The sequence below is a fragment of the Cricetulus griseus genome, chromosome 2 (genome assembly GCF_003668045.3).
Source record: "Cricetulus griseus strain 17A/GY chromosome 2, alternate assembly CriGri-PICRH-1.0, whole genome shotgun sequence".
Lineage (NCBI taxonomy): Eukaryota > Metazoa > Chordata > Mammalia > Rodentia > Cricetidae > Cricetulus > Cricetulus griseus.
The window spans coordinates 457,931,521-458,075,699 of NC_048595.1; the positions used below are offsets into that span (position 1 = coordinate 457,931,521).

The 144,179-nt window shown below is 43.1% G+C and overlaps 2 protein-coding genes across 7 annotated transcripts in view; both read left to right on the plus strand.

The window, feature by feature from the left end:
• Window positions 1–4,340: 4,340 nt before the first annotated feature.
• Epb41l3 (erythrocyte membrane protein band 4.1 like 3) lies at window positions 4,341–85,711 on the plus strand. Of its 5 annotated transcripts, none has more exons than XM_035439297.1 (21): window positions 4,341–4,532; window positions 8,775–8,972; window positions 39,935–40,039; window positions 40,543–40,585; window positions 44,314–44,389; window positions 46,195–46,413; window positions 47,127–47,214; window positions 51,515–51,667; window positions 55,859–55,956; window positions 57,428–57,603; window positions 60,732–60,952; window positions 64,434–64,982; window positions 69,672–69,725; window positions 72,331–72,366; window positions 73,112–73,303; window positions 81,629–81,751; window positions 82,403–82,777; window positions 83,700–83,831; window positions 84,564–84,662; window positions 85,248–85,328; window positions 85,601–85,711. In XM_035439297.1, exons 1-21 carry the CDS (start codon window positions 4,341–4,343, stop codon window positions 85,709–85,711), a joined length of 3,321 nt encoding a protein of 1,106 aa, XP_035295188.1. The 5 variants fall into 5 exon arrangements, with proteins under 5 accessions (XP_035295188.1, XP_035295189.1, XP_035295190.1 ...); XM_035439298.1 differs by having other exon boundaries at window positions 60,786–60,952; XM_035439299.1 differs by lacking the exon at window positions 64,434–64,982.
• Window positions 85,712–143,155: 57,444 nt separating this feature from the next.
• Zbtb14 (zinc finger and BTB domain containing 14) overlaps window positions 143,156–144,179 on the plus strand; it is a 7,961-nt gene continuing 6,937 nt past the window's right edge. The window contains exon 1 of one of the 2 annotated variants that reach the window (XM_027397808.2): window positions 143,156–143,586. The gene's annotated coding sequence lies outside the window, so the exon portion shown is untranslated. Of the gene's footprint in view, window positions 143,587–143,680; window positions 143,738–144,179 lie in introns of those variants that run through there. The other variant, XM_027397810.2, reaches the window with a different exon arrangement.

Here is a 144,179-nt window from a genome sequence, read left to right on the forward strand (position 1 = left end):
GATATAAAGATAGAATTTCAAGGGAGCACAGAATGACTACAGTATTGGGTAATTGTAAGAGGAAAGACACAGATAAAGCAACTGTATGACCAAGCAGGGCTTCTCTGCCAACACTCGAAGAATGGGAAATTGACTATTTAAGAGCAAGGAAAAATATGTTTTCCATGTCTCCAAAACCTTGAGGCAGAAGACTGATATGACTTAGAGACTTAGAGAGAGCCCATTTTGTGTTGGAGGGAATAGATGGTGGCCGTCAGGCAGGGTGTTGGGTCCTAGCCATAGCTTTTAAGGCCGTGTTAGGTAGGAATTTGGATTTTACTTATTCACTGGGAAGCTGTAGGCAGGTTCCCACCAGTGAGTCGTAGATTGGATTTATGGTTTATAAAGATTGGGCAGAGGTGAGCAGCAAAGGGATTGGGAAGAAAATTAACTTGGGGAGAGATCCATATGCACCCGAGGCCACGCCCAAACAGGCCTGGTCAGCGCCACGGTGCTTACAGATCTCCCCCTACAAATTGGGGGTAAAAAGTAACTTAGTAGACAAAGGGTGGGGTTCAGATAGTGGCTGGGAGCCAGTTCCAAGTGGATTTGGGAAATAGAATCATAATTTCTTTATTGGACAAATAAGGTAAGGGAAATGCCAGGTTTCAGGAATGGAGACTTGAAGAAAACAACATTGCCATTTCTGAGGCAAGGGAGGGTAGGGTATGGAGAAACAGCTTTGGGAGAGAGCAAGAAAGGATTCAGGGGGCATTGGCTCTGAGCACAGAACAGAGACCTGAGCTGGAGATGGGGACATGGGACACGGGAAATATTTACAGCCCTGGGAAGCATGCTGTTGGCTATGGAGAAAACTGGAGAGAGAAGAAGGTGCAGAATAGAATCCCCTGGTTGGAATAATGCAGAATGGGGCTGGAGAAGCAGCTTGCAGCCCAGGAGAGGAGAGGAGAGCCAGAGTGAATGTGTGTCCTGAACCCTAGGACCAACGGGCAAAGTGGACAAGGACACCTGCACAAAGGAGAGGCGATGAGAGAGAGAGAGAGAGAGAGAGAGAGAGAGAGAGAGAGAGAGAGAAGCGTGCTAGTAGCTGAAGGGGTGTGCAGGTCTGCCTTCTGTGCAGTACACTGGCTACAGCTGGTACGCTAGGGAAGACACAGATCACTGTCTCCTAATCAGAAACAGGTGACAGCTCTGATTTCCTTATGCATCTAAGAAAACCACGTAATCAGTTGTCATCTTCCAGCCGAAGTGGAAGCCTAGGACAAGTGGTTTGCCTGTTTGAAAGATGACCCACACGCCAAGTGACATTTTTAAAATATTTTTACTAGTTCTTCGAAAACCCATCACAGTGTATTCAATCATTTTCACCCCAGCCTCTCCCAGATTTACTTGCCCCTCCCCTCCCTACCTAACGTTGATCCTCCTAAAAAAAATTATTAAATTACCGAATCCAGTTTGTGCTACCCATATGCTTAGGTGTGGGGCCGTCCCTGGAGCACGGTCAACCCACCAGGGACCACACCCTCAAAGAACACCCGATATTCCTCTTACAGTGGCTGTCAGTTGCCAGTAGCTCCTGATTCATGGGTGGGACTTGGTGCCCACCTCCTCCATTGGGGTTTTGTCTGCTTGGCTCGAGTTTGCACAGGTTCTGTGTGTGTTGTCTTAATTGCTGCTGTAAGGTCATAGGTGCAGCTGCCCCAGTGTCTGGAGAACACTCTGCTGTTGTATTTGTTCACCGATTCTGACTCGTGGGATCTTTCCACCTTCTCTTCCTCAATGATTGCCAGGCCTTGGGAGGAGGAAGTGTGATAGAGATGTCAGCATTCTGAATGCTCTCACTTGTTGCCCCTTGACCAGTCATGGGTCTCTGTGATAGTCACCACCTACTGCAGCAAGAAGCTCCAGGGATGAAGCTTTGTAGATGCACTTCATAAAGACAAGTGATATTAGGTTCCCCATTACAGCCTGTGACCTATGCAGCCATGGTGCCTGATGTGTATGTATGGTTGTCTTATTATCCAGACTTGATCCTATTGTGACGCCTGTTCACATCTTCGAGCTGGGAGGAACGATAGTTGAACTAAAAGAAGACAGAAAGAAATGGGTTTTTCCTTAGATTGGTGGTTCTCAGCCTGTGGGTCACAACCCCCACAGGGGTCATGTTTCAGATATCTCATTACAATTCATAACCGTAGCAAAATTACAGCTATGAAATGTCAATGGAATAATTTTATGGTTGGGGGTCACCACAAATGAGGAGCTTTATTAAAGGATAACAGCATTAGGAATGTTGAGAACCACTGCCTTAGATGTTGCAGCCCCTGAAGCTAGAAGGAAGGGGGGGCGGGGGTGGGTGGTGAGGCAGGTGTACTATGTTATAGTTGCTGTTAAACCACATTAGCTGGCTAGTATTTGGTCCTCAGATGAATCGACTACTGGAACTACCTTTCACCTTCCTTTAATTCATCTTCAAATCTGAATTGCACAGTGCTAACCCTACCCCACTCCCAACGCGCGCGCACACACACACACACACACACACACACACACAATTCCTTTGCACTCGTACCAGATTCCAGAGTAAGCAGACCAAGGAAAGGCAATATTTGCTTTCGGGCTGTGTTTGAAAAGCTAAAGTGTAATGGTGGACAGCTCACAGTCTTGTTCTGGGTTTGATATTTACCTTGCTTAGGGTGGCTCAGCACATGCCAAGTTGATATGTCTTTTATTCAGCAGAAGAAATAGCCGGTGACTAAAGGTGGGACCGTACATGAAGAGTGTGGATAAAGCACTGATGGCGTTTGTGACGTGCCTTTACTTGAAATGGCTTAATTACTGAATGATGGGTGTTCTGTGGAGTCATAGTTGTACAATCGCATATGGTATCCGTGCATATGCCATTTACTTAAGGTCTTACACTAGCCCTTGGCTCTGAATATTTTTTAATCAGGTAATTAGAACTGTGAAAGGGAATGGTAAAAGATGTATTATCTGTGGGATATTTACCATCCCTATGCAAAGCACTTAAAAGTCAAGTCTGCTTGGCATAGCATCTCTCCTACTACACACAGAAAGAATGGGTTTTATTAAAGACACGGAGCATTTCTGCGAGCGAGAGGCAAAAGTGACTGAGGAATTATTATTTGGGTTTGAACATGTTCAGCCTTCTCATATGGCCCCCGTGGAAACTGAGGCACAAAATGCTGGTCTGCTTTAGCACTCTGTTAGAAGGTGGTAGTTTTGGGTGGTATTTTTAGGGTGGGGCAGCCTATTACTCAGGAAGGTCTTTGCTTGAATTTCTTGTGAGATGTGAGACTGAGGTATCCTTCAGTGTTCACAGGCAGGAGGGAGCCAGGAAAGATGTGGGAGGGAGGGGAGATACAAGCTGCCCTTCAATCACAGGACAGATGCTGACGGTGTGACGCTTGCTGCATTTGTATATTTCAGTTCAAAAGGAAATAGCAGAACTGGGTGAAAACCAGTAAGAAAGACATTTGCTATTGCTAGAAAAATCCGTAGATTTGGGGGTGGGAGAGTCCTTGGTGCAGAGTTGAGAAGCCTGTGGGATATCTAATCTTGAAAGTCATCCTTCACAGGTCTTAGAATATACATACTCAGCAAACACATACTCCTCATCCGCTACCCTAATTAGCAATGATTTTAAAATTTCACTTGTGGCCACCATCTATTATGAAGAAACCCTGTTGATTATGACAGATTAATCTCTAGTGTGTGTTTGTCCCACTTAGGGTTTTAATTGCTATGAAACACCATGACCAAAAGCAGGTTGGGGGTGAAAGGGTTTCTTTGGCTTACATTTCCACATCACTGTTCATCACTGAAGGAAGTCAGGACAGGAACTCAAACAAGGCAGGAACCTGGAGGCAGGAGCTGGTGCACAGGGCATGGAGGGGAGCCACTTATTGGCTTGCTCCTCATGGCTTGCTCAGCCTGCTTTCTTACAGAACCCAGGACCAGCAGCCCAGGGATGGCCCCACCCACAATGGGCCATACCCTCCTCCATCAGTCACTAATTCAGAATATACCAATTCAGAATATACCCTTCAGACTTGCCTGTAGCCTAGTGTTATGAAGACATTGTCTTAAGTGAGGTTCCTACTCTCAGATGACCTCACTGTGTTACACGTCTGCTTTGAGCCACTGTGAGCACTGTGAGCACCATTCTCTACACAGCGCCTCTCTGGTGTGCAGTGTAGGACTGTGCTTGGCCGGGGCGCCCCTCTCCCTCCTCCTCCCTTTCATACTAGATCTCCTGGAAGATAATCACAGCTACTGACAGGTCCTTGCCTCTCTTTCTGCTTGCAGAACAATCAACCATGACGACCGAATCAGGATCAGACTCAGAATCCAAGCCAGACCAGGAGGCTGAGCCCCAGGAGGCAGCAGGGCCTCAGGGACAGCCAGGGGCACAGCCTGGACCAGAGCCTGCCAGCGGAAGCAGTGAGGACCCGCCAGCGCTAGAGCAGTTCCCTGCAGCTGCTGCACATAGCACCCCGGTGAAGAGGGAGGTGAGCCTGGAACATCGCTGGGGAGGGTCAGTCAGGGGACCTGGCTGAGCTGTGCTGCTTCCTCCCAGCCCTAAGTGCAACTCTGAAGGTCACCTGCTTTTGCCCTCTCACCCAAAGGGTCAGTGGTGTCACTGTTGAAGGCTTTCAGTCAGGGGCACCCCACAGCCTTGACTGGTACCTCCTGCCTTTGATTAAAGCTGTTAACACTCAGCTGAACTACTGACAGACGATTCTGCCTAGATCTGAGTTTACCATAAGGGCAGACAACAGCTGGCAGCCCCACTATGCCTCTCGCTGTTTTTCCCAGCCATTATTCTGACCCAAGCATGGTCATATACTTTCAGCGACTCTTTATTTGTGGCGGAACTCCTCCCCTGGTATACATTTGTAGGGTCATTGCTGTTCCTTATGCATGTTCGGGGATGTGGGAAGCGATTACTTCTGCCCTTTGTGAGTTGGAACACAGCAGTGGAGCTACCTATTTAGCCTATGGAGGTTTGGTTCCATCCCCACTACTATCAAGAAAATAAAGATCAATAAGTATAAATATGTAGATAAAATCAAAAGAATAAAGTACGATGATGACCAGATGAGCCAGTATAGTCTGGAAACTTCAAACCCTGGTGCTTTAGACGGCTTTCTTGTGCATGATAAAGGGATCTGGAGCCAGAGGAGCGACTGACCTCGTGTTCCAAAGGGTTTGCATAGTCAGAAATTTTAGCACATGTTGAGTGAATGGTTATAAAGTTAGCCTTGGGCAGAAAACTCCATTACAGCACGTTACGACCCTGAACACTTGTTTATGAGGCGGGGTATGTTACTGTGGTCACATGACATTTGCAAGTTCCGGTTTTTAGGTAGCATGAATGGGGCTGGACAGATTCAGAGCACTGGCTGCTCTTGCAGAACACCTGGGTTCGGTTCCCAGAATGCAAGCCGTTGCTCACACCCTCTGGAACAGTTCCAGGGGATGGTAATCCTTTTCCTGACTTCTGCAGGCACCAGGCACCCATGTACTGCATATACATCCATGAAGGCAAAGCACTCATGCACATAAATAAGTGTGTATAATAAATAAATTTAAAGAATGAAGGAAACCATGCAGTCAAGAGACTTGGCAAACCTGCGGTGTGTACTGCAGCTGTCATAACAGCTTACTGTGTTCCGTAGTAAACATTTTTATAAGCGGGAACACCACACTGTAATATGGTTTAAAAAGTGTATTATAGTAAACCCACAAGCCAATAATATAACAATTTATTATGATCAGCTATGATGTGCTATATACATAAGTGTCTCGGCTGTACTTTTGTGTGTCTGATAATACAGACCATCACAGACACCTGAGCTGTGTAGTGTTTTGAATTTCACAATGGCAACTGTATCACGAAGCAGTTGAATTATGTGTTTACACAGATTTTTCTTTATTCTTGAGAATTTCATACATATGTGCAATGAATCATTCACTTCTGGCCCCTAACTTCCCTGCCCAACTTTCCCCGAAGCCCTTCTAACCAATCCAGCCTCATGTCTTAAGAGGCCACCGTCATATATGTGGTCTGTGTGGTGTTACATGGGCCATGACTGTACTTTGTCTTCCATAGTCAAATGTTTGACACCAACAATGGATATGATACTGAATCTGCAGAGGGAAATGTGCCTGGTTGCACAGGACAGACAACTGAGTAAATCCTGTCTCACGGCAACATTGGTCTGCTTTGGAAGACTCTTTCTGGCCTTTGGTCCTCACGTTCACCTTTACAAAATGTTAACAACAACGATTCTCTCTGAAGGTCTTCTATTTGGTCATAGGATGATGATTAAAATGTGGCTGGATTTTAATTTTATGACCTTTTGGGAAGTTTCCTAGCCCCCTGGTCCTGTGGCTCTTCATTTATAACTGAGGTTTGTAGTACCTACACGTCAGAGCAATGAGGAGGATTGCGTGGAGTGGAAGATTTGTGTAAATGGAGCTCTCAATTGGTCTATATAATAAAAAGCCGGAGTCAGAGATAGAGGGAAATGCTGAGAGATCAGAGAGAAGGAGCAAGTCACAGCACACCTCACCTCCTAAGTGTCTCAGCAGAGAAGAGAGCGAGTTCCTGTTTCTCCCTGTTATATCCTGTTTCTGCCCAGCTGCATCACTTCCTGTCTGTCTGTACAGACCTCCAGGCCTCCATGGTTAGCTAGTGGCAAGCTCCATTCTCTGACCCCCAGACAGGCTTTATTTGTGCAAGAAAGAGATCACCACATATTTGCTAAAATGATTGACAGCCATGCATCACATGACTCTAATTGGCAGTTCACCTGAGACACTTGGTCTGCTTTTCCACACGTGGCTTCTAAAAGCCACGGTGGTAGATACCGGTTTCATGTGTTCCAGAAAGATCTGTCCTTGAACGATGGTTGCCTAACGACATCATTTGCAGTTGATGTTTAACTAAGCCAGAAAGTTTGTTTTCATACAGATACTTTTAGTGGTGGGCAAACAGTCTCATCTCTTGCAGTATATAGAAAAACGGTGATTCACAGCAAAATTTAAGTTAAAAGTAGCTTCAGTTGACTTTTCCAGTAACGAGACAATTTAAATATGTTGGGATCATATATAAATTATAATGTATTAATTAAGATATATCATGGCTCATAATTTCAGGATTACTGTACTTCTCCCTAAACTATGTCAAGGCCAGATTAATGATGTTTTATAGATTTCTTGCATTGACCATTTTGATGCTTTAATACAGTCAAAATAGTAGGACTGAGTTGTCAAAATGAGTTTTCTTTAGTTTATTGACTTGTTGAAGTTTACTTTCTCAATTACCTTGGCTTTTCAAATTGGCCATTCCATCATTTTTTTTATTTAGTTATTTTAACCTAAGCAGCTAACTTGGATTCCTCCTGAATCAGTATTTAGAATACATACATTGAAGTACAACCATTCACCACTTTAGGTTTGGGGTTTGTTGGGAATATATATATATATATATATATATATATATATATATATATATATTTGGCAAAATTATCTTATGTTATAAACTGCCTATAATTCATGGACACTTTTGGTGGAAGAAAGGACTACATTCTCAATCTTATATACTAAAACCAAGGTAGAAAATGCAGGGAAAACGGAGATCTGTATCAAAGGCCTAAAACGGATACACTAAAAATGACTCTGCTTCTAAAGTGATAGGAACTAGTAAAAGTTGAAATAACAAGCCATCTATGCTGGCTTTACTCTAGATCCCAAGCCCTTTTAGTACCTGGCTGATGGTCCGTCTGTGTGAGAAATTCTGTGCTAATTCCAGGGTCATCCTTGAATCTGTGAGACATCCTGTGTTAATTCTGAGGGTCAGCCCTGAATCTGTGAGAGACATCCTGTGTTAATTCTGAGGGTCAGCCTCGAACCTGTGAGAGACGTCCTGTGTTAAATCCGAGGGTCAGCCCTGAACATTGGTGCCTTTCTCTGTGCACTGTTGGTGTTGCGGTTTGCATGCCACCGTTGTGGTGAACAGATAGAAGAGGGGTACGGAAACGGCTGGTGTTCAGCGATGCCGGGAGCTGACTGGGGGAGAATCTCGTGTTCCGTAGGACGCTTCTCCCCAGTTGTGAGACTGGCTCAGAACGGACAGACTATAGAGATGCCGCAGACTAAAGCCCCATGCACATTTGATATGTTCTCACACCAGCTCATTACCAGGCGGAGAACAGACCCAGGGGATTATGTTGTGATGAACTTCAGCGCTGCTGACTTTAGTGAGCTGATACAGAGCAGGATCAAGTGTTTTAGGACTTGCAAGATTACTGTCAAGATTACCACTCCCGGCTCTCTAAGCCGTAACATTTGTATCTCGTAAGTGTCTGAATCCAGCGGGTCAGGGAGTGCAGATCTAGTGAACTGAGAAAACAGGGGTGGTTTTGAGACCTTCACTATCTGATGCCTCTGAAAAGTCGGGAGTGGGTTTTCTGGGTTTTCTTATTTGCCTAGTGAGGTCTTAATAGAATTGGCTAATTTTCATCTCTATGAAGTCCTGGGTCCGCTGAGAAAAGCCCCGCGTGGTACATTTACGAGTGTGGGGTTATTTAGGTGTAACCGGGCTTCATCTCCTCTCATCACAGTGGAGACGGCGCAATCCTCTAGGAAACAGGACCTCGGCCTGTCTCTGGAGCCGTGCAGTGTCTGAGCAACTCAATATCCATTTCCCGTCTGTTATGAAAGGTGCTCATTGTTGCCGTCCACAGGTCAGCGACAAGGACCGGGACTTCGCCGCTGCAGCTGCGAAACAGCTTGAGTATCAGCAATTTGAAGACGATAAACTCTCTCAGAAATCATCCAGCAGCAAACTCTCACGGTCCCCACTGAAGATCGTGAAGAGGCCTAAAAGCATGCAGTGCAAAGTGACACTTCTGGACGGGTCGGACTACGGCTGCGACGTGGACGTAAGTGCGCACTTAAAAGCAGGGAGCAGCCGCAGAGTGTGCAAGTTGACATTTCCCAGAACTCGGGAAACTCACTCAAAGTGCAGTTGTTCAACTCTCTAGCAGGAGATTAAATGACTACAATAGTATATATAAAAGCAAAAACAGATGGGCTCTCTTAGCATTTTCCATGTCAGAGACAAAGGCTTTGCAGGCTTAAAAAATGCATTTTGCTTTAATACTCAGGCTATGAGCAATACTTCAATTTTATATTTTCTATTGGCATAATTTATGGCCCAGACACCCTGTGTAAATTCTTTACATAGTAATAATTGGATAACTCAGAAACTCAAAATGATCATGTCCTTTCCTTTCTGAGTAATTAAAAAAAAAAAGACAAAAATTACTTGTGCTAGACTTTGAGTCTCCATGTAAAATATTATGCTTCTCCTTGTTGTGTCTGTGTCTTGAATTCCAGATTCATCTGCCCCACCCTCTCTTCCTCTCTCTTTTAGAAAGATTTTTATTTTTAAAATCATGTATACGTGTTTATCTGTGTGCATGGGTGCAGTTCCTAAAGAGACCAGAAGAAGGTGTCAGAATCCATGAAGCTTGGGTTTGTGAGCGCTTGTGAGCTGTAGGAATGAGTGCTGGAAATGGAACTCAGATCCTCTGGAAGATCTGTTAGCCACTGAGCCATCTCCCCAGCTCCCGTCCCTTTTCCTTCTATTTAAAACCCATTTGTCATTCTAGTTGTATTTTGTGTGATACTGTAGTTGGAATTTTCTTTGAGCCACCAACCAGCTCCTAAATAAAGACACAGAGACTTATATTAATTATGGATACTCAGCCTTAGCTTAGGCTCGTCCCACCTGCTCTTTTAACTTAATTTAACCTGTTTCTGTTCATCTACACTTTGCCTCATGGCTTTTTACCTTTCTTTCATTCTGTATGTCCTACTTTCTCATTTCATCCTGTGTTTGTCTGGCTGGCCCCAGGGTCTCTGTTTCTTTCTTTTTGAACCTTTGGCAGCACGTATCAGGTGCAGATAATTGTTTGACTAAGGGTGGGAGCCTGTGCCTGCTTTGCCTTCCGAGTGCTGGCACCACATCTAGCCTGAAGCTGTGTGTGCTACAACAGACTCTGTGAGTCCATATGTGCATCCATTCTGGTGTGTCTGGAAGACGCTGTTCTATTGGAATTAGTCATCACCTCTGGCTCTTAGAATTTCTCACCTCCTCTCCCCATAGATTCCTGAGCTCTGAGGAGACAGGTTTGATGAAGACATGCCATTTGAGATCCAGTGCTCCAAAGTCTCTCACACTCTGCACATGTCCAATTGTAGGTCTCAGTATCAGGTCCCATCTACTGCAAGAAGCTACTCTTAGGACAGCTTAGCAAGACACCAGTCCACTGGTGTAGCAGTTTATCATAATGAGTCTTTTTTTTCTATGTCCTTTTAACAGAATAATAGTTTTAGGTTTTCCCCTAGGCCTATGGCCTCTCTAGTTTCAGGTCTTAGCCACTTTAGCAGTGTCAGGTATGGGTTTGATCTCATAGAATTGGCCTTAAATCCAAGTTGAAAGTGGTTGGTTACCCCTCTAACATTTGTGCCACTATTTCATCAGTATGTGGTTCTGTGTAAGATCTGTAGGTGGGTTGATGGTCACCTTTCCTCTTCAGTAGCATTCGGAGCAGAGTGGGAAGGGGTGCAGAAGGCTCTGGTCTCCTCAGAACTGAATTTCATTAGAGAATTGGATCATGTCACTAAAGTACAGCTTTTTTTTAAATTATTTTATTTTATTTTATTAGTTCTAGTTAGGGAACAAGCTTATTTCAAGTCCCTTCTCCCTCTCCCTCCCCTCACCCCCAACCCTCCTCCCCCCCCAGTCTACCCCCCACCCCATCCACCCACCACTCCCCAGGCAGGGTAGGGCCCTCAACTGGGGCTCTGCAAAGTCCACCAAGTCTTCCTATGCTGGTCCTGGGCCCTTCCCCATGTGTCCAGGGCCAGAGTGTAACCCTTCATATGGGATGGGCTCTCAAAGTCCCTTCTTGCACCAGGGAAAAATACTAATCCACCACCAGAGGCTCCCTGGAGTGCAGAGGCCTCCTTATTGACATCCATGTTCAGGGGTCTGGATCAGTCTTGTACTGGCCTCCCTGACAGCATCTGGGGTCGATGTGCTCTCCCTTGTTCAGGTCAACTGTTCCTGTGGGTTTCTCCAACCTGGTACAGACCCCTTCGTTCTTCATTCCTCCCTCTCTTCAACTAAATTCCCGATTTCAGCTCAGTGTATATCTGTGGATGTCTGTCTCTGCTTCCTTCAGCCACTGGATGAGGGCTCTAGGATGGCATAAAGAGAAGTCATCAATCTCATTTTAGGGGAAGGGCTTTTAGGTTATCCTCTCCACCATTGCCTGGATTGTCAGATCGTGTCATCCTTGTAGGTCTCTGGAGATCTCCCTGGTTCCAGATCTCTTCTCGGACCTATAGTGGCTCCCTCTGATATGGTATCTCTCATCCTGCTTTCTTTCCTCTATTCTTCCCCCAACTCAATGTTTCTGCCCCTCCATTTCCTCTCCTCTTCTCTTGCTCTTATTGTAGCAGCTCCCTCTCCCCTACCCTCATGCCCCCAATTAGTTCAGGAGTTCATGCCACTTCCATTCCTGGGGACCATTTATCCCTTAGAGTCCTTCATGTTTCCTAGTTTCTTTGGTGAAGAGCATTATAGACTGGTAATCCTTTGCTCTATGTCTAAAATTCATATATCAGTGAGTACATACCATGTTTGTCTTTTTGTGACTGGGTTACCTCACTCAGGATGGTTTCCTCTAGTTCCATCCATTTGCCTGCGAATTTCAAGATTCCATTGCTTTTTTCTGCTGAGTAGTACTCCATTGTATAAATGTACCACATTTTCTCAATCCATTCTTCAGTTGAGGGGCATCTAGGTTGCTTCCAGGTTCTGGCTATTACAAACAATGCTGCTATGAACATGGTTGAACATATGTCCTTGTTGTATGGACATGCAGTATTTGGGTATATACCCAAGAGAGGAATGGCTGGATCTTGAGGTAGACTGATTCCCATTTTTCTGAGCAACCGCCATACTGATTTCCAGAGTGGTCTTACAAGTTCGCACTCCCACCAGCAATGGAGGAGTGTTCCTTTTTCTCCACATCCTCTCCAGCATAGATTGTCATTGGTGTTTTTTATTTTAGCCATTCTGACAGGCGTGAGGTGGTATCTCAGAGTTGTTTTGAGTTGCATTTCTCTGATGGCCAATGATTTTGAGCACTTTCTTAAGTGTCTTTCAGCCATTTCAGATTCCTCTGTTGAGAATTCCCTATTTAGTTCTGCACCCCACTTTTTAATTTCATTGTTTGGTGTTTTGGTGGCTAGCTTCTTGAGCTCCTTATATATTTTGGAAATCAGTCCTCTGTCAGTCCTCTCCCATTCTGTGGGTGGTCGTTTTGTCCTACTGACTGTTTCCTTTGCCTTGCAGAAGCTTCTCAGTTTCAGGAGGTCCCATTTATTAATTGCAGACCTCAGTGTCTGTGCTACTGGCGTAATGTTCAGGAAGTGGTCTCCTGTGCCAATTTGTTCAAGGGTAATTCCCACTTTCTCTTCTAGAAGATTCAGTGTGGCTGGATTTATGGTGAGATCTTTGATCCATTTGCACTTAAGTTTTGTGCATGGTGACAGGTATGGATCTATCTGCAATTTTCTGCATGTCCGAATCCAATTGTACCAGCACCATTTGTTGAAGATGCTATCTTTTTTCCATTGTATAGATTTAGCACCTTTGTCAAAAATAAGGTATCCATAGGTGCGTGGGTCAATATCAGGGTTTTCAATTCGATTCCATTGGTCTATCAGTCTATTTTTGTGCCAATACCAAGCTGTTTTCAGAACTATGGCTCTATAGTAGAGCTTGAAGTCGGGGATGGTGATGCCTCCAGAAGATCCTTTATTGTAAAGAGTTGTTTTGGCTATCCTGGGCTTTTTATTTTTCCATATAAAGTTGAGTATTGTTCTTTCAATGTCTGTGAAAAACTGTGTTGGGATTTTGATGGGGATTGCATTGAATCTGTAGATTGCTTTTGGCAGGATTGCCATTTTTACTATGTTAATTCTACCTATCCAAGAGCATGGGAGATCTTTCCATTTTCTGGTATCTTCTTTAATTTCTTTCTTTAAAGTCTCAAAGTTCTTATTGTACAGATCTTTTACTTTTTTGGTTAGTGTTACCCCAAGATATTTTATGTTGCTTGTGGATATTGTGAAAGGTGATGTTTCCCTGATTTCTTTCTCATTGAGTTTATCATCTGTATATAGTAGGGCTACTGAGTTTTTTGAGTTAATTTTGTATCCTGCTACCTTGCTGAAGGTGTTTATCAGCCATAGGAGTTCCCTGGTAGAGTTTTTCGGGTCACTAATGTAGACTATCATGTGGTCTGCAAATAGTGAAAGTTTTACTTCATCCTTTCCAATTTGTATCCCTTTGATCCCCTTTTCTTGTCTTATTGCTCTAGCCAGAACTTCAAGTACAATATTGAAGAGATATGGAGAGAGTGGACAGCCTTGTCTTGTTCCTTTTAGAGGAAACGCTTTGAGTTTCTCTCCATTTACTTTGACGTTGGCTATTGGTTTGGTGTATATTGCATTTATCATGTTTAGATATGTTCCTGTTTTTCCTGTTTCTCCAAGATCTTTATCATGAAGGGATGTTGGATTTTGTCAAAGGCTTTTTCAGCATCTAGTGAGATGATCATGTGGTTTTTCTTTTTCAGTTTGTTTATATGGTGGATTACATTGATGGATTTTCGTATGTTGAACCATCCTTGCATCCCTGGGATGAAGCCTACTTCATGATGGATGATTTTTCTGATATGTTCTTGGATTCGGTTGGCCAATATTTTATTGAGTATTTTAGCATCGATGTTCATGAGGGATATTGGTCTGTAGTTCTCTTTCTTAGTCATATCTTTGTGTGGGTTGGGTATCAAAGTGATTGTAGCCTCGTAGAAAGAGTTTGGCAATATCCCATCTGCTTCTATTGTGCGGAACAGTTTGAGGAGTACTGGAATTAGCTCTTGTTTGAATTTCTGGTAGAATTCTGCAGTGAAGCCATCTGGCCCTGGGCTTTTTTTGGTTGGGAGGCTTTTGATTACTGCTTCTATCTCATTAGGGGTTATAGGTCGATTTAAACTGTTTATCTGATCTTGATTTAATTTTGGTAAGTGATATTTATCCAGAAAGCTGTCCATTTCCTTTAGATTTTCCAATTTTGTGGAATACAGGTTTTCAAAGTATGACCTAAAGATTCTCTGGATTTCCTCAGTGTCCGTTGTTATATCCCCCTTTTCATTTCTGATTTTGTTAATTAGCATGTTCTCTCTCTGCCTTTTGGTTAGTTTGGCTAGAGGTTTGTCTATCTTATTGATCTTCTCAAAGAACCAACTCTTTGTTTCATTGATTCTTTGTACTGTTTTCCTAGTTTCTACTTTGTTATTTCGGCTCTCAGGTTGATTATTTCCTGGCATCTACTCCTCCTTGGTGTGTTTGCTTCTTTTTGCTCTAAAGCTTTCAGTTGTTCTGTCAATTCTCTAATGTGACTTTCCTCCAGTTTCTTTATGTGGGCACTTAGTGCTATGAACTTCCCTCTTAGCACTGCTTTCAGAGTGTCCCATAAGTTTGGGTATGTTGTGTCTACATTCTCATTAAATTCTAGGAAGTCTTTAATTTCTTTTTTTATTTCTTCCTCAACCCAGGAATGGTGCAATTGGGTGTTATTCATTTTCCATTCAAATGTAGGTTTTCTGCAATTCGTATTGATGTTGAATTCTAGCTTTAATGCATGGTGGTCTGATAAGATACAGGGGGTTATTTCTATTCTTTTGTAACTGTGGAGGTTTGCTTTGCTGCCAACTATGTGGTCAATTTTTGAGAAGGTTCCATGTGGCGCTGAGAAGAAGGTATATTCTTTTGTGTTTGGATGGAATGTTCTATAGATATCTGTTAAACCCAGTTGTGTCATAACTTCTGTCAGATCCTTTGTTTCTTTGTTAAGTTTCTGTCTAGTGGTTCTGTCCAATGGTGTAAGGGGGGTGTTGAAGTCTCCTACTATAAGTGTGTGTGGTTTTATGTGTGGTTTGAGCTTTAGTAATGTTTCTTTTACAAATGTGGGTGCTTTCGTATTAGGGGCATAGATGTTCAGGATTGAGACTTCATCTTGACGGACTTTTCCTGTGATGAGTATGAAATGCCCTTCTTCATTTCTTTTGATTGCTTTCAGTTTGAAGTCTAATTTGTTAGATATTAGCTACCCCAGCTTGTTTCTTGAGCCCATTTTATTGGAAAATTTTTTCCCATCCTTTTACTCTGAGGTAATGCCTGTCTTTGAAGTTGAGGTGTGTTTCTTGTAAACAGCAGAAGGATGGATTCTGTCTTTGTATCCATTCTGTTAGCCTGTATCTTTTTATGGGTAAGTTAAGACCATTGACATTTAGGGATATTAATGTCCATTGTTCATTGGTTCTTCTTTGTTTTGGATTTATTGTTGGTGGTATCATTTCGTGTGGATTTTGCCCTCCTGTTTCTTTTTGTGTTTGGTAAAGTTAGATTATCTATTGCCAGTGTTTTTGTAAGTGTAGTTTTGTTCATTGGGTTGGAGTTTTCCTTCCAGAGCCTTCTGTAGTGCTGGATTTGTGGATATGTATTGTTTAAATCTGTTTTTTGTTGTGGAATATCTTGTTTTCTCCATCTATAATGATTGAAAGTTTTGCTGGGTACAGTAGTCTGGGTTGACATCCATGCTCCCTTAGTGCTTGTAGGGTATCTATCCAAGACCTTCTGGCTTTCAGAGTTTCCATTGAGAAGTCGGGTGTGATTCTGATTGGTTTGCCTTTATATGTTACTTGGCCTTTTTCCTTTGCTGCTCTTAATATTTTCTCTTTATTCTGTAGATTTGGTGTTTTGATTATTATGTGTCGGGGGACTTCTTTTTGTGGTCCAGTCTGTTTGGTGTCCTGTAAGCTTCTTGTACTTTCATAGGCATATCCTTCTGTAGGTTGGGGAAGTTTTCTTCTATGATTTTGTTGAATATGTTTTCTGTACCTTTGAGCAGTGTTTCTTCACCTTCTTCTACACCTATTATTCTTAGGTTTGGCCTTTTTACGGTGTCCCATATTTCCTGGATATTTTGTGTTAGGGATTTGTTGGGCTTGAGGTTTTCTTTGGTTGATGAATGTATATCCTCTAGCGAGTCTTCAGTAGCTGAGATTTTCTCTTCCATCTCTTGAATTCTATTGGATATACTTACATTTTTAGTTCCTGATCATTTATCCAGCCTTTCCATTTCTAGCATGGTCTCATTCTGTGTTTTCTTTATTGTGTCTATTTCAGTTTTCATGCTTTGAACTGTTTCAAGAGCTTCCTTCACTTGTTTGGATGTTTTTTCTTGGCTTTCTTTAGATTCTTTAAGAGATTTATTTCTTGGATTTTTTGGTTTGTCTTTTCCTCCAATTCGTTTAATTTTTTGTTTGCTTTTTCTTCTATTTCTTTAAGGGATTTTCTTGTTTCCTCTTTAAAGGTCTCTATCATCTTGCTGAGATAATTTTTGAGGTCCATCTCATCTTCATGCTCTGTGTTGGGCTTTTCAGATCTTGCTGGAGTGGAGTCCCTAGATTCTGGTGGTGTCATATTGGTCTTTCTGTTGTTGAGTGAAACCTTATTCTGTCTTCTCCCCATATCTTCTTTTAGTGGGTGCAGGTGGGGTCTCTCTATCTCTCTATGTGACCCAGTGGTGTGTGGGGGCCAGGAATTCAATGTCCACAACTCTAGATGGTCTTGACGCTCCTGGTAGTCTCCTCACTAGTTCCTAGTTCCTTGGTCGGTTGGTGGAATGGAAGAGCGGGGTGCTAGCAGATTTGGGGCGCAGGGAGCTCCTCCCTGCCTGGGCGTGTCTAACCCAAGCCCGCAGGCGCAGATGGGGGTGGGGGAGTGGGGTGTTGGGGGGGTTCGGGGTGTATGGTGTTTTGGGCTGGAGTTGGGAGCGGGCAGAGTCTCACTCACCTAGTTCCTCGGTCGGTCGGTGGAATGGAAGAGTGGGGTGCTAGCAGATTTGGGGCGCAGGGAGCTCCTCTAAAGTACAGCTTCTTAAGTCACGGAGAGTTTTACAGACTATGGTTCCATGTGTCAGAATCTTGTGTTCTTCCGAGGCAAAGCTTGTGCATTAACAGCACAAAAGGAGATGAACCTTGCTTGACTCTGTAAAACAAGAATGTTGTTTGGTGGGGCAACAGTCTTGGTAATCATTTGGATACAACTGTGTTTGGGTTTAAGTGATTACAAACTCAGATGAACTGAAAGGGACATGTCGCTGTCCAGCCTGCATGTGGAATCACAGGTGACTTCTGTGGAAGATCATTCAGATGACATTGAACTGTTGAGTAGACCTGGACATATGGTGTCTCCAGGACCATCTTGCTCGTGTGTGAGTCTATTATCTGGCAGGAATGTGATTCGAAGAAACTTCCTCAAACTCTCTAAATGTTGATTTTTCTGTGGTTTGAATGTGTTTTTCTAAAGTTTGTCTGTTGGAAACTTAGGGCTGAAACTTGTGTGTTAACAGCATTTGGAGCCAGGACTTTGAGGGGATAATTAGGATTAGATGAGGTCATAGGAGACAAGGTCCACATGGCATTAATATTTCTGTGTAAGGGAGGAGTGAACAAGACCTTCAGTGGCACACACGTTCTGTCTCACCGTGCAGTATCCTCCACCGTGTTACAATGCTGTGGGAAGAGTCTCACCATGCACCTAGAACAGTGAACCAATAAACTTCTGCTCTTGGCAAATTACCTAGTCTCGGGTATTTCGTCATAGAAACAGAAGAGACTAAGGAAGTTTACTCAGCATTTGAATTTGAGTGAAAATATTTGCCTTAAATGTGTATTATTGGGGGCTGGTGAGATAGGTCAGCCTAAAGATCTGAGTTCAGGCCCCTGAACCCATGTGGTAAGAACTGACTCCCAGTTGTCCTCTGGCCTTCACACTCATCCCGTGGCATGTGTGCTCCTGTTTCCTACACATAATGCACACAAAGAAAGGAAAGAAAAATATATTAAAAAATGAAATGATTTAAAATACTTTTGAGGTGTATCCTATCCTTAGGAAATGGGAATTATGGGAGCTGTTTTATAATGATACTAGGAGAAATTAATTCTGATATGAGCTTATTTATCAGGGAACTTTAGAGTGTGATCTGAAACCCTTCTCATGAGAATGACTGGGGAATTTGCATACATTTGCATACATTGAGTATGCGTATTCAGAGGGACCAGGAGTTATTCTCAGGGACCAGGAGTTATTCTCAGAGACTTAGAGAAGTTGATATTGAAAGGTTCCCAGAAACTTATGTGCAGAAAGCTAAGGTCAGAGGTGCAGCAAGTCCATCTTCAATGAACACAGAGAATATTTTAAAGATTAACCTTAGGGTAGGTAGTTCATTCCCTGCCCTAAAACTAAAAGCACTTGGGAGAAACGAGATGAATTAAGAGAGGCTGTTTTTTCCTCAGATAGCTCCCATCCCCTTCCTTCTGGTGGAATGAAAGACACACAGTCCTCAGTGGAAGAAGCTGCGTGGCTTCCCTGCCTGTTGCCCCAAGATGTGTGGTTGCAGGAGACTTTAGAACAATACAGAAGACAGAAGCAAGCAGAAGTCCTTTACCACTTAATGAAGTATTGTTTTATTTTTAGTAAAATTACGTTTCTTCTCATAGCTAACTTGATGCCGTCATCATTTCAGTGAAGTGCACAAGGCCCAGCTGTCTCACAACTTAGTCATGAGGCTTTTCAGACACCTAGCACAGGTGACTTTTCTGTCTCATACTCATGACTGGAGAACACGAATGGCTACCGTTTGTTGTAATTTGTTGAAAAGGTCAGCACAGGTGCATGTGTGTGTACGTGCACGCATGCATGTGCACGTACACACACACACACACACACACACACACACACACACACACACACACTTTTGAGTAGCTTAGACCCATGCTTCAATGCTCATGCTGCAACACCATGCCTGCACACTCATGTTCAGAGCATGCCCCATGCTTTAATGCTCACATTGCAACAGCATGACTGCACACTCATGTTCAGAGCATGCCCCATGCTTTAATGTTCACATTGCAACACCATGACTACACACTCGTGTTCAGAGCATGCCCCATGCTTTAATGCTCACGCTGCATATTCTTTCAAACTTCCATTTGATGGTGGACTCACATCATTGTAGCATGCAATGGTTTTCCCTTTGAGAGGCCTATGCTTCTGCCATCCCTTCAAACTTCTTTCTTGACTGCTAGCAATATATTTAAAAAGGTCATATAGGCAACTAAGCTTGATATATGCTTACGGAATGTTTATATGCCTCCAAATTTCCATATATGCCAACAAAATCGTTAACATGATTCATCCCATTCTCATGATGACCGACCGGAGAACACAAATGACTTCTTATTACCACTTTGTTGTCATTTGTTGAGAGAGAGAAACAGAATCCTCCCTCAGGATACACACAGGGCACAATGCTCATCTCATTAGTTTCCATCCTAACGCTTGTACATGGGGCAGACAGCTTTGTCTCTCAATGATCAATATGCAATATTTGAAGCATTGTATAGTGTAGTTTGGTTTACATTCCACTAAGGTCCCAGCAAGTTTACTGACACAGTGTGTTCAGGCTTCCGACATTTTGACAGGATGTTGTAGTGTACCAGTGGGTTGTGGTGCGTTTACAGCTCTCTTGGGATATATCCAGCTCTTGGGCAGCAGATGAGACGTGCTTAGAGGCATTGTGAGAAAGGTGGTATTGGCGGGTTTCTGTTGCAAGGGTCATTTACAAAGGGTCCTGCTAGCCGGGCGTTGGTGGCACACGCCTTTAATCCCAGCACTCGGGAGGCAGAGGCAGGTGGATCTCTGTGAGCTTGAGGCCAGCCTGGTCTACAGAGCAAGTGCCCGGACAGCCTCCAAAGCTACACAGAGAAACCCTGTCTCGAAAAACCTAAATAAATAAATAAATAAATAAATAAATAAATAATAAATAGGGTCTTGCTAATCTTGAAATTTGCAGGAAAATGGATGGAACTTGAAGAAACCATCCTGAGCGAGGTAACCCAGTCACAAAAAGACAAACATGATATGTACTCACTCATAAGTGGATTTTAGATATAGAGTAAGGGATTACCAGCCTACAATCCCCACTGCCAGAGAAACTAGTAAACAAGGAGGATCCTAAAAGAGACAAACATTGTCCCCTGGAGAAGGGGAAAGGGTCACCATACCTGAGCAAATTGAGAACATGGGAAGAGGGGGAGGGAGCTACGGGAGTGAGAAGAGAAGAAAAGGAAGGATGCAGAGGTCATGAGGGAGCAGAAAGGTTGAGTCAGGTGTAGATTAGAAGAAAGGATATGTGATAGGTAGGATTTTAGTTGGGGGTGGTAGAGGAGGAAGGGAGGGAGAGGGAACTTGGATTGTCATGTAATTCAATCTTGCTTGTAATTCAAATATATATGTATGTATGTATGTATGTATGTATGTATGTATGTATGTATGTCTAGGAGGAGACAGAGAGTGGTAAGGAGAGGGGGAAACTGAAGTGATTACATTGTAGTTAAAATGCATTTTTTAGGAACTCCTCTTTGTGAATGTAGGGTATGATTGAAATATAAACTTATACAGCCACAAAAAAAAGGGGAGTCCTGCTGGCTTCCTTGCTCTTTGTGAATTCCCAGTTTACTTAGCCCCTAAATATCCTGTCAGTCATAGTGAGCCAGGCACTGAGAATGGAACCCAGGTATATCCACGGTAGATTCATAGCCCAGATAAACAATATCTTTGGGCCAGTCACACTGGAGAAAGAATTGAATCTGGACTGAGATGAATCAAATACAGCTTTTGCAAGATTCGGTAACATCATAAAAGCCTCAGCCCCTGTTTAGTTAGGCCTGGCCCAGACTCAGGTCTCTGCGGGTTCCTCCATGATGGGTCCACATTTAAGTGGCAATAACAATGTCCCTTGCAGCCATCACCTAGAGATGCTCATCTGGAGCCAAGAAAGAGCCACTAAGATTGTCAAGCTGTGTCCCAAGTTAGCTTCACTCCTCTTCGAATTATGGTCAGGAAGGGACTTTCCCAATGGTCTGTCTTTGTGGTTATTTGATTGTCTGTCTGAATCTCACTCCTAGTCCATGTTCTTTACCTCCAAGATATGGTTGGAAGAATGATTCCATATCTGAGCCTTTTCTTCTTACTTCCATGAGTTCTGGGGAAAAAATACTTTCTGGACCATTTCAAAGCTCTAGGCAGAATGACAGACTTGCCCAAATGAAGGAACTTGATCCAGCACTTATTACCTTTCTTGAATTACCAGAAACAGGTAAATATAAAATATGAAATATGACATTTTCACAGCCTACACAAATATTGTTCACTCAAGAAAACATATAAATCAGAGATTTTCATTCTGTGGGACTGCAGATTTTGACTTCTCCCGTGACATGCCCCTCTTGTCAATATAATGGCTTGTCACATCAAACATCTGTCTCATGTTCTAACCTAATGTCCCCATCCAGCAGCAGAATTGTCCTGATTGAAGAATGGCACCTTCCAGACCCCAGAGAATGGGGTGACATTAGTTGACCTTTCTTTCTTCTCGGGATGGCCCTTAGTACAACTATAGGAACGCTGTGTGATAGGAACGCTGTGCGTGGGGATAGTTAACATGCAACGTCTCTTTTACCTGATGAAGATGCTATGAGATCTTCCCAAGGCATTGAGATTTGTCCTCATTAAAGTGTGGTGATGACAGACTTTCCTACTAAAATAGTTAAGGCTATTCTCCTGGTATTCATTTTCAAAAAGTAATAAACTTTAATAGTCCATCATGAGTGTCGTCATGGCCTATTAAGTCCTCTAAAGAAAATTAATGTTGAAAAGGTGAGCATAGATATGGAGGAGTAGGAACTGTAAAACCATCTGGGAGTGTCGTCTATTCTTTGGAAAGCCAAGTAGATTTTGAGAGCTTGAGTGCTTAAGTCATTAGGTGATGGGTAATGCATTAAATACTGCTAAGGAAAGTTCACTGAGGAATTCTTTCTGTATTTACCCCAGCTATAAAATTATATTAATATGTGTGTGTGCATGTTTGTGAATGTGGGTTTGCTTGCATAGGTATGTGTACATGTATGTGTAGGTGTACATGTATGTATATGTACATGAGTATGTGTACGTGTGAGTATGTGTACATGTGTGTATATGTACATGAGTATGTGTACATGTGAGTATGTGTATGTGTACATGTGTGTATATGTATATGAGTATGTGTACATGTGAGTATGTGTATGTGTACATGTGTGTATATGTATATGAGTATGTGTACACAAGTGCATGGTTTATGTACATGTCTGTATGTGTACATGTCTGCATATGTTCATGTGAGTATGTGTATGTGTGGGTATGTGTATGTGTACATGTCTGTATATGTACATGAGTATGTGTATTTGAGTGCAAGAGTATGTGTTCATATATGTGTACATGTGAGTATGTGTTTGTGTACATGTGTGTATGTGTGTAGATCAGAAGTTGGTGTCAGGTTCTTCTTTAGTTATTCTGTACCTTAGTTTTTGAGACAGGATCTCTGGTGGAACCTGGAGAGTTGACACTTTGGCTAACCTGTCTGCTCTGCAAGCCCCAGGGATCTTCCTGTCTCTATATCCACGGTGATGTAGGTGCACAGAACTGCACCCAGAACTTTTGCATAAGTTCTGGGGGGGTCTAACTCCAGTCCTTGGGCTTTTACAACAGCTTTTCTCTGACTGACCCATGTCATCCATCGGCCTTCGTTTTCCAATGTTCATTCTCTAACCTTGTATTGCTCAGTCACTAGGTTTGTTTTTCCTGGTCCCACCCCCAAAACCTTGATCCCTCTGTGCTCCCCCCAGCACTGTGTCTGGTTTGTTGCCTCTTGTGCTGCCCCCAGGAGTCATATGCATGACTTCACTCTGTACTGAAGATCCAAACGCTCAGGTGTTCCTTTGTATTGTGTATCTAGCTTGCTTGGTTAGGATTCGCTTCTCTCAGTATCTTTCCCACCTTTGTGGCTTAGAGCTGCTGCATGTGCCCTGAAAGAAACTATCAGTGGTAACGTAACCACTACAGTCTCCGTGAGATGATGACTAGACCACACATGGTAACCGTGAACCCATGTGTGCAGAAGAGGGCTGCTCACTCTTGGCTCCAGCTTCAGATATAAGCCAGCTCTACGCGATTCCCCATAGCACATCTCAAGAAAGACTGTAGCAGAGAATATCTCTGCTTCCCCTTGCCACTTCCAGGAGTCAGAGCCTCGTCATGTCTTCCTGTTCACAATTTGCCATGCTCCCACATGGAAGCTGCTTGCTACTGTCTCCATTCTACAGCTCCACGATAAGTCCCAGACCCTACCCTGGGGAGGGCTTTAATCCACACCGTCACACATGCTTTGTTTAGGAAGGTCTTCCCAACATGGTGGGCTGCAGCTAGGCCCTGTATGATGACCAGAGCCTCTCATCCATGGAGGTTTATGTGCTCCATGACCCCAAGACAAGTACAGCTGCTGCCCTCAGCTGTTCTAGTCTCCTTCCTAGCATGGGATCTGCACTTACAGATTCACAGTCTTCTTCAGTGACTTCCAGGCACCTCCTTAAAATTGTTGTCTTTTCTAGGACAGAGTGATGCATTTGTGCCAAGTGAGCGCTAGCATCTTCTAAACACTCAAATATTGCAGTTTTCCTATTTGTCTGACTATATATTTTTCTAATAGTATTAATGCATCCGGTCAATATGTCATCCCATTGTGTGCATGAATTGCAGAAGGCTAATTTTATAAGTGCTTTATTGTAAAGCATTTCTTAGGAGCCATTACGTTCCAGTCACTGCAAAACAGCTGAGTCAATGTTGCAAGCTTAAAATTGAGTTTCTCTTCACCATAGAGGCAAACCATCTGATCTACAAGAAACAGTGGGCATAACCTTTGCCTTGCCTTGTCTCTCTGCTGGGAAAGTTGGCTCAGAAAAGTTAATATTGTGCCTGAGAAAACATGGTCTGGGAAGTAGAGAGGAGAACAGGACCCCACATGCCACTCCTCTGATCCAAAGATTCTACACTCCTCACCAAAAAAAAAAAAAAAAATTCAAAGCCTGCACCAGGAAAAGGAATCAACCAAAAGATAGGATTTGCCTTTGGCTTGGACTTGTGAAGTAGTACTTGAAAGAAGAAAGAGTTTTCTACATGTTTTATCACTGGTCTCTCAAGAAGAAACAGATTTGGGGGCTGAGGTGATGGTTGCCACATAAGCGTGAGGACATGAGTACAATCTCCCAGAACACATGTAAAAGTCTGTACATGACAGCACACACCTGGATCTCAGTGTGGGGGAAGGTGGTGAAGACAGAAGGATCCCAAGGGCTCACTGGCCAGGTAGTCTCAGCAAAATTAGGTGGTGAGCAATTGAGGGAGGCACTTGACATCGACTTCTGACTTCTACACGCAAGCACGCCTCTGTGTACACTTGCACCTATAGGAACACACAAATAACACATAAAAGAAGAAATCATGTTTTGGTCACTTACTCTGTTTTTAATTCTTCGAGCATGTGACTTCAAAATGATCATTTTTTTCTAAATATTTTTCTTAGTATCATAATATAGCTTGAGAGAAGGAAGAGAGGCTGCTAAAATCCCTCCTGCATTTTATTGTCTCCTCTTTGTCCCCTTCGTGTGGCTGGAAGATGTAATGGGCTGTGTGACACGTCCCTCCTCTTAGTAAACCAGAAGCTAACTGGATTCCTTTGGACCCCAGATTTCTGAGAAGAAACCATTCAAGGGTGTAACACCACAGAATAGTGACCGACCCCATATTTTTTCAAGTTCATTTCTGAAAATGATTGCCTGGTTCCAATGTGGACCACTCTGTGAGCTCTGAGGATGTGACAGGCATAGCTTGGAAACAGTGCCTTTTGTTTTGATTGAGAAGAAGAAGATGGTTGAGAGATAAGACGGGTAAATTCCTCCAGCTGGTGCATGGGCTCCAGTCAGCCTTTGTCTTTGTGTGGACTTTCCCATCAAACCTGGCATCCCCAGCCACCCCTTCCTGAGAGAGACGGTTCAGCACCAGGTGATTTCCTTTTCAGTTTTCCCGATCAATTGCCGGTTCATTTCATAATTATGGCATTTCCCTGAGAAAGGCAGGTTACAGATTTTGAAAATTATAACTCATCTCCTCTGAGCATCTATATCAATGCCTTGCTTTTCGTGGGTGTACACTTGGCCCTTCAGGAGATATAGGAATGGGCCTGGTGGCATTAGCTACAAGATGAGGATAAATCTTTGCACTGATGGAAGCCACCTAGGAGTAAGTGACAGTGGCATCTTCAGCTTCACACTGCTCCATTATTCCAGTCTGCCACAGAGAAGTATTTTAACCTTGTCCCCAAATCTCGGATCTTGTATATAGCATCTCTGATCTCTGTGATCATACTTTGGTTCTGGTAGAATCACGGGTTCTTAGAAACCCAGGAAAACATGGTCCATAGCTCACTTTAAATTTTTATTTGGTCCACAGTGTGTGTGTGTGTGTGTGTGTGTGTGTGTGTTCATATCTACCAAAATAGAGATATCGATCCAAGAAACACCCAGGTAGGAATACCACTGAAGGGCCTGTTGTAGGGCTAGTAAAATATTTACAAAGAATGATTCACCCGGCTCCTGGTACATTCGGCTCTGGATTGTGCCTCAGTGAGGAGAGCACATTGGCAGTAAGTAGTTCCTGAATCTGGCTCACTGGCCTGTGTTCGAGTCCAGCGTCTGACAGGCAGATGGAGAGAGGTGACACTTTCTCTTAGCTTTAATCACCAAAGGAATAAGGGGCTGTTGGTCTGGAAACATTTTCCAAGTTGAGGGAGACATTGAAGTGTGTTTATGAATACCTGTGGCTGTGCTATTCCCATGATCTTGTTAATGTTTTCGGAAAGACAAAGGAAAAATCTGCCATGGTAACATCTCGGTCCAGTGTTGTTTGCTCTCAATTAAATAATTCAGTGGAAAAATAAAATAAAAATGAAGTAGAGGACAGGCCCTGTGTAGTGTTAATACAGTGAAATTTAATAGATTTCCCCCCCTCTTCATTTGTTAATGTCAGTAATGTATATCGTCTTCTAGTATTTACTGGATTCGTAAACTACAGCAGCCGCCTGATCTGGGCTCTTGTTTCAGGCTTAGAGTGTATTTGCTCTAAAGACAACCTTGCTTTGGATTTGAGGCAATGGCTGCATAAGAAAAAGATTGCTAGTTGTTCCTGATGAGGATTTTTGTTGTTTTATGGGTTGATTTGGAAGGTTTGAGTAGGTTTGTGTTGTGTAAGGGTGTTTGCAACGCAGCTTAAACAAAAGTCAGAGGGCACTTCAGGTGCCAGTCCTGCTGCTGGGGACAGAGTCTCTTGGTAGCCTGGACGTTCTCCACATACACCAGGCCACCTGACCCATGAGCTTCCAGGAATCCACCTATGTCTTGTTTCCTGGGTTCAACACCAGGCCGGGTTTCCTAAGTAGACCCCACATACTCCTCACGCTTGGAAAAGGAACATTTGGCTGACTTGGCTGCCTCCCCTGTCCCTTGCAAGGGGTTTTCTTTGTCACCTGTCTTGGTCTTATCATTCTTTGGGGTTTCTGTGTCAGAGCTGCTGGCAACAGCTGGTCTTTCCAACAAACAGAACCATCTGAAACTGTGAAACTGACTCAACAAACTCGTGTTTTCTTAAAGGCTAATTCAGAGGAACTTACTTGTTGTCTGTTTTGGTGCACAGTCCTCAAGGCATCTAGAGTTCACTCAGACAGGATGTGAAACTCTAATTTTTTCCTCTCATTTTATTCACTAGTAGTAAATGGGATATAAACTAGCCTTAACTAATGTACACTTTAAAGCTCATAATAGATAAACACCCTAACAATTGGAGAACTGAATTTTTGCAGAGAATGACGAATAAAATCAGAGTGGCGTCTTGATATTCAGTCTAGGCTGAGTTTTCCCAGGCCGCTCTACAGACGAATACAGTGCTGAGCTCAAGACCTTAGGAAGGCTGTCTGTCATGAGTCTCCTTGGTAGCATGTTGGCTTTGCTGCTTGTATGTTTCTTACCCCTCGAAGTCCTCAGTTCTTGAGTCTATAAAATGTAGAGTCAGGGTCATGGTAAGAAACAGAGAATGACTGACCTCCAGATGCTGAGAACCTTCAGGTCTGAAGTGCTTTGCACATCCAAAAGCCTCCCGGGCTTTGTAACATTGACATCACACACAGCATAAAGCATGTCCTTCTGGAGATTGGTTAAGATTAAATATGAATATAAAACATTCTTCACATGTGGTGGGATTTTTAAAAATAGAACTGTAGTCCTTGCCCTCATACTGTCTAAAATAAATCACTTCTATCACTATAATGTATCAGTGTGTTTTACCTTTGAGAAAGGAAATTCTGTGTGACTCTCCATTTCCAGGATTTCTGTAACTGGGTGTTAATAATATCAGTATTTTTCAGTCAGCCATTCATTTGGCACTTTTGGAATGCTTAACAATTTCATGCAAGCACAGGAAGTCGTTGTGCCCCCTCACTGGCCGCTGGCACGATGGAGCAGTCAACGGGAAAGCACAGGTCACCCTGCTTTTGCTTACAATGCCCTGGTGAATCTGCTGTGACCAGATGACAAAGTTTGGCTCCAAGGGACCCAGCGTAGGAAACCAGGAGGTGTTGAACAAGCCTGGATGTGTTGGGCAAGTCATTACCATACCCATCCCAGCTGGCAGTGCCCGGCTCTCTCTGTGCTGATTAATTTTATGGAAAGCGAGGGACCATAGTTCTTCAGCTTCACTAACGAACTCCTCAGATGACACTGGGCGGTCAATTAAAGAAGGGACGTGAAGGGGTCGCCACACTTCTCCTTCATCCTCAGTACCCTCTGACGTCTTCCCCACAAAGCCTCTCATCGCTGTATTGTGTGCTGTCTTGCCTAGCAACCCTGCATGAAGGGAGGCATCCTCACTGTTCAGTGGGATTTCAAGTGTCTTTGAAATTGTAGGACATCCTGTCCCTGCCCATCAATGCCAAGTATAGACTAAGACTCTCTTTCTGTCCTTCGTCACATAAGGAGTTCTGGACTAAGCTGGGTTTTCATAAAATATCTGGAAAACACAATAAAAGCCCCTGGGAATAAGAAAGGTGGAGGCGGCCTGGCTCTTTCTGCTTCATGTTGGGACAGATCCTTTGCTGTCCGAGAACTTAGAGGGTGTGGCTTTGAGGACATGCCTAGATTCTTCAATGTCATTTAGGTTAGGTGTTGATAAATGGCTGACAGGCTTTAGATGGCTATAAATACTTCCATGGGAGTAAAGGCTTCTCAGAAGTGGTTTAAATTGCTGAACATGACAAATAGGTCTCCAGTCACTCTTGACGTAGGAAATTAATTACCAAAAAGTGCTGGCCAGTCCCTACAGTGAGTGGTATTGGAGGCCTCATCGGGGCAGGTAGCGTTTGAGTATTTTATATTGGGTTTTATTTTTGAGATTATGATATAATTACAGCACTTTCCCTTCCCTTTCTTCCCTCAGATTTGTGGAATTCATAGGGGACACATAATATTTACCTAGCACTGCTTAGAGCTTTCTTTCGTCCCTTGGGCAGTTAAGGTGGTGTGCGTTTGGATCATTAGGGATGAGAAGAGCGTAGAGGAAGACAAGCGGGCCATAGGAAAGGGGCAATAGGACGCTAGAAGGCTTCCATGTTGTGCCACTAGTATATTGTTTTCCAAAGCACAAAGCATAAGCCCGGTGGCTGAGATTGCACTTAATCACACTGGGGTTCGTTTCACTGACAGTCTCAAGGATTGTGAGGGCATGTACACCAGAGAGGGTGGGAAGCTGAGTGGGCATGCAGAATTCTGCCAATCACAGTAGGGAACATGCTTTTGGGGGGGTTACATGATGCAGTCTGTGGATCCATCTATGTTTTTGGAGGGTTACTTTCATGAAATAGTCATCGGAAGCAAAGAGACTAGACGCACAGATACTGGTTACTGCTGGTGCAGTGAACTCGGCAGGAGATGCTATGGAGAGGCAAGAGCATAGAGGGAAAATAGATTTCAAAAAGCCGTCTTGAAAGTCAGCGAACTGAACCCGTTGAATCTGTGCAGCTGAGGTAGGAGTAAGGCTGCAGGATGAAAGACCCCCCGAAGAGGTACTTTCGTAGAGGGAGACCCACACCCAGGAATCAGCGAGGCCACGAACTGGATGCAAAAAACAAGAGGCTTTATTGGAGACGCGGGTACCCGGGGCGACTTAGCTTCAGTGTGGCTAAGCGCGCCGAGCCAAGGGAAAGGGGTCCTTATATAGGGAAAAAGGCGCAAGCTAGGAGCAGGGATTCTATTGGATAATTCTAATGAGGCATTATACAGAGCTATTCCCATTGGTCAATGTATATGAGGCGCTATACAGGGTTATTCAAATGAGGCAAAGTACAGAGTTATTCAAATGAGGTGAAACATAGAGTCTTTCAAATGAGGCGAAATACAGAATCATTTCCATTGGATGGTTCAAATGAGACACAGAGCCATTCCAGATCAGCATATTCTCAAGGTCTGGTGTCTGGTACAACAGACTCAATTCCCCTCCCCTCCGCGTCCAGATGGCTGACCTTGGGGGCGGAGACCTTGGGACGGAGTGTTTCTCATCGGGCGGGGCTCAGGGGCAGGGCTCCAGGCTGGCTCTCTTGGTGTTCGTTCTCGTGCCGGCCCACCTGGTGCTCGCCCTCGTGCCGGCCCACCTGGTGCTCGTTGCTCGGGCCTGCCTACCTGGTGCTCGTTCTCGGGCCTGCCCACCTGGTGCTCGTTGCTCGGCCCCAGCCCCGAGGCGCGGTGCCAGATGGGGCGGGCCGGGGGCGCGAGCCCTGCCGGGGTGAAGGCTTGGAAGGCCCCGGCAGCTTCGGGGCAGGGGGCTCAGGGGCATTTCGAGCGGGTCTTTCACAGGACACAGTAAGTTCTGTTTCCGTCTGTTTTCTGGTACTGTAATCATGCGGCTAAGTTAAAAGATGGAAGCTTGTTTAACTTAGGGTTCTGGCGGCTGAGCAAAGCCACCATCTGCCACAGGCCTTCTCACCGCATTCACCATGGCCGAGGCCATCAGATGGCTCCCACCACTCTGCCTCCTCTCAGAAAGGCCTCACACTCGATCTCATCTGACCGCAGCTCTCTGCCAAGGGGCCCACATCTGCACACTGTTAATACATGAGTTTATGAAGCAAGCGTCCATCATGTGAACTTTTCGGGGGATGCGTGTAAACCACTCCAATTCCCAAATCTGAACTTGCAGGCATGGGATAACTCACATCAAACCTACTGAATGTAAGTCGTCTTAACTAAGAAGTAGCGACTTAACTCTACCTGGGAGTTTTCTTTGGTATCTGGAGGGAGGCCATTTGGTGCCCATTATATTTCTATATTAATTCAAATGTAAATGGGTGAAGAGGTGTTACGATAAATCTTTCCACCAAAAGCTGCCTAGCCCCGATGCCACATGTGCGTTTTACACCAGCCGCCCGCCCGAGTTAGGGCTCAAATGAATACACAGAAACTTGTATTAGGTTCAAAGCGGCTTGGCCAATAACTAGGATTCTTCACCTGCTAGTTCAGTCTTAATTATCATAAGTCTATATATTTTATAAGACTTATCTTATTAGATGCCGATCCTTGCTGGTGGATCACATCCTGCCGCTGGAGGAGGAAGGGTAAAAAGGAACCCTTCCTGTTTCTCCTTTGCTTAAATATGAGTCTCCTTGCTATGTCACTTCCTGCCTGGATCACCACTTCTCTACTACATTTCCCAGAATCCTCTGTGACTCCTAGTTCCGCCTAACTTGCTGTCTCATTGGCCAAACAGTATTTTATTTAACAATCAATAAGATAAACATACACAATACATTCCCCATCAAAGAGGGGAGAAGGGCATGACTAGCTAGACCTGGAGAAATGTTGGCCTTAAAATTAAGGAAGTGGAAACACCCTTTCCCACACCCATACCTCCCCACTCATCTGATTAGTTAAATCAACTCTTCTTCAGGCTGCCTCTCTACACTGAACCCATTTCTCCTTTTAGCCATGGTCTGGCACACCACTGGGTGTGCTGTTCCTTAGGAAGGTTACTGTGGTGACCCTAGTTTTATTAGGTTCCTTCAAACAGTGTCCATGAAGTCTGTATAGGAAAGCATTTCTGCTTCATCTTCAAAGATCCCACTGAAGACTTACTCTATGAGGTACAGGAAGTGAGATGCTTTGCCATCTGCAGAAGAACAGTGGAGTGTTATCATACTTTGGGGTTGCCCCTGACCTCCCTGGAATCCATTGCCAAGTCTCTTTTATTTCTTCCATTGGGATTTGTGTTGTCTTTTGCTTGTTACCATCTTAGTTATGCCAACCAACTGATGAGAACTATGGCATTCCGTGGGTTAGAGACATGGATGGTCCAGATATTTCACTGAACAACATAAATGAGCATGAGCAGCTCTACTTGTATTCTGTAGTATTATGTTTTTGTTTTTAAGGTATCATTATTGTACTGTAAAGGAAGTGGTATGATTTAGATACTTTTTCTAGAGTTTTTTTTTTTCAAATTAGAAATAATGAATCTCCATATGTTTATGTATCCCCTGTCCCTCGCCTTGCCTCTCCTTTGAGATCCTTTCTCCTCTGGTCCCCATGCAGGCATCTAGTCTCACCCTGGACACACACACACACACACACACACACACACACACACACACACACAGACACACTCACACACACACACTCACACACACGCACACACACATACACACACAGAGACACACACACAGAGACACACACACACTCACACACACACTCACACACACACACTCACACACACACTCACACACACACACACACACACACACACAGCAGAGAGGCAGAGGATTGTCTTCCATCTCCATTCAGCTGGTTGGGTTGGTTAGCCTTCGCATCACATGCTTGTTAGATGTTTTTCTACAAGAAGTTATAGACTTCCTGTTGTGGGAACCTTTTTTTGAAACACAAAGCATTTCAGCCAATAAAGTTAGCCTCCTGTAACTTGATGATTTGCCTTGTGAGACAAATATTAATAGATAGATATTGTGCTTCAAGGTAAATTGAATTTATGGTCCTGTGTTTCTTCTAAGACTGACCTATAAGAGGTTTTGTTGGTGTTGCCTGTGATCTTTAGTAACCCAGGGAAGAGAGAACTCTTTAGACGACAAATTTAAGCCTTCATGGCCATGACACGTATTAATTCGTGACCTGCTCTATTTGGTGGGGTGGAGAATTCTTCCCAATAAGTGTGGTGCCTTCATTGTATGAGGGCATGTCTTTTCAGTGTGACAGACAGCTGCCTCTCACTGGTATGTGTATTTGAAATTCTTTGGTAAGGGCAGAAGGAAATCCATTTACTCGTAAGAAAGCCCGCTACTGTCCCTACTGTTCCTCAGGAAGAGTCATAGTAGGCAGATGTACAGCAACACGAGAGACTGTCCTTGTCATGACGTTTGGAAAACTGAAAGGCGTCTGAGACTTGTTGTTTCCTATGGAATGCCATGGTGACGGCAAATAAAGTCACCAAAGAGGCACCACATTCTTCAGGGAAATGTCATTAGCCTGAGCTTGGAAAGCACATGAGTAGTTTAAGATAATTACTCCAAGAAAAAAATGCTAAAGCCTCTCCGGTTATCTCTTTAGATAAAAATCTTGCCCAGAACATCATGGTTTAGGGAGCTCTCCTCTATAGTGCAGCAGTAAGAATTTGTCATGATGAGGAAATTGAGCCAAACAAACCCACCCTCACACAGCCGGGGTGTGATAGGGTTCAAAGGCAGTTTAAGTGGGGCCTGGTCTGTTCCCTTCCTTATCTTCGGGGTTTTCAATGCTTCATTTCATGTAAGTGCACAAAATATAATGAGAACATTATAAATAAGTAGAAAACAAAATCAAGAAAAAATGAGCATAAAAGCCGGACATGAGGTCAGCTCACAGAATTCCCCTCTCTCTGACAGGCTCAGGTGAGAAAGCTGTCACTCCATGTCCAAACCACAAAACATCTCGGATATTAAGAGGAAGCACGTGTATGAATGACTAGTTATTGGGAACTGACTAGTCCCTCCAGGCCTTACCCTAGCAGTGGATTGCAATAGCCAGTGGCACTGATTGGTATTTCCCCCAGGCAAACCTGAAAAGAAATTGGTACCAACCTGTCAGTTTGAGATGACAGCCACCCGTTCCCTTTCCAAAGAGAGTTGTGTCAGTCGGCCTTCTGGTCATAAGCTTCATGTGTGCTTTTCTAGAAGAGAAATAAATATGCAAGAAATATCCAAGATGCGGCTTCTTGGGGTATTTGAGGTTCTCTCTCTCATTTCTTGTCTCTCTCTATATCTCTGTCACACACACATTTACAAACACGTAATTTATTAATTATAGGAATTTTATTATGGATGAAACGAGTTACAGTGGCATGATGGGAAACCAATGTGAATCCTGCCTCCTGCCACTCCCACAAGGTCTATTTGATAGGACCATCAGAAAACACGTTCTGGCCTCACAGAGTGATACTTTCCCAGCTGTCTTCCTGAAGGACTGTGACGCAAATGAGGGGCAATGTTTGTAAATCTGTCATGACCTTATAGTAGACATATAAGTAGACTTTAGGGTACGTTCCTGATACTTGAAGCTAGTGAGAAGGGTTCAGATAGTTACGGTGTCTGGGTGTTGTGTCAGAAGGGTGGTTTAACTCCCAGATGATTTTGACATCATCTCCTGAAAGGTGGGGACTTGACAAGAACACATTGACAGAGCTCATCATCCCTCCCTATGCAAGGACATGGGGCATACAAGAAGCTGAGCCCCAATTTAAGTTCACCTCGGGAGTTTGAATTGAAGCTATTATAGAGAGACCCAAGGAGGCCCAAGAAATCCAAACTGCAATGTATAGGGTATGATTTCAATAATTCCATCCCACTGAATCCCTAAAGCACGCACAGGGCACTGAAGCTGAAATACTATTTTTTTTTCTTTACTGCTCAAGACAACCTCAAAGCAAACAGTATACGGAGAGATGCAAATAAGATCATTTTCCATATAGAATTATTCAGCTTAAGCCCATTCAATATGCGACTGCTGCAAAAACATTGACCTTAGTGCGAGACCTCCATGGTAGACCAGATGTGTCCACGCTAGTAGTGCCCAGGGACGCCCGCGTGTTCCCAGTCTACTGTCTCTGCAGTTGGGTGTAGAAGAAGAGACCTGCTAATTACATAGCAATTTTATGTGAAATTTTCAAAACTTGCAATCAGCATTCCTGAGCAAGCAGGTAGAATCCTGCAGGTCTCTGGTACGTTGGGGTGAACGGAGTCTAATAATAACAGTACTCATAATGAGAACTGATAATAAAGATGTCTCTCAGTTTAAACTCGTGTTGGATGAGATGCAGAGAGCGCTGAGTCACAGCTCTTCAATTTGTGCCCATCTGTCCAATTTATCACATTCATTCGTATTTATTATGCATTTTACACGTCACCTTTTACACTCACCTGGTAAATGCTATAATGATCCTTGTGTGGGGGTAGTTCCTGTAATGACCAGACATTCTTCTCTTCCTGTTTACCCACAGCCTTTGCCCAGTTACTAGGTCAAAAGATTCTGTGGGAATACGTGAAACAAGTTGACTTAATATTTAATTCTAAGGCAAGTGCCAATGTCATTACCATATTGTTTTGATCCCTTGTAGAGTTAAAAGGCAGCAGTGTGGCAAATCTAGACTCTTTAAACTCTTAGAAGTCATGTTTCATTCTCTGTATCTCCATTCCCTATGACTCTTTATTTGGCCAAGTAAATCAATGAATTAGGAATTATCATCTGGGTGTAAGTGTGGGTCTTGTCTGTTTGTTGGTTGGTTTGGGTCATCAGGAAACTATTTCTTATAGCAAAAAACCCCTCCAAGTTCATTATGCAGAATGAGCTATTAGAGGGAGGCCTCAGACGTGATTCAGGTCTAAGTTGTGTCTCTCTCACACAAGTTCCTCGTTCTCAGGCTGCCTTTTCAGCATTCATCCTGCACACATTGGCATAGTGACCTGAATCCACAGCAGATTAACAACAGGAAATACTGTCTGGCAGTCTGCTGCCTGCGTCTCATATGTGTGCTGCGAAAGTCTTTGTGAAAAGCCAAGCCAAGTGTTCTCGCTGGCCAAGAAGAAGCATGCCCCACTCAAAACCATTATCTACCACGGTGCCCAACTCTAAACACAAAAGTCTGATTTCAAACACAGGCTCCAATTGCTACAACAAATGAGGGCAAAAACCAATTACGGATGAAAGAGAAAGGCAACCCTCCGAAAAAGAGATCGGGTCCACGGAGCCTTGATGACAAGAGGGGCTTGGATGATGCATGTGCTGGAAGTAGCTCTGCCTTGAATCTTGTCAAAAACACGGGGCGGGGGAGGGGGATGGTAATGCATTCTCATCACTCGTTACTGTTTTGACATTGCTATAGGCTGTAACCATGACGATATGTGCCCTTCTTATGTTTTGGCCTAAGAGATAACAGAATGTGCCAGTCTACCCCCAATACATATTCAAAACCATTCTGTGCATGTTGGTAAAAGACTCAGTATGTACTTGTGTCGCCCAATGGTAATGCTGTTTTTTTTTTTTTTCAAAGAATTTAATCGTTTTACCTCTCTGGCAGGTATGAGTGTGTGAGTCATAAAAGTAGAATAATGTTGGGGTTGTTTTTGTGTGTGTGTGTGAATTTGTTATATAAGAAATAGACATTTAATAGTACTTTAGTTTTATGACTTTCAGGATTAGAAACTGTGTTGATTTCCTTAATTTGAAATTAGGAATTATCATCTGGGTGTAAGTGTGGGTTTTGTCTGTTTGTTGGTTGGTTTGTGTCATCAGGAAACTATTTCTTATAGCAAAAAACCCCTCCAAGTTCATTATGCAGAATGAGCTATTAGAGGGAGGCCTCAGACGTGATTCAGGTCTAAGTTGTGTCTGACTAGTAATTACTAGATAATTACTAGTAATGGTTACCAATACTTGCTGCCTTCTGCTTGCCATGACTTATGCAGTATACTTTTCTGTGTGTCTCCTTATTTCATACGTGTTGAGTACCAATCACATTCCATTTTATAACGGAGAGAGCAAAACCCAGAGAGATCGGGTAGCTTCTTTCATAGCACATAGTTAGGTAACTGCACCAGAGTCTAGACTGGGACTGTCTAATAATATGTTACAGTAAAATGTAAAAATAAGCTTTAGATACCTATCTTAAAGGGATTTAGATAATGTTGGGTGAATTCTAACTTGTAGTTGGTTTAGACATGTAATTAAGGCAAATATTAACTATTTTCCCAAAAACTTATCAGGGCGTGGAAATAATTCCATATTTCTATTTTAACAGGACACTCCAGGTAGCCATAGCTAACTTCACTAAGCAAGAAAATGATGAGATAGTTATTGGTTAATTGATTGCTTCATGTTTGAAAGAACTGTTGTGAGTTTTTTGGGGTGAGAGCTGATTGCCCATAAAATTAAAGCAAGGGGCTGGAGGTGGACCCATGTGCCCTCTCCAGATTTAATTTCTGCCTCTCATGTCAGCCCTCTGTGAATATGCAGCCTGTACCCCACTAGAATACACCATTATGCCCCGGTCCTGTGGGAATGGCAGTGGAGGGCAGGAGTGCTGGGGTAATGGACTTTCTACCATGCTTATTGAATGTGGCCTGGAGTGTGCACTTGAGACCGAAAGCATGAAGTGATGTAGATGCATTCAGGGCAGCTGGTGTCACATCTTGCTTCCCAGGGTTTCTGACTCCAGCTGGTTTTAGAGATCTTGTGGATTCCTTTGTCCAGGTACCACCGTGGTTTGTTCCTGCTCTGATGCAGCCTCTTGTTTTTTCCTGTGTATGAAAAGCAAACCCACTCTCAGAGCAGACACTGTTAGGATGCCTTTCGGTCAAGAGCCTGTATAGAGAAGGAGCATCGGGGACGATGATGAACAGGGGTGCTGGTCTGACCGAGCTTATTGCGTTCTTCATGAGCCCCTGGGCCCAAGGGAAGTAGTAATGCAATCCCTTAGAAATGACGTTTCAGATGACCCTTGGAAACTAGGAAGATACAGAAGAAGCACCCAATGAGGAAAATGTAATTAGGAAAGGAAAGCACTGAGGGAGACCTTTTTTTTTTTAAAGGTGGCATTTTGCCATAAGATTAATCGAAGGTAATGCGAGCGGGAATTCTCCCTTCGAATTCAGCCAGCAGCAGTCTCCTCTGGGGCAGTAGGAAAAGGGAGCTATTTCTCATCCTTGGGCAGTAGAAGTGCAAATGCAGAGTGAGTGCTGCAGTCACCAGTGAGGGGACCGTCCAGATGAAAACTGGTGGTCTGCTGAAGGAAGAGTGGGTGGGGCCTGTGCAGTGGAGGCGTCTTCTGGTTTCATGGTAGATGAAAGGGAACAAGAGCACCCATTTTCCTGGACATCATCAGTGTTGCAGCTCTACAAACTTTATATGAACACGGGGCTTGCGGCTAAGCTACCATAGGTTTGGTTTGTTTGGTTTTTATGTGTGTGTGTTTGGGGGGGTGGTGGCAGAGATGGTGGTGGCAGGAGTGGTGGTGGTTTTTAACTTTCAGTGGGGTTGTGTGCAGAAATGTAAACACACTCTCTGAGGGCATGCACACCTAGTGTGACTCCCGGTCCTGTTGCTCTCAGACACAAACTGCTCTCCTCATTTCTGCCTGGGTTGAGCCACTTCCATGCATAACTGCCACCCAGCCCCTGAAGCAAAAGATGATGTTTGATCTGACAGACTTCGATAATTTCACCAAAGAAAATGCCCAGGTTCACAGAGCTGCAAGGGGCACATAGAAGATCCAGCCCAGGTGTTTTTTTCTGATCCTGAAGAGCTGCCAGGGGTCATTAGCATAATGCTGGTCTTCTCTGTCTTGTTTCTCTGCACCTCTGTTCTGTACTCCAAGCAGGACATAGGCGTTGGAAGAACCAGTTAAGTCAATGTGCAAACTTCCCAGTGTTTCCATCGTGATTCAGAAACACTATAATTTATAAGCAAGAGGTTTAAACCAGCTAGCAGCATTTCCTTTCTCTCGTTTTCTGAGCCGCTTCTTGCAGTTTGTTGCTGTTTGTTAACAAGTCACTTATTTTTATAACATCACAGAGCACACGATTGCTTACGTAGGTTGCCGTGAATTCCACTTTACTTCCCCATCATAGTTCATCCTTTTCCTCAAACATTCATGCTGTGGAAGGACCAAGCAATTACCTTTCAGGGTAATTACAAAACGCATAGTAACATGCCCCACTCACAGGTCTTTGCATGGTTATTATTTTGTCACGGACATAGTTTTCCATTTTCTTTTATCTCATTGTTAATACACTGAATCTCAAATATAAGTATGCTTAACATATTGCGTGTGAAATACCAATGCCACAGAACAGGAAAGTAATTTAGCTTAATTGTTGGCAGTTAATACACTGCAGACTCCAAGGCTATGTTTAAAGGTGTTGGAAGTGTTACATGAGAATTGACAGAAAATTATCACAATGGATTCAGCTGGTGCATATTTTCCCCAGTTGGTTAACTTTATCCCCTTTCTCCAGATGTATGGCTTGAGGATTCAAACGTAGCATGTATGTCTGCACCGTATATCTGTATGACCTAACTGTCCTCTTATAACTTAATGAGTGTCTCCTTATCTTTGTCTTGTTATGTTCATTTCCTCTCTAAGAAGTCAAGAGGATGTTGAACACTGTTGTACAAGGCCAAAAGTCATGACAAAAATTACAAAACTAAACAAATGACTATAGTGTAGAGGAGAATAACCTGTGGGACTCGAGTACGGATTGTGATAGAGTTTGAAGTGGTTAGACCCAGGCTGGTGGCTACCGAGTCTTCCCCAGGCTAGGAGTCTTAGGGTTTGATTCAAGAGCTGAATCTGGACATTTTGAGCATGGCATTGTGAGTTCTGTGTGCTCACTTACATCCTCAGGTGTTTTATATTTCACAGAGTATTTGAAAGTAGGGTCACAGTCTTTCTCCAGTTACTTCTTAAGAGTCCTCCCCCAGTCACCATCCTTCTAGGGTGACACTATTGACATTTGGGTTGGTTTGTTGTTGTTCTTGTTGTTGTTGTTGTTGTTTTGGAGGGTTTCTTTTGTATATTCAATTTTAGAGGTAACTTTTATAGGATGAGAATATCTCTCCCCCCCCCCTGTGCGTGTGCGTGTGCGTGTGCGTGTGCGTGTGTGTGTGTGTGTGTGTGTACAATAAAAGCATGGTTCTGGGTTTCAAGGCCAGAAATCCACCTTTCTGATACAGGGAATGTTAGTTATTTGTCTCATTGTATGACAAAGGCAACTTAAAAGGAAGAAGAGATTCATAGTTTGAGGGCACAGGTTATTGGTGGAGAAATCATGACATCTCATAATATAGTTAAACAAATTTCTTGAGCCCATAAGAACCAAAAACTTAGATTCCTATGTGGTAAACTTATTCATACCCCCAAATTCTGTGAAGAAATTACAGCTGTGACAAAAAAACTTAGGCTGTGAGGATAACATTTGTTGTCCTGTATGTGAGTGGATATCAATGTTTAAGTCAATATCACTAGATGTTTGCAAACTGAACTGGGGTGACAGACATGCCCTACTGTGTCCATCACTCCCTGACCAGTATCAGCAATCTGCATTCTGCACTTTGCCCTGTTTGTTTCATTTTAATCTCCTGGGAGAGGTTTTCTAGTGTCTTGACTTGCTTTCCTGTCCTGTTTTGCACAGAAACGCTCCCGAGGACAAGTGCTGTTTGACAAAGTGTGCGAGCATCTGAACCTGCTAGAAAAGGATTATTTTGGTCTCACGTATCGAGATGCTGAAAATCAGAAGGTGAGAGGTCCAAGAAATATGAACCACTATGGCTGGATTGTCTATTACCGTATAGAAGTGACCCGAAACCAACCAGACAGATGGCATTCTCTATGAATACCTCTGTCCCATGCCCCAGCACACCTTTGGGTCCCTAGGTGTCATTAACCTTTTTCTTGATGAAGAAAATCCTTGATGAAGAAACTTCCTTGTATCCTTGGATATGTTTGAGAGAGTAGACTAGTTTCAGTTTTCATCCTTGATATTTAGAGCTAAGAAAACATTTGATATGGGGCTCTTTCTCGTAATATAGTTAAACCTATTTCTTGATCCCATGAGAACGAAATATTTAAATTCTTATGTGGAAAACTTATTCATACGCCCAAATTCCGTGAAGAAATTGCAGCTGTGACAAAAACAATTAGGCTCTGAGGGTAACGTTTGCTGTCCAGCATGTTAGTGGATGTCATCAGACTAGATTTTACTCTGCTATGATTCAAACTCATACGTTGTTTCTCTTTCAGAATTGGTTGGACCCCGCTAAGGAAATTAAAAAACAGATTCGAAGTAAGTTCCTTTGGATTCTTTGATGTGGCCCTGGTGACAGTGTGAAGGCAGGGTGTTGGTAATCCACCCTCGAGTGGCTCACATGAAGAAGAAATTGTTCAAAGACAGATTGTAAGCTGAAATTGGACCTGACACATGGCTCTTGCTCCAATAGGACTTGTGTTTGCCATCACAACCCAGAAATTAAAATGACTTTGACAGGTGACCTGGTCCTTGCCTGTACACAGATGTGAAATGCAGTTTAATCAAGTTTTGCTACACTTAATCATTTAAAGTTCCAGACTTAATTATTAATGTTAAAATTGCTGCCAGTGTTCAGAAGCCACAGTAAAATTAACCATCTGATGGCTTTGAAAGTGGATAACAAATCAGTGGCCTGTTGTTGTGGGAAACCTTTCCTCACCCCCTAAAGACAAGAGATACACATTTCCACTAGGCTTGGTGGCACGTGTTTGTAAATCCCAACCTGGAGGAGGCTGAGGCAGGGGGATCACAAAGGCAAAGAGATAGAACTTGATCAACAACAAAGAAGTAAGTGTCTGCCTCCTAAATGACAAGATCATTCCATGAGCAGATCACAAACCCGGAGTATAAAGAGCTAATGATATTAAGCGTGTTGCTAAATCTCATGATTAGATGCAATTAAAATGAGACATCGTTTTTCACTTATTCGGGTCAGTGAAGATTTCCTAAGTTTAATACATTTTTTTTAAATAGTCTGTACTGGCTAGTGCACGCCACATTGGTAGAATGAGACCTCTCAGAGAATGGAGATCAAGCTAATGAACACAAGTCACAAACTTATGTAAATTCCGACACTGGAGATTTTGTTCTTAGGAATGCGTTCCTGTTCATGTGTGTTTTATAAAGCCACGACAGGTCATAAAACCTCACAGTCTGCCACATATGTGAGTAGCATATTTATAATAAGGTAATTTATGGCACATAGGAAGAATATGGCATATAGTCATTTATGATATCAAAACGCTGTAGAATTCTAAGATCTGTCAAGCATTGAAGATTAACATGGGAAGCTTTTCATGGGACAGTTTTCCATTTATCCCAATTTTATAATGTGAAATGCAGCAGGGTGTACTGGGATATTTACCTCAGTGTGCTGGAGCCATGCCACCTCCTGTTTCCCACCAGGCCATCCTCTGAGCTGAGGCGGGGCTTTCTGCTCTTATGAACACGCCCCTCTCCCCAGACTATCTGTTTGTTGCTTCCTCCCCTGTGCCACCCCCCACCCTCTCTCCCCCTTCTCTAAATTTCTCTTTTTCATTAAAATGTCACATTTCACTGGCTTTTTGTTTGGAGCCTTAATTGTTTAGATTGTATTATTGTCTCCTTGAAATTCCCGCCCCTTTGGAAATGCCCTGCAAGACTTGGTAGCTATTCCAGGAAAGAATTTGACCCCTTTGTAATGGCGGTCACGGAAGTAATGCTGCGAACACACACACACACCCCTCCCGTACTGGGACCACAGGGGTGCTTACTAAAAACCAGAGGGTCAGCACGGTACTCTAGGTCTCAGGAATGAAAACCTCTGGGATAAAGCTCAGAAACTTTCATTTCTCGAAACTCTTCCAGTACATTTAAGCTCACTGTCATTTGCAAACTGATTTGTAGGATGAGGTTTTTTGTGTTGAAATTCATTGCTTCTACTTTCTACTGGTTAGCTTCCAGCTTTGAGTTGTCAGTCTCGTTTATTATAAAATGGTTTAATTGTACCACAGAACTTGCCATTGGAATCAAGGCTTCCTTGAAGTAGATGAAAGTTATGAAAGAACAGTGAACCCCCCACCGCCCGTTGGTTTGAGTACCACTTGCTTGCTGTAAAGCCAGCTCCTGTTAACCAGCTCGCTATTGGCAGACACCAAAAGGGGTCTGTTTTTAATAAGAACTGAGCCAGAATCAATAGGAACAAAAAAAAGGAAGACTTTGTAATGTAACAAAAAAAAAAGGCATTTTTTGGAGCAGTAGAAAAAATGATCCCTAAAAATACATTTGAATGGCAGATATTTATGGCTTATAATTCTTAAAGACCATGTTGCCTTCGTGTTTTGAATGGCTTGAAAATGATATGAAGTACCAGTAATAGCTGGTGAGATGCTCACTCTTTGGCACATAGAATCTTACGTGTGAGGTAGATGGTAGTTCGGAGAATAAGCTAGAAGGTGAAAGTGGTGCTGTGGTGTTGGTAACAGAGATGTAGAAACCAACAAAGCCAAGCATTGCCACATGTGTAAATGTGGGTAGCGGTGCTCCTTTGTCCAGAGTGTTTGGGGTGGCTGTGGAAAGCACAGAGTCCCCAAAAGTCATCTCACAGGCAGAGGAAGCATAGCAGGAGGATGTGGAGAGGACTGGGCAAGTAGAGCCCTTCCGGGGGTCACAGACACACAGACGAGAGCAAGCCTGTGGCGAGGATGGAAGCAAACTTCCATTCCCAGATGCCAAGGAACCATTAGTGTGCTATTGAAGTGATGCAGTTTCACAGAGAAGGAATGCCCAGGAGTCGATCAGTCGCTGTATTCTAAAGCCAAGAGAAATGAACAAGGCGAGTAAGAGAAACGAAGATTATTTCTTAAAACAGAAGAAAAAAGTACAGAAAAGAAGAAAATGAATGTGCTTCTGCTTCACATTTATATTGAAAAATACCGTCACTCCGTTCCTGAGATGTGGGGCTCGGTGTGCCGGACAGCGTCTAACATTAGTAAGACTCACGAGAGACACCGTAAAAGAGAAATGGTTTGCTTTAGCCCAGGGTTCTGAGGTCACTTGGCTCATTTGCTCCTGGGCCTGTGACTTGGCTTGTGTTGCAGCAGAGAGAGGGTGACACTGGAAGCTGCCTGGACTGAGGGTGTATGCATCTTTATCACAACGCCCCTCCTCTAACACCCATGAAACTATGAATCTATAACTGGATTAATCCACTCATGGTCACAACAGAGGTCCCGCTTGAGCACAGCTTCCCTGAGGACCAAGCCTTCAACGTAAGCCTCTAGGGACCATTTTAAATCTGAACCACAACACTGGGAAATGCATTCAGGTTAGACAAGTAGAGACAGTGTGGAGAATGGAGTGGCTAGTGTCTGCCTGACTCTAGTACTGCTGCCGAGAACTTAAAAGATGCCATAGGCAAAGCATGGTATAGCATAAAGAAGACCCATGTGAGTTGTGGGTGGGGGTTGGGTGTTCCTTGGATGCATTCAGATAACCACTGCATCGAAACTGCAAGAAAGGAATCCTCGGCAGCACACAGATCGGCCCATCTATTGAAAGCAATATTCAACATGACAAACCTTTCCAGTAAAATTAATAGATATGCATTAGTCCCTTGACATTTATCGTAACGGGATTTGACCTGCAATAACAGAGCAGAAAGGACCTAGAAGATGGGAGTTCTGTCTGTGCTGTTGGCATGCGACCTATCAAGAAATTCATAGCAGTAAATCTAGCCAATTCCAGTTATCTGCTACAGGTTTACACCTGTCTCTTAATCTTCAGAAAAGGAAAAAAATTTGGTAAATTCCCTTGCTTTTTGAAAGGTGCCAGTAAATGACTTGACTGGGGACCTGAAATTATAGAGTTCAGTTAATAGTGATCAAAGGGTGTCTGGTGTTAACACCTGGAGTTGAGGCACTTGGAAATTGAATTAAGAACTAATTAATAATTTTGTTGCTTGTAGTTTCCTAAGGATTTGTTCTGATGTGTGTCCTACCCTACAGGTGGTGCTTGGCATTTTTCATTTAATGTGAAATTTTACCCACCAGACCCTGCCCAGCTATCAGAAGACATCACCAGGTATTTGAGTGGGAAATGTGGGCACGCTGGGAGACCGACACATCTCTTGAGTGCTCTGGGAAGAGCACGCATATGTCTGGTCCTTACAGTCACTGCCCCTCCAATGGCAAACAAAAGGCAACTGAATAAACATAAACATGAGACATCAGGAGTTGCCAGATCCTATCTCTGTGAGAGTCCCCATAAGGGTCTGTTTCAGGGTGACAGGCCACCTGCTTATTACTGTGTCATCCCTGAAGAGCCGCCACCCTGTAGCCTTTCTAAAACCACTGATTGCATTTCTGCAGGCTCTACAATCTGGATCAGATCATCTCTCAATGATCCCGCCTCCCGACCCATCATCATACTGGGCCGGGCTAGCATTTCTGAATTTGGATTCAGGGGTAGAAGCGGGGACACAAACGTCCAGGACCGTCCTTCTCCACTCACATCCCTTGTGGATGCTCCCACCTTGCACTTTGGAAGCCCCAACCCTCACTGTGTTTGGTAGTGAGATTATGAGCAAAGTGACTTAGTCTTGTATGTGGGTGATTTTTCTGTGTGTCTTGTGAGTGCGTGATTTTCTTTGTAAGCCTCATGCCCTATTGGGAGGATTTTCAAAGAAATTACTTGAAACAGTGCCTTCCACTTGCTGCATTGAAAAACAGTTTTACCAAAAACTTTGAGAAGGAGTTAACAATTAGTTCCAGAGGGGTTATTTTTATATTTTCAGGAAATCGGAGAAAATTTGTATTTTGCCTATTTAAAGACACTTCTGCCCAGAATTAAATTATTAGTAATGATTAATTTTGTGGTTATACACCTTAGACTTATAAATGCGCGCACAGTTCCTGTCTATTGTGTAGTGTCTGCAGAACCTGTGTGATGTGTAAGTTTAATATTTGAATTACACAGACTTCTCTTCTATTGGTGGCTGAACTGGCTTCCAGAAGACCTGCAGACCTCTCTCACAAGTAGAGTGTAGATGACTACGAGCATAAAAGGTCATGGGTATTGGCACTTACCCTCCGTGTTTATCTGATAATCTTTATTTTATATTTTCTTAGTTATCAATCTCAGACAGAAGATAGATCAGCTACTGATGTAGCTACTTTATGACATCATGGCAGAACTATTTGGAAAATGCTTTATATTCCTCCTATTTAAAACTATTCACCTATAATGACAAGAGTCTCAGATTTCAAGGTGGGAGATTTTTATGGAATTCGTATCAGCTAAATTCCAGGAAGTTATCCCACTAAAAAGAGATAAAAAGAGTAGAAATTATTTGTTCTTAGAAATGCAGCCACCGAACATAGAGTTCCTAAAACACAGCCACTGGGTTATCTGAGGTCAGCTTGGTCAAATGAAAAGACCTGTCACCTAGATTTTGGAATGAGCCCTCCCTGAAGGCTGCATGGGGTCTGGTGGTTTTGTACAAGAACGTCCTTTATATTACAGTTCACCCCGACTGATTTCCAAGAATGTGTAATGCTAGGAAAGTACATCTTTAAATGTCTTTCACTCTGCTCTTGATGGATCCTTCTTCTAGGTTCCTTAAATACTGTCTGTAGCCTGGTAGTGCTCCTTATCTAGACTGATTATTGTTGAAATCATTTTAAGAGTATGAAGTTGTGTCTTTAAAGATTTTACCTGTCTGGGAGAAATTGTTTATGAATACTAAATGCTCTCCTTTTTTAAAATTCCTCGGAAATCTCACACATGAATACATGTTTTTAGAACATGTTCACCCTGTACCGCCCCTTCCAACTCCTTTTAGTGTGTCCTAATGCCAGCTTTCTCTTTGTCCCTTCGGCTCCTGGAAGGTACTACCTCTGCTTGCAGCTACGCGACGACATAGTGTCTGGAAGGCTGCCCTGCTCCTTTGTGACTCTCGCCCTGCTGGGCTCCTACACTGTGCAGTCAGAGCTCGGAGACTATGATCCCGATGAATGTGGAAGTGACTACATCAGTGAGTTCCGCTTTGCACCAAACCACACGAAGGAACTGGAGGAAAAAGTGGTTGAGCTGCACAAGAGCCACAGGTTGGTTCAGAAAGCCGTATGCATTCATGGTGCAGTTTGCAGCGAGAGCATCAGGCCTCCAGCCCAGTTCTGATTACAGGGGGCTGAGGGGGGGGCGGAGGCCACACATGGTTAAATTGATGGTGTAGGTAAACTCCCTCTCAGAAGAACATCCAGACATCTGGATGTGAATTTTCCTACAAAGCTGTCTGTCTTGTGGTTATTTTTCCATGTACATGCTAAGAATGTCTTTCCCACCATGCTTGGGAGCAGACAGGTTTTGGATTTCATATGTTTTCAGAATACTGGATAGTTGTATAATGTAACAGCATATCTTTGGGATGAAGCAAGAGTCTAAATAGGAAACTTTATTTACGTTCTGTAGACACCGAATGTGCATGACCTCCGAATTGTACATGACACATGAATGTGCATGTACAAAGGTGACTTTGTACAGTATCTTTAGAATGCCTTGCGCAGGGTATCAGAAGATACAGATTTTTGGAAAGTTCCAGCTTTGGAATTTTTGAATGGGGGATGCTTAAACCCGTATCTGCTGCTTTCCCAATGAAGGCTTTCTTACAGGACGGGAAGGAGTGACAAGGGAGACTTTGCAGCTCTACCAGATAAAGTGAAAGCCGCCGACTGGCATAGGGGAGCAAACGTGGCTAATTGCTTTTGATTTTCAATTCTAAGTGATTGGAAAAGATTAACACTTTTTTTTTTCTAATCAGAGGAATGACGCCAGCAGAAGCAGAGATGCATTTCTTGGAAAATGCCAAAAAGCTCTCCATGTACGGGGTAGATTTACATCATGCCAAGGTATGCATTTTCACACCCTAGTCCACTTGATTTCGTTATGGCTACAAGCTGGAGTTTGTACTTCATTTGGTGGAAATGAATACTTCTGTGTTTCAAACTGTCATGTCTGAAGCCCCCCTTCCACATTAAAATAAATAGTGCTCATCTCTGTAGGGAGGTAGGTACCCTTTGTGGCTCAGACTTACCTCACTGCCCTTGGCTATGCCCCATGGAAGACAGCCAGACATGAAGTGTCTGCTGTATGTTGGTTCCAGTGTAAACTTAACCCTGACCTAGGTACCCTAGCTCACCCTGCCTTCCCTGACACAATTGTATCTCCTACTCTGTGCTGGCATGTGCCATCTGTGCCCCCAATACCCTGCTTCTGCTCTTTCCCTGACCATAACTTCCCCTCTTTATCTGGACAATCCCACTCTTCTCTGTCTGTTTGTCTGAAGTTGGCCAATTGTCCAATGCCAAGTGTTACATCTGCTATGTGTCAAGTGCTGTTTGTGCCCCTGTTTTAAAGCCCCACTAAGCATTCAGTGAGTTTGTGTTAAATTTAAAGACCTCTGTCTCTAAGGTTCAGTCTCTCTGACATATATAATCAGTTCTTTGAGATAAGATTTCTTTAAAAGTACAGCAGCTAAGGGTAGCCATTCAGGGCAGGGATTGCCTCACAGACTAGTAATGGATGCAGTAGTACAGTGTTTGAAATGCATCTTGGGAAGAAAGAAATTGAGATTAAACCACAGGAGGGTTTTGATTGTGGTAGGGGATAGGCTTGTTTTGACTCTCTATGTCATGCTTTTTCTAGAATTTCCTGCTCAACATTGAGAGGATGAGTCCATGACTACAAGTCAACTATTTAGACAGCTGTGAGCAAACATGCTGTTAAAATACAGGGAAGCACTTAAAACATTTATCAACAAAATAGGTGAAATCTGTTGGGACTCTAGAGATGAAATCTTGTATTTTAGCCTTGCTCAAAAGGTCAGTCCTTAAAGATCATGAGTAGTTTACTTCTGGCTGACACTGACAAGATAATATCAGTCCTGTATAGGAATAAGGAGATCTGACCTCTAATAAATGTCTCCAATTTCACAGTCTGGAACTCAAAAGAATGTGAAATTGCAGGCTTCCAAGGAAGCAAGTATCTTTTAAAGTCCATTGTGAACCCTAGAGATAAAAAAAAAAATTCCAGCTGGCCAAGTTCAAGCAAACATCTCAACAACCATGGTAAACAAGAAGGAAGTCTGTGTTCTCTAAATCCTGTTGATAAGTGGGGAGCTCTTGTGTTGAATTTTGGGGAGCAAGGCAAATCTACAGTGTGGTTGGACAGGAAAATATAGACATCTAGATTTCATGGATGATGTCTATGTGGTTTGATTGGTGGTGTCTTTGGCTCACCACGAACATCACAAGGAGAAGCACTTGTAAGTCCAGTGTACTATTAAGATGTCTGTGGGTGTGGCTGGGGCTCCTGCCAGTGGTATGCCAGTAGAGTAAATGCCAAGTTCCTTGAGGTGTGTGTGTGTGTGTGTGTGTGTGTGTGTGTGAGTGTGGTGTGTGTGTGTGTGTGTGTGTGTGTGAGTGTGTGTGTGAGTGTGTGTGAGTGTGTGTGATCACAGCAGTAGGTTCCTTTTTCACTCATTTTTTTCTACTTTATTCGAGATACACATTTGGATAATGACCTCAAAATGAAACTAAGGATATACAGTGAGATTTTATTTTAAATTCTCTTCATGTTTTCTCCATTTGTCTAAAAGGTGAAGAAATGACCATGAAAAGATAATCTGAGTGAATGTGGCATGACTTTTGTGTTACGTCATGCACTGTGATTCATTTACTACCTAGACATAAAGATTAGCGCATCCTTTGGGGAAGTGCCACTCAGGATGTATCATTGCTACCAGGAAAAAAATCAAGCCACTTAACATCGAGGTACCCACTGAACTTAAATAGATGGCTGCTTTTTATTTAATAATATGATCTGAAATTTTTCCAATTAAGAATAATGAATTACGGAAGTAGAATGCATCCTGTTATAGGTTTTTATCTGAATATTAAGTATAACAAATGATTCATTTGTAGACTTCATTTTCTCATGAAGCCGAGCTCCATCGTTTCAAGAAGGAAATTGACTGAATTAAATTAGTGCTAATTTCTGGTCATCAGTGAGACGCTTTTCTCGTGTGGACAGCACAAGTGTCTTTGAGCTCAAGATCCCCTTAAACATTCTGGATTTTGATCTTGGATTCAAGAGTAAATAACCAAACATGATGATAATCTTGTATTTGGGAAACCTATCCTGAATAACATGTTTTCTTTTAGGAAATCTATATGTACTTGTTTATCAATATCCATCTTAACTAGGTTTTGTCAAAGCTATTTGTTTGATGTAAGATTATGAAGTGTGTGTGTGTGTGTGTGTGTGTGTGTGTGTGTGTGTGTGTGTGTGTGTGTGTGTGTTCCTATGGATGAAATATTGAAGGACGGTAGTAGTTTAATAGTGACTTTGAATAAAGAGACAGGCTAGGTGTGGTGATATATACCTGTTACCTGAGCACTCCAGTGGCAAAGGCCGGAAGATTGAGAGTTTGAGGCCACCAGAGCTACATTAAGATCTCAGACATCTGTAGTTTGGTGGTAGAGTGAAGCCCCAGCTTAAATCCTCAATGCTGAAAGAAAGCATGAATAAATGAATAAATGAATGAATGAATGAATGAATGAGTAAGTGATTTCAAGGGATAGCAGAACTCTTGGCCCTCATCAGGACAAACTGACCACCCCGGGTCTGTCTACAGTGCCAGCACAGCAGATGTATGAATGCCACGGTAGAAAAATGCCCCATGAAAGGTAACCGAAATTTCAATGTCAAGGATCCTTGAGATTATCTCAGTCTGTGACTATGGCAGAAATTTTGATACAGAAATATCTTTTGTTGTTGTAGTTAATGAGCTACAGACTTCATATTTTTTATTCTCCTTTGCTCTCAACAAACTTGTTGACTTGGATACCCACTGGGCAGGCCCTGTGCTGCCCAGTTACAGGGGCAAAGCAGAGTGCAGTTCTAGCCAGCTAAGTGTCCAGAGAGACTTAGTCTCAGCAACACTGGCTACCAGAAGTGGAGATGATAAAGGAGCCACACACAGTAAATGCACAGGAGGAAGGGTGGGCCGTCCCTTCCTTCTCTGTGTGATGGGCACTGTTCTCTTTATGGGGACTGCCATAATAAGTGGTGAGAATATAGATAATAATGAAAATGGTTTAAATATCCTTTTCCTCTTTGGACAAAGGCATAAAATTGTTGATCTCCAAAGAAAATGACTCAAAGAACAGCTGTTGACGTGGTGCCTCCTCCTGCTGGCCTGTCTGTTTATGCCGAGGCAGAGTCCCCTTTGAGTGGCCATCGGGACAGACTGGCTGGTTTTCGGGGATCAATACCAGTGGCTTGGGGGGGGGGACATCAGGTTGTAAGTTCTGAAGTTGCACCTTTGAATTAAAGCCCTACCAGTAAGGGTTTTTTTCCCCTTGTTTTATTATAATATAAAATACTGACTTCAAATCATTTCACTTTATGGAATAAGTTGATATCAAATAGAGTATGTTTCCAAGTTAAAAAATATTTGACTTTAAACTATTGTACTTTTTCAAGATTTAATGTTTTTGAGTGAAAAAGTTTTCATTCTGGGAACATCCAGCTCTCTTGCTCATGGTGAGGGTCATAGAAACCCCCCACCATGTAGAACAAGATTCCCCTGTATGGTTTTTTCCATCACTCCCTCTCCACTTCTCTGGTGCCACACAGTGACTCCAAGCTGGCAGGCCCATGACAACTGCCAAACAGAGTCCTGTGTCTTATTTTCTGGACAGGACCTGCTTGTGAAGCCTCTGGTGGGCCTCACATACATTCTGATGCCATCTGGTCTTTTATCCTTCAAAGTCACCACAGAAGTCCATCTTACAGATTTTGGTGGATAAAACATTCAAAGGGGACAGACTCTTAAATCAGGGTACCAGGTGACCCCACGCCTCAGGATTGTGTGTGTGTGTGTGTGTGTGTGTGTGTGCGCGCGCGCGCGCGCAGTGTTAGTGCTGTAAGCCTCATGTACTCAAGTGAATTGATTTAACTTCATCAGCCCTCCATAGTGAATAATACCATCATTAAAATGCTATTATGTAGTAGTGGTGTTTTAAAAATTGCAGCAGTATTTTTCATATTTAAATTAGTCAATTATAACTTCTGTCATGGAGACCTTAAATCTTGAACGTGCAGAAAATGGAAATAAGTGAAGTACTGATGCATTGTTTCTTTCAGGATTCGGAGGGAGTAGAAATTATGTTAGGAGTCTGTGCAAGTGGTCTGTTGATATACCGTGACCGGCTTCGAATAAACAGATTTGCTTGGCCCAAGGTCCTAAAAATTTCATATAAACGGAACAACTTTTACATTAAAATCCGGCCAGGAGAGGTAAGTACACCCATATTTTCATAGGCTTTGAGAAGAAAGGCTGCAAATGCAAGCAGAAGGATAAGCTATGTGTTTGTGAGTTCCCAGCTTTGTGGTACAGGGAAAATTATGTCTGAATGCCTGAGAATTTGTCATAGGTTTCTCCAGTAAATAGTAACAAGATCTTCCCTTCTTTTTAGGTTACCCAGACTTCTTTTTAACCAACTGCATACATTAACTGAAGGAAATTTTAAAATCATATCTTTTAATGTAGAATCAAGATTCCTGCCTAATTTTTGTATACTTCAAGCTGTGGTGAAGGGCTCTGTTTCTCTTTGTCCTGTTGCAGTCTCACTCCCCCGCCCCATGTATCTTCCTATAAATCTGGCTGCTCCCCCAAGTCAGTAGCTTCAGGATACCATATTTTAAGGTACAAGAAACATTTAAGCGGAATTCTCAATGTGAATTATGTAGCTTTTTTTTAATTAGACAAACTAAAAATAAGAATTGATACTTTTTAAGCAACAACATACACAATGAATTTATGTCTTCCTTGATGATTTGTACATAGTAAGCTATAAATGCGTGCTCCTCAACACACACTTAGGAGAAAACTAATAAATACCTAAAATTTCCAATAGGTATGGTTAGAATATTGAAGGCTGTCAAACCTCAAAGATCCCTGCTCATTTATGTCTCCGAACACTTTCTGGTATAATGAAAGGATCGTCTCTCTTAAGATTTTTACCTCTCCACTGGAGTTTCTGAGTAGAAAATCATTTGTAAAAATTAAAACATAAGGCTGGAGAAATGGCTCTGTGGTTAAGTGTGCCTATTGCTCATGTAGAGAACCCATATTACAAGCACCCACTTGGTGGCTCATAAATATCTGTGACTGCAGTTCCAGGGAATCTGATGCCCTCTTCCAGAAGTCTCCCCAGGCACCAGTCATGAAAATGATGCATTTATATACATGCAGACAGAACATTCCTTCATATGAAATAAACCTTTAAAACATTTAAAATGTAAAATTTAGGACAAGAATCATATTTAATGTAAAATCATAATTATAATGACATAAGTCTCATATGATTATACCTGAAATTGTAGTGTTTTAAAATACAGCTCTTAAAGATTACATGATAAACATGTAATGCATACATTCATTTGAATGCAGTGAAAACTTGAGTGATCACTTTTCTTGTGAGACAGTATGTTGAACATTAGAAATAGATAAATATTACCTGCTCTTTCTCTTAAGGCATTTCCCATTTATTTTACATTGAGCAGAGAAACAGTGAGTGCTCAAAGCTGTAATACTGTGTTACACACAAGATGGTGCCCTGTAAATATGGAGTGAGCAGTGTGTTACACACAGATGGTTCCCTGTAGACGTGAAGTGTGTTACACACAGATGGTTCCCTGTAGATGAGAAGTGTGTTATACATGAGATAGTTCCCTGTAGATGTGAAGTGTGTTACACACAGATGGTTCCCTGTAGACGTGAAGTGTGTTACACACAGAAGGTTCCCTGTAGACGTGAAGTGTGTTACACACGAGATGGTGCCCTGTAGATAGATGTGGAGTGGGCAGCATTAGGGAAAAGTCAGAAGGGAGAGCTTGTGACATGAACTCGCAGACAGCTGTGATCCGTGGAAGGTTTAAATAAGGACACAGCACACAGGGGAAAACACTTTGCATTCGTAGGTTTCATAATGAAATCCAACTATGTAGTGTGTCATTGGGTTAGGACCCAATGACTCAGAGGCTTTAGGAAGAGAATGGAGGGCACAGGTTTGCAGGAAGGTTCTGGGCAGAACTGGTGAGCTTCGGGGAAGAGTAGGGAATGGGGAGGTAAAGGGAGAAATTTCCTTTACTTCCCAAGAGTCACAATCCCGGTTCCCATGAGTGAAACTGACAGATGGTTTTAAACGTGAGGGGAAGGTTGGGGAAATTTTTCAGAAAGTAATCAGGATTGAAATTCTTTTAACACAGATCCACTCCCTGCTCTTCCGTTTCTCCTGGTTAAAATTATTAACAGTTTGCCATTTTTGTAGCATTAAACTTTAAGAATCATAAAGGAGAACCAAAGTCAGAGACTTCATAAAATAAAGGTCTTTAAAGTGTCAGAATTACTCAATCCTTAGTAGGCTTGCTGGGGTGAAGACAGACTTTAAGGATTGCCTCTTGCACAGTAGATAGTAAGTAGTCACCAGCTGTGTACAACTTATTGAAGGCCTTAGGCATAGCATAAATTTCCCAAAGAATGGGAAGGGTTCAAAAGGAACCCCTAATAAGATAAGTTCAAGAGAAGGGCAGGCAGAAGAACTGGGCACCAGGGACTAAGTGCCATGTGGCGTGAGTCTCTGAGGAAGGTGATCCACTAGCAGTGTTGTGGGCTGCACAGAGGACATGCAGAATGTGGACCAGGGGAAAGCGTGTTATGAACAAGTAAGAGTTGGGGAGCAGCAGGACCGTCTGCCAGGGAGTGTTGCGGTGAGCTGGCGGAGGCAGCAGAGCTGTGGCTCCTCGTCTGTGAATATGAAAGAGAGCAGCGAGTAAGGCTTTGGTCCTGGAAGAAGCAGATGCAAAGAAACTCGTATCCTTCATACTCATATTTGAGTTAAAAACTGCCGGTGGCACGCAAGCTCGCAGCCACGAACCAGAGCGGGAAAACATCAGCAGACTGGGGGCCGCTTATCCTGTGCTAAGGGCAGCAGAAAACTGGTCTGTTCCCACGAATGAATGAGCAGCTAGAAGTGTGGGCGGGGTGAGGCTCTCCAAAGGCTGAAGGGCGATGGGGTTGGAGGGAGGTGGCTACCAGATAAGGCTGCACTTGGAGGAGTAGGAGCGTCCAGTGCTCCGCAGCTCTGTCAGTAAATAGAGCTGACAATGAATCTGGCATTTCAAACCACGTAGTAACGACGGTTTGCAGTATTCCCAGCATTAATTCATGTACGCGTGCGAGGTGACAGATGTGCCAGACACCCTTGATCTGGTCATCGCATTGTGTGTCCTTTGAAATTCCACAGTATACTCCAGAAATGTGTTCACTTACTATATAACCATACAAATTCTGAAAATTTTTAAAAAGAGGAGAGAAATTCCAGCATCTTACATGGAGAGGGGGCTGACTCGGCAGCCTCTGGCCTGGGCAGAAGCGTCCTGCTCTTAGATGTGAGACGCAGGACTAAAGGATGGAATTTTAGTCAATAGCCACAGGACTTACCGGGACCTTAGGGCAACGGCAATTTTTCTAACTACCACTGCAGGAAGGGGCAAAGCAAATGAAACTGGGCAAGGCACCCTTTGACGTATTTTCCCAATTCTCCCAATCACCTCAGCAAACAGGAAGAAGAGGTCAGTGGGAATCATGCCTCCCATGCCTGCTTATAGGAACCCCTCAGCTTGGTGCTTTGCCACCTGAGTTGCAGCCCTGTAGGTCTGTGCTTTTGGATTAAGCCTGTATGTGTGAGGCTGCCCTCTGCTGGCCGGATGCTTCACGTCTTTAGGCACTGAAAGAGGCTGTGCGTCTGGGAAAATAATACTGAAACATGGCACAGAAGGACAGACATTTCATCCTGAAGGCTTAAGTGACCGACAGAGCACGGCCTGAAGATGCTCAGCTAGCTGGGAAATGTGAAAGTGTGCTCTACCAGTCTGTGCTGTAGAGGACAGAGAGGTGTTAGCAGTCGGCACTATAAAAACACACAGGGAGGGGACCTTGGCAATATCAGAGCAAAGCATCAAGTGTGCAGAAAGGATATGTTTTCCAGGTAGGTGCTAGGAGAAAAATGTCAGTGCTATGTCCACAATAGATTACTTCTACATTAGGCTTAATTTCTGAGGATTTTAGCTCAAGTCCTCATGCCACTGACAAAACATGGAGACACAACTTAAAATGAGGTTGGGACGAAATGATCTCTGGAGGGAATCCACGCGGCTCCCTGACTTGTGTTTAGGTTTTGTAAGGTGGGTGATTGATTGTACAGAGTATTGACAGCTACCTGCACGTCAGGCATTTTAAGGTGGTAGATAAAGGATTGTTTGTAAAATGAGTGCATTCCCAGAATGAATTTCGCATGTAACAGTCGACCCAGTAGGTAACCAAAGGAATTATGGCAGAAAATAAGTCTGTAGGGCTTTTTGCAGGGCTTTTATTTATAAAACACCAAACTGAACTTTACTCTTTCCTGTGTTTTTAATTTTTAGTTTGAACAGTTTGAAAGCACCATTGGGTTCAAATTGCCAAACCACCGCGCTGCCAAGCGCCTCTGGAAAGTATGTGTGGAACACCATACATTTTTCAGGTATGGAGAGAATATTTAGGTTCCTTCCTAACAAAATTTTGAACTGTTTGTACTAGGGGGAAAAGTTGGAGAGGAAAACATGGTGGGTACTTTCTATTCCTGTAATCACAATGGTCACTGTTTCTCTTCTTTGTCCCTCTTATGGGGTAAGGGACATGGGTACATTCATGTCACTATACACATAGAGGTTAGAGACAACCTCGGGTATCTGTCCTCACCTCCCACTGTGTTTAAGACAAGCCCTGCTGTTCACTGCTGTCTACAGCAGGCTGGACTCCCCTGTCGGCACTCTCATCTCCCTGTAGACGTCTTTGTATCACAGAGTCCACCCTGCCCTGGTTTAAGTGGGCTCTGGGGACCTGAACTCAGGTTCTCATGCTGTGTGGCACACCACTTCATTTCTGTTCTGAGACACAGCCTCATTGTGTAGTCCAAGCTGTCCTGAGGTTCCCAATCCTCCTCCCTCAACCTCCTGAGAGCTGGGATTATAGGCCTATGCTTGAATACCCAGCTCACACTGAGCTCCTTGATAGAAATCCTAAAAGAAGAAATCTCAAGAAGTTTCCTTAATTTATTTTGTATTATCCACTCTTGACCTTTCTTTATTGTTGTGTGTTTTCATCATTTTATTTCATAATTTCAAGTATCATGTTCTCTCTCTCTCTCTCTCTCTCTCTCTCTCTCTCTCTCTCTCTCTCTGTGTGTGTGTGTGTGTGTGTGTGTGTGTGTGTGTGTGTTGGAAACAAGATCTCCCATAGCCCAGGTTGACCTTGAACTCAACTCACTGTGTAGTTAAGGATGACCTTGATGGGGGATGTCCTTCTGTATATATGTATATATGTTTCTCTTATTGGTTGATGAATAAAACAGTCTGGCCAGTGAGTCAGGAAGATAGGTGGGGCTAGGACAAGGAGAATTCTGGGAAAGGTAGGCAGAGAGCGCCTGCCCCCCCCCAAAAAAAAACAGTTGCCATGTAGACCACAAAAGAGTAGCATGTCCAGGCATTCTCCGGCAAGATAAAACCGCATGGAAATACTTAGATTAATAGAAATGGGTTAATAATTAAGACAGAGATAAGCACTAAGAAGCCCTAGTCATCAGCCAACATCTAACAACATGACCTTGAACTTCTGATCCTTCTCTGTGTCTCCTAAATGCAAGAATTACAGGTGTGTACCCAACTTAATATTTCTTTTTTTTCTTCTTTTTTTATTTGTAGTGCTAGGGATAGAACCCAAAGCATTCTACCACCAAGCTGGCTCCTCTGAACATCCCTCTCTCTTCTGCCTAGACCCCCATTTTGCTTCATCTTCTTACAACATCCCTAGTTAATATATATTGTGTTGATAATGTTTCCTATGAACTCAGATTCATTTAATCACACGTTTGTTGAACAGAAAGCAAAACAATCGGCTTTAAACACTACCTGAGTGTGAATTCATTTTCCTGCTGTTTGATTTAATGCCTTTAGACTATTGCTACCAGAAGCACCTCCAAAGAAATTCCTGACCTTGGGCTCCAAGTTCCGTTACAGTGGCAGAACTCAGGCGCAAACGAGAAGAGCCAGCGCATTGATAGACCGCCCAGCGCCTTACTTCGAACGCTCGTCCAGCAAACGTTACACCATGTCTCGAAGCTTGGATGGAGGTAGGCACTACTCACCGGTTCTCCACCCCTCTCCAGCAGGGCACGTGAAACCACTGTGAGCTTTGTGTGAGCAGAGTTATCCACTTGGACTCTGAGAAATGACACCATGTGGATCTAAGCAGTTGAACGGCAAGTTTTGAACATTCTTGTCTCCAAAATCTATCTGTATCCAGTCCATTTTATTGTGAGTTCCTGCTGGAGTATTTCAGCACTTGGGGAATGAGGATCTTGTCTTTAACAGACGGACCTGGGGGAAGACATCTTCACTCCAAATACAGGACTCTCACATTCTAGAGTTCGGTTCTCTTCCAGGCAGGTCTTCAAGGATTAACAGGAAAAGGATTATAAGTTAAATACGTCTCTGAAAATTAGAAAGAATGCAGGTTATCAGTCAGTTTGTGACAGGTGGGAGAGAGCATCGCAGTGGTAAATGACCCTGTCTACTGTCAAGTCGAACACAGGCTGACCAGAGATGACCCAGCAACTCACTAAGGGAAGGGCATAATTCCGAGTTATCAGTAAGAGTGGCTTTGTCTACCGTGTGTGGTGTCCTTCACAGCAGAAGCTGTGTTTATCCTCCAGAGTGTGCCAGCAATGGTGACACTTAGGACCTGGTTGTGGGCAGGGCTCTGGTACCTAATTCAGCACATGGCCATGGCTTGGCTGATTCATGGAAGACTCATCCTGGCTGAGTAAAGAATTAGACATTTCTGAAAGGTCCCCACAATTTTAATAGGTAAGCCTAAATGAAAAGGGAAAATTAGATTGCTGGGGCCCTCTTTGCCCATCTGTATTTTTCTGCTGCCCCTCGCAGGTCCTCAGCTCCCCTCAACCCATTCCCCACATTCCCTGGTAAGAAGCAGCCACGCTCGTCACGCTCGCACTGTGAATGCGGGGTCATATATATTGCTACTGGTGTAGAAGCAACACTCATCTAGATACATGGGAAAACACATTCATAAGCCCAGGCTCCGTGGCCCTCCGTTTTAGTCATGTAAAAAGAAAATGGACATAAGACCACCTTCAACAGGATTGTTAGGAAGAGTAAAGAGGATGTTTGGGAAAGCATTCTTGGTGTTGATGTAATTGTCACTGTAATTATTGGGGTAATCCTCAGAGGCTTTGTAGGCTGGCCACATTTATTACAAACAGACTTCATATTTAAAGGTTCTGACTCTACAGTCAGCCAAATGTAGATGGAAAATGTGGGTGAGGTAGGCCCAGGACCCCAGGTTCAGTTCTGTCCCCAGCTGACAGATAATCAGATAATGATAGACAGGTATACAGATAACCGACAGGTAACTACAATGCTTACAGTGCTTCTTCCATACTGAATACACAAAGACTGTTTTATCATTCTCTGAACAGTACAATGTGATAACTAGTTACATATTATTTACATAGGTATTAAAAACAGTAGAGATAGGTGTGCACAGATTGTATGTAGAAAGTATGTCATGCTCTGTAAGGGACTCGAGCATCTCCAGATTAAATATTCAGAGAAGTGCCGGGACGATCCACAATAGAGGCCAAGAGAGAATGCTGCTGTTCTACATCTTTCTATATTTCTAGACCCAAGACCAATTGCAGTTGATTTAAGACATGAAGACCTCCCTGTTAATGCCAAAGCCTTTCTTTCTGCTCTTTAGAAACTGTCTGCTAACAATCTGTATGTTCTCTAAGTCAATATTTGAGGAAGTTATGTACAATCTCGTGCCTTTCTTTCCGCTGAATACCACCTACTTTGTTCAATGGCGTGCACCCGGGGAATACAATCGCTGTCAGTGTTGTTTTCCTCATGGTCTTTGTGTGAAAATGGCTGTTGAGAAAACAGAAGACAATTGTGAAATCAATGTACTAATATCATGCTGTCTCTTCCTTTCTGCCCAAAAGTGATGTTAGTATGTGTTGTCTCACTCTTTGTTGCCCTGCCAATTCTAGTACATTTTCCACTGCGGAGCCGGCTGCCGTGTCTGCATGTTGGAACATTAAACTGCTTTTTGACAAGGCAGCATCCTGTATATAACAGTATAACTGGCTGAAAAAAAAAAGTATCTCATGAGCTTTCCATCACCACAAAGAGGCAGAGAATATCTTAGTGAAGGATTTCATTTAGAATCCTTTTGTTTTGTTTTCATTTTGTTGGTGTCTTAAGGTACCTAAAATATTAATTCAGGTCATATCTTTGTCTGTGATCAACTGTGAGGTATTTGAAAAGACATATTTACAAATTTTAGCATGTTTTTATGATACCTAAGCCCTAAAAGAATGACTAGAAAAATTTAAAATCTATCTGAATGAAGCACTAGACTGAATGAAGACACCATTCTTTCACTAAGATACCAGCTGCAATAGGGGCTGAACCTCACGTCTCTGTGCTCACATGGTCTGCTTCTTCCTGGGTCAAGTGGGATGCAGGGCTGCACCTCACTTCTCTGTGCTCACATGGTCTGCCTCTGCATGGGTTTTGCTTGCTAGCAACATTTGTCTTGTTTTCCCCAAATAGTAGAGAAGAGAATGAATGTATGTACATATCCTCGTGGCAGTCTGTTCCAAATGCAATGGAAACTAAAACACTTCCTTACATCAGTTGAGAGGAATGCCCTTCCAAAATTTTATAATCTCTGCCAAAATTATTAAATTTTGTTACAACGCTTTGAGCTTTTTCAACACTGGAAAACAGTAGAAGTAATTCCATTGCCCCTTCAGTGGGTGGCCCTTGCATGGATATGCTCAAAGTTAAGTGGTTAGAGGATTTGCTGCAAATACTGCTGGGAATTCTTGAGCTTAGTATGAATCTGGTTTGAGTTCCCAGCCAGTGATCTTGGGGACAAAACCAACCTCCCTTCCTTCAGCTCCTCCCCACCCTCACCAGAGATATGGGAATGCTAAGCATTATCCTAGGGTCAAGACATGGACATTTAAATCATTTTAAAGCACCGGTCCAGGCAACGCAGAGAGACACTGCTTGGATAAAAGTCCCTGCAGCTCTCCTGCTCCTTATGCAAACCAGCCTGATGTTTTTACACTGGTGTTTTCCTCCTAGTAAAGGTGCAGTGTGGCTTTGTCGTTCTGTCTTCTGACTCAACTGTTTGGGATTTTATTTCCCCAACTGTATCTGCTTTTAGCATCAGTGAATGAAACCCATGAAATGTACATGAAGGACTCTATGTCTGCTGCAGAGGTTGGCACAGGCCAGTACGCCACAACAAAGGGCATCTCTCAGACCAACTTGATCACCAGTGTGACTCCAGAGAAAAAGGCCGAAGAGGAGCATGGTGAGGAGGAGGACAGAAGGAGGAAGGCCGAGGAAGCCACCCCTGTCACAGCCCTCCGGCACGAGGGAAAGGTACAACTCCCGGCTGGCTGCCTCCTAGAGCTGCCCTTGCCCTTACTAACGGCTCAGTGGTTTTGAGAAGGTAGACCAGGGGTGTGAAGGTGGAGGGGGCGTCCCAACTCCCACACTGGTCATGTTCATGTGGGGTTTTACATTATTATTATTATTATTATTATTATTATTATTATTATTATTAATTTCAGCATATTCTCTTAAAGCTGTTTTCTTAACTTTTGGGGAAATTTTTAACGAGGAATGTGTTTTATAAGACTTTCAACAGCTGTTCTGGATGGATCTCTTTTTAAAAAAATACTTTAGATGGTACAGTACTTTTTTTTTTTCCTGATTGGACTTCACATTTTACAACTGTCACCAAAGCTATTGTCCATTTCTGGCCCCATTCTCCTGCCCAGTATGGTATGTTTTCTTAGCCATTTTCCTGATGACATGTACACCGAGTAAGTGACCATAACCCGTGTGTTTATGTCTAATCTCTTAGTCTTCTAACTATAATCTGCAAAGAAGTGACCTGCTGCAATGAAAGAGAAAAGTGAATTTGACATAACAGCGGATTGTCATTCATTGCACTTCATGATGTTACTTCCCCAAAATTAGATTCCTCAAGTATTAGTTTCAGATTGATTTCCCGTGATCCGACATTATAGCAGGTCACACAGGGGACATTGGCATTGAAACCTCTTAGCCTATGGGTTATCCCAAAATTCGAGTTCGTTTGGTTCCCTGGTGCTTTGTTGCATAGAAATATTCTTGAAAAGCAATGCCTGGGGCTGCACAGGGCTTCTTCCCATATCAGTTCAACCAGCCTCCTAAGCAGGTAGTTAGTTCATCACATGAACGATGTCGACTTCTATTTCTGAGAATGTGGCTTAGCGATAAGGGGCTGACCTAGCGTGTGTGGACCTTTGGTTTAATATCCAACACCTCAGAAACCTAAACTGAACAAATAAGCATTTTCTCTAGTAGATGAAAATAATCCAAATCTCCCAGTCTATCATTCTGCTGCTTTTCCTTTTAGGGACAGGCTCTTTATTTTCCAAACACACACACACACACACACACACACACACACACAAAAAAAAAAAAAAAAAAAAAAAAAAAAAAAAAAACAGCAGAGTCAGAAATGATGGCCAGGCCTTTGCAACTTCTGCTGTCCAAATGTGCTTTGTTCTAAATTTGGCTGTTATAATTCTCCTCATCACTTATACCAACGTCAGATCTCATAACTGGGGCATGGGTGAGGGGGATAATCCACCTGGAATGCAAACATTGGTTTTTTCCAATTTTCCTGAAATTATCAGTGCCTGCAAATGATTCTCGTGGCTGTGAAACTACACTTGAGTGGCAGGCAAAAAGGAAGGATTTTTATGCTTGCTCCCAAAGTAGGTCCAGGTTTTCTCCTTTTGTTTTGTTTCTGAGAGACCATCCTGTGACCTTGACATGTAGGAAGAAGCAGCTCTGCTCCATCTTACTCTGTGCCATGGCTGTCCTGGGGAAACAGAAGGACGCAGAAAGCTACCTTAGTAACCCCAGTCTCCAGGAAGGTGGCATTTCAGCAGAGCCTTCTGGAAGGCTGTAACTGAGTGCTGGCAGGTGCTGGCTGTCTTTATTTCCCCACTGCAAAGCTGACTTTCCAAAAGCACTCTAATACACGGCTCAGGAAAGAGTATCAAATCTTACTCTTTTCCATCTTCAAAAGCTACATAGAGGCTGCTTATTTTTGAACCAAAATGAACATGCACCGTTGGCAATAATGTTTAAGAGACTGTTTGCCAGGCTGCCTGGAGAGGGGTGTGTTCCTGTGACTGATGACCAGGGCAGTGTCTCACTCACTGCCTAGGGAGGGCGGCCTTCGTGAAGGGGCCAATTGTAACATCTGCATTGTTCTTAGCTGAATGAGAATTGTGCAGATTCCTGTTTAGGGGGATACAATGTTTAGTGTCAAGTGTTGAGCATCCGAGAATCACTCCAAAGGCTGACATATCCTGATACACAATCTGGGCATTGTCTCCATCCGTCTCTCATGCCTAAGATGTGATTTTATTTGTGCATTTTCTCCCCCTTTGTTGCTATATTTATCACTTCTCTCCAAGTCAGGATTGGATAGCCACCACCAAGCAGGCTGAGTAATTTTCATGATCTCAAGCTGCTAGGTAACACACACACACACACACACACACACACACACACACACACACACACACACGGCAAGGGGAGCAGCTGAAGAAGGCTATGTCAAGCTCCACATTCCCTGGCCTTGAACTTATTGTGGATATGAGCCCCAATGCTTTGCCCCAGCCTGCTTAGGGACTCCTTGCTTCTGGCTTTGGCCACTAAGACTGCCAGGGTCCCAGAAAGTGACATCCATTCTCCAATCTCATAAAAGCAGGAGCTTATGGGAGCACTTTAGTGGGAATGCATGCATGTCATATCCTTTATGTTTAGAGAAATCGGTAGGCTAGGCTGAGAAATTGCATCTTTCCATTAAATGGAGACCCTATGTAGTACAAACCAAACACATAGAAACCATGTTTCGAGAAAACTGTTGTTTTTTTTTGTTTTTTTTTTTTGGTTTTGGTTTTGGTTTTGGTTTTTTGACACAGGGTTTCTCTGTAGCTTTGGAGCCTATCCTGGCACTCGCTCTGGAGGCCAGGCTGGCCTCGAACTCACAGAGATCCACCTGCCTCTGCCTCCCAAGTGCTGGGATTAAGGGCGTGCACCACCAACACCCGGCTTGAAAACTTTTTTTTTTTTTTGCTGGTCCACTTCCTTAAACCACTGATAGGAGCCGAAGTCCAGTTTAGCCACCTAGATAAAAAAAAAAAAAAAAAAAGAAAAAAGAAAACAAAATGGATGAATCAGAGGAGCCTCCATTCTCTGTGGGAGCCAGAGATCCTGGAGTGCACACTGCGGCTCCCCTCATCGGCATCTGTAACTGTTACTGCACATTTCAGACAGGAGACAGGAGTGGGGCCAGAAACTTCCCCATTAGGAAGCCTGTCTGTTTGGGGTGTAATTGGCTAGCCAAGGAAAGGAAGGTGACTGGAAATTATTCTTTAACTCAGTCAGACTTTGGATTGTGTTTCATTTTATTTTGAGTCCCGCTGAGGCTGCAGGGCCAGTGTGTTGCCTGGAGATCAGGAGGACGCTGTTGAAAGTCTCGGTTTTCATTTACTAGAGTTGTTCGCTCTTGGGCGTGTTTATGCGGGCCTCTTCACGGTGACCTCTGTTCTGACTTTTGACTTCTCAGCCTGTGTATGATGTTCTACTGGGGGAGCCTTAGTCCCCCTCATCGTGGCTGCCCAGCAGCAATGATGACTTCAAAAATCTTGTTTTACGATGCCCATGAGAAACTCTTGTTTTACGATTTTCTGCTGATGCCCGTGAGAAAGTTTAACTAATTGCACTTTTTCTTTTTGTCCTTTTGCATCCATGTTTACCGCTTCCTGTCTTTTCTCTGTCTCTTCCGCATCAGTCACCCGGGCATGGCGCCGCTGACTCATGTCCCTTGTCACCCCCATCAGCCCATCTTGATCCCGCATCTCCCACAGAGCTCCGCAGGAGGTGTAAGGAGAACGAAAGCCCCTTGGCAGCGTCCGTGCTGCCCAACGCTGAGCCAGCCTCGGCGTCTGACGGCCAGGGGAAGGCTTGCTTAGGGGACCAGGATGTGGCATTTAGTTACAGGCAGCAGACTGGCAAAGGAACCACGCTGTTTTCCTTCTCCTTGCAGCTCCCTGAGTCATTCCCCTCGCTCCTGGATGAGGACGGGTACCTCTCCTTTCCCAATCTGTCTGAAACCAACCTCCTACCCCAGAGCTGGCAGCAGTTCCTCCCCATCCGCTCGCCCTCACTCCTGCCCTGCTTCCTGTTCATTTTCTTCTTCCTGCTGTCTGCCTCCTTCTCTGTACCTTACGCCCTCACTCTCTCCTTCCCTCTGGCTCTGTGCCTCTGCTACCTGGAGCCCAAGGCGGCCTCCTTGAGCGCCTCCCTAGACAATGACCCGAGTGACAGTTCAGAGGAAGAGGTGTGTACCTCAGCATAGAGCACACTTTTCCCTGCGTGTTCCGTGCTTCAGTCCGAACCAGTGTTAGCTGGCTGCTGCCAGAGAGGTCCTACTTTCAGAGCCTCATTGACTGTCTGTGCCACTATGTTGAGGGTTTTTGTGTTGGGGAGTCCAAGCCAGGCCCCAGGGTTAGGCACAACACTGTGGACGGAGCAGTCTGTAGTCAACAGTAACCATTCTGCTATCCACTGAGTTCTGCATGGGATAAGGACTGGGCCAGAACTCAGTTTCACGTATCTCAATCACTATGGAAAGGCCGTGACTTCCTGGTCAGTTATCATCTAGTAAATTAAATCTCATATAATACACATAAATAGCTTGTGACTAAAACAAGACGCCAACACAAATGGAGTGACCAAGTGGTTCTGCTAAAGGTTAAGTATCATCACGTTCAAGTAGTTTTCCCAAATTGCCCCTGTTTCTCTCCCTGCCCCACCCTGCCCCAAGGATCCAAAGTGCTTCCAGGGTCCTGTTAGATATAACTTCTCATTGTTGACAGAAGAAATGCCTACAATGGTTTGTGGTACCCACATGACGTCACTCACTTGTACAGCCAGAAGTAGGACCAGAAAGAGCCACATGGACCACGCATGTAGTGCTGTGCCGTCCAGAAAATGTCAGGACTACATTTATTTGAGGGTTTCCCACCCCCTCTTATGCTGGCCATACTAGTATTCATATCAGACAGCAGTATAAGACCCGAATGTCTGTCCGCACATTTTCGTGTGGTACAGCCAGGTGTCTCTGGCCCTTGAGCAGGTATAAAGGGAGAGGAACCGAGTGCTCTGTCTCCCTCATCCCAGCCACTAGGTGAGCTGGCATAATTAGCAGCTTCCCCTCTTAATTGCAGTACAATTCCTGCAGCTCCACAGCCACGTGAACAGCCCAGAAGCCTCCCTTTGTAAGGACTTCAACCAGAGCACAGGGAAAAGAATAGAAGCTGACCCCCAGAGAGTCCCGTACCTCTCCCTCGGAGCCCCAAGCTTGCCTCTTCCTGCAAAGCAAGCACTTTATGTGACAGGAGACAAGCCCAGTCAAGGCAGCACTTTTTTTAAAAAGACAAGAAAAGAAAAGTCTACTCAGTTCTGGGCTCAGGTAGAAAGTCATAATTTGACCTGCCCCTGTTAGTGTGTGGAGCTGCTGACATGTGCTGGAACCTATATTTAGTGGTGTTATGCCTGTTTCTGAGCAGCAATGGTGGGGGAAATGAGAATGATCTCAAAGGTGCCTTACAGGGGAATCTAGGGTTTTCAGTTCAGTACCGCCTGAGAGCCCTTTGGGGTTCTTGGTGTGTGTGCATCAAGAGATGTCAGTGTTTCTGCCGCAGCAGATTTGAGGAACCATTTTAAATCTCAGGCTTTTAACACAAGTTTTTCAGAGTGACAGCATTATCAGAGGGTGTAGGACTAGAGCCTGCTGCATTCAGGACCGTTGGTAGCTTCCTAAAGAAACTTACTTTTGCTTTTAGCGGAGGAATAAGTCCCCATACTCAAAATCCCCTTCCCACACACCAAAAAGAAAAAAAAAAAAAAAAAAAAAAAAGCGATTCCAGCTTCTCTGAGTTCTGAATTGCCGTTGTTTGCGGTGCTAACCACACAGATCTTGTGCCTAATCCAGGGCTTACATCTCGTTGGAGTTGCATGGGAACTACCGTTAAACTTGGTCATGTCTGCATTACATCAGCAAAGCAAATCACAGCAGCCCCCGTCTTAAAGCTTCCCCCACCCCGATGACCTAAGTATCTGGGACTCAGACACTGAGTTAGCACTGCCCACTGCAGGAGTCCCCTCTCCAGCCTCCGTTAGCCGCTTATAGCGCTCCTGCAGCCAGGCTGTGGATTTGGCCATCTCTGTTCAGTGTTGAGTCTTAACCCCAGGTGTTAAGAGCCACACAATCCACTTCAACTTAAGCTAAAGAACTCATATTTGGCTCATCCCATTTCTTAAAATGCCATTTGCGTGCAAAGCTTATTTTATTCTATAGGCCTCAAGTACCCTGGCAACTCAGCTGGGCAAGTTCTCATCATGCAGTTCATCCCTGCCACTACTGTTTTGCAGAATCACTAATGACGGTGACCCGTTTTACTTCTCCCTTGTGTTGTATAGAGTCAGTCACTGCCTCTCTCAAAATCGAAACCCAGCACACAAGCACTTAATCATTTCAAACGATAAAGCAATTGGCCCAGCAATGTTTCTTCTCTGCTTTCAGAACGACTAAACAAGAGGCAGAATATCGAATCACCTTCCACAGAACACTACAATGAATTTAGCTTACCATAACGTAGGATGCAATTACATATGAATCCCTGAGTAATTTTTTATAATACAAAGAAAAGGGAGATTTATTCAAATATGTCAGAAGAATGAATCTACCAACTGATTCATCTTAGAATTGTGTAAAGATAGTATTATACAATTCATGACATGCTATTCTTTTGCAGTTCTGTGTAGTCACAGGTACATATAATATTACTGATAATATACAGTATAAATAACAGCTGTTATCAAAACTGCTTTATTCAATTACTATGTTTTTGTAAAGCAGGAATTGCAAGGAGTCAACAGATGAGTTTTTCTATAGGATCTGATCACATTGACCACTTCCTGGATCCTTTCTTCAGTCCTCCTGCCTCATTCCAGGCATGTGCCCTGCACCCAGGTTCTGAGAGAGTTTAGATACAACAACAACATTTGATGCCTAGGAAAATCAGAGTAATAACTAACGGTGTATTATATTTAAGTTATCATTGGCAACTTGTAGTTCTGTGTGGTAGAATTCCATAAAGCATTAAATAACCCTTATGCATATAGACACAGCTGTTATCTCCATTTTCCAGAAGAAATGCATGCAACCTTGCAAAGCAATGATTTGAGAATATTTAATCTGACATCAGACCCCTTACTCTTACCTACAGCTGAATTCTAATACTAAGATGTTGGAAAGTTCATGAAGTCAACTTTAGAATTATAAAGAGACTTCTTAAAGTAGGAAGAGAATTTCTTCAACCGCGTTATATATGTTTGGCACAGCTAATTAAGGTACCAAACATGGAAGCTGAAGAGATGGCTCAGTGGTTAAGAGCACTAACTGCTCTTTCAGAGGACCCGAGTTCAATTCCCAACATCCACATGGCTGCTCACAACTATCTGTAACTCCAGTCCCAGGGGATCTGACACCTTCACACCAAAGCACATAAAATAAAGTTAAATAAAATATAAAAAAAGAAGGATACCAAACATATGATTCTTATTTTCTTGAAGGCCTAAAACATCTGAAATTTATTCTGTCTTTTGTACTAATCCAAATCACCCTTCCCCTGGATGTCAATTGTTGAGGCCCTGGGATTATGATAGCCATGCCTTACTCCTAAAAGAATTAGTAGACACCTCCGCCACACTTTTTAAACTGAAGTGATCAGGTCATGAAAAAAATCTATTGAATTTTTTCCCTCCATTCTCAGGCACACCTGCCAAGTGTGCAATGCAACTGCTTTTTTTTTAAGTATATATAAAAACAAAGTTTGGGATAGTCCTGGACAGAGATAGATCAAGAGAGACAAGCAGCAGTCCTGGCTGCCATTGTGAACATCCCATTGTTGCAAGTAGAACCACAACTCTACAGCAAGCTCAGACGCTTGCTTTCAAAGTATTACCCACAAGGCTCTGGCTGAGAGAAATGTGCTAATAATTGATTGAAGTCTATGGATGAAAAGTCAGTTTGTATTGATGGTTCATCATCAATACGTAGTTTTTGTCTTAAACCATAAACCCCTCCAAACACATTAAAACACATAGACATGAAAAGTGACCCCTGAAATGAGCTCTTCTCATTCCCCCCCCAAAAAAAACCTAGTTCTGTCAAATGCTGTGCTTTGTTTGATTCGTCTCTAAGTAGATGTCTCTTTCTCTCTTTCTATTTTTTCAGTTATTATTATTACTGTCATCTGCAACATTTGAATGGTACTTTTGCAATGAGATGTTTAAATGCATACTTGACTATACCTCTTTATATTGGAGAGTGGGGCAAAGTGAACAACAGAGCTGTTACCCATTAGCGATCTATTTGAAAATCATGGTGCTTTTTTTCTGTATAAAATAGATGCCTGTGAATCACCAGTATGATTCTGTATGATCAGTATGCTCTGATCATTAATTGGTAATGCAGACAGCCTGGTGGTCATAGTTGGTGGAATGGTATAAATGAGGGGCTGAAAGTCCAGGGACTGTTATAGCAGCTATTAGCATAAACCTAAATTCATTCACTTCTCCAATGTGGCATTACTAGAGTAAAATATGTATAAGTGAACCTCCATTTGATTTGTGTTAAGCATTTTTAGGAGAGCTTTTAAGGGCACTGGTGGAAAAGGGGAGGGGGTGACAGATTGATGTCCTAAACTGTAAATGCAGACAGGTCAGGGTGGCCCACTGTGTGTGTGCCTCGGGTCTTGACCTCGGAGGGGCTCTGCCGAAGACCCCAAGCTCTGCCGCCTCTTTGCTTTGCTCATGCCCATACTCCGTGGGAAGGTTAGGATGCCACAGACCCCAGAGAAAGAACGTGAATGGCTCCAGCAGTGTGTGCCCTGTTTGACCAGATGGGTTTGTTTTCTATCCCTGCTTCCTCCTCGGATCTGATGGCCTCTGTGATCCACAGACTGACAGTGAACGGACAGACACCGCAGCTGATGGGGAAACCAGTGCCACTGAGGTGAGAATGAAGACATTTTTTTCTGGTGGGGTTTTATAAGAATTCTTCCTTTAGAATGCTGCAGCCTATACATCGTAACATTTTACAGTAGAAGATAATAGCACAACACCATTTTCCAGGTTCTCTTCAGCAGCAATAGCTAAGTGGACAGGTTGATCATTTTCTTTGCCAAACAAAACTGCACCTTGAATTATAAGAGATAGTTGTAAGTGGCCATAGGCTAGTACATCCAATAGATAACATGCAATTGTAAGCAGTCACAGACTAGTACATTCAGTAGATAACTAATGTGGGAAATTACCAATACGGAGTCAGGTAGAAATACAAGGGAATTTAATAGGGAAAAGCCTTACTTACAGAGCGACCTAGCCAGCCAGCAGGGCAGCAGTCTATACAGCAAGCCAAAGATGAAACTGAAAGCAGCCCACCCCATAAGCGTCCCTCCTCTATATCACCCTGACCATGCCCTCGCAGGCCAAACCCAATCTATAGTAGAATTGAGCAGCGATTCAACAATTCAATAATGCCTTAAATCTCTATAGCACTTTTTAAATTTGTTACATACCATTAAAGCAAGTGTGTACCCCTATGTAATCTTGTACACTGTGAAACCTACAAATGAAATAATGAGCTATGGCCCAACACATGTATAAGAATCAGCCTGTCACCAATACTGGGTTGTGTCCTGTTACCCTTGTGTACACATTCCCTTCCCTTCATGTCACTAGCATTACTGAATTATGGGATATGCAGAGAAAGCACCTTGGTCCCTGTACACTGATAGGAAATCTGAGCCCAGCTAAGACTGTCTGTCCATACAATTTCCCAACAATGGAAAACTGAGAAATATATATATGTGTGTATATATGTATATGTGTGTATGTATATATAAGTGTGTGTATGTATATGCATATATGTATATATGAGTGTGTGTATATTTATGTTTATAAGTGTGTGTATGTGTATATGTGTGTATGTGTATATGTGTATATGTGTGTATGTGTATGTATATATATGAGTGTGTATGTATGTGTATATATGTATATATATATGAGTGTGTGTATATGTATATTTATGTGTGTGTATGTATATGTATGTGTGTGTATGTGTGTATGTATATATGAGTGTGTGTATGTATGTATATATATGTATATATATGTATATGTGTATGTATATATGAGTGTGTGTATGTGTATATATGTATGTATATATATGAGTGTGTATGTATATATGTATATATACAAGTGTATGAGTGCTGGGAGGGGCTAGCCTGGGCTATAGAGCAAGACTGTCTCAACAAAACCAAACCAAAGCAAACATAAAATGCTAAGCTCTAGGTAGACCAGATGCTTTGCTTAGCTTGACCTTTACTTGACCTTTACTTGTTTAGCTTGATGCCTTTCTTGAGCATGCCTCATTCTCACCTCTAGTTTGCCTCTGGGTCTCACGAGGACCTGGGAAGACCAGGCACCCCTCAGAGAGGTGTGGTGAGAAACCCTTCACCATGCTGACCCGTGCATGGGGCTGTGGTCCACTTACCCAGTTACTGGTACTTGATATCAGGCCAAGAACAAGCTGGGCCCTTAAAACTGGAAAAGGAAGAACAATGAATGGGCTATGAGATATTTTTAATGGGTATCCTTTTAATTCAGAAAATTGCCCTGTTTGATTTTAAAGAAAGATCCAGTAGTGTTGTTGATAGTGGTAACTGATTTTGTTTACACTTCCTTTATCCTGTATCTCAATCTTCCCTCTAAGACTAGCCCCAGCACTGTAGAGGCCTCAACAACGAACTGAGGGCTGGAGAGAGGGCTCAGTGGCAGAGAGCACTGGCTGCTCGTCCACAGGACCCACAATGGCAGCTCATGGCCACCTCAGCTCAAATTACAGTTTCAGGGGATCCAACGCCCTGTTCTAGCCTCTGCGGGCACCAGGCACACAAGCGGGGCATAGCCCTATGTGCAGGCAAAACAGTCATACACAAAATGAAAAATAATGATAATTAAAAACAAAGTGTGTGAGTACAAGGCATTTGAGGTTCCACTTGTTTCAAACTGCAGGAGGCTACGTATTAAGCTCTTTGAGCTGCAGTTTTGTGGTCTACAAACTGGAAGTTACAAGGGCTGATATATAATCACAGTGAGGTCTTGCCTATGGAGGGACTGTCATTTTCCCATAATGATAGCCATTCTGGGGATCTGTGAACTGAGTCCCCAAATCCAGACTCCAAATTCTTTGCTAATGTTCTGTAAGGATGACCTGCCAATCCCCTGCTGCCCCTTCTCAAAGCTCATGCATCTGCCTCTTGAAATGCCAGACCACTGAGCAAAAACTCGCTTGCTGCTTTGTTCTTATGGCGTTTCGTCATGTGTGTGTGTGTGAGAGAGAGAGAGAGAGAGAGAGAGAGAGAGAGAGAGAGAGAGAGAGAGCTGCGCTTTGTGTCTAAGAAAGCACCGCGTCTGAGGGCACGAGTGCCGTTACGCTCACGCCCAGCGAGTGTGCAATAGTACTCACAGCCAGCGAGTGTGTATAGACCTTAGGTCTCTAACCGTAGAGTAAATCGCTTGGTAAGTCTTTATCTCCCACTCTTTCCTGACGCTGCCAGTCGGACCAGGAGGAAGATGCAGAGCTCAAGGCACAGGTAGAAAATAAAAGACACCCCAGACCAGTGTGTGATGCGTCATTGTTTGTGTGCCATGTTCAGACGACCGACGTTCTCCGCATGTTCCCTCCCAGTTACCATGCCGACGGCGTGTGGAGTGGCATTTCTTCCCTTGACTACTGTGTCCTTACCTTTCCCTCTCTTCTCCACTTTTTTCAGAATAGTCTGGTTAAGCGAATAAAGGGTGAAAATGTGTATGTCAAACATAGTAATCTTATGTTAGAGGTTGGTATTGGTATTGCAACAGTGCATGCTTGTGTGTGTTGTCCTCTTGCCATGCCACACCCGTGGACTCGAACCATGATGCATGAACTGTGTGCTCAACTGTTAGTGACCGGCAATGGTGACTTCTCAACTTAACTCTGAGTCCTTATTCTCTCCTACACATACGGCCCTTTTCCCATGTGTGTGTATGTGTGTGCATTTGTTTTGATCCTCTGGTTACATGTAATGTCACTCCTTAGAATGTGCCTTTAACTTTTTTTTTTTTTAATTTGTATGCTGTGAAAAACTAAATTATTTTTCTTTCTCTTCTTCTGGAAATCCTACATCTTCACTAGAGTGTTTGTAGTAGTGTCTTGAACCCTGATCCAAATCCAGTTTCCTTTTGACTACTAATGTGTTTGATACTTTAAAAAAAAAAAAAAAAAAAAAAGCGGGGTGGCCGGGCATAGGAAGTCACTGTGAAATGTTGACTGTTGGAATCTTCTTGCTCTGCCCGTAGGAGCTAGACAAAACCCAAGATGAACTGATGAAGCACCAGACCAACATCAGCGAGCTGAAAAGAACCTTCCTGGAAACCTCTACAGAAACGGCCTTAACAAATGAGTGGGAAAAGAGACTTTCCACGTCCCCTGTGCGACTGGCGGCCAGGCAGGAGGAGGCACCCATGATCGAGCCACTTGTACCTGAGGAGGTCAGTGTTTGGGCTAATCGTCTTCTGCACAGTGGTGTCACTGCCCCCACGGGGTCTGGGACTGGGAAGGGGGCGCTGCCAGACCTGGGGTGAGGTGTTTAATGCTCCCAGATGAACGGAGCAGGTGGACGAAGGGCGGGTCTCGGCGTCTGATGATGCTAAGAATGACCATGACCAAGCAAATAACAGGGAGATTCCAGTGCACATGGCCAGAGTCTTAACTTTAAAGTCAGGTTTATGCCTGGGAGCAGTTGATGATCTCATAGTGGATCGGTGCTGTCTGTCAACACACTTTCTTCTCCTGCTTTGAGAAATGCCCTTAGAAAACTCATTGATAATTGGAAAATGAGGCCTCATAAGATTGTCTGCTGTTTAAATGGGGGTCAGAAGTTGATGACATTTCAAATCAGATAAATACTCTGGCATATAATACTGGGCTTTTATGTAATTTAAGGGATTTTTTTAACCTTATTATACCTGGTTATTTTTAACTAATTCTAAATCAGTGTTGTTTGTTTGTTTTTAAATGGGAAAAGCAGATGACAAGGCATCCCTTTTTCAGTAAGACTCTTCCATATAAGGAAACTGACCTTAAAGTGACAGTGAGGGCTCAGCTCTGTCATTCCAGGGCCCCTACACTGTGGGTGTTGTGGCCATTTGATCACCCATCAGAGAGCACCCTGCTATCTCTCTCCTTCAGAATAAATCGTTTTGGGAATCATTTTGCATCTTTAGAGCGCTGTATTGATTAGCTTCCTTATCAAGAGCCTTTTTATTGTGAGATATTTGCCCAAGAAGCTGTGAGAGAATAGACATCAAAAACTCCAACTGTTGTGTGAGAGAAGCCTGTAGTATATATACAATACCGAAGTCCTGGCAAAGAAAATAAGAATCAAATTGCACCCATTGTTCACCATCCTTTGAAAGCTGTTTATCGAAAGTGCCAGCATCTCATTATCACTGCATTCACGACAGCCCAATCCCAGCTGAAAAGGGAAGAGTCGGATACCCATTTGAGCTACTTTGAAAAACGTTCTTTTTTAGGCAGAATGAATAAAAGTATTGTTACCCAAGTCTCCCTGCACCATTAAACACCAGCTCCACTCAAATCGCTTAAGTATCAGGAGACAAAATTTAACATTCAATGTGACTGAGTCATTACAGCCCTTGCATTATTAAGAATAGCACCTATCGACTAAGGAAGGGGCTCAGGGAATGAAGCGTTTGCTATGCAATCATAGGAGAGTTTAATGATTCCCCTGAAAGCCAGATGTGGTGGTGTGCCTCTGCAGCCCCAGCATACCTGCTGCCAAAAGAGGCAGAGACCAGGGAATCACCTAAGTTGGCACAGGCAGGACAAGAAATCCTGCCCCATGCATGGTAGAACACAAGAACTAAAACCCAAGGTTGTCCTCGGACCTCCAAGCACACACTGGAGCACATGTATGCCCTCACTCACACATGTACACACAAGTGCTGTATACACACACACACACACACACACACACACACACACACATTTTTTAATGTCACTTACCTATTATGATGTCATAAATTTTATTGTCATTTTCAAATCCAGACGATTTTATTTCTGTTACCTCTTTTGGAAACAACGTTTCGGCTCTAAAGATGTTAGAAGCTGGCTTAAGTTATAAAGTCACAAAACAAATAACCATTTAAGCAAAGCAAGGTTTAAAAACAAGAGCCCTGTACTGATGCTGAAGGAACTGGTAGATGATAGCCTTTTTTGAAAGAGAATTAGGGCACTAAGTGGTGTTAATAAGCATGAAGATGTTAAATGTCAAAACTGTAAGACTGGTAAGACATTTTACTCCTAAATCTTAGAGAATGGTGTTGAATCAATAATTGAAGGAGGTTGTACTTTGACCAGCCTGAAAGTTCCCTGGCTGGCTGTGCTGTCTCTGAGTCAGTGCAAACAATGGAGTCAGCCAAGATAACCAAATAAAAACATCCCTCTGTAGTTAAAGGGTAAGGCCACTTAGGTCCACAGACAGACTGCAGAGGGAGTGTGGCGGGCGGGTGGCGGCCCTCACATCTCTGCAGGAATTCCATGTGTCCTCACCATCATACACACATGAAATCTCAGGAGGCCGTTGTCTGGGTAGAGTGAACAGGAGAACGATGGAGGTCGGACAACAGGGGAGTTCCAGAAAAGCTAGGCGATTTGCGTCCTGAAAGATGCGAGCTGTTTCCACGTGGTCCAAGCCCTGTGCCTCTCTAGACAGCTGGGCCAGGCAGAGTGACCTCTACATCCCCGTGTGTTCTTTAGAGCTAGACCGTTGTCAGCGACATCCAAGTTTATAGTCCAGCTGGGAGCCCTATAGATAGCCATAAGAGCAAAGAAAGCATTCTCATTGTCTAAGTCAACCCCGTTTCTATATTTAGACCCTGGTTTTTCTTTCTGGCTTTGTGAGAAGCAGATGATCTCTTTAGCCCCCAGCTAGGAATGTGCAAAGCATATTGGTTTACAGACTCATGAACAATCGGTTTTGTTTTGAATGGGAGATATTTTTCAGTTGCTTGGTATCACTCTGTTATTTGATAGGGCCACTTTAATTATCCAGTGTAAAAAAGGATCCCAGTTGTATCTACACAGAAATACTCAACTTATTTTTCAAATTTGCATCACAAATAAAATAATACTATTTTGTGTCCAAATCAGGAAGATACTCAGATTCCTCAGTTTTATGACCTCCAGCTTAGTTGGTTTCTGGGGTCTTTTTTAAATGAACTTCAAGAAAAATTATATTTTGAAAAAAATGTAATGACTTCAGATTTTTAATTTTATCATCTTTTTACCTGTAGTCATTGAATACTAATTGTTACTTCTATAAAATGCTATCATGAATGAACAATTAGAAAAATACTAAAGTTAAAAAGTAGTGAATTAATAAAGATTATATTCTGAGAATTTGATGTGTTAACTACACATAAAGTCACACTTTGATTGCCAGGGATTACAGGTTTCCAATGTTTGTATAAATAGCAAACAGAGGTATCCTCAAAGCAGTGACTGAAATCAAGTCCTTGTTAACATTAACAAACAGATCAGCTCATGTGAAAGAGGCATGTTCTCTGTGACAAATGGTTCCCAAAATGGCCTTGCATATGGCACATTTAGACCCATGTTCTTTAGTGGTTACTTGGATACCAAAAAATTTCCAAATCCCAACCAAAAAGCAATATTAATGCCTGTGTGGTAACAATATTGTCCTGTGTTGCGTGTGAGCAGTAAGTTCACAGGTATAGTCACTGTATAATATAGTGAACCTAATAGGTATAGTATGTATTTAACAAGGATAGTTTTGAGATGGATACTAACTACAGTTGATTCCCATTATTTATAGCATTTTATACTTACATGCAATCTATCTATTCTCTACCAATTATTATCATTAGAAAACCTTAATAATCCAAGAGCAAATGAGTGTTATGCATTTTGTATCCCTGAATAGGACTTTGCAACTCAAGTATATTGCAGAGTAATATAATGACTACATAGAATGGCTGGCATATACACTTGACCATATTCTTAACTGTAATAGAGGCACAGTCTAGAGGCTTCAATTATCAGCAGCTCACCACTTCCTTAGTAGAAGCAATGGTTGGGTTGGAAGGTAGACGTGAATAGACTTTAATTTTTTATACCTATTCCCCTATGTTAGATGTTTCTGTTGTTGGCACACAGTTCAAAATGTGACCAGTTGATGGTTCCAGTAGCAGGCACTTAGTCTGAAAATTTCGAGTTTTTTAAGGCAGGAGACTTCCTGAAAACCACTGTTTCAGTGCCTGGCTTTTATCTTTGGGATAACATTTATCTCGGTGATTATAATTAGAGGTGCTGGAAGAGCACCTATAATTTTGAACTTCTCTTCCTTGTTCCTCACTTCTGTTGGTTGTTACTGAAAGTGTTTGTTTTAAGCCTGAATTTAATAATTTTTTGTAAATTTCATCTATTGCAATGTCCTCCTCCAAGATAGGAATTATTTCTCTCCTACAAAAGTGGGTTACTTACCTCTTGTTAGAGAAAATCATCTGGGAATAGTGTTGTCACAATTTACAGTAGGTCCCACAAAATGTCCCAGATGTTCCCCTGCAACCAATTCATTGTAGTTCCTACTAAATGACTAGTAGGCTAACCGTCACTTCCTTAGTAGAGGCACTGGTTAGGTTGGGAGGTAGACCATGTATAGAATTTAATTCCAAACCTATCCCACTAGGTTAGTTGTTTCTGTTACTGACACATGTTTCTGAATGTGGCCTAAACACCAAGGAGTTGTCATAGAAGTGTGTTGTTTGTAATGATACGATTTGCTTAAAGAATTCTATTCTTCCAGAAATTTTGAATTTCACTCCATCACTTTTAGATTAATTTCAGAGCTATGCTTCCTATCCCTACTGTGTGGAGTTGTACGCTCTGCAGAGACAGGAGTGGTAGAAGTGGGACTACCCTTTGAATGAGGAACATTTAGTACTAAAGAAAATGACAAAGGGACCCTTGAAAACTCAAGCACTGGTTCCCAAGTCCGAGAATGAAATCAATGTTTCTTGATTATGTACATTAAAGAAAACTATGGTTTGATCTAAAGCTCCCACTCAGGTCATCTGACATTAACTTTAAAATACTATTCACCATATTATAAAAGTTCAAATAAAATTTGACTTCTGTTTGCTTCTAGGCCAACAAAGATGTCTATTCAAAAATGACTAGGTTTATTCAAGTGAATGGTATTTCAGTTTGCTTTCTATACTGTGATAAAAAATAAAAATTAAAAGCCACTGTGACCAAAAGCAACTTAGGGAAGCAAGGGGTCTATTTGGCCTACAGTTCCAGTTCATAGTCCATCCCTGAAGGGAATCAGGGCAGGAATACAAGCAGGAGCTTGAAGTAGCCTCCATAGACAAAGTTGCCTGCTGACTCGCTGGCAGTCACATGCTTAGCTGTCTTTCTTATGCCACCCAGCACCATCTGCCTAGGGGATGTTACCACCTACACAATTAACAATCAAGACAGACAGACAGACACACACACACACACACAGAGAGAGAGAGAGAGAGCTGCAGACAGGCCAGTCTGGTCTGGGGAATTCACCCACTAGTTTTTCCTTCTCAAATGACCCCAGTTGTATCACGTTGACAGTTAAAGCTAACCAGCATGAATACACTTCCTTCACTACCAGATAGCATATGCGTGAGAGTATGGTTGGATACCTGTTAGAAATAGAAGTGAGCGTTTCTTCTGTTACTTTTAAAAGTATTTTATTCACATTTTCTTTTAGGACTTGCTATTAGGGACATGAGAGAGGCCCAGTGAAATGTCAGGAAACTCTTCTTCTCACTCTTGTATGCTCTGTGTGCATTTGTGGAAATGTCTTGAGTTGTGTGAGCATCTATTTCAGAAGATAACATTGCCCATTTAGAGATGATTGTTAAAACTTGAAATGGCTCTAGATCTTCTTTCAAATGAGTAATTCTTCAAGGCAAACATGAATGACTGTGAATACATATATAATACAGTGCTGGCTTCCTAACTCATCTTTCTGGAAAAATGTCTACTCCCTCTTCTCCAACCCCCTTTGTTTAAACAGACCAAAGAAGAGAGAGAGATTTCTGAGAGAGTTGTATTTTTACAGCAAGGAAGTTCACCATTCCTTGAGTCTCAGGTAAAAAAGCAAACACGGAGCTATTCTTCACCCTGGAGTGTCTGGTTTTCACTTCGTTAGTTTTTCTGGTTTAAAGCTAAGGTGGGTGTGCTAATTTGCTTAGATTTGGGAAATGAGATTTTTCTCAGTATGCTAGTGGTTAATTATGTAATGCTTATGACTTCTATGTGATAAAAATTACCATTGAAGCTTTGGGTATGCTTGTGGTAATCTCCCGAAAGTCCCCACTGTCCCTTTCCATCTAAGACCTCTACTATTTTTTAATGACTTTGACTGGTTTCTTGAATGCTCTGAACTTACTTTGGTTTTCTTGCTAGCCAAGTGTGGTTACGAAAATGCGGGAAGGCGTCTCTACTGATTCTGTGGCTACTTCTCATCAATTAATTTTCCAGAAAACTGTCCCGTCGACCCTAGAGGTTATTTTTTTCAATTCATATCTTTTAGTCCAATGCCAGCATGTAGATCAACCTGCAGTTATTTTGCTTAACACAAACATATATCTAGATTCAAGTTTTCAGGATACCATAAGTAGAAAACATAAAACCAAATGTCATCTACTCTGGTGTGGTCTCCCTTCCTTTCTGTAACCTGGTAAGCTGGTTAGCCATTAGCCTAGGACATCCAGTTATCTCTCCTGTAGGCCAAGGTTTCTTACCGTTCTTCTGCCTTGTTGGAACTAATGCTAAAGAAAGTGGGAGAGAAATTACTGAAACATCGAACTGCAGGTCTAGTTAAGAACAGAACACTCCACGGACCTCCAACTCTTATTTTAAAGGGATCCAGATCAGTAGTGTCTCATCAGGGGAAATTCCGTTGCCATACCTTGAATATGGGCGCACTCAATATGCTTTGATACTAAGTGTAGTCGTGAATTGGCTTCCCTAGATAAGGAAACAAATTTGCACATGTGGAAAAAAATGGTCTTTACAGAAACTTGGAGAACACCTTCAACTTCCTTGTGAAAATACCAGTATGGGAAGCATTGTGTGACAGCAAACAAGGATAACAGTCTTTTGTGCTACATGTGTGAGCCTGAGTAGTTCACTTATAACATCCAGTCTTAAGATAAAATGCAACCAAGCTGCCAAGCACAAGGTCAAATAGGTCTCCTATAAAATTCATTGCCAAGATATGTTCCTAGTTAAAGAAACATGAGATTTCAATGCCACCCCCACAGGATGTATTCCGGGTTGAAATTAGATTTCTGGTGAGAGGGGACTCCAGCCATAACTGTTAGATGATAGCAGCCACCCTTTGCTTCAGTCTTACCCCATGCCCCGGTATAGTTTATGCCCTGCATTTTTTAAAAAGGGTTCTTATTTTATAGACAACCAGCTTTTATATACCACCAGCTTTTCTAATTTAGCTTTTATATTTTGAATATAGGGCACAGAGGATTGGGTTATTGTAGACAAAATACCCACTGAGGTAGTTGATGGTGATTCGAAAAAGATTGTCACTTACAAGGTGGTAACTGTGAGCAGTAAAACCGGTGAGATCCCGGCTGACTTGCTAAAACCTAGCATGATTGACATGCATGGCTTCGATGACTTGGCCAGAGAAATGCACTTGAAGGAGGAGAACGCGCAGAAGATGTACACTCTGGGGAAATCCTACGACACCGTCTCTGGCAGAATTGTCACCATGACTGGGAAAGCTAAAGAGGGGGAGAAGGTCGCACAGCCCTCCTCGCTGGAAGGCTGGCAGAAGACAGAGAGAGGCGCTGCAGAGAAGGTCGGTCCCCTGCTGGTGGAATACGAGGTCCTGGAATCCCTGGCTGATGAGAAATCCAGAAGAGGACCCGAGGTCCACACCCCGAAGCGGAGATTGTCAGAATCCCTGGCGCCCATCAAGGAAGCCGAATCCCGCCGGCAAAGCCCCGAGGAAGATGACACCCAGAAGGCACCAAAGCTGGGAGAGGGTGCACCTGCCCACCCCCGGTTCGGCAAACCGCAGCAGGGGGCCGAATGCGAGGTGCTGACGGTGGGGCCCTTTGGCCCACGCAGGAAGAGCCTGTCTGAGTGGCGGTACTCCCAGGAGCCGGCCTTTACCGTGGCTACTGCCCACTATGTCACCGAGTCTTCTGCATCCCAAGTGGTGGTAACCAGTGGCTCTCATTCGGTCACAGCTTAAGATTCCAGCATGACATTTTTTTTTACAACAGCGCCCTTCCACCCTGAACCTTTTCCGTTTCTCTGGCCGCTTGACTTTATGTTGAGAGCAGCAGCGAACCCAGCTTTTTTTTTTTTCTTCTTCCCATGATTAAATCAATATTGCAGCCCCAAATCAGCATTAAAAACACTTTTCCCCCTTTTATTTCTAGCTGCCCGTTCCCAAGATTCGTGATAAGGCGCGCTGTGGCTTGCAATTGGAGGGGAGGGGTGGAGGGTCGGTGGGAAGTGACCTGCTTAAACCGACGCCACCCTGAACGTGATAACTCTCTGCTTTAGCACACGAGGGCTCATGGTCACCTAGTTTGCTGTGTTATGCCCCCATTCCTTTCTGTTTCCAAGCTCTGTACATGGACTCCTTCATTCCTCCTTCCTTTTTTCCTCTGCCTCCGGTTTTGTCTAGCAAGCTGCGAACATGTGCATGTCTGGGGCGTCTCTCGTGCTTGACTCTCGTTTCTTTGTTCACTCAGACTAAACAGTCTTCTGGGGAGAAACTCATGGATGGCTCGGAGATCCTCAGTCTGTTAGAGTCGGCCCGGAAACCCACAGAGTTCATAGGAGGGGTTTCATCTACTACCCAGAGCTGGGTGCAGGTGGCCATTCCCTCCCGTCCTTGGTGTTTGTGACTGTGCCCGTTTGCTTTGCTTTGTGAGCATGTGGCGGGTGTGTGTGCCTGTGTCTTGCATCCAAGTGGCATTGCCTTCCTGCATCTCAGAGCAGTCCCCGGTGACTGTTCTTCCTGCCACTGCATGTGCCTGTCTGTTGTGGACCTTCCATTCCACTTTGAGAACGGGCTTCCTTTGCTCAAAAGCAATGGCGTTAGGAGATTTTAATGGCTCTTGATCTTTAGAAACATTTCGTCTCATCCGTCCAGTCTAAGGGCACACATTCAAAGCCACGGTGAACGTGCAGCAGAACGCCCTTTCTTTCTCCTCTGCTCGTGTGCTTTATTGCATCCTGTTTCTTTCGCCATTGCTCTGAGAAAGCTGTGCAGGTCCCTGTGTGTGTGTGTGTGTGTGTGTGAGAGAGAGAGAGAGAGAGAGAGAGAGAGAGAGAGAGAGAGAGAGAGAGAGAGAGAGACAGCAAAGCTAGTGGGAGGAATGAAAGCTTATTTTTACTGCCGTCAGCGTCCATGCATATGAGCTCTTGATGCCAGCTTTGAACCTCATAGTGAGTAGCCGCCTTGGGGAGTTTGTTGTTTGGGTTTATGGAAGTCACTCAGACACTGTACTCTTCCCATACAGAAACTGGAAACAAAGACAGAGTCCATCGAAACTGAGGTGGAATTGACCCCACACTCCCAGCCCCTCAGCACTGAGAAGGTGCTGCAGGAAACCGTGTTGGCGGAGGAGAGGCGCATCGAGAGTGTGCAAGGCAGTGGAGATGCTTGTCACACAGCCGGGGATGCCGTGGATACAGCAGAGACCACACCCTCAGATCTTCACAGTGCGAAAGGGAAGGAGGGCTGTTCTGTGACAGAAGCAGCTAAGGAAGAGAGAGGAGAGGAGGCTGACAAATCTGTCCCCGAGCAGGAACAGCCAGCCACAGTCTCCCATGAGGAGGAGCAGGTGGCAGCCACGCACCCTTCTGAGGCTTTGGAACAAAAGTCTCATTTTGAGGTAAATGGTAGTTACTGTTACTCTCAGAGGTGATATACCCTGAGAGTTAGAGAAAAACAGAAGTGGTGCTTCATTTAACTTCACGCCTCATCGTGCACGGGCCTCTGGCTTTCCTCTCTGATCTTTTACTTTGCACAGCAGTGAAGGGGTCTCCAGGCTTGTTTCCAGGTTTGGGGGTCACATAGAAATATAAAAATCAAGTACTGATGATGTATAGTTCTAGGAAGTGGTTTCTGTCATTGAAATTATAACTGACAGAAAACACAGGGAGCCAATGAATAGCTACTTTAGAGGGCCACAAAGATAGCCCGGTGGCTCACAGTGTCACACAAGCCTGATGACCTGAGTTCAACCCCTGGAACCCACAGTGGAAGCCAAGTTCTGAAAGTTGTTCTCTGACTTACACACACAACAACAACAACAACGATAATAGTAAAATATTTTTTGAAGAAAACTTGACATTTATTTCTGATCCACTTACTTTCCTAGAAGGACCAGAAAGCATTCCTCCAACTCCCAGAACTTTATTCTTTATCACCCTTTACCGAGATATTCCACAGGTTGGTGGGTGGAGAACGATGATTTGGTTCTTGCCTCATCTTTCTTGGTTACTAACTTAAAAGCTTGTTTATAGGTTTATCTATGTCAGTGTTTGCATATGAGATGGAGAAGAAGGGACAGATCGTTTTTAATCCCCTTTAAAATGTTTCTGTTGCCTCGGGAATCCTATGTCAACTGCTCGGTATAATCTAGTGAGACTGGTGTAGATTTGTTGTGTGTCATGATCCCTGTCTTACCTCCTCCTCGTTTAATACAGAAACTTTTGTTATGAGCAAAAATAGCAAAGACACCAGGAGGAGAGAGAAGTCCAAACTGCGTATACGCCTTGATAACCCCTCCCCCTTGCTTCCCACTGATACAGTCCTCCACTGTGAAGATGGAGACCGTGAGTGTGGGCAGTGTTTCTCCAGGAGGAGTGAAGCTAGAGATCTCTACCAAGGAAGTGCCAGTAGTTCACACAGAAACAAAAACCATCACATATGAGTCATCACAGGTAAGACCGGAGACCTGGCAGATCTAGGGCTTCTTGCATTCAACTACACAGTACCAGTCCAAGAGGCTGTAAGGATCGGCATCCAAACCATCTCTGTCAAGAACAGTGCACTGCCATGGTTTTATTACCGATTGTGGAGCCACGGTGATTAACCGAGGCTTTAGACAGCCTTCACATAGGCAAGTCTCAGAGACCTAGGTTGCAGTTATGGATAAGAAAGAGGCTTAAGCCACCCACTAGTCACATTTATAACATCTCAGTTTGTTAACCCTCCTTGCCTACAGCTTTGCCTAAAGTTTACTCCAAGAGCTCCCATGTTCTACCTGAATTGGGCTACGAGTGTGGGAAGCAATTGTTCCTTCTGAGGATTCCAGGTTTCCCATGGATACCCACATTTGTGGATGCTCCAATCCCTTGGTTGGAATAGTATAACATTACCTTATAACATGTGGACATGTTATAGTTTAAATAATCTCTGGATGACTTACACTACCTTACACGATGTAAATGCAATGCTGGTGGTTGCTACACTCCGATGTTTAGCAAACATCTGAACACGTTCAGTCTGGCTGCAAATAGTTCCTGAGTGTTTTCCATCTGTGGTTGATTGGGTCTTCTTATGGGGAGGGCTGTGTCCACTCAGTCACAGTATGGTATTAAAGAATGGAACAGTCCTATGGAGAGTAAATGCAACCACACCCGTGTGCTATGTGTGTTCCTGTCCCTGCTTAGGTTGACCCTGGGGCAGACCTGGAGCCAGGTGTGCTGATGAGTGCACAGACAATCACATCTGAAACCACGAGTACCACCACCACCACACACATCACCAAAGTAAGTGGAACAAACATCCACAAGCATTACTCTTTGACTGATGGAGAAGGGCACCAATCATCAAAACCTCTGACATCCTGACCTCATCCTTTTAGACTAAAAGGGGAATTGTAGGGGACAGTGTAAGCCACACCTGCTAAAAGCTGGCTACAGGTGTGCCTGGCCACGCCTGTTAGGGCGTGGTCAAGATGAGGTCAGGATGACAAATGATAGGGTTTTAAGGGTTTGCAAGGCACATGGGAGCCCCTTCTCTCTGGCCTCCCTGCCTTGCTGCCCCTGACACGCTCTGGCTTTCGTTTGGCTGGTGTTTTTCTAATAAAGGATATCCTTATCGTAAGCTCCTTTTATTTCTCAATACTGGTGTCCCTGATGCTCACCCTGGGGTGGGCCTAGCGTAGAGTAGATATCATAGGAACTGGGTCTGCTAAACCCAAAGAACTCTGCTTTTGGAAATAAGCATGTTGAATGCCTATGGTAGACTTAGTTCTGGGAGAACTAAGTGGGAGAACTGTGGGGCTTCACAGTGCCACCACCCCCTGCCATTACCCTGGTGAGTAACTCACGGTGCTTTCCTATGTCCTTCAGACTGTGAAAGGAGGTATTTCAGAGACGAGAATCGAGAAACGAATAGTGATCACAGGAGATGCTGACATCGACCACGACCAGGTAGGTAGCGTGTGAGACAGTAAACCCACTGACAGAGAAGTCAATGTGAGCACACTGGCCCTTTGGTTCCCAGTGCTAATCTTCTAGATCAGGATGTACTCTACAGTAGTTTCTGAATTAACTCTCCAGTATATGGCTTTGAGCCCTTGTGTAATCAGTGTGCCTCATTGTTAACTGTGGGGATAGATTAGCTCCTAAGACTCACCTTGCTGCTGCTCACGCATGTCCCACCTCCTTTTTGTTTTTGCCCTTCTGTGATTTCCTGGGGATAGGCGCTGGCTCAGGCAATTAAAGAGGCCAAAGAGCAGCACCCCGACATGTCAGTGACCAAAGTAGTGGTCCATAAAGAGACAGAAATCACACCAGAAGATGGAGAGGATTGACCAGAGGTAAGAGGTGACGCTGATTCTCTAGGCTTGCCTCAGCTAGCATGTGGCATGGGGCACTTCCCTCCCCACCCTTAGCCTCATTCTCCCCTCTCCTTTGTCCTCTCACTGGCATTTGTGGGGCTGGCTATCGAGAAGATGGAAAACTGCTTGTGGGTGCTGGGGTGCCTCTGCTGTGGAGATTCCCTCCTCAGAGCTGTGTTTGCACACCCACGCCAGTTAGAGGAGAAGGGAAGGCAGGGTCCCTGCTTGCCTGGTCTCTCTGCTGCTCTTTTTCATCTGGGCTTTACCTTCTTCTCATTACCCAAATTTGAGAAATCAAATTTGGTTTCACTTGCCATGTGGCCTAATAAAAACACTAAAGCCGGCTCTTCTGAAAAGCATAGTTTGTGCTCCCACTTGTAGAGAAATTAGCCACCCTCGTTCATGCTTTGACGACAGCGTCATCCCTTGGAAGTGTGCTCTTCCAAGACAGTGTCTCTGCTTCAGGCTGGCTGGGCACTAACTGTCTTTTTGAATGCCTTATATTTCCTGTATCCTGTGAGTGACTTTCCCCATCCTATACTGTTTTGCCCCAAGGGGAGGCAAAAATACAGATTTGTGGCCCCATTTTCCTCCTGAAAGTGCATGCCTTGCCGGACTGTGTGGCCAGCATCCTGAGCAGACTCTGTGTGCACAGCCTTGTCACGTACACTGACCTGCCAAGCAGGAACTCAGGTGGCCACGCGCATCCCTAGGTGGACTGTGAATGCTGAGTGTGGGTGTAGCCACTTCCACAGGTGCTTCTAGAAGTGAGACATTGAAGAGAGGTTGTTCAGATCTGTTCCTGAAGCACTTTGGTTCAGGAACAAGAAACAAGAAAAAGTAAATGCTAAACTCAGATTCAAATTAGTAGGATTCTTGAACAATGAAAACAAAAGTTAGAGAGAGGAAAAAAAAAGATTTTTTTTTTCTCCAATGGGCTGCGGCCACTTGGGTGATGTAATTGTATGCTGCAAACGTAACAGCTTTCTGCTGGGATGAGCCTTTTAATGTCCATGGTACTTTTTGTACCTACGCGGATGTTTTCAAATGAGAAACTAACGGAACCTTTCTTCCCACAGGATTAACTTAGCTTGCACATGAACGGTTTCACGTAAACCGTTAGGAAAACCGGAGCCTGTGTGGAGTTCCCTCTTCTAACCCAACTGACTTGCATCTGTCCGTGGAAAATTCCAGAAGAACTGACCTTGACCATTAATGAAAGACACTGGCAGAGAGATCTTCCCATAATAAAGCAATCCGAATCAGCACCACTGAACTGATACTGCATGAAGCAATGATAAAAAATCACAAAAGAGCCGCACTTTTAATTTTCACCAAAATATCTGTTCTCAACTCTACCTGCACGTTCATAACCAACAGTGTAAACCGTGATCTCATGTAAGACATCCACAAATTCATACCTTTCATAGTTTATTATTAAAGTCTCAAAAAATCGCAGTTCCATAGGTGACAAATTCTCTGTTTACAAATAAATGTTAATTACCCTACAATGCTATCAGCCGTCTAGGTCCGGTCTGTCAGATTTACCCCAGATTAGATGTGCCAATAACCAACTTTATTCAGTAAATGACTTGAATCTTGTCCTTGTCTAATCTGGTTTTCTTATTCTCACCCATAAAGCAGTAATGACTCTCTGACCCTCTAGAAATACTTAACAATCTTGCTTTGTGTCTCAAATTTGTTATAAGGTAGAACTGATTTTTAGCACATTGAAGTAATTTCTTCCTCGTCATTCGCTCTGGTCTGCGTTCAAATCCAGAATGATTCCTGGAATTACCTAAGCAAACCTTCACTATGTAAATTATCACTGTTTGAGGAGGAAAACCTGTATTTTTTTTTTTAGTTTACAATATTATGAAAATTCACTCCAGGAAGACCTGTCGGACTACTTTTGCTTTGTTGTTTTTCTTTTCCTTGTGTTTTTTTTCATTGATTTTTTCTTCTTTTACTTGAACAACAAAAAAAAAAAAGGTATTTTATTTACAAATCTGGTCCATATTTACAACCTAGTTCAGAGCCAAGCCTTAAATTGTACAGAATTTCCACTGTAATTAACTGTTTAGCGTTTAGTTATAAATAGCCTCCAGAAAGATACATTCTCCATTGCAGTCAGCTGCATCACAGCACGTTGTGAATGATGTTACCGCATCGCGAAATAAAAATGGCAAATGCATTGAAAGCTGTCATTTTCCATGTGGAATGATTTCGGTTTTGTGTGACTTAGCCCAGAGTTCACATTTGCATTACACCAAAGTCCACATCCAGCTGAAGCATAGAGCAGTCCTTTCTAGTGAGGGTTGGAGAGATTCACACATTCAGGCCTACGGTATGCAGACCTTGCAGGGGATGGGGATGATATCAAAATTCATTTATGTAAATATCCAGTTACCTGCAATGGCTACACAAGAGCATTACAGGCTCTCATTGTAAGTTTTATGAGAAAAGGGACTTCAGTGTAGCCAAGAACCACTGCTCTTATAAGGAAGATATTTTGGGCTGTGATGTTGACGGTGCAGACACACTGTTGAGAAAGAAGGACAAGGAAGACTTCTGTGACAACCCCCCTATCCCCACCCCTACCCTTCTCCAAAAAATAAAAAAAAAAAAGGAACAGCCTAGGCAGGAAGCCATCGAAGAGAACTCAAAAAGTGTGGCAAGGACACTTGTCTCCACAGTTGATGGCTTCTGGCCGGGGTGAGAAGGACTAGTTCTACTAAAAGGGCAGGGTGGTCACAAGGCTGCAGGCAGACATGGAAGGACTGGGAAATGAGTGTGACTGGGGTGTACGATGTGAAATTCTCAAAGAATCAATACAAAATGTTACATGGAAAAAATTCAAAATAGAAAACACCGCTCTTCTGGGTGTCAGCTCCACGGTTGAATGAATGAGACACTGGGTGTTGAAAAGCCTGTATGGCTTCTTCCAGCTGCTCAGTCACAGCACGTTCCTCACATGGCGGAGCTGGGTTGAGGAGGGGGAGACATGACACCTAACTTTCTGACTTAAAGAATAAAATCAGAGCTGGGGATTTATAGCTCAGCGGGTAAAATGCCTGCCGGTCATACAAGTGTGAGAAATGAATTTCACCCACCCTGGGGAGGGGAAACAGCAACGGTGGCATCAGGGTCTCTCAGGGAGGCTGGAGACTGGTTCAGGTTGTCTTATCTCATGGCACGGCAGCAGTTGCTGGGGGCTCCCTTGGCAGACCTAGGTTGGCTCAATTTGGTGAAGTTACATACTGCATGCTCTGATAGTCCGGTTTAGGCCAGCAAGGGTTTATTGGCTCCCAGGCCCTTGGTGCCTGGGTAAATATTTCCCCACATGTTTACATGCTAGCTACTACAAAATTAGCAGCTACAAGGAGAACACATCTTTGCCCTGTGGTTTCTGCGGGTCAGGAGTTTTGTTTTGGGTTGTTGTTTTGTTTTTGTTTTTGTTTTTTTTGGTTTTTGGTTTTTTTTTGTTTGTTTGTTTTGTTTTGTGTGTGTGTGTGTGTGTGTGTGTGTGTACATGTGTTTTGTTTTTGTTTGATTTTATGTCACCAAAGTCAGGGTGTCCGCTGGGTCTTGGAGTCTTACCTAGAGGGAATTCTGGAGAAGGATGTACTTACAAGTCTCCCACTCACCCATGGTTGTGTTCATGGTGTGGGGCTCTTCTTTGCTTCTTCAGAACTGTGAACCAGGAAGAAACCCTAGCATGTATGTTCTAGTGATTCAGTGTCCCTCTGGGTGAGAGTTACAGCACGGTCTTACTTGGCGCAGCCCAACAGAGGCTATGGCTTCCCACTATCTTGCCAACTTCCAATTAGATACAAGGCATGGCTCCTGCGTGGCTCCTGCTCACAACATCAGCAAATTTGGATGTTTTTGATTCAGTGACTCAATAGCCACTGCCAAGCATTCCCTAACCAGTAGTTTTAAAGCTCAGTTTCACTAATGTAGAAAACAAGCTTACTCGTGTGAAAGACTTGTTGAAAGACTTGTTCTTGAAGTGGTGAGCATCACTACAATACTATGAAAATGACCTCAGATGCACTTTCAGAAACTAAAACAATTCTGAGAGTGGTTTGCCTCACAGAGAAGTATGCTTCTCAGTTTGTTCTCCTATACAAGTCCAAGGCAGCAAGAAAACCAGAATGGCACAGTTCTTTTGAGTAAGCAGGGGAAAGGTAAGAACGGTGTGATGTGTGTAGCATGGTGGTGTGCCTTTACAATGGCAGTGGTCTACAGAAACCCTAGCTGTTGTCTTAACAGCTCTGAAAAACCCTATGTGTTTTCTCTAGACTCAGTGAGTGAATGGCTAGACTCAACGAAAAATTCTCCGGGTAAAATACTCCTGCTTCCACAGTGGCTCGGGGGCTAAGAGCACTGGTTGCTCTTCCAAAGGACCTGGGTTCAGTTCCCAGCACCCACATGGCAGCTCACAACCATGTGTGATTCCAGTTCCAGAGGATCCAACGCCTTCTTCTGGCCCCCACGGACACTGCACACACATGGTGCACTTACATATGCTCAGGCAAAACACAAACACTTAAAATAAAAATAAATCCTAAAAAATAGTAATAATAATTCTGCTTCCCATGCCTGTTTTCATCCTGGGTAGATGCTGAGATAGTCCTGCTACAGGGAGAGAGGTGAGGACATCATGCCTGCTGTGGGCATCACAAGTTTCACTTTCCCAGAAGAACTCACTAATCCTTTCCCGTCTCTGTGCCTTTCAAAGTTCAGACCTCCTATGCCATGTACTGAGGGTCCCCAAGACTGTACACCCTTTGGCTCATTTCGAATGATGGTTACAACCCATTGTCTTTGTTATATATCAGCTTCTTCCTAGCATTTCTATAGCCATGGTAAGTCGATGCCAAATTTGGCTATGTTTTTGAATAACAAAAGAGAGCCTAGAACTTACATCCAAAATAACTTCTAGCTCATATTCCTAACTCACCAGGGGTATGTATGCCTTCAATGAGAGGCTTTCTCACTATATTAACCCTATAAGAAGTGTCTGCCTTGGTTTTTCTGTAGAGATGAGCTTGTACTTCAATAGACATTTATTTGCAAAGTAAAACTAGACTATTCTATTCTTTTAAGTATACTTTTTTGATATGCCATTGGTGTGCATGAAATTGTGATCTCAGAAATAACATTTTGTTTGACAGACAGTATCTATAGGAGCTCTGTGAGTTGGGAGAGGTGATGAGTGGGCTGATGGTCATCCATGGGTGTGGTTACTGCACACACATGTATGCACACACACACTCGACTCGATAAATGGGGACGAGGGCGGAAGAAAGCCAGCCCTCACCGTTTCTTACTTGTCCTTCTTCAGCCATCCTGCCGTTGCTGCCTTGCGGACACTTTAGTGCCACAAGACTAACTACACGGACGTTAGTCACTCTTCATCGCTGTGACAAAAGACCCCGATGAGCAGTTTTAATGAAGAAAAGATTTGGCTTTTGGTCTTAGCTGGCTGCATTGAAATGACACTGTGGCCAGGCAGGCTATGACATCAGCAGGGACGTTTGACAGATGATACCACTCATCTCACGACAGACTGAAAACAAAGAGGCAAGAGGCCCGGGATAAGATAGACCCTTCAGAGGCAGGCCCCCAACAAACCATTCTTCAGAAATCCACAGTTCCCATACCTCCCAAGTCAGATGAATTCTAAGTCATCAACGGAGTAATCCACTGATTAGGTCAAAGCCCTAATTACTTTTTAACCCCTGACCTGTAAGCATTACATTCAAGACTTAGGTCGTGAACACATGAACCATCGGGGACATTTCGTATGAAAACTGTACACTACAGGGCATATAGTTTGATGACAAGAGGTCAAATGTATAAATGAGCCAGAGATAGAAGTACATTAATGTATGGATGTCTCACTCATCCTGTTGTGTAAGCTATGAGCTTAGGAGACTTTGCACCCATCTCACGTGATTCCCATAGCTTGCCAAAGATTCCGTTCATGTCTTAATTCTATGACTCCATCACCGTGACTTTCCCAGCAGTTCACTGACTAATGTTCCTGTAGTTGAACCCCACGTGTTCTCCAGCTCCCTACTTTCTAGCCTGCACTTTGAAGATGCAAAATCTCACTCCTGGGCAATGTGTATGTGGCTTTTCACTCAATTCTATTTTTATCAGTTCTTAGAAATTCTCATACAATGTGCTTTGATCAAATCCATCCCCTCTTCCCAGATCTACCCTCTTCCAACTCTGTGACCTTTATGTAAAAGTCCATCAAAACCCAAAAGTACTATAAGGGGCTACATGCTTACTGAAAACTGTGGTAGAATATTATTTTCAGGTGTGTGACTTTTGTTTATGCTGTATTTGTTTAACTCTGTGGTGAAGCTGTGATTCTTTGCCTGTCCAAAACACCTGGTGGCCTAATAAAGAGCTGAGTGGCCAATAGCAAGGCAAGAGCAAGGATAGGCAGAGCTGACAGGCAGAGAATATAAATAGGAGGAGAATGCCAGGAAAAGCAAGAGCAGCCAGAAGACAAGGAGAGGAGGACATCAGGGGTCAGCTGCCCAGCCAGCCAGCCACAGAGTTAAGAGTGAAAGTAAGGTATGCAGAAATAGAGAATGATAAAAGTCCAGAGACAAAAGGTAGTCAGGATAATTTGAGAAGCTGATAAGAAACAAGCTAAGCCAACCATTCATAACTAAGAATAGGCCTCCATGTGTAATTTCCTTGGGAACTGGGTGGTGGGTCCCTCAAAAAGGCAAAAAAAAAAAAAGTAAAACACCCAACCACAGAAAACTAACTGCTATAAATTGCTAATAGATCTTAGGGATTGCTAATAACTCCTAGGTTAGGGAGGGAACTCTCCATGCTGGCATTTTGTATGGTTTGCGCTTGCACAGGTCCTTGGTATGCTGTCACAACTATTGTTGAGTTCCTATGTACAGCTGCATTGCAACACGTCCTTCCAGTTATCTACTGCCTCTGGCACTTTGGTCTTTCCACAGTTATCCCTGGCCTGGGAATCGGGGAGACGGGATACATGTCCACTTAAGAATAAGCACTCTAAAGTCTTTGACTCTCTGCACCTTTCCCAGTTGCGGGTCTCTGTGGTAATCACCATCTACTGCAAACAGAAGATTATTCAGAGCCGGGTGTTGGTGGCACACACCTTTAATCCCAGCACTCGGGAGGCAGAGGCAGTGGATCTCTGTGAGTTCGAGGCCAGCCTGGTCTCCAGAGCAGGTGCCAGGATAGGCTCCAAAGCTACACAAAGAAACCCTGTCTCGAAAAACCAAAATATATATATATATATATATATATATCACCATCTACTGCAAATAGAAGATTATTCGATGAGGGTTGAATGACATCATGATCTGTGGATACAGCAATGAATCTTGAGGAGCTGGTGTAATCTAAGCCCATTTAACAGAATAACAGTTGTGGTTTCTCCCTAGGGCCCATCTTACCTCAATAGGTTCTTTGCCCAATATTGATGCCAAATATGATTTTCATCTTGATGAACAGGCTTTAATCAGGAAGTCATTGATTCCTGATACTCCCATGATGCTCATGTCACTTTTTCATCAGTCATCATGTCTGGCCAATCATGTAGCTCACAGGGTTCACAGCTAGGTAAGATTAATGATGACTTTTCACATCTGGTAGCATGCATAGCACCAGCAGACCTGAAGCTGTGCACGGGGTAGCTCCTACACTCTTAGTTTCTATTTACATATCCAACACTGCGTCGCTTGCTCTCTACTCCTGCTGCAGCCCCTATTTGAGTCATGTAACTATCTTTATCTGTTCACTTAGCCCAAGTTTTCTCTTCAGATATCACCTCAAACTTTCCTATCAGCTTTCCTTGTTGTATGCCCCCAAACAGCAACATCATTCTTGAGGGAGGAGGGATTTGGGCTTCCACTTCAGGGAATACAGCCCCCCACGATAGGGCAGGTGTGGCAGCAGCCATCTCTGACTGTGAGTTAGATGTTCATAGCAGCACTATTTGTAATAGCCAGAAACTGGAAACAGCCTAGATGCCCCTCAACTGAAGAATGGATACAGAAAATGTGGTACTTTATTTACACAATGGAGTACTATTCAGCAGAAAAATAATGGAATCTTGAAATTCGGAGGCAAATGGATGGAACTAGAAGAAACCATTCTGAGTGAGGTAACCCAATCACAAAAAGACAAACATGGTATGCACTCACTCATATGTGGATTTTAGACATAGAATAAGGATTACCAGCCTACAACCCACACTGCCAGAGAAGCTAGGAAACAAGGAGGACCCTAAAAGAGACATACATGGTCCCCTGGAGAAGGGGAAAGGGTCAAGATCCCCTGAGCAAATTGGGAGCACGGGAAGATAGGGGAGGGAGCTAGGAGAATGAGAAGGGGAGAAGAGGAGGGGTGAGAAAGACATGAGGGAGCAGAAAGGTTGAGTCAGGCGAAGAATAGAAGAAAACAAGAATGGAGATACCATAATAGGGGGAGACATTTTAGGTTTACAGAGAAATCAGACACTAGGGAAATGTCTGGAGATCTACAAAGATGACACCAGCTAACAATCTAAGCAACAGAGGAGAGGCTACCTTAAATTCCCTCCCCAGATAATGAGATTGATGACTGATTTGTTTGCCACCTGATAGCCCTCATCCAGCAGCTGGTGGAAGTAGAAGCAGATACCCACAACTTGTCACTGAACTGAACTGGAACCCAGATGCAGAGAAGGCAGAGTGAAGAGCAAAGGGGTCCAAACCAGGCTGGTGAAACCCACAGAAACAGCTAACCTGAGCATCAGGGAACTTTTGGTCCCCAGATTGATAGCTGGAATACCAGCATAGGACTGATCCAGACCCCAGGAACATGGGTTTCAGTGAGGAAACCTCGGAAATCTATGGGACCTCCTGTAGTTGTTCAGTACTTATCCCTAGCACAGGTGTGGACTTTGGGAGCCCATTCCGTATAGAGGAATACTCCCTGAGCCAAGACACACGGGGGTGGGCCTAAGCCCTTTCCCAATGGATATGATAGACTCTGATGACACCCTATGGAAGGCCTCACCATCCCTGGGGAGCAGAAAGGATATGTGATAGGTAGGGTTTTAGTTGGAAGGGGGGGTAGGGGAGGATGGGAGGGAGAAGGGAACTGAAATTGTCGTGTAAAACAACCCTGTTTCTAATTAAAATAAAAAAAAAAATCTGAGGAAAAAAAAAAGGAAATGGCTCACTCAGCTCCCTCATCTTGGCAACTGACTAGGAAGCACAGAGCTTGAGGAAGAAAAGGAGACAAGCTAGAACCCTCACTCCCTACTCTGGTGGCTCTGTCTGCAAGCTGGTCCCCATTTTCCTCAATCTTCCAAAGCAATCTCACCTTCAGGGGATAGAATCTAAACACTTGAGTCTGGAGGAGACTTCCCACATTCAAACCCCACCACTATTCTATCTCTGTGTGTACATTTTCCACTCTTCAGCGATGCATGTTTTAACCACGATCTTTTCTTTCAGGAGAAGAAATGCACTGTTAATTAAATGGCCTTGGATTAGAAAGCAAATATTAGAGACACACAAAAGCAGTATGTATTAGATTTGTCACTCTGAACAAGTGGCTGACTTCACTTCTATTTCATCTTTCCAAATCATAAAATGAAGAAAAAAGACCCCCTTGGTTTCCAAATATTCCTTGAACTAGTGTATTAATTACTTTTCTATGCTGGGATAAAACACCGTGACCAATGCTGCTTATAGAAAGGAGGGTTTGTTTGAGCTTACAGTTCCAGAGAGACAGGGGCCAATCACCTTCAAGGTGGGAGAAACATGGCAGCAAGCAGGCATGGTAGCTGGAGCGGTAAACTGAGAGCTCACATCTTAAACAGCAAACACAAAACAGCGCAAACCTAAAATGGTGCAAGCCTTTAAACTCTCAAAGCCTGTTTCCAGTGACATACTTTCTTCAACAAGGCTACATCTCCTAAGCCTCCCCAAGCAGAACTACCAACCGGGGATGAAGCATTCAATTGCCAAAGACTACAGGGGATGTTTCTCCTTCAAATCACTACAGCTGCAGTATCTATGGTAGCCACTAAACTGTAGTGGAGAAGAACACTGTAATGAAGAGACTCTTTCCACAACACTCTCACTACAATAGAAACCAGAGAAATTCCAAACTCAAAGGACCCTTCAGGATTGTCATGCTTAAGCGGCTCACAAGGGCAGTCCTTTGAAATGGACTTTATCCTGTGGAAATCTTGATTTAGAATCAGAAAATAGAATGGAAATGGGCTTCCAAACATGCACACACCTGCACACACGTGTCCCCGGAGAGAGAATATGACACCTCTGAAGTTACTTTGAAATAACTGAAACCAATACAAGACCTGTCAGCTTCTTGAACTGTAACCTTCTGTGAAGTTATAAACACCCCTAACATTAAACAACAGCCAAAAACAAAGCCAAAACACTTGTTGCTTGAGTTTCGGACCCACTCACTCTCCTTCTTAATTATTCTTAAAGACAAGCAATGACAAAGGAAGTTACACATGGGTGCAGTGCAACCCTCCAACAATCAAGCTGGCTAAAACAACTTTAAGCATTAGTAAGGAGCAAAGCAGAAGCCCTTGAAGTACCCGCTGATGAGAGTGTGTTGGCGGGTTGTCTGGGTGGGCACTGAGGCAAACTGCAGGCATGAACATCAGAGTTTGAGGCCTAGCATACCCATCCCTGGGAATCGTCCTTAAAGAACATATAGCCAGGAGCTGATGCATGAGAATGCATAACTGACTCAGCATTCATTATAATATATTTTTAAGTAAGCAGCCTAAATATCCTGCAAAGAGAGAAATCTGCATTGTATTTACACGGGTAAAATACTATATAACCACCAAAAATTATAAAAAACGCCAACCCAAGAGAGGAAAGTAAACCTAATACACTATTCGAAACAATCCCGAATAACACGAATGTGTTTACAGCCGGGGTTGCTAACTAGAGGGGAATGCCTGTCTGTAGTTCTTGCTATTTGCTCTTGCTTTACTGGCTTTAGATCTTAAGGGTACTTTTCCTTTTCCTAGCCCATACTTGATTTTTGCCATCTTTGTTGATAGTTTTATATCAAGTCTACATCTTTAGACTAAAAAGGGAATTGTAAGGAGAGATCTTACTAGGTATCCGAGATGCTGACCACGCCCATCTGGGCGTGGCCATGGGTACATATGGGGCATGTGGGATATAGGCCTGAGAAGAAGAGGTAGGAGCTCTCAGGGTTCCCAGTCAGGTCTTGGAGAGGAGCAGAGACTGGATGTTCAGAGTGCTGGCCCTGGGTTATCAGTTTCTCATGTTAAGTGATTTCTCCCCAATAAAAATAACCTACAACACCCATATCCCATGTATGGTAATCTTCATCTTATACCTGTCTATGTAAAGAGTGTCTGGGAGAGGGACGGAATGTTTTCTTCTCTACCCTTTCCCAGTTTTCCAAAATTCCCATCACTGTTATTTCACTGTTTAGAAAAACAATTAAAGAAATAATGTCAATAATTGTATATAGAAACTAATAGTAATGGAGCTTGAGGACATGTAAATGAGAAAAGAACTTGGAAAACTTTTTCTTCCTTGAACTTCCAGGCCATTATCACTGTCACTGAATGTTACAAATGCCTTTGTTAAACACTGGCTCCACACCCGCCCCAAACACACACACACTTAGTCACCTTCTAATTAAAATAGCGATAGATGAGCTCCTGTTATAGATAACAGAGTTATTTAAAGCAACACTAGATGCTGGGTCTTTATAGACGAGTTATCTTCTTCTTCTGCACATTGGCAGTTTAGGAAACATTTACTTTTTAGGGACGTTATTTAGTGTGCCATAAAGTGACTCTAAGTGTCACCACCTGATAATTGGAAGATAAGCCTCTCGATTTCTGCTTAACTGTTACTTTCCCATATATAAAGCTGTCTGTCTCCTGCCCTATCTCTGTTTAGACAAGCTTGGCCAGAATTACTATGTCAAGTCTCTCATCAGTATCTTTGTGTCTACTTCTTGGTGCCCACCATCTCACAACCTCCACCCAGCTGCTCCTCACCAGTTCACTTATTGAAAACCAGAGAGCCCAGGCCGTAAAGGGGTTGTGATGAAAACTGTAATGTACCTCCAGCTCCCAAATAATGACACAGAGACTTATTATTAATTATGAATGGTGAAACATAGCTTAAGTGTGTTCTCAACTACCTCTTGTAAGTTAAACTAACCCGTTAATATTAATCTACTTTCTGTGAGGTGACATTAACTCATCTCCATAATGCTCATCCTACTTTCTCCACATCTGCCTCCTCTCTCTTCTCTCTCTCCCTCCCTCTCTCTCTCTCTCCCTCTCTCCCTTCCTCTCTCCCTCTCTCTCTCTTTCTCTTCCTCCCTCCCTCTCTCTCCTCTCTCTCTCTCTCTCTCTCTCTCTCTCCTCTCTCTCTCTCTCTCTCTCTCTCTCTCCCCCCACAGAAGTCCTGCCTATCCTCTCCTGCCTATCAACTAGCCGTCCAGCTCTTTATTACACCAATCACAGCAATACATTTTCACACGGTGCACAATATCCCACAACAGAGAACCCGTTGGTCTGTGTGAGAAATTAGGTGACCAAACAAGAATGTGTGACAAGAGTTATCTGTAAGTGTATAATGACCGTCTGATGTACTAGGATTGTTTCCATTCTCAGCCTGGCTCTTCACCTAATCCATAATGAGAACTCAAGTCGCTTTATGTCAGCACAGGCCTGTCGCCTCTATTTGAGAAAATAACCCCGTGAATGGAGACATTCCACTCAGCAGCTGCAAATTTGGCATCAGGTACTAGAATTCAGTAACCCGAGTGTTCATATCTAGGATTCCCTCCCACTATAGAAGTCAATTTTTACTTCTTACAGGGACAAGTAACAAATGTATGATTACTCTTATGTATATTTTTGTTTTTCTTTTCATACATTTAGAAAACTCTTCATTGGTTTCTGTGACCAGACCCATGTAGCTAAGACCTTATATATTTAGTATAGCATATAACCCTTGTTCTAATGAAAACAAAATAAGTTCAATATTTCTAGACCAATATGGCTGTTAATTTCTGTAATGCCAACTAAACACAGAAAATTAGGATACTTTTCTCCAAAATTGACAGCATAACTTAAGTTTAATAAAAAGACCAATAATAGCTATATATTATGCATCAATAGTAGCAACAGCTTTTCTGGATCTGCAGTCATTTGAACAAATTTGTACAGATATTCAGCATACTCTATTTAAAAAAACGAAGGATAAAAATATCCCAGAGAACAGCACAGTTCTGTTGCTGTTATTTATACGTTTCTGTGGTGATAATTTAATTTTGTCAATGACAGAGTGAGCCTGGCATGAGTATCCCAGAGCCTACTGAGAATGCAGTTAAGTGTGCATTGAATCCAAAAACCTAAGTCTACTTGCTGCCACGACCACAACATCGCTGTTGATAAGTGTGTTTCTAAACAGGCATGCATACGTCTATGACTATGCTTTTCCACATTGAAGTTTATGTTTGTACTAACAGACTTTGTGTGAAAGTCAGCAATGGACTCTGTTGCAAACTTCCATGGAGTCTTTGTGTGCCGGGTTAGCTCCTATCTGCTGCCTTTTCTGTGGATGCTTAGACGTGCTGAGACAAAGGAGTTGACTGCAGAGAGACTGGACTGTCCACAGCAACATGTCAACTGATTCCTACCTTCATCAGAGCCTCGCCTAAAGTATTCTCTATCGTTATGAAAGTGCGTCCTCAATCCAGAGAGTCTAAGATAATTGGTCTGTGGGTAGGAACTGGGCTGTACTATAATTTTTAAGCCCACAGATTATCTGAGTGAGGTAGTTGTCAGGCCTGGGCGTGTATCAGAAGCACCTGGAAGGCCGGTTATAGTCCTGGGCTTCACTCCCAAGAATGAGCCCTTGTAGCAAGTTCTCACATTGTGGAATTTATGCTTTAGGAACCACTGACTTACACTAACATCCCAGTGACAGCCTTTCTTGACCCACTGTAATCTTCGTCTCCTGCAAAGGGAATCAAACCAGCCACATCCACACTGCTGTAGAGCTGTGTGCAGACAATAATCTGAAGTCACTGTGAGCAATGGTGTAAGCACAAGCCTGTTGACACCCTACACCTTGGGAATCCTGGAGAGTAAATGGGGTGACTTCTAGAACACTACAAGAAACATGGGTGGTGCTGTATTGAAATCAGCAGCAGCAGCCCCAGCAGTTGGAATAGAAGTGATGGTCTCTGTAAAAAGAAATTGTACCTCATGGGATGTGAAGGCTTCATCTTGTAAACATTACAAAAATAACCAAAGTAACAGAAAGTAGGAGTTTCCAAGGAGGCACCAATGATTATTCAAAGCACCATAATGAAACTCAAAAGGTTTTCACTATTCATTTATTGTAATCACCAAAAATAGACCTTCAACAGTGGCTCTTCAAACAGCTACTGCAGAGCAACCAATTATGGCTCTCTTGCATATGTTAATGAAGAGGTATAATACAATGTAGGAGCAGATATAATCAGTGCATATTAAGAGCCCAAAGGAGGAAGCCCACTTTACACTTCCTGTGTTGCTGCAGTAGAATGCCTAAGGCTGGCTGATTCCTAACAATTGAAAGTCGCCTGTCCATGGCTCCAGATCCTGAGAAGTTCATGAAACCAACACAGAATGGGCATCTGCTAAGACCCTCCCTACACGCTGCCTTATCCTTTGGTGGACTGAGAAGGGCAAGAAAGTGCACATGCTAGAAAGGACATCTCCCTTTTATCGAGAATCTATTCCTGTGGTAATGGCATTGTCTACTCATGAGAGCGTGGCCTTCGAGAGTTTGAGAATGGGCATCCGGGCTGGAGAGATGACTTGGCTGTTAAATGGTAGGTTCAAAACCAAGAACATCAAGAAAAGGGATGCACAAACCACATAGTGAAGTAGAAGTGACCTAGACAATGGCCTTTAGAGGTTATATACTGTTCACTGGATGCCAGAGGATGTGATGGGGTGGGAAGCATGTCTCTTAGACAATAGACACTTCTCCACAGAAGTGGGGTGTGGCGGCTTCTCAAAGTGCCATCTGCTTACAGGTGTGTCTCAGCAACCGAGAACATGAACCTAAACGAGCACTGAGTGAAGACAGGTGGAGCCGAGTGGGAGATGCTTCACAGGTAAGAGCATCAGTGTGAATGACCAAGTACTGCCCCCCCCCCCCAGTGGTGACAACTTCTGCTTACGGCCTCCATCCTCAGAAAGGTCAAAGTTCTTGTTTGTCAACTTGATAGCAGCTGACATCAACTAAAACCCAAGCTACTGGGTACACCTGTGAGAGACCTTTCTTGATTGGATTCTTTGAAGTTGGAAGACTCACCTTAAATCTGGGCCACACCTTCCGCTGGCAGCCTATATAAAGGATAAGAAGAGGGAAGCTTTTGCTCTTTTTCTGTTTGCCCTCACTCTCACTGGCATTAGGGCCTACTTCTTCAGGATTCTGGTGTATACTGAAGACCTGCTGCGACATGCAGCCTAATGGACTGAACAGCTACTGGATTCTTGGACTCCCTTTGGGAGACAGCTATTGTTGACGGGACCACAGCCTGTAAGCCGTTCTATATATATATTCCATCAGCTCTGTTCCTCTACAGAACCCTGACAACCTCGACTAACACAAAAGTCTTCAGTCAAATTCAGGATATTGAAGAAATGATTGCACTGAGGGAAATGACTGTCTGTGTCTGTGTCTTGGGCCAGCTGATGGAAGTACTGGGACTCTCCTCTCTCATGATCTTAAAACAAAAGCAAATTGTAGAGCAAGCATCATCTTTGGTGCATGGCTTAAGATACCCTTCAAGCCGGGCATTGGTGGCTCATGCCTTTAATCCCAGCACTCGGGAGGCAGAGGCAGGTGGATCTCTGTGAGTTCAAGACCAGCCTGGTCTGCAAGAGCTAGTTCCAGGACAGCCTCCAAAGCCACAGAGAAACCCTGTCTCAAAAAACCAAAAAAAAAAAACAAAAAACAAAAAAAGATACCCTTCAAGAAGGATTGGAGATGGACAAGAAGTGTTCTTACCAATAACCTTTCCCTAGGTTTATCTTCCTATGTTTATATCATGTCCATGACAATGTTTAAGCACAGAAGAGCTATGTCTTAAAGTGTGAGAGTAGAGTAAGCAGAGCTCTTTGGGAAAATAGAACTAAGAATGAAGTTAAATCAGAAGCTCTCCATCACCAGAAATGCTTGGGTGGCCAGATTAGTTTATTCTGAATATTTTGTGTTTAGAGAGTGCCGATGCTAAGTGGTCTGTGGAATGTTGGTACTGTAACATATTTCTCCCGTAATGATCAGAACTCCTATTAGACTTTAGACACGCCAGAGCCTTCACATCAGTTCTGCTCTCACAGGACAGTGCTGTAGACAGAGAAGGTGAAAGATATAGTTAAGTTCTGTTCCCCAGCACAGAGTGTTGGCAGTGGCTTTGTGGGACTATGTCCTGGCATCTGCCAGGGCAGTGGCTTTGTGGGACTATGTCCTGGCATCTGCCAGTGAGTCATGTGACTTTCTCATTGAAGTGTAATATGAAATGCAGTTTATTTACACACCGGCCACATGAACTCTTACATTCTTTCCAGTGTTTGACCTGTAGTATTAGAACTTGGTAGTGACAGAACAAACGTCACCTGATGAACGGATCTTGTACTGACTTCACCTCCCCTGCCGCCCAAGAGACTCAGGGACATCTAGTCATGACTAGCCTGGGCCATCACTGGTGCTGATGTAGAAAGTCTCTCAGATTTTGAAAAAGATGAAATTATCTTTAGGTCTGAATGGCCACGGACACCCAAGGTTGGAGGAGCAGAGAGGAACTCTCCCTCTCTATAAAGGAATAATTGTTGTCATTTCTGTGAGAGAGACAATTTTTCTCCTGTGTGTGTCAGGGTTTTATAGGCAGTGAATAAGTATAATAGGATAGAGGAGCAATTGGCAATAAGGGGCCAGAGAGCACAGGCAGGTTTACACCTGGAGCTCCCTGGCAGCAATCTTAGGGAGAGTGAAGTTAACCACAGACGCGAGTCCTGGAAGCAAGCATGACAAGCCATACATCAAAGAACACCAAAAAATCATCCAGACAAGCAGCAAGGCAGAGAAGTGATAGCAGAATTCATCTTCAATAGAAAAGCCCAGAAATTCGCCGAGAAACTACATTACCGAGTGTAGATGTCTTTGCAAAAATCTGATAATTAGGTCCTGGAGAGATGGCTCAGTGGTTAACGGCACATACTACTCTTTCACAAACACAAGTTTGATTCCCAGCATCCATCTTGGGCTAGGAGTGCCATAACTACTTGCAACTCCAGTTCCATGGAGATTCAATGCCTCTGGCAGCTTCAAGCACCTGTATTTGTGTACATGTAGCCACACACACACACACACACACACACACACACACACACACACACACACACACACACACATGAAATTCAGCATAAATAGAGACACCTGTCCACCCATGCTATCTGCAACATGCTCAATAATAGTCTAGTTATGGGATCAGCATGGGCACCTGCTGTGGGTAAATAAATGAAGAAAATGCACCATATATATAAATATGGATGTTTGTTAGCCATAAAGTAGAAGCAAATGACGTCATCTTCCAGAAAATGGATGGGACTGGTAGAGAGCACCACTTTAAGCAAGATAAGTCAGACCAGAAGGATAAATATCTTGCTTTCTCACACATGTAGAATCTAAACTTTCTTTTAGAAAGGGTATCAAAGCCAAAGAAAGGTCATTTGGGAAGAAAGGATCAAGCAGTTTGAGAGACAAAAGAGTGTCATGAGGTCAACTATGATGAGTAAATATATGTAAAATGTCACTATGAGACCCATTATTTCATTGTGAATAAATGCTAATCAAAAAGGGAAACCTGCACGGGCTTGTTTTGCTGTCATTTCATTTTTCTTAAGGATAAATTGGTGGCCAACGAGAGAAGAAAGGAAGACAGAAACCTTGTTGAGCTTCCCAGTCATCGGGTACTTGGTAATTAAGGATTGGCAATATAAATGGCTGCTATTCAAGAACTTATGACTAATGCCTGGCTGTCATTCCACCACACTAGTCCGTGAAATGCCTGCTGTGCCCAAAATGACTCCTGTGAAATTTTTGACAAGCACTATATATTAAAAAGAGTGAGCACCTGACTTCAGCCCTTTGGGATGTGGAAAAAGAAAAAATGCTAGCATCTTTTCCAAAGCCATGCATACTGGTGGCATTTAAGCTCTTCCCTTCCCATGCATCTCTAAAGTTTATACTCCACTCAACTCTCCCCCCATAGCCTATTTACTGTCCCCAGGTTCCAGCACCAGTCTCCAAGTTGGGGTGTCTGGGAAGTTTCCTCGTCATTATTGGTTTACTTATTTATCTTCCCTAAGCAACCTTTCATCCAATGTCCTCAGCCATACTATTTGAAGATGCCATTTAGTCCCACAAAAAGAGTTGGGACCATATGCCATTCATTAGCTTTCTGGTGTTGAATGAGTAGTTTAATATCTTCTTTCAAGTGTGTTATGCTAAGAAAATTGATAAAGTGATAGTTTGGACTATGTTGGAATGACAACATGTGATCAGTCCCGACCTACGCAAGTAGCAATTTCATATGCTGGGAGAACTAATTAAATGGAGAGAGTGATTTGAATAGTGCCAGGCACAATGCAAGCTAATTATTCATTTCTCATTGTGACACTCACCTGCTATAAATTCTGCCTTTGCCCAAGGACAGCAAAATCAGGGTCTGTAGTGCCTCTTCATCTAGCGTCCTCAAATCAACACTGCACACCGACTGGGAGTCTCTGTCACAGAGCCTGGGGTCACTGAGTGCCAACCCCATTCCTAGTCTTCTGACTTTGCCCTACAGTGAAGATCAGGATCTTTATCCAAAGTGTATTAGTATACGCCCGCCCATCCCTCCATGTGAACACAGGATCCTGGCATTTCTCAAAATTTATAAAAGCTTTTTGTGTAATTGTTCTGTGTGGTGGTAACAGCTTACACCATTGCTAGTACTTGTCACCACTGTGTTCTCCTATTGGTTAAGAGGGGTTTATGGGTCACTAAGTGACCCATAACTTTAGGTGACCCATGAAACTTTAGGTGATTTTGGTATCTTATGATAAAAAATATCTACAGTTCAAACTTTATAAACTTTGATGTAAAAACTTATGGGAAAAGTGACAAATAACCTAGTTATCTAAATATAACCTACACAGGGTGAAAGAATAGATGAAATTGTCTGTGTGGCATGTATGTAAGTGGAGAGACATTTTCCATGGATAAGTATTTTCCACACATCTTAAAGCATGCATGTGTGCTTACACGCATCTCACTGTCCGGAGTGGCAGCCTTGAGTACAGTCCCGCTGTTAGAAGTCTGCACTCACTGTGTAAGCTGTCAGTGCTAAGTAGCCTCTAACTTCTCCAAGGGCGAAGGGCATTCTTCACCACCTGAACTCTGTCACAAACCTTCTGGATCCTGCCCTTTGGTTCTAGCTGTGTGCCAGGTTCCCACATAGCTGGGCGAGATGGTAGATGGTAGACATGTTTATGAACCTGGAACAGTGAAAAGACGAGGATTACTGGAACTTTGAAGAATAACAAGGCAACTAAGGCTAAACAGCCCTCCGGCCTCTGAGATGAAATGTTGAAACAAGCACATCTTGCCTCATTTTTAAAAAAGATTAAAAGATAATAATGACGTTCACTTTTCAAGACTTCAGTCTGGTCTGTTGACAGAGACACAGCTTCTGGCCAGGCACACCAGGCAGGCTTTTGTGTGCATGCAGCAAATATCTTCTGGAGTCCCTGCTAAGGTAATAAAATCAATGGCTTCCTGTCATCCTGGAAAAACACACTGGGAATTAGCTAAAAAGGAAGCAGCTCTGGATTTACATATTAAATTAATTAAATGGAAATACTTTTTCCTACACTGTTGCCTAGGGGTGTGAAACCCACCCACCCTGCAGAACAAGAAGAGGGCGACAGCCAGCAGATTCAGGCTCCCTGGTCTGGAAATGAGATGGGAGGGAGTGATAAAATAGCCCACTCAAGATGCTTTGGGAGTTGATTATTTTGTTCTATTAAAATTAAATGTCCCTTTAATTACTTTCTGATTATCTTGCTTCTTTTTCACACACAGGGAGTTTGTATGCTTGTCCAAACAAGATCCTAAGTACAAACTTAGCAAAGGATTATATTCAAGGATTTGCGGTCTTGTATGCATTAAGAATTCAAGCAGTAGTGAAATTCCATTTTAGGACTCAGAAGGAACCCTAGTACTGGACTTATATCCTCCTTGGGCAGGTTTCCTTTCTTGCTAACCCAGGTTTAGCCCTCACAAAGATCACACCTGTTCTAAATTTAAATGTTTCCAGATTTGTATCACAGATCTGCCCTGCTCCAAGACACTGTGGTATTCTGGGGAACATTTGACTCTGCTTTCAACAGTTTTGCTGGAAGATTTGAATTTATTTTAGTATGTGTTACCTACTTGAATTTTAAAGGCCTTGCTCTTGAATGTTGCTCAGCCAACTAGTAAGTGGCACTTGAAGACCAAGGGGCAGATAAGTTAGCTGCCTCCCATTAAATGTGAGGGTTCTGTAGGCAGAGTTTCCTGTCCCCACTGTCTGCTCACAAATAACTGCCACGGAGATTTATGTTCATTATAAATGGTTGGCCAGTAGCTCAGGCTCATCACTAACTAGCTCTAACTAGTTGTAAAACTTAACCCATGTCTGTTCATCTTGATACTGCCTCAAGGCTCATGGCTTTTACCTCTATCCCATTTTGTGGGTCCAACTCATTCTCCATCTGGCTGGTGACTCCTCTCACTCCACCCTTCCTCATCCCATCATTCTCAGTTCCCCTTTACCACCTAAATTTATCCTGCTAAGCTGTTGGCCAGCCAGCTTGTTTATTAAACCAATCATAGTTCTCACAGTGTGCAGAGGCATTATTCCACAGCATTTCCCACTTTTGTCTAGTTGAAAAGGAAGGTTTTAACTTTAACACAGAAAGTGATATACAACAAAAAATTATCAATTAAGAATTATAGTTACAATATCCAGTCTATTTGTATATGGCAAAATCAAAGAAACTACTCTGTTATCTATCATGGTGAGTGTAAAGTTTTATACCTAATTTGCTTTCTATCATAACTAAGGAAATCTATAAGTTTAGCAATTTAATCTTTAACTCCACCAGAGACCCCAGAGAAATGAAATGTTACATAATGACAGGGATATCAGGCTGTCTGGACAGTCATTCAGAATTCCTCTACAATATTGGAGCATCCAACTCTGGCCCATAGAACTAGCCTATCTGACAGACTTTCTGGTGAAGCAGAAATTCTAAAGGACTGTCCTATCTTGTCTTGGCAAAATTTAGCAGTCACCATTTTTGTCTCCTGCTGGTCCAGTTTGGAAGCATATTTCCAAAAATTGAAGCAAGGGCAGTTTCTTTGCCCACATGGCTAACTTTTTCCATAAAGAAAACAAACTCAAATATGAAGTTTCTTCAATGCCCATCATCTTCTCTGAAGTAGATTGGTGCTACCAGGAACAAGTGTGTCTCATTGTCATGAAAAGCCTTAGGTTATTAAACATACTAAATGTCATATTCTGTAGGTCTTTGAAGTGTTTATAGACCATCTAAATATATCTGTGTGTGACCTTGAAAACATAACCTAACATGACTGTAAGTTTGATAATTATAGATGACTATTAATCTGTTTCTTAATTATACATTTTTAAATGTAATAAACATCCAAAACATAATGCCCTAAACAAGAGTAGAAATATACATAAAGTATAACAAAATTAACTTTAAATTTCTATGAATAAACCAAAATCCATACCAATGTAGAATACTTATGATTAATAGGTATTTTGGATTAAAGTAGATTCAATAACCTACCCTCTTATCTGATCATCTCTACATTCCCCCTTTTCTTTTTAGAATGAGGATCCCTGAATCTAACCTTTGTTCAGCTTTTTCCTTACCATTACCAATAACAACTTGTTACCACCCCCCCTTAAATGATCATAAATATCCATAATCCATCCTTTGGGAATGTGGGCATAGTTCTCTAGACTACTTCCTGTTGTTTGGGGGTGCTGGTAATCTTTGGGGAAAACTTGAGGAAATCAGGGTTTGGGGCTGGAGTAGTTTGTGGGGCTGCCACCAGCCTTGAAACTTTTCTGGATGCTGGACCACCTGAGCCATCTGTTTCCATTACTGTCTGGTCCCCTTGTCTGGAATTATATAAACTTTTAAAGGTACCATACATTACAGGTATGAAGTAAGCGGTGTGCACAAGTCAGCTAAAGATGATTTTTTATTTTATGTTTGAGCAGAGGCTGACTTTCTCTGCTCTGAGATGGCAAGAAGTCTGGGTGGACTTTGCTAGAATTTGGGCTGGAAATGATAGATTAAGTGTCATTCTCTGGAGCTCACCAGAGGGAGTTGGAAAGTTCTGTTTTTCAGCTTCCCCAGACACACTGGTGGGTGTGTGCAGATCCATCAACACCTCATTTCTAGCTTTTCCTTTGTGTGTTTCCCAGGGGATTTGAATCAAAGTGGTCGAAATCCTTGACCTGAACCAGAATTCTTGAGCCTCAGTGGTGTTGAAATTAGAAGAATTTTTTGGCTCATGCATCAGTGACCATTCAAGTACATTTAGACTAAGCAAGACGACATAAGACTCACACAGGCACCGCTGTGGCCTTGTCCCTATGCATGGATCTCCAGGCTGACCTGGAATTTCTACTAACTCAGTGTCCCATCCATGTATCTGGATAGCCAGACTTGGCTATGTGTGATGCTGTAGCAAGTAATTAATTGGTCTCTAAATACTGGATACCGTGCAACTCCTTCATGGCCTGAAGTTTCCATCCTATTTTCCTCAACAGGTTAATTTTGTCTCATTCTTTAAGGTTTAGCACAGACCTCACAGCCAAGTCCTCATAGTGAACCATCAAACCAAGTCCCCTTGGCATTGCTACTAGTGTCAGACATGCAATGGTATATAAATAGCATTGTTATATTAGTCTCTTTATTATCATAAATTATAGTAGATCTGTTCCTAATTTCCCGAGCTCTACTACACTTAATTCAAGAAATATTGGCAGAATTCAGACTCCCCTGCTGTGTGAAGTTTACACAAATAGTTCAAATGGGTTTCTTCCCTGTATGAAATCTAGCCAGAGCCAAAGAACATGGCATATAAGTTTCCTCTGATTATTTACTTCTATTGGACTTCCGTCTGTTGTTCAATTAGACCTAACTTTTCTGACTGTAGGAACTATGTGTGTGAGTTGTTACAGGGAACCAGATCTATCTGGTGTACAGTAAGCATGTTCTGTATTTGCAAAGCCCAGATGCTCCATTGACTCTGGCTCTCATTCTCCTGGATGAGAAAAGTTGACTGACAATTCAGCTGCAGTGATTATGAACGCTGTTTATTAACATTCAAGATTACATTGACATTCTACAATGAAAAAAAATGTGGTGAAGACTTGAACTTCAATTCAATATTAGATTTAGCTTCTTTCCAGTCACTGAAAGAAAGTCTATAAAGACCCCATTATATAAATCCTACAAGTAACAAAAGCAGTATGTTTACCTACCCAGACTTTTCCGAAAGTTTCAGACTCTTGACACATTGATGTTGGAAGTATTATAAAAACCAATATTTAGATATTTGCATATTCCATGTTAATATCCTCATGGATTGTAAAGTAAATATAATTTGATGGATATTGCTATTCTCTAAAGTTAATAATAATGTCAGTATATGGAAACTTACATTATAAAAACTTACAATAAAATCTGATCCATATTTCATTTGTAACTCTCCCTGAGACACTAGATCAGCTCATTAGGTAATTGAAAGAAAAAAAAGTGGATAAAATTGTTCAAGTGTTTTTGTTTAAAAATAGCTGTGAATTTTAACATATTCATGACTTAGCTCATTCAAGCAAACACCGTTGACTTTATGGCTGATAAACAAGAGAAGTTCATTTCTCATAGTTTTGGAGCCTAATAAATCCAAGGTTAAGGTATAGACAGATTCAGTTTTCAGTAAGAGCCAATTTCCTGACTTATAGATGGTTTTTCTCCTCTCTTATTCTTTTCTTGTGACATCAGAAGGAATGAGGGGCAGTCAACTCTTGAGTATTTCTTCTAGAACCAGGACCATATTCATGAGGCTCCCTTATCATAGTGAGATGGCTCAGCAAAACCTCCTCAGGAACCTGATGATTTCAGCTCGTTCCTCAGGTCCTACAATGGGAGGAGAAGAGACCCCTGAAAGTTATGTTCTGCACACTGTGGCACGAGTGTGCCTGTGTGCATGCTCTCGTGCATGCATGTGCACACACACACACACACACACACACACACACACACACACACACACACACATACACTTGTTAAGTACTCTTTTGACCATCAGCTTGGAGCTACAGACTTCAGCACATGATTTAGGGGAATGCAAATATCTTATTTGTAACACACACCTAATGACAGTGTGAGAGAAATGCTTAGAACATTATTTAATACATTTTTGCTGTTCTGGAACATTGTTGCTTTTGAGAACTAAATCCAAAATGATCATAAAACATTTCCTAATTCAGAATGACTGCAAATTCTCATCATCCTGCACAGTTTGAACAAGCAGTTATTTTAGGGGCTCTTATTGTTGTATCTGACTTTATTTTTTATATTTAATGGCTTGCCTGTCACGTTACTGTTTCATTTCACATTCTTACAAAGTGACAGGAACTTCAAAGTTTTAAAATAGCAAGTAGTAGACTAGACTAGAAATATCTATACAATGAGAACACTTATCCAGAAAATATTTTATAGCATCTAATGGGCAATTAGGACATTGGCCTACACAATTCCAGTGGCTTTTTATGAAACTGTCTTCAAAGTGACTTTTTTGTAAAGTAAGGTCTCCTTACATGTTTATTAATCACTTCTGAACAGCACAGCATGCATCATCCAGGTGACTTACTTTAAACTACTCAAATGAGACACTTGAATGACTATTTCCTTAGCTATACTCAAGGAACAGATTAATAGCAACAAATATTCCTTACATTTAATTATTTTGAATTAGTTTTCTAAAAACCCTCTGAAATACGTTTTGTAGCCTCCCATGGTTTATTTTTGAAGAGTGAAGACATGGGTTCTAAGTGAAACTTGGATGCTGGCTACCCTCCAGAAGCCAACATTTAGAAGCTTGGTTTGGTGATGCTGGGAGGTGGGGGTCTATGTTTGATGAGAGTCTAGTGTGAGGCTCAGGTCATTGCAGGCACACATGGAAGGGTGTGTGGGATGTTACTCTCTTATGCTTCTGTTGCCCAGCCGCAAGACAAACGCTCTGCCTCCACTCCCACCTGAGGTACTGTGTTGTGCCAACAGCCCCAAGGGCATGTACCCATTAGTCCTGGGGTGAAACCTCCAACACTGTGAGCTAAAACAAACCTGTGCTCCAGTTGAGTAGCCACTTGAGCTAGTCATGCTGTTCTGTTGCAAAGTATGTACTGGGCAGATGACTCAGCAGACAAAGGTGTTTGTTGCCAAGACTGACAACCTGAGTTCAATCCCCAGAATCCAAGTGGGGAAAGGGGAGAACTGGTTTGTGCAAGTTTTCCTCTGACCTCCACACGCTTACCGTTGTGTGCACACACATACACACAAAGAGATGAATAAAATAATGTGATTCTTTCAAAGAATTGTGTCTTAAGACAGTGGTTCTCAAGTACTTGGCTTCTTAGACATCCTCATGTTATTAAAAAATCATTGTGAGCCCTAAGGAACTTGCTGGTTTCACTGATCTTAGCAAATACTTGTGTCATCATGTAAGCATCTACCACCACTGCCAAATGTACATGGCCTTTGGATTAATACTATGAAAAGGAATGACAATTCCTCATGCGAGATTGCAAAAGCAACCTAGAGCCTCGGAATGTATTGCTGTGAAAAGTCCTGTTAATTGTTTGTGTGTTTGCAGATGTTTAACTTACCTAGCCCTTAAGCTATTTGTAATTTCAATTTCTATAGTCTTTTCCTCTTAGGATAATGATCAATACATTTACTGTTCAAATTAACTAGAATGTTTTATTTATCTTATATGCTTCTTTGTGTTTCAAGAGATATCATCGTATGCTACATTTACAATATTTGTGAATAGTTCATAGTTCTTGGTCTATATAAAATGTGAGGTCTCTCCATGCTAAAGTCCATCATATTATGATTATAACTCTTTAACCATTTGCAATGCCTAACTCTTTAATTTGATATACTCAACTATTCCAAATGCTAAGTCCATCAAGAAGCATGTGAAATAGGTGTCTGAATATTTATAGTATCAAAACTACTTTAAACGTAAGTGTGAAACAGTAACTTTCATTTTACTTTTCTCCCTCTAAAATTTGAAAGACAAATAAACCATATCCATATCTATGATGATTGTTTAGACAATAGGGATGGTAATTTGATTTCAATATTCATATGAATACATGAATATTCCTGTGTTATTGAACTGATCTATGAATAGTACATTCTGTTAAAAGAATGTAAGGCCTAAAGGCACAATTACAACTTTAATTCCAATTTCCTCCAAGGAGTTTCACATTTACATTACAAACTATTGTTTCTTTTTCATCTGGTGTTTTATGAATTATTGTAAGACAAGGTGCTTGAATGGAAAGAAAATTAGATCAGGAATTGTTGAAATCTGTAGCTTGCTGCAGAAAGCAAAGTGCTAAGCTTTGAAGTTCTGACTGACTTCGATCCACTTTACCTCAACAAATCACTCTCCCTGGACCTTGCTTGAGCTTCCTTATCTGTGCATGGGGGCTGTGTTGAGGGGTAAGCAAGAATGACAAACAAAGCATCTGTGTGGGGCACGGCGCACAGTGGCTTTTCTTCCCCTTGGCACCAGTCCTGGCCCCATCATGAGTTTTGAGATACTGAGCTAGTAGCAAACTGCAAAGGCAGCAATTTATGTATTTATAGCTAAGAGACAGAATGAGTACTTTTTAAATCACCTTTCAACACTGCGTTGAAACCTCCTTAGGCCTACTGTGGTGCCATTAATAACTGGCACTGAGGATGTGGACACGGGTGATCTTTGAAGGTTTGAGCCCAACCATGTTGACATAGCAAGTCCTAGGCCAGCTAGGACTACATCGTAAGACCCTGTATCAAAAATCCAATAAGTAAATACTTTTTAGGACTAGAGGTGGTGTCTTTCCTGTCTTTGCCTGCTGAGAGATACCTGTATCTAGTGTTTAGTGTGTACATTCTTCATTTATGACAATTAACAGTGATTCTTTTTAAACATTATTGTGGCACAAAATAATATGTAATTGGTAGAAACCATGCTTGAAATTTTAAATTTTGACATCTTTCTAGACTAGTGATTTTCAGTCAGATTCTTTTTATGATGCCGAGCTGAAGCAGGGAACCCCAGTTCTAACTCTGTTCCATGATCATGAGAGGAAACAGCAGTGCTCTGCAGGTCCCAGTTGCCAGGCTAGGGTGCTTGGATAGGTTGGTGAGTTAAGCACACTTATAGCTCAGGTTAGTTTTTATTTGTGAAAGGTGTGTAATCGCATCACTCAATTATAAATCATCTACATATGGTAGTTGCTGTTATTTGAAGTAATTAACTAATGAACAAATGAATGAACAGATAGATGACCACAGCTGTAGACGGATGGAGATGTGGACAGTACACCTGTTCCCTAGTAACACAAAGCAGTCAAACCATAAAAACGCAAGGTCTGCAGTGTAGACCTCTAACGTGAAAAGGCGTTGGCAGGGCCACACCCCCTCTGAAAAGGTCTGGAGTGTAGACCTCTAACGTGAAAAGGCGTTGGCAGGGCCACAACCCCTCTGAAAAGGTCTGCAGTGTAGACCTCTAACGTGAAAAGGCGTTGGCAGGGCCACACCCCCTCTGAAAAGGTCTGCAGTGTAGACCTCTAACGTGAAAAGGCGTTGGCAGGGAGGGCCACACCCCCTCCTGAAAAGGTCTGGAGTGTAGACCTCTATCGTGAAGGCGTTGGCTGGGCCACGCCCCCTCTGAAACCTGTGGTAGAGACTCTGTTCTAGTCACTCCAAGCTTTGGATATTCTGCTGTCATCCTTGGTGCTCCTCAGCTTGCAGATGCACCAAATCAATCTTTGTCGTCACAACTGTGTTATCCATGTGTCTTCCTCCTCTCACAGGGACACTGGTCTTCCCGGGTTAATGGACCATCATACTCTATGGTGAATTCTTTACTTGTCATATCTGTAGCAACCATTTTCAAATAAGGCCACTCCAGAGGTTCAGGTTCAGACTTGGCGATGCCTCTCTGACTGAGAAGGAGCCTCTCCTAAACCAAGCCCTCATCACATCCCTCTTCATCCTCTTCTCTGCTGGCCTCTGGTTTTTGGACTCTGGGAGTACTTGAATGACTCTTGGGTTGTCCAAGAATTTTCACAAGACTCCTAAATCAGTCTAGCCAGAGTCCTTCATTAATCACCTTCAATATCTACCAAATTCTTTGTTTTTTCTTTTTTTTTCCAGCAGTGAGGATTGAAGTGAATGTCTCATGCATGCCCTACAAGGCCAGTCTGTGCCACATGAAGGCCTGTCTTCAAAGAAAAGAACTATGAGCCTGACACGTGGCCTAGCAGTTAAGAGCACTTGTTACTCTTCCAGAGGACCCAGGTTCAATTCCCAGCACCCACATGGCAGCTCACAACTGTCTGTAACTCCAACTCCAATGAATCTAATGTTCACTTCCAACCTTCACCTGCACTGTATGCATTTTGTGCAGGCAAAACAAAGTAATGCATTTTTAACAAAGAAAATAAACCTCTCTGTAAGCAGAGAGAACTTAATATTTTGGTCCAACATATTCAAAGCTAGGAGTCAGAGATTAATACTAAGTGAGGAAAATAAAATAGAACCGGGTAGAAGCCAGGAACTTAAAGCTCAATGGAGAAATAAGGGTAAGAACCCAGTCATTAGCTATCCTGTGAGATGGGACTCCTATGAAGTCAACTGTGGTTGCTCTTCAGGCAGGAGGGAAAAAGTCATTGCACGATGTCCATCTGCAATGTGAAGCCTCAGTGACAGGGCCTGGTTCTATTGTGCTTTTGAAAGTTCAACCTTCCATCAGACGTCACGGAAATTACAGGCAACAGAAGTAGGGAGGAATGGATGCCTTTGGCATTTCCTACCTCCTATTGAAGTGCTTTATCTGCGTGCAATTATAGTCAAGTGCCGAAGCCCTGGTTTTCACCTTGCCCTATCATTTTGTACTTACCAGGGACCGTGACAGTGCGAGACCTGCCCTCAAATTACACATGCACGGAGGTGACTGTATTCATTTTGTTCAGTTTGCCCTTGATCATTGTATCCATTCACAGAATACAACAGGAGAGGGTAGGCTGCTCTGTGGGGGAACAGGGGGGTAAACATTTCCAAAGATACCTGTGAAACTCTATGCGGGCCACCTCGGGGATCAGAGTTCTATGCTGTTTCTTACTTTTTTTTTGAGATGATCAAAAAGCAAATAGGTAATTTACTACTTATACAATGACTACCTGATGACCACATAGAGGGTATTCAGATGCGACCCTGAGCACAACCACACACAGGATGGATTTGAGGTTCTACACATGCTACACCACTAACCGCCCGTTGGCTGAGGCCAGGCTCTTCTTACAGCTTGCATATAAGCTTATCCTGGAAACTCTTTTTGATTCTTCAGGCGTTTAAGTTGTGAAGCTCTTCACGCATTCTGGTTATTAGCTGCTGCTATGAAGTGTAGTTGGAAAGACTTTCCCCCTCCTTGTGGGCCGCCTTTCTGCTCGACTGGTAGTTTCTTTTTCTGTGCAGGAACGTTTGATTTTCTTGCCATCCAAATGGCATAGTGCTAAGGCAAACATTTGTTTTTAGAAGCGGGGTAAGATTAATATCCCTGTAAACCCAATGATATTTAGTCAGCTTTTTACAATGTTATCACTTTATTGGATTCCATGTACACATTCTTATGATATAAGGAGGGAAGGAAGTAATGGCAGAGTCTTCTAGTGGAAGCCAAAAGCAAGGGAAAGTAGAGGCGGGGGTAGTACTGACTTCTCAGGGACCTAGACATGGAGACAGGGAAGAGAGAAACAGGCCCAGAGATGTAGAATTAATATGTTTGGGCTTTGTGATACCTTTCCTGGTTTTTGCCTTTTAAAGGCTCTTTAAATGACTTGACAAAGATGGTTAGTGAGCCATGCCTGTTTTCTAAGTAAAGAATGGGATGCATGAGGAACGTTCTGCCAGTCTCATTTTCTTTTGGAGATAACTGTCTGGCATTACGTTCCCTGGTCTGGTCTTGAACTCATGGCTCAAGTGATCTTACTGCATCACCCTCCAGAATAGCTGAGACTGTACATATGCATGTGCCTTCTAGTTCCTAAGACATATTTTAAACTAATAGTTTGTTTTAGTTAGTTAGAAAAACATTCCTGTAATGCTGGAGATATTTAGTTAATTAAGATAGGGGCCCAAGAGCTGGTAGAAAGAAGTGCTGAGGAAAGGAATTGGGAGGACAAAAGGGCATGTGACATGAAGTTCGTAGGACACGGCGGGGGGGGGGGGATACAGAAGGAAGGGAGGCTGAAGGGGGATGAGAAGGGAAGAGAATCTTCTGAAAGACATGCTACTAGGAAACGCCCTAGTGGGGTCTGTTATTACGCATGCCAATTTCAAACAATAAAATTATGCCATTTGGGATTATTTTTATACATCCCAAGATTTCTATGCAGAAAGAGATGTATTACAATAGGTCTCAGAGGAAATTCTAGGGCTTATACTACATTCCTTGAATTGGGAGATGCTTACTTTTCATGTTCCTAAAGTCTCTGCAATTGGGTTGTGTGTTGGAATAGATTGTGTGACATCAATGGTGGCTTGAGTAAAACAGAATAATATAATTTCTTGAAGCACAAGAAAAGTCTTGTTTGACTGGCATGAGCTTGTGACTCAATGTACATCAGTGTTCTCGTTAGACACAAAACTCCATCGGTAGCTATTCAGCACCTACCATTCACAAGGAACCAGGGTAGGTGCTGTTGGAGGGAAAGATCGCTTATAATTCATGTAAGTACACAGTAACTGTTGATCCAGCGTTGAGTTTCATTTTGTTTTGTTTGCAATGGCTCTTGATGATTTAAACAGGACAGGGCTCTATCTTCGCAGAGCACCATCTTCTCATATCGAAAGTTTTAAAATGTAAGCAAAATGTTCAGACATTGAGTTTGAGACCAGCCTGGTCTACAAGAGCTAGTTCCAGGACAGCCTCCAAAGTCACAGAGAAACCCTGTCTCTAAAAACCAAAAACAACAACAACAACAAAAAAAAACCCAAAAACAAATAATATGCCAGTTTTTAAATATTGGTTGTCAGGATATTTACATTAAAAGAAGCTATAAATTCTATTGTTAATTATTTTTCTGACATTTTCTGAATTGCCTCCATGGCCCAGAGCCTTGTACATTACCAGAACTACTTCACTACCAACAGACTCTACAAAACCCTCCTAAGAAGTCTCTCTGGAAACCAACGCACCTCCTCCCATTGCTACAAAACTTTCCGTTGCAGAGCATCGAGGAAGAGGAGCACACTGCCAGTGCTCTCCTAACCTGAGCCTAAGAATCAAGCATTGAGTAACAATGTGTAACTTCCTGTTCTATGCCCCACTATCCCACTTCTGATATAAGAACATGTGTAGATTACACAATACCTTTCTGTGGAAGGCGATTGTGTATAACATATGACTTAGGTAAAGACTTTTGTCTTAACCTTGTCATAAAGGATACAGAATAACTTAGTTGTCTTATATTAACCTACGCTGCCCTTACAAGATTGTCTGCAACTTTTACATGTGGTAAAATACACCTTACATTAAACTTTATCATCTTAGTCATTTTCAAGTATATGATTCTGTGATGTTATACATAGTCCCTTTTTCAACCATCACCACCATCCATCTCCAGATTTATCATCACCCCAAACTGGAGCACTGTACCACATAAACCAGTGGCCTGCTCCTTCCTCATATGGTCCCTAGAAACCACTATTCTCCTTTCTATCTTTAAGAATTTGACTACTCCGGATCTCTGTGAGTTCAAGACCAGCCTGGTCTACAAAAGCTAGTTCCAGGACAGCCTCCAAAGCCACAGAGAAACCTTGTCTCGAAAACTGCCCCCTCCAGAAAAAAAAAAAAAGAATTTGACTACTCCAGCTGCATACTATTGAGGGATTCATGTAGCATTCATGCTCTTCTGACTGGCTTATGTTATCCAGTATCACGGTTTTCAGATACAGTGGCATGCATCAGAATTTCTTCCCTTCATTGTATCCAAATATGTGAAGCTGGGTAATACTGCTTTAGATCTATGTATGGCATTTGGCTCCTTTATTTGTCCCTCCATGGAAGGTTGGGTTGATTCTCCTGTTTGGTTACTATTAATGCTGCCAGTGTGAGTGTGGATGTATGTCTTCAAGACCTTGGTTTCAATTCTTCTGGCATATACTCAGAAGTAGATATGTTAAACTTCATTAAAATTCTATGTTGAGTGCATTAAAGAACTCTGGGTTGTTCTCCATTGTGGCCACATCTTTTCCACTCCAACCATCAATACACAAGGTTTTCTGGTGTGTGTGTGTGTGTGTGTGTGTGTGTGTGTGTGTGTGTGTACTTAAATAATAGACACACTAATAGGCATGAATGGTATATCATTATAAATGTGATTTGCATTTCCATATCCATAAGTTGTATCCTTTGTCCATTTTAAATTTGCAATGTTTGAGCTATAGAAGATCTCGCTACATATTCTGCCCATGACCTTATTAGATATGGGAATTGGAAATATTTTTATTTCTGTGGATTGCCTTTTTGTTCTACTGATAGTGCATTTTGATCCATGAAGGACTTCAATTGTGACAGAGCCCAGTTCATCTGGTTTTTGCTGCATATGCTGTTTATATCATACTCAAGAAATTGTTGCCAAATTCAATGCTCCCCCCTTATTTTTCTTAAGAATTTTACAGTGTTAGGTCTTGTGTTTGTGACTTCAACCCACTTGAGGTGATTTTTGCACTCAGGTCTTTTAAGTATGGATGTCTGATTGGCCAAATGTCATTTGGTGAAGGGTCTTTCTTTTTCTTACGGCATGGTCTTGGCACGTAAGCCTGCTGCAAAACGCTTGACGGTTTACATAAAGTGACTTCCGTCCTCTCTGTTCTGTTGCATTAGTTGTGTACCTGTCTTTTCGTCACTACCACACTATCTTAATTGCTATAACTTTGTAAGTTTCTGTTTGTTTATTTGTTATTGTTGTTGTTTGAAACGGGGTGTCTCTACATAGCCTTCTCTACATTCAGGGCTGTCCTGAAACTCACTGTGTAGACAAGGCTGGCCTTGAACGCACACTGCCTCTTCCTCCCAAGTGCTCAGATTAAAGGCATGCAATGCCCAGCTATAAGTTTTGAAATCAGGAACTTTGTAATAACTCCAACATTGTTCTTCCTTTTCAATTTTGCTTCAGTTATTTGAGATCATTTGTGATTCAAATACAATTCATTTGGGGAGGATTTTTCTATTGCTGAAAAAAAAGAAAAGAAGAGAAAAGAAAAGAAAAGAAAAGAAAAGAAAAGAAAAACATTGAATTTTTATAGGAGTTGCCTTGCCTGGAATTATTTTGGGCATTGTGGATATTTTCATAACAGTTTAAGTCTTCCAGGCCACAAACTGAAGACGTTCTTCTATTGCTGCTCATTTTCAATCATTTTTAATTGACTAAGTCAGTTCCTTGACTGTTTTATGTCACGTCCACCCTTGACCAGCAAGAATGACGCAACACCGAGGAATCTTCTTCAACACAGTTTAATCGGGAACTTTGCTTTACAGTGAAATGGCGGCCCCGGGTAGAGCAAGACAGGGCCTGATATAGTCTACATCTACCAATCACCTAACCCTATGTGGTGCACCAGGATAGGTTGTCTCCAAGCAGAATTAAGACCTTTACCAAATTAGGAGTTGTTTACCACAGAGAGCACTCGCCGTCGGGCTGGCGGAAGGCGGAAACCGGCGCCATCTTTTGGGCGCGGTACTTTGCAGCTCCCAACAGTTTATACATGCATAAAATACGCTGTTTACCTTCACCCAACCCTTGTTTCTGTCACTCTCTCCCAAACACACGTGTTGCTTCCTCACATTCATGTCTTTTTGTTTTGTGACCTGTGACCATCCAGGGATGTCTGCGTGGCCATAAGTGTTGAGGTGTTCCCGCCCGGTTCCAAAGCTGCCTCAGAGTCCCCAAATAACACACAAGGCGCTATATTAATTATAAACTGCTGGCTGGTGACTAGGATTTCTTATTGCCTCGCTCTGTCTTAAGTATTAACCCATAATGACTAATACATGTTCCTACAAGGTCTTATCTTACTGAAAACACCAGACTCATGCATCCTCTCCTCCCGGGATCACATGGCGATGTCTCCTTACTACATTTCCCAGAATCCTCCTTGTCTCCTACTCCTGCCTCTCTTGCTTCCCTGTTGGCCAGCGCTGTTTTATTCATTAACCCACAGAAGAGACATATTTACAGAATGGCATCTCCTGTCAATCTACTGGAGTCCTGTGCACTCACTTATGAGTCCACAACTGAAGATAATTACTGCCCAAGACATAAGTTTTCTGCCTTCTTGGTTAATCTTATTCACATTTTATCTTAATGATATTATAGATAAAACTGTTTTCTTGATTTCTTTTAAGATAATTTACTTTTTTTGCTTTGGAATTCAACCAATTTTCTTGCAATTTTCAGAAAATTCTATTCTGCAGGCCAGTTGAGCCTCTTGGCTCACTTCTATGCCATAAGGAAACCAGCTGGGAAGTCCAAGGGCACCAAAGTCCATTCTCATGTACTTATGCCAGATTTTGCAAACTTCTCCTTTTACCAACCTCCAGTTCATGTCATGATTTACTTTGATATGATTGGAAGAAATAGGGTAAAGACCTCGTAACATACTTATGGCCTTTGAATCTCCACCTTTGGACTATACACATATGATTATTCAATGGAATTTCTTATACAGGATTTAGGCCCAGTAGATTCCATCTTCTCCCTATACCATATTTCTTTTCGACAGCAATGTTTTTATGGTTTTGGTGGAAGCCAAGGAAAAGAAGAGATGAGAAGATGTGGCTTTCACCTAACTGTAAACTTGAGCAAGACCTGACATTTTTTTCAATTATGCCTGTCATTGAAAACTATGATATTATAGCCGAAGATCAGGCATTTGGAAGTGGTGGATGAGATACTTCCTCTGCATCAAGCTAAGAAACATCAGCCTGGGATTCTAATGTGAACCAGAGGTGTCCTGCCATTTCCAAAGGCTCAGCAGGGCACCCAAGCCCTTTCTCCTGATTGCTTTAATGTGGTTTCTTCTGAGTTTGATGTATGTAGTACAAATAAAAATCAGGCATAATCTGATATTTTCCTTTTGAACTATAACCTCCAGGTGAGAGTCAATATTATTGAGCGAGTGATTCAACACAGGAATGTTGCATAGCTAGCCCTGTGGCCTTTTGAACATGAGTTGTCATTTTGTAGGATGATTTGTTTCAGAACAAATTGAATTTTTCAAGAACATGGTAGCCATTTCTTCTGGTATAATAGAACACTTGCTCAACTTGTATGAGATAGCCTTATGGATGCGTGCCCCAACCTCTGGCTTCCCCTAACTTTTGCCAGTTGTATGGCCTGACGACTTAAAAGGCAAATTCCCCAAACTTGAAAACTCCCAAGACCTAAACTGGTATTTTTGTGTAATACTACTGGTTATATTCACAGAGAAATCATAGTTTTGGTGGATGGCGTGGATTTTAAGGTCTCCTATATTTTGGGGCCCTGCCAAAGGGCTTATAAGTGAGTCATGAACAGCACATGGTTTTAAAACATGTATTCCTATATATTCATATACATATGTATATACACCTTCAGAAACAGCCATGGAATTCATTTTGGTCATCTTTCCTTCCCTAGCTCCTCCCAGATCAGTCCCCACCCCCCACCCCACCCCAACTTTGAGTCTGCCCTTTTTTAAAAAAATTATTGAGTCCAATGTGTGCTATCCATATTCTCCTAGGTGCAGGGTCATCCACTGGAGACTGGTTGGCCTGCCTGGAGCTGCACACCGTTGAAGAAAAGTGAACTTCTGAAATCCAGAAGTTTCATCAAATGTCAATGGCTTCCAGGTTAATTTGGGATTTCGTGCCCACCTACCACTCTCTATCCTGGGGGTTTGTCTGGGATTAAGATTAATTTCTGTATTTTTAGATTGCCACTCTTCCCAAAACCTTTGATTGGACAGGCCATCTTCTTACGCTAGTTAGCAGTGTATGCTTTTGCTTTTCCATAAACCAGGCATTGATTTTAGTGTGGGCTGATGGTGACTTCTCTGTTCTGTCCTTACAGCTGCCCTTGTTGACAAGGGCTTAATTTCTATAGCGTTATAATGTCTTGTCCAGTAGTGAAGGTCATTTAGTTTTCTTCTTCAACATTTTCTTTAATGCTCTTGGCATTTTTCACTTCCAAATAAAACTTAGGACTAAATTGCAAACTTGTATATCAAAGAAACCTGCTAGAATTGAAAATTTGACATGTATTGAATATATTGGTCAATTTTGGGAGAGCTGTCTTGCATACTTTAATCCATTAAAGTAGAATCTAAATCTTAAATTCATCATTCTACATCTTTAATACATTGGTATATGTCCTGCTATTTATTTAGGTTTCTCCAACATTTTTAGATTTGATGTGCTTTTGTGGTGTACACATGTGTCCATGTGTGTCTGCCAGCACCTGCACCCATGTGTTCATGTGTGGAGGCCAAAGGTTGACAGCAGGTTTCTTTCTCTTTCGTTTTCCACCTTATTTTTTGAGACATGTTTATTCAATGAACTTGGAGTTCACTGATTGGCTGGACTGGCTGGTGATGAGCCCTCAGTTTCCGCCTCCAGTTACCTAGATCATAGGTGTGAACCTCTGTGCCTCCAGTTACCTAGATCACAGGTGTGAACCTCTGTACCTCCAGTTACCTAGATGACAGGTGTGAACCTCTGTGCCTCCAGTTTCCTAGAACACAAGTGTGAACCTTGTGCCTCCAGTTACCTAGATCACAGGTGTGAACCTCTGTGCCTCCAGTTTCCTAGAACACAGGTGTGAACCTCTGTGCCTCCAGTTACCTAGATCACAGGTGTGAACTCCTGTGCCTCCAGTTACCTAGATCACAGGTGTGAACCTCTGTGCCTCCAGTTACCTAGATCACAGGTGTGAACTCCTGTGCCTCCAGTTACCTAGATCACAGGTGTGAACCTCTCTGCCTCCAGTTACCTAGATCACAGGTGTGAACTCCTGTGCCTCCAGTTACCTAGATCACAGGTGTGAACCTCTCTGCCTCCAGTTACCTAGATCACAGGTGTGAACCCCTGTGCCTCCAGTTACCTAGATCACAGGTGTGAACCTCTCTGCCTCCAGTTACCTAGATCACAGGTGTGAACCTCTCTGCCTCCAGTTACCTAGATCACAGGTGTGAACTCCTGTGCTTCCAGTTACCTAGAATATAGATGTGAACCTCTCTGCCTCCTGTTACCTAGATCACAAGTGTGAACCTCTGTGCCTCCAGTTTCCTAGATCACAGGTGTGAACCTCTGTGCCACAGTTACCTAGATCACAGGTGTGAACCTCTGTGCCTCCTGTTACCTAGATCACAGGTGTGAACCTCTGTGCCTCCAGTTACCTAGATCACAGGTGTGAACCTCTGTGCCTCCAGTTACCTAGATCACAGGTGTGAACCTCTGTGCCTCCTGTTACCTAGATCACAAGTGTGAACCTCTGTGCCTCCAGTTTCCTAGATCAGAGGTGTGAACCTTGTGCCTCCAGTTACCTAGATCACAGGTGTGAACCTTGTGCCTGACCTTTATATGGAGCTGCTGGACATCTAAATTTCCATCTGCATGCTCTGGGCAGAATCACTTCACACACTGAGCCATTTCTCCAACCCTACATTGTTAGGTTTCGATACAATGAATTTGCACATTTTGTTTAACATATTCCTATACACATTTTAAGGGGTTAATTAATATTCTAAATAATTTATATTTTAATGTAATATTAGTAACTACACATATTTATGGAGTGTAGTATGATGTAGTATGAATAATAAAAACCCAGAGACAGATACTGGGTTTCAAGCCAAAGATCAGAGAAGCAAAGCAGCCAAGCCACCAGAGAGATCTTTTCTCTAACAAGGCTGAGGGCATTCTGCCCTTAATGTGACTAGAAACTAATTGCCCAAGACTGAATAGCTTAAATACCTCTCTAGTTCTAGGATTAAAGGCATGAGCTCTGTTTCTCTTTTAGTCAGATTCACTCTCATGTAGCCCTGGGTGGCCTTGAACTCAGAGATCCATCTGCCTCTGTTTCCTGAGTCCTGTAATTAAAGGTATGGTCACCACTATGCAGCTTCTATGGCTGTGTCTAGCTTTTCATTCTGATCTCCAGGCAAGTTTTTTTAGGTCATAAACAATATATCACAGTATGGTAATTAGGTACAAATATACAGTTCATAATCATCAAACCAGAGTGATTAACATTTCCCTAAACATTTACATTTTTGATTAGAGCATGATAATTGTACATTATTTTAAGATGTAACATGCTACTTTGATACATGTATGCAGCAGGTACTGGTCACATTTTCTAATTGCTTGCTGCAGGTGTAAATGAATACATTTGTATACCTCATGATTTTGCTTTCAGATGAGTACTTGTGTAATTTGAAGATAACCCTTTCATCACCCTAATCTTATTCTTGTTTTTTTTTTTTTTCTTGTTCATTTGTTTGACTGTCTCTGGCTCGATGAACTGGTTAGAACATAAAACAATTCTCCATGGTGATAGTCTCATGCTCACTCAGTCTTAGTGTGTGTCTTAGTTAGGACTTCTATTGCTGTGGAGAGACACCATGACCATGGCAACTCTTACAAAGGAAAACATTTAATTGGGCCTGGCTTATGGTTCAGAGCTTTAGTCTGTTGTCATCATGGCGGGAAGCATGGCAGCATGTGGGCAGGCTTGGTGCTGGAAAAGGAGCTAAGAGTTCTACATCAGGATCTGACTTCTTATGGGACTCGTAACAGTGGGAGAAGGGGATATATCTGATGTTAATGGCTTTTGGAACTCTACTCCTCATACTGGGTCTTTAAAAACATTTTTATTATTTCTTTGAGAAATAATTATTGTGGTCATATCCATCCTGTCTCCTCCCAGATCTGCCCCACCTCCCTACCTCTTTTCAACTTTGTGTCTTCTTCTTATTGTTACTTAATAACCTATTTTGCTGTCCATATACTTGCATGTTTCTATTTCTCCTTTTTTAAATAGATTTATTTGTTTGTTCTTGAGAAAGGGACTGTCTGATATCCAACTCAATATGTAGCTAAAGATGGCCTAGAACTTCTGCTCTTCCAGCCTTCAAAATGCTAGAGTTAGGTGTGTTCCCTGACACCTGGTTTACATGGTGCTGGGGATTGAACCCAGGACCTTGTACATGCCAGGCAAGTTACTCTACCAACTGAGTTACATGCCCAGCTCTTAAGGATTGTTTACTAAATATTAAAACTATAACTTAAATGTCAAACCAGAACTTGTCTGCAATGCACTCTCATTTTCTGTATCTCTGCTTTGCTTTATTAGTTTTTGTTTAAGGTTTGTGCATGCTAATTAGTGTAAGCTATTGGCCATACGTGTTCTTGGTTTTATTTAAACTTTCCTATTGCAGCAGCAATGATGTCAAGCTTCTTCCCTGGATGATTGATAATCCACTAATTTTTTTTAATTAGTAAATGAGTTTGGTAAGCTGGCAGAATATCAGATCAATATAAAAGATCAACTCTTATTTTTATACATTGTCACTGGCAGTTCAAAATGAAATCAAGATAAACACATCTACAATGACAACAAAATGAATACAAGTATTTAGGTACAAACAAATGAAAAACTTGGTCCCTGAAAACTATTAAATGTATTTGAAATAAATTAGATGAGACATAAATAAATGTAAAGGCTGCCCATAGTTGAGGTTCAGAAAACCCAAGACTGATCACATGACCAAGGCCCCACATTGATCTGCAGACTGAGCACAGTTTTCCTTACATAACTAGCTAATGCATCTGTGGAGGCGACGAAGGGATCCTAAAACCCATGCGTGAAGGAACCAGAAGAGACAGAAAGGAACCAAATCGACCTTGGAAAAGAGCAGAGTTTGAGAACTCCCCTCTCTAAGAGCTTACAGTGTTGTCATAGTAACGGAGATGGTGTCACACTGCATTACTAGCTGGCCAGAATCTGGCTCCTGTAGTTTTCCGTGTGGTTTCCTCCTTACAACAGTGTGACCCTTACTTCAAATCCGCCTGGTGGCAAGCCTCAGGGTGTTACGCCATGGCAAAACATATTTTTTGCTATGTAGAGACTGCTTATGTAACTCAAGTCTGCACCCAACGCCTACCGTCCATACAGACAAACTCTGCAGCAGTTAAAAGCCCAAACCTCTACACTCTGGAGCTCCCTATTACTGAGACCCCTTCCCGCCAAGAACATTGCCTGATGCCCTCCCCTTTGGGTGGTGACCTTGCTGCTGTCAGGGCCCTCTATGCGAAACACTGCCATCTTGTGGCCGTCAGTGCTCACCATGGAAGGCACAAAGCACACAAGTCAAGGCAATAGTTAATTATTAATTATTAATAAGCCTTGACATTAGGGCCATTTGATTTCTGATAAGGATGTCCTGACAGTTTGATGGGAAAAGGATATTCTTTTCAGGAAATAATGATAGAGCGACTCAAGACTCATATGCCACACACAAAAGTTCACCCCAAAGCAGTCACGACTCTAAATATAGAAGGATAAAGACTAAAAGAAAAAGAGGGTGGTAGGGGAGGAGGGGAGGTACTGGGAACTGGAATTGACATGTAAAACAATCTTATTTTTAATTCAAATTTTAAAAAAGACTAAAAAATCTTAGTAGAAAACAAGAGTAAATCTGTGTGGCCTTGTGATTTGTTTTATAAGACACTAGAGATAAAGGAGGAAATGGTAAATTAAATAACAGCAAAATGTGTGAGCTAAAATTAACACCACGAGGAAAGTAAAAAGTGCACAGAGCGAAGGAAAGTTCTTCTTTTGCTGGCTCTACACTTATTTGCATGCTGGGATAATTTTCTTGCAAAGAGTAACTTATCATATGTGTATTTACTTGTCTGAATTTTTTTCTTAAAGAGATGAAGCCTTTCTTTTCCTTTTTTGTTGTATTTTTATTATTTAAAACAATTTTTAACTTTAAATATATTTTAACATATTCTCCCCCAAGTCCTTCCAGATCCTCTCCCCCTTCCTATCCACCCAAATTTAAGCTCTTTCTCAAAAAAAAAAAAAAAATCCAACACAAAAAAATCCCCCCAAACCAAGAAAACAAGATAAAATTTCACCCAAAAAGAATAAAACCCACCAAACTGTAACCAAATAAAAGCACACATACAAAAAACAAAAACAAAAACCCTGTGGAGACCATTATATGTTCAGTTTCTCCTGAAGATGTTTTTCCTGTCTGTCTGTCCTGTACTTCTTTCTGTGTAGCTCCCAATTCTGTCTCTGTCTCTCTCTGTCTCTCTCTCTCTCTCTCTCTCTCTCTCTCTCTCTCTCTCTCTCTCTCTCTCTCTCTCTCTCCTCTCTCCTCTCTCCTCTCTTGTCTATAACTTACAGAGATTTTCCTGCCTCTGCTTCCCCAGTGCTGGGGTTTTAAGGCTTGTGCCACCATACCTGGCTTCTTTTATTGGTTTGGTTTTTCTTATCTACTAAATTTCTTCTTCCAGTTGATCTTCAGACTGTGATTTCCTTTTCAAAGACAGAAGGAAGGAAGTTCTCTTCTCTTCTGGACTATGTAGCTATAAAGGAAGGAAGTCCTCCACTCTTCTGGACTATGTAGCTATAAAGTAAAAATGTTGCTCACTCCACCAAGGAGAATCCTTCCTCCCACCTGTGCTCCATCCCAGAATGGTTCTCCGGCATGACCAAGGGCTGAGAGATCTGCTCTGGGAAGCAGGAACACAGGTTGTGATGGCAGCAGTCTGAAGAGAGCTGAGATACTGGTCCTCAGAGAACCACAATCATCTGGGATGTCTTGTTTTGTCTGGGTCTATGACCTTGCTACTTGCACACAGGTTGGCCTCCAACTTGCCATCCTCCTGGCTCCACCTCCAGAGTTCAGAGTCTGACAACACACCCAGTACCATCTGGGCTTTCGATCTCTGGCCTCTGAAAGGATGAGGCAAACCACTCTAAGATTCGTCTATTTTCTCCCTAAAAGATCCTGTTAAGTACTGTAGTTTCACACATGGCCAGATGGTTCTGCCAGCTAACAGGCTCTTTCTTGATACTCACACTTGCGCTTAAGCTCAGTGTGCTTATGCTTTAGGTAACTTTGAAAATCTGTGTTAAATGTTGTTGGCTTTGTGCATTACTTAAATTTTAAGAAATCATGAGTGAAGACACTCTGGGTGAAGCCTGGAAGGACATATACTTCATGATAAACTATTGTATACCTAAATATTTACACAATAAACACAGACACCCATCCATTTATCATTTTATCTATTGGCATATGGCTTTGTATGCTTCCCTAACATTTCAGAGTTCCCATGCTTAATAGAACTGCTTAGGACCTAACTAAAAGTGAAGCATTGAAGATGTCATAAAGACCAAAGGATAGGAAACAAAGAACAAATATAGGAAGAGATCAGAGGATATTTAATTGGTAAGGAAAGAACCATGTGTTCAGATCATTGGCCTTTCAGGGATAATTCAGAGTTCTCTGTGCCGGATACTGGAGTGGACAGCAGAAGGTCAATAAAGCATTGTCTAGGCCTACCTCAGGGACCACGTTATTGAGTGGGGCATGGGGAAGTGTATATACTTGTACTCCACAGTATTACAACATACTATACAGTGGTCAATGGTGACACCTCACATTGCATGTCCATCTGGAGCCCAGAATATGACCTCCTTTGGCTATAAGGTCTTGGTAAACAAACAGTTCAGGAGAGACCGTGTATGACTGGGCTGACATCTAATGACTTGCCCATCCAACAAGAGGAGAAAACACAGGTGTACTCAAAGACCATGTGAAGATGGAGTTGGACATCAGAGCAATATGTTATTGCAAGATGTGTGCATTGATCAGGGTTCTCCAGAGAAACAGAAAACTGTTAAGAGTGACTTACAGGCTGTGGTCCAGCTAATCTGACAATGGCTGTCTCCTAGTGCAAAATCCAATCTTCCAGTAGTTAGCTGTTCAGTCCATTTGGCTGGACGTCTCATCAGAATCCCGCAGAACCAGGCTCTAAGGCCAGCGAATCAAGACCAAGGCAAGTGGGCAAAGACCAAGAGCTTCCTGCTCCCTTGTCCTCTTTAAAGGCCACTGTGAGACAGTGTGGTCCTGATTTATGATGGGTCTTCCAACCTCACACGATCCCTCATGGGGCACCCAGCAAATCCCAGATGTAGTCAAGTTAGCATTGAAGAGCAGTCATCACAGTGTAGAATGGTAAGGACTGTCTGGAACATCAAGGACTCGAGCATATAGGAAGAGCTCTTCTAACGCCTTGAGTTCAGATATCAAGCACCCAGAACTAGACAGTCACTGCTCTAATCATTCAGTCTGTGTCTGCCTTGAATTCAGCGATTGGCATTGAGAAATGTGGCTCCCTCTGTTAGTTTCTGCTGAGGTTGGGGGGCACTTGGGTAAGACAACAGGAAAGGAAGCCACCGAGATGAAGCTAGTTACTAAGGCGCCCTACAATGGAGAACTTGTCAAATCTTTCCCAGGCCCTGCAGGGTCTTTTATGGTGTTAATTCCTTTCATCCTACTTCATATGCTTCTCCTTTGGTTTCTACTGTCTTTGTTATAAAAAGAAACTGTCATTATCAGGAATATGATGGCCTCTATAAAATACCAATGGGCTGGCTCTCGGTTGACACATCACCACTGCTTCAATCATTACCATATTGATGACTGTGCTGAAAATACATCACTGTCCATTTGACCCAATCAGTTCTGTATTGGATGTGATCCTCATCTCTATCTTCTGCAATTCTATCAGCCTCCCACTGAAAAAGAACAGGAGCAGTGAGAAGTATTCTTGAGAAGACCTATTTTAAGTGCTTCAACCTTCATTATAGCTACGTAAATTAAAAAGTGATCATGGATCATATGTAAATCATTAACATTCTTTTTTATTTTATGTATGAGTGTTCTGCATGTATACCTGCAGGCCAGAAGAGGGCATCAGATCCAATTATGGATGGCTGTGAGCCACCATGTGTTTGCTGGGAATTAAACCTCTGGAAGAGCAGCCAGTGTTCTTAGCTGAGCCATGTCTCCAGCCCCAATCATTAACATTCTAACAAGTAAAAAATACTACTGAAGTTATAGATTCTTGTCTTACTTAGGGTTTTATTGCTGTGAAGAGACACCATGAGCATGACAACTCTTATTTAAAAAAAATGAAAAATTTTATTGGTGCAGCTTATAGTTCAGAGTTTTAGTCCATTATCACCATGGCAGGAGGCATGGCAGCATGCAGGCAGACATGGTACTGGAGAAGGAGCTGAGGTCATCTGGATCCAAGGTCAGCAGGAAGTGGTGCTGGAGAGATAGATAAGAGTTCGACAGGAAGTGGTCTGAGACATCGGTCAAACCTTAAGCATATATGAGACCTCAAAGCCCACTTCCAGAGTGACAAATTTCCTCCAACAAGATACCTACTCCAACAAGGCCTCAGGAATCTTTCACATTTGACACTTGTGATTAAAATTAGAGTCCAAATTTCAAGGAACATTCCCTTGATACCTAAGAGTGTCCATGTCTCTGAGCTGAGCCCATGGACAGAGATGGGATGTCAACCTTTAAAGACTGGTGTAAATAACCATAACTCTGAGCCACTGTAACCATTTTACCTACCCAAACACACCACCATTAAATAGTTCAACAATGTTGGTATTCCTTAGTGTTGGGTTGATATTGAAATTCTATCAATTTCTAGTTATTTATTTGAAGCCTGTCTTGGCTTTCTCTTCATCAACTGGGAATGTATGTAAATTCAAGGAACACCCATTGTCACTTCCAGTTGTTCTCACTGGAAACTAAGCAGGATCCAGAAAACCAGCCATATCATAAGAGCCCAATTAGTGTTTGTTTAGTCCCCGAATGATGATGGACTAACTACACAGATTTAGTCCCTTATATCCTTTCCCATGTGTTTTGTAGCACTGGACTGAAAGACTATATTCACAATTTTCTGAGTATTAGGTTTTCCTGATTGCATGGATGAGATTTTTACTCCAGTAGATTGTTCCATATGCTTTATTTTAAATTGTTGTAATGATGGCTGCATGTTGGTGGCACTCGCCTTTAATCCCATCACTTTGGAGGCAGAGGCAGGCGAATCTCTGTGACTTCAAGGACAGCCTGGTCTACAGAGCGAGTTCCAGGACAGGGTCCAAATGTACACAGAGAAACCCTGTCTAGAAAAGCAAAACAAAACACAAAACAAAAAAATTGTTGTAATGACACAGATGTTGAGCAATTTGGTGGTTTGAATGGGATGTCCTGAGTATTCTCAAGCATTTGAATACTGGGGCCCTAGTTAGCCCTGTGTGGGTAGGTTTAGGATGTGTGGCCTTGCTGGAGAAAGTGCATCACTGGGGGCGGGCTTTGAGGTTTCAAAGGACTGGTACTGTTCCCAGTGTTCTCTCTTTGCTTCCCATTTGCAGCTTAAGATGTTAAGTCTTGACTGCGGTTTTGCCTGTCATGTCCTCGTGCTGCAGCAGTGCTTCACCACCAATGGGGAGGAACTGTTATCCATCTGGAATGGGGAGCTTTGGATGAATTGCTTCCTTCCATAAGCTGCTCTTGTTGTGGTGTTTGATGAGGAAAGGGGATGTCCAATGTTTCTTATTGGCTGATGAGTAAAACACTGATTGGCCAGTAGCCAGGCAGGAAGTATAGGCGGTACTACTAGAGGAGGAGAATTCTGGGGAGAGAACACAGAGAGAGGAGCCACCAGAGTGACACCATGTAGCTGCTGGGAAGATAGGGTGCTGGGCGTTCTCCGTTAAGAAAATGCCATGTAGAAATACATTGATTAGTAATTATGGGTTAATAATTAAGAGAGAGCTAGCCAGTAAGAGGCCTAAGCCATCAGCCAAACAGTTTATAAATTAATATAAGGCTTTAGTGTGTTTATTTGGGACTGAAGAGTGGCAGGACTAGGCAGAACAGAATCACTCCATCTACAGGTGTTTCATCAAAACTATTGAACAGTAACAAAAACAGGCATCACCCTTGGTCATTATTGTAGTGCCGTGCATATACAAAATGAGTAAGTGTTAAATGTATACGCAGGATGGAATCTTGTCAAACCAACAGAATGGAGCTTGGATTTGAATGGCCTTCGCTATGCCAGACATCATACAGAAAGAAACCCGCCATTAAAAACTCACAGGAGGGCGTTGGTGGTGCACGCCTTTAATCCCAGCACTTGGGAGGCAGAGGCAGGTGGATCTCTGTGAGTTCAAGGCCAGCCTGGTCTCCAGAGAGAGTGCCAGGACAGGCTCCAAAGCTACACAGAGAAACCCTGTCTCGAAAAACCAAAAAAAAAAAAAAAAAAAAAGAACAGTTCTGGGCTGGAGAGATGGCTCAGAGGTTAAGAGCACTGACTGCTCTTCCAGAGGTCCTGAGTTCAATTCCCAGCAACCACATGGTAGCTCACAACCATCCATTATACGATCTGGTCCCCTCTTCTGGTGTGCCGATATACATGGAAGCAGAATGTTGTGTACATAATAAATAAATAAAAAATAAATAAATATATAAACTCACAGGAGTTTATCGAGGTTTTTACTTGGGAGAGATTTTTCAATATGCCTGGGGTGATGCAGCCAGAAAAATAATTGAAGTTTAAGCTTGAGTTAATAAAATTTTGAGGCTCACATGATTTTCATTGTCTATAAGAAAAGCAGCATTTGACAAAATACATCCTCATCAAATGAAATTGGCTAAAGGACTAGATGAAATCCAAGGTGCTACAGGCCTGCAGTGAAAGACACACAGAATGAGGAAAGACAGACTGTGAAGTGGGGGCATGCAAACAGACGCATGGCCACTGTAAAGGAGAGAAGAGCGAACGCGCAATGGAGTAGCCCAGGGTGGCTCGTGAGCCGGCTCACCAAGCTTGGTTCTTTCCCAGGGATCATGAGATTGGGGTATTTTAGATGTTGTCTGTTCTAACAATGAGGCCTTTGGGTCCATTACAAACACAGTACCTCCATTTGCTAACTGTCTTGGAGTAAGGGACAGAAGAGTCGGGAGACAGTAATCTACACAGCCTCTCGTTGCCTGGGTTATGCTGGACAAGTTCTGAGCTCGTGGGTTGTCATTTTCTACCTCTAAAGTGTCACTTACCCCAAGTCTGACAGTTTTTCACGTGTTGGGAATACAAGTGAATACATGTATACATGTTAATTACATGACAAAAAAAATGTGATGGGTGTTTCTACAATGAACTGATAAAGATACCACCGTTCTTTCAAGTCTGAAGGTGTAAGTGACAGAAAGACGGAGGTGAAAAAAGCCCTGGCGATAATCTGGAGTTGAGTTCAGCCTGGCTGCTCTTGGGTGTGATTTTGGAAATGCTTGATTAATGTCTTTTCTAGTCATCAAGGAAACAGATCATTCTGTGAGTCTAGGTTGCATTGAACACCTCCACAGTCAAAATGAGAAATTTCACAGGAAGCAATGACTTGCTTGTGACAGGAGTGAGAGGGTTGCTGACCAGGTTTTGAAGTTGACAGCAGAAGATATATGGACATCCTACAGTCGGTTGTTCCAAGTGGAAACAACCACGCTCTTTGTAAAAACGTTGGGCAAGCAATTTGTGTGGAGAGAAAATAATAGCTAAGGCAGAAAATGAACAAAGGATAACTCAACCAACAATAGGTGCCCTGTGGTGTCACCAAAGATGGAATGGAGATTACCTGCTGTGGCTTCTGATTGTTCAGTTCTCCATAACTACATGGACATAAAGACAAGTTGGCTTAGTGGGACCAGGTCAGAGAATTTATGAGCTGGCATAAATAAGTAAAGAAGCTGAGTAGAACATGATATAATTGTTTCTATTTCCTGTCTAATCTCCTTTTCAAACTTACATTTGGTCATAAATAATGAAACATAAACAATATGAATCACACATGTATTATGCAGATTGGAAATACAAAATATGATTGACATTTTACCCTGGAAATTTTTGAAGCTGTGTTGACATTATCACACTGCAGAGAACACACCAGCTTCCCACTCCCTACCTGATTAAAGTACAGGAATTATTTCTTCCTGAAATCCAAGTAGTTTCATCTTCCACAGATTGCTAAGACATAGCAAGGTATGTGCTGAATGTTTTCAATTCTTGTGTGAGGGACATTTCAAATTCTTTGTCTTGGGGAATAGAGGCTTGTTTGGAGACAATCATGTCATTCATCTCAAACAGTGCAGTTTGCTTCCATCCAAACAAACACTGACAGAAGAGAGTTCTTTTCACATGAGAAATGTACAACAAACTTTGAAAACAAATAAGTATTTTAAAAATACAAACGCTATGAATTTCTCTGTTGGGCTGGATGGCTTGGCAGTAGATAGAGTACCTACTGCTCTTGCAGTGCAGCCAAGTTCAGTTGCCAGCACCCACATGGTGGCTCACAACTGTCTATCCAGTTCCAGAGGTCTGATGACCTCTTCTGGCCTCTGTGGGCATTACATGTATGTGCTGCACATAAATATGCTCATATTCATAAAACAAAAATATGTCCTCACCACTGTTTCTCCTCTGAAGCATCACTAGGACCCTGCCTAGCATCTAACTATGTCCTTATCAACTTCATAGAAACTACTTTATACTCAACCCCAATTTGCTACACCTTTTTAAAATAATATTTTAATCCAGTCTTCAAAATTCATGTACACACTGTATTTGTTATGTCCACTCTTCAGAATACCTCCCTCCAACTCTCTTTAGGACCCCCCTCCCCACATATCCCTCCCCATTTCGTGACTATTTTTTTTCCTTTTTAGTCAGTGCCTTGGGTCCATTTAGTGCTATCCACATGCACACGGGGTGTGAGTCCACTCTTTGGAGCATGGGCAACCTACCAGATCCCCCCACTCCAAAAAGGCCCTCCCTCCACCAGCAGCCATCAGCTACCAATAGCTTTTCTGCTAGAGTTTGGGGATTTGGGAGACATCCCCTCCTCAACTCATGCTGGGATTTTGACTGGTTTGATTTTGTTCAGGTCTTTGGCTGGCAACCACAGCTTCTGGAAATTGATGTATGCACCACCCATGTCTGGAAAACAGTACTTCTCAGCCCTCCTCCCCATTCTCTGGCCCTTATGTCCTTGCTACCCTTTCTTCAATGAGCTTTGCATGGGATGGGGAGGTGGGGAGCCATTGGTATGGATGATCCAGCTATGGCAGAATACTCACGGCCACTATTACCAGCACTTGGACAAGTTATAGGTCTCGACTTTAACTGTTGCCCACTGGCAAAAGACCTTTATCTGACCAATGCTGAGAGCATCACAAGTCTATAGATATAGACATAAATATCCCAAAGTCAGATTGACAACACAACCAGTTAGTGAAACCTCCCCAGTAGCTTTCTTCCCAGGGCCTATAATGTACAGAGTAGTTTTGGTACCAGACATGAAATCAGTTTGCTACATCTTCTTGCAGGATCCTGTGTTCTTCTGAGAAAACATTTTCTTGGCCATCTGAAACTCTCCACTCCACACCAGGCCTAAATCATAATCTCCTTGAGAACAAGGATTATATCTTTCTGATTCCTGGTGACATCACAGTCTCTCATGTGTAGCAGGTATTCACCACGGATTTGTGGAGTAAGGGACAGGATTGAAGCAGAACTCACCCTGGAAAAGGCCAAAATTTCTCCCAGGAAAGAGAAATTCAGTACCAGACCCAGCAACTACAAAGAGCAGTGCAACTGATTACTCTGGTCATGCAAGTCCCCGAGACAGGGATCACAGTTTAGTGTTTCCTGTTCCTGAGACAGAAACTGAAAAGACATGGGAGTATTGCACTGATCACATTAGACAAAGAATGTGCGAGTCCCATAAATGCAAAGCAAACATAATCGGTGTTTTGGGCATTGCTGAGGGTATGCTCCCTACCACATCCATCATGAAACTTTTGAATGTTATACTCCAAATATGATGATTCCTGATTGTATAGATAGCATAAAATGGAGTGGGCTTCAAAGTCAATGAAGGCAACAACAAAACTGTTCAGATACGATAAGGTTTGTCTTTCCTTTCTCCTCACCACTCATGGTTTAGTTTTGTTTGTTTGTTTGTTTTGTTTTTGTTTCCTCTTACACCTTTCTTTGCTTTCTCACTGAGGGATTCACAGGTTCCTTGGGCTGAAACACCCTTCTATTTGCTGTATCTGTAGCTGAGCACACTCTCACCTATTCTAAATATTGGAATTTTCATTTGCTCCCATTTGTGTTTAGAAATATGCTTGGCTTACCCATGTATTTGCCTTAGAACGTGAGCATAGCCAAGAGTGGGAATATTTCAATCAACTCTCTGCTGGTATAGTTTTATGTCAGCTTGACACAGGCTGAAGTCAGCTGAGAGGAAGAAATCTAAGTTTAAAATACGCGAGACCAACCTGGTCTACAAGAGCTAGTTCCAGGATAGGCTCCAAAGCCACAGAGAAACCAATATATACATATATATATATATATATATATATATATATATATATATATATATATATGAGTGTGTATGTGTGTGTGTGTGTGTGTCCATGAAATCAGGATGTAGGCAAGCCTGTAGGGCATTTTCTTAATTGGTGATTGATAGGGTAGGGCTCATTCCATAATGGGTGTGCTAACCCTTGGCTGGTGGTCTTGTGTTCTATAAAAAAGCAGGCTGAGAAAGCCATAAGGAGCAAGCCAGTAAACAGCACTCCTCCAGGGCCTCTGCATCAGCTCCTGCCTCCAGGTTCCTGCCCTGTTTGAATTTCTGCCCTGACTTCCCTCAATGATGAACAGTGATATGGAAGTATAACCCAAATAAACCCTTTCCTCCTCAACTTGATTTTTGGTTGTGGTGTTTCATCATAGCAATAGAAACCATGACTAAGGCAGGCTTAGAGACCAAGGCAGAATGCATGGCTTGTGAGAAACACAGTTGATTGACAACAGTTGACATGCTGGTTATACAGGCTTTCCCTATGTGATTATCATTTTCAAAAATCTATAATAGATATATTTCTTTTGAGAATGTAACAGGTTCAACTAGGCATGGAGTCACATTCCTGTAATCCCAGCATATGGAAGATGGAGGCAGGAGGAGGAGCAAAAGTTCAAGGTTATCCTTGCCAACAAATTAGTTTGAAGCCATCCTGTACTACTTGAGCCCCTACCTAAAAATACAAATTTATTTTAAGAATTGGTACAGCAGTTCTTAATATATTCTTACAAATATATATAAATATGATTTATTAAAGTGGAGTTATTAAAGGGGATTTATTAAAGTGACTCACAGGCTGTGGTCCAGCTAACCCAATGGCTGTCTACCAATGGAAAGTCCAAGAATCCAGTATTGTTCAATCCATGAGGCTGGATTTCTCAGCTGGTCTTCAGTATATGTCAGAATCCTAAAGAAATAGGTTCTGATGCCAGAGAAGGAACTGACTTGCCAGTGAGAGCAAGGACAAGCTGGCAAAGAGTAAGTACTTTCTTCTTCCATGACCTTTATATAGGCTACCACAAGAAGGTGGGGTCCAGATTTAAGGTAGATATTCCCACAACAAAAGATCTGTATTAAAGGTGGGCCTTCACACTTCAAAAGATTTAAGAAAAAATTCTTCACAGCTGTACCTAACCATTTGAGTTTTAATTAATCCCAGAGTCAAGTTGACAACCAAGAACAGCCATCACAGTGTGGACGCATTCTATACTATGTCTGTCTGTAGCATTTTTTTTTTTTTTTTTGGTTTTTCGAGACAGGGTTTCTCTGTGTAGCTTTGGAGCCTATCCTGGCACTCGCTCTGGAGACCAGGCTGGCCTCAAACTCACAGAGATCTGCCTGCCTCTGCCTCCCGAGTGCTGGGATTAAAGGCGTGCACCACCAATGCCCGGCTTGTCTGTAGCATTTCTATAGATCAAAAGTTAGTCTTAAATAAGTAAATAAAATAGTCAGCTTATAGAAAGCAGGTGATAAGAGGATTGTAAGTTCAAGGCCAGCCTGGCCTACAAAGTGAAACCCTATCTCAGAGGAACAGATCTCTTACTAACGGACATGCTGTGTTTTGTGGAACACTATCTTAGGCTGGCTCACAGTATATAGGTTATTTCTGGGGTGAACATGAGAAAATAAATCTCTCTTGGGTGGAAAATTTAACATGAACACACCCAACTTCTTTACTATTTCTACAAATATTTTTACATGGATTATTTCCCCATAAATATTTATTTTAGGTATATAATTTTTATATAGCAGAATGAAATTTTATTAAAAATTGGGGTTTTTTTGGATTGTAATATAAAGTGTTCAATAAATCTATTCAGAAAGAAAGCCATTTCCATCTAACCTGAGAAGGTACAGTGAGAAGCTAATGACATCTGACCATTTCTTCCTCCAGTTATTTAAATGGCTTAACTACTGACTCCGAAATGATCTATACCTCTTTACGAATTCTCTAACATTTTCATTAAGCCGTTTCTTATTTAACCGCAGATAGTGAAACCTTAACATTATCAGTAACATAAAAGAAATGTGGGAAAATATATCGACCTAACTGTACAGATAGTTGTGTGAATTTTAGGGTCATCTGTCACTTGGCACAGTTTGAATATAGTAACAGCTCATAAACTAACTTGTTTTAATTCACTCTCGGTCAACTCATCCCAATGTAAAACTGGACTTTAGATCTCATGTGAAAGCTGGTTGTGTAGAAAAATCTAATACTCAAATCAAGTTTGAGGAGAAAATATATCTTCTACTTGTCCAAGACAACTTCATGTATCATTATTTGTATCATGGAAGGTAAGAAATGGATTGTTTCTAGACAGACTTTGTGCTAAGGAATGATGAAGCCACGAAAGGATTATGCCACGAAAGCAAAATCTTGGGTGGAACAATTCCATAGAGATATTTTATGTTTCACGTCAATCAGTCCCACAGAACAGAGCATCACCTTAACCACGTCAGGATTTGAGCGATAGGTTATGAGGAAGTTAACATCTCTCTCTGTCATAGGGATCAACCTACACCTGAAATCCACCATCTCCTATTACCTTCTTTATGAAAAACAAAAGTATTGATTTACTCATTTTGTATATGAGGGTTTTGCCTGCATGTATTTCGGTGTGCCACATGTGATTGGTGTCCAAGGAGGTCAGAACAGGCTATCAGGTGGCCTGAAACTGGAGTTGTGATGGTTGTGAACCACCACGGGGGTCCTCTGGAGGAACAAGTGCTCTTAACCGCTGAGCCACCTCTCCAGCCCGTCTGTAGATCTCTTAACACCTGCTGTAGTCCTTTTAAACTGAGTCAATGACTCTGAATCACTGAAATGTCCTGATAACACAAGCCATACCCCAGTGTGATTTGTTGTGCCCTCTGATGGTAAGAGACTGGGGCCAGGATCCAAGATAGTTAGACCACCACCTCCCGTGATTGCCGAGTGCAGTCGAGAAGAACCGTACTCAGGGGATGTGGTGGTTTGAATGTAACTGGCCCCCATAAGCACATAGGAAGTGGCACTATTAGGAGGTGTGGCTTTGTTGGGGTAGGTATGGCCTTGTTGGAGAAAGTGTGTCACTGTGGGGGCAAGCTTTGAAGTTTCCTATGCTCAAGATATGGCCCAGTGTCTGAGGCCACTTCCTGTTGCCTCCTGATCAAGATGTAGCCAGCACCGTGTCTGCCAGCACACCACTGGCATGCTCTCTGCCATGATGATAATGGACTGAACCTCTGAAACTGTAAGCGAACCGCCCCAAAGAAATGTTTTCCTTTATAAGAGTTGCTGTGGTCAGGGCGTCTCTTCTAAGCAACAAAAATCCTACCTTAGAGAGTGGCCTACTTTTACTCATGGATATCACTCTTCCTAGAAGATTCTAGAGCCACGGCAAGGGCACACCTCTGAATAGGAGCAGTGTGATGGCTATTCTTGCTTGTCAATGTGGAATTAGCTAAAGCCCAAAAGCAGAGGGCACACCTGTGAGGGATTTTTTTTTTCACTTAGTTTGAAGTAGGTAGATTTACTTCTATTCCAGACTTTTGCAGAAAGAAGACAGACAGATGTCTTTCATCTGGATCTTGAAGCAGGAAGACATGCCTTTAATTTTGGCTACATCTTTTGCCTAATCTCTATTGCTTGTTCCCATAGTCAAAACCAACTGTAGACCCCACAGTCAGTGTGATGGAGACATCAGCTCCACTAACTGGACAAATGTCAGCTGTCCTGTAAAAGGTTGTTTTGTATCCGTCTACACTCTGGCATTCCTCGCCACCCTCATGTTCCATAGTCCAGTCCATCTCAGAAATGTTTCCTTTCAGGGGCCATGAGCGTCCTATGTAAAAACAGCTCACTCTGAGTGACCCCATCAGTTGTCTCCCATCTAGAACGACAGCCATCGTTACTAGAAAAGGAAGAACACTTTCACCAAAGACCTTATATTTCAATGTATTCCAGGAGGGCCTTGATTTCCTACTATCTCCACAATGTGCCCTTTAACGCTGAATTCTAGGTTGATTCTTGCTATCGACTGATGTTTTCTGAGTCTCATAGGTGCTGAGCGTGCTGACATAGGCAGGAATTCCCCGTTCCTACACCTCCTTCCCATGAAAATGTCTCCTTTATTAGTTTTGTTCCTGTGAGTCTCCATGATAAGCAAGGACCAGGCAGGCAGAGCACAGGTAGCATGAACATAAAATGCAAGGAGTAATTGATATAAAACTAAAAATGCCAGGCATTTCATGGTTCTCATGCTTATCAACTCTTCTGAACTAATTTAATTTCACCAGCTTGGTCAAAAACACAGGGAGGGATTGTTTTCCGTGACAATAAATCCAGGAGGAGTGAAGCAGGTCCCCAGGTGTGGTCCAAGAGCATCCGTGGTGGTAGCAGTGAACTTTACTGCAAGCTAGCCACGATCCCTCACCGTGACCTCCAGCCATGGCTCTACTGCTTCATGACACAACTCCATGACAGAGTGCTGTCATTAGTCCCCTATAAACAAAGCACAGACTGGACTGAAGTGTAAACTTAGAGCTATGCAAACAAGAAGAAAGCGAACAGTCGAGTGTCAAGTATGATGACCACTTCCTGCTGCTGCCATGGTAACCCGATGCCACCGATAGTGTGGATGGCCTTAACAACAGGGGACTAACATTTGCACTAAGAATTTACCTGGGCACTGTGAGGGTCAACCCTCAACAACTGCCCTGCTTTCCTTGTCTCCGTTTCAGAAAGCAAGAGGGTGAGTCTTGAAACAGTGGAGAGATGAGTCAGTAGTTTCGAGCTCTTATTCCTCTTCCAGGGGGACCAGAGTTTGGTTTCCAGCACCCATGTCAGGTGGCTCACAATGGCCTGTAACTCCAGCTCCAGGGGAATCCAATGCCTCTGCCTTCCAAATGTCAGGTGCACTCATTCGAATGCAACCATGTGTTCCAGCACACCCACACTTAAAATAAAATAAATCATTAAAAAAAAAAAAAAAACGAGACTTGGAAAAGTTAAGTTATCCAGTATTTGAACCAGATATGCCTGACTCTAGAGTAGGTTTATTCTATGTCAACTCTTCCACCACACCTGCTAATGAAAATGCTATTGCAGCATCGAAAAAGGAGTGTGGGAGCTGGAGCAACAGCTCAGCTGTTAGGGGCACTTCCTGTTCTTCTTGCAGGGGACTCAGGTTTGGTCCCCAGCACCCACATGGTGGTTAACAATCATCCTGCCCTCTTCTGTTTTCCACCGGCACCAGACACACAAGTGGTGCACGTCCGTCAATGCAGGCCAAACATACGGCAGGGAAGACCTGTAGCAGAACACCTTGGGAGATGTTAAACCATTACAGCCGAGGGTGAACAGATGTTCTTTAGAAAACAGAGGTAATCACGATATCCCTTCATGTTTACTTAAGCGCCAGGTACAGGCGTTCTCTCGTCACCTTCCCATAAGTCCACGGTCCTGCCCCAATTTCAAATGTTATTCTCGTGATTTGACACGGGCTGTTAGAAGTGTGACTCTAAGGAGCAGGGTAGCTAAATCCAGCTGCCAGCGTTGTAGGTTGGACAGAAAATCTGGGAGCTAAAGGACGTCCCAGGACCTGAGCCCGAGGGCGGGTGAAGAGGCTCATGCCATGCAGCACAGGGAACACAAGGTTCCACAGCCAGGAAGCATAACGAACATGGATGTGCTGACAGCACCAAGCAATCAGACCTCCCCGTGGGAGCTGCAGACGCATGGGGGCCAGAGCGGGAAGCAGCTGGGTAAACGCAAGGGCACCGATAGAGCCTGGCAGATCCAGAGCTCCGGAGGTTGTGCAGATTGCCCTAGGCGACTGGCATTGCCCCTTACATTCCAAATCACAGACGGCTCTTCATTTGCTCTGCAAACGCCTGCACCCCCATAAACAATGCGGCAGCGACCGGAACCCAGCCGCCTGCGTCCAGGAATCGCGCCTTGGGTATCCGGGCGAGAGAGGGAGAGCAGAGCACGAGCGGTGCCCGGGACACCTGCCCAAAAGCCAGGACGAGCTCAGCGCCCGAATCGTGCGCGCCCAGGGGCAGCAGTGGCCCACGCACATGCACACGCACGGGAGCGCAGGCTCCCGCGTTCCCGAGGCAGAGCCCAGGTCGGGCGCCGGCGGGAGCCCAGGAGTCGCGAGCTGCAGGCGGGGCGGGTGCCCGAGGACTGAGCTCGAGCATTCGCTCCCTTGCGGCCGAAGCTCCGCCCCGGCCCCGCCCCAGCCCCCGCCCAGTCCTTCTCCCGCGCGCGGGCTTCCGCGCGCCCCAGGCTGCTGCCGCGCGCGTGCGCGCGCGTGCGCAGGCCAGGGGCCCTCCGCGGGCGGCCCCGTAGAGCCCAGGGAAGCGTCGACCCGTCAGGACCCAGATTAACCCTTTCCCTGCACGCTCGCTCGCTCAAGAGGCCCGGGTCGCGTTCCGTGCCTGCGCCAGCGGCGGCGCGCCTTCTTCAACCCCAGCCCGCACCGCGCATGCACGGGGAGGGGGGGTGGTGGGGGTGTTCGCGGCCGGCTAGATAGTCCGTGCTCGTGCAGGAGGAGGAGGGCTGCTACCACCAGGGACGTGCACGATTTTCCCCCCCACCCCACCCCCTCCCCAAACTACAAAAAAAAAAAAAAGAAAGAAAAGAAAAAACCCCAAACACTGCCACCCACCGTGCCCCCGCGTCCATCCCGTCCCGGCCTGCGCGCTGCCGAACGCGGGAGCCCACGGCGAGCGTCTGTGGCGGTGCCAGGGTGCAGGTAAGCGCGGGCCGGGTGCTCAAAGGGCCGGGGCGGGCGCGGGGACGCGGGGGCAGCCGGCGGCGGGCGGGCGCGGCGGGGCGGCGGGGAGGAGGCGCGTTCCCGCCGAGCTCGGGCAGCCGCCAGCTGCAGGATGTGGCGGCGCAGCGCGGTGCGAGCGGGATCGGGCGGGGCCGCGGTTGGGCGTGGGGGGCCGGGCGCCCCGGGGCCGCGCAGGCCAGCGAGCGAGCGAGCGAGCGAGCCGGCGAGCGGGTGGGGAAGAGGCCAGCGCGGCGGCCCCGCGCGCGCTCGCTCGCCCGCCCTGCTCGCTCTCTCGCTCGCTCGCCCGCCCGCCCGCCCGGCGGCCGAGTTCATGGCCGCCCGGCTCTCCGCGCCGCAGTGCACCGCGGTGGGGGTGGGGACGCCCGAGCCGGGGCCCGAGCGCGGCCCGCGGGGCGCCGCCCCTCGCCGCTGTCCCTTCCCCACCACCCCGCATCCCGGAGCAGACGGGACCCCCACCCCCACCCCCGCGCACGCTCCCCCGCCTGCGTCCGCCGAGCCCCGGGGAGCCGGCCGCGCGCCGCCCCCGCCCCTGGCCGCGGGAGGGCGCGGGA

What these genes read in the sequence shown, in the direction of transcription:
- Epb41l3 (XM_035439297.1), top strand. Translation starts at nt 4,341, where the DNA reads ATGACGACCGAATCAGGATCAGACTCAGAATCCAAGCCAGACCAGGAG. An exon ending in ACTACGGCTGCGACGTGGAC is followed by an intron (nt 8,973 to 39,934) that starts GTAAGTGCGCAC and finishes TGTTTTGCACAG; the next exon opens with AAACGCTCCCGAGGACAAGT. An exon ending in CCACCACACACATCACCAAA is followed by an intron (nt 84,663 to 85,247) that starts GTAAGTGGAACA and finishes TATGTCCTTCAG; the next exon opens with ACTGTGAAAGGAGGTATTTC.